The sequence below is a fragment of the Hippopotamus amphibius genome, chromosome 1, assembly GCF_030028045.1.
Source record: "Hippopotamus amphibius kiboko isolate mHipAmp2 chromosome 1, mHipAmp2.hap2, whole genome shotgun sequence".
Lineage (NCBI taxonomy): Eukaryota > Metazoa > Chordata > Mammalia > Artiodactyla > Hippopotamidae > Hippopotamus > Hippopotamus amphibius.
Window position 1 is genome coordinate 131,450,648 of NC_080186.1, and position 143,409 is coordinate 131,594,056.

General features: G+C 51.4%; 1 protein-coding gene across 3 annotated transcripts; it reads right to left on the bottom strand.

Moving 5' to 3' along the window:
* Positions 1-309: 309 nt before the first annotated feature.
* Positions 310-106,929, bottom strand: ERGIC1 (endoplasmic reticulum-golgi intermediate compartment 1). Of its 3 annotated transcripts, XM_057728983.1 has the most exons (10): positions 106,778-106,929; positions 56,618-56,679; positions 48,503-48,575; positions 37,722-37,816; positions 33,766-33,890; positions 24,643-24,747; positions 19,935-19,995; positions 14,810-14,910; positions 12,119-12,241; positions 310-2,207 (listed from the first exon to the last, which is right to left on the bottom strand). In XM_057728983.1, exons 1-10 carry the CDS (start codon positions 106,795-106,797, stop codon positions 2,100-2,102), a joined length of 873 nt encoding a protein of 290 aa, XP_057584966.1. In that variant the 5' UTR covers positions 106,798-106,929; the 3' UTR covers positions 310-2,099. The 3 variants fall into 3 exon arrangements, with proteins under 3 accessions (XP_057584966.1, XP_057584981.1, XP_057584973.1); XM_057728998.1 differs by lacking the exon at positions 24,643-24,747; XM_057728990.1 differs by lacking the exon at positions 106,778-106,929 and having other exon boundaries at positions 56,618-56,699.
* Positions 106,930-143,409: the final 36,480 nt, after the last annotated feature.

Genomic DNA, 143,409 nt, shown 5'->3' on the forward strand with positions numbered 1-143,409 from the left:
CTGGAAAGTACGCAGATCAGGTTAATACAACATTGTAAATCAACTATACCTCAATAAAATAAATTGAATTACAAAAAAAAAAAAAAAAAAAGCAAGTAGCAGATCAGAGAACACTCTGCAGGGATTCAATGCTCAATGCAGGGATTCCTTTGACTGACTCCAAGGGGTCTTGACGTTCTGATGGCACTCACAGATCGTTTCCACATTTCCCAGTTTCTCGCCTCTAGGATGAAATTCCATTCTGACCGTGATCCCAGCCTCCTCCAGGCTACCCAGCCACAATCAAGTCGAAAGCAACACACAGCAATATTTCTGAAAATCAGCCTTTTAATCTATTTGAACCCAAAGAGTGGGGGAAGAACTAAAACATTATTTCCCTTGAGATTTTGCCTATAAGAATAATGGGAAGAGGTGTCTCTTCCACAGGAAACTGACATCCCCTATGTCCTCAAGAGTTTTTTCTTTTTTTAATGCATAAACGTGGGATTTCAATTCACGTGCATGTCACACATTTCCCCACCCTGCCCTGCCCACCCTCTACAGGCACACGTATTCACACACCCAAGGGACTGACTCACTTCTGTAACTGGGGAAGAGAATGAAAAAGAAAAAAATCCATCTGAGTGGCCAGACACCAGAAATAACCAAATGCAGTTTACACTCACTTTCATCAACTCATATGCAAAAGGGAAAGCTTTTCTAATCAGAATCCAGAGCCCAAAATTACAAACGGCAGACTTGAACCATCCTTAGAGATAATTTAAAAACGCCTTCCACTGGACACTCTCCTTAATTACAGAAGTATGCAAACAATCTTGATATAAATGGAAAACAGGTGGGCAACTCTCTCCCTGGAACAAGGGGGCATACCTAAAATTCCCTGGGTGGAATGCGTGCCTGGACTGCTGCCCCTCCTTTCAGGACTAAAGTGGAAGGATGAGAGGGTGCAGAAGGACAGGCTCCCACCCAGGAGCAAGTGAGAAAACAATGGAGCCAGCCCAGGAACCAGGAACGAGTTGGTGTGTGACCAGCGAATGGGGAGCTTGGTGGAACAAGTGGGTCCCAACGGGGTTGCAGAGAGGTCCAAGCACTGTGCACCCCTCGGAGCCCAAAGGTGGACATGCTAAGATGGGAGAAGGGTTGGTCTGCTTTGCTTCCCCCACCTATGGCCTTGGGACCGATGGCAGCTGTCTGGGAGAGGCCGAGGCATGATTATTTTAGGGTCGCAGAAAAGGATGCTTCCCATTTGGAGATAAGTGCACAAATCATATCTGGCCCTCAAGAACGACTTCCCAGTTACAGCCGGCCCCTCCACCGAGCCACGCTGTGGCCACACAGCACGGGGGCCTGAGGCACATTGGCAGGGGGTTCAGAGGAACAAGATGAAGAGAGCAAGGGGACCTCGCCACGTGCCCAGGGACCCGTGGGCAGACTTGAGTCTACACAGCTGCTGCCCAATAACTGGGCATGTGCTTCTGGGGAGGAAAAGAAAGGGGTGGGGGTGAGGGCCTTGAGGCCTGGGCTCTGGGTCGGGTAGGAAGGGATGGGGCAGAAGCAAGGGCTCCATCCACAGCGCCACATCTCAGGGGCTTGCCTGGGAAGTACCATTCTTTGTTGAAGGCGCCAGGGGGGACGTACCTTTGGGCAGCCTGGACCAAAGCCCAGAGCCCAGGTCTGCAGGTTGGCTGCTCAGGGGAGAAACCAAGTGATCGGTGGGACCAAATGGTGGGGGCTGCAAGATTGTCAAAGCCTGGCTGAGAGGCGGTCGACGTGGGTTCTGGACGGCTCGCCCAAGAGGGAAAGGACTGCAGCTCTCCCAGGAGTGGTCTCCAGCACCCCCGAGCCTTCCTTGCCTGACTCTGGTCTTGGGGCTCCTCAGCAAAAGAAAGGGACCCCCGACTTCAGGCAGTGTAATTCATTTAACATTAAACACGGGGAAAAGAGGTAGCTGCGAACCCGTGAGCCACCCCCCTCCCTCCCCTCACCCCCACGTTGGGACGCAGCCAGATCCTGGGCCAGCTAGAGGGCAGGAGGAGACAGGGTGCTGGAGGCAGGCTGGTGGTCCCCCTGGGTCCTCGGCCATTGGGCCGGGCGGGTCATCAATGCATCTTGCCCAGCTGGATCTTCTTCCAGGCCTCGGAGGCTGTGAAGATACACGAGTCCAGAATGCCGGCAACAGTGAAGGTCCCGCCAATGATGGCACAGATCTGTAAGGGGCGAGGGGGGTCAGAGGTCAGCGCCGGAGGGACACTCAAGTCACCGTAATTAGTGGCTGAACTGGAGTTCAAAACTCTTACCATGGTCCTCTGCTGCCTCCCAGGCATGAAACAGCCCACATCACCAAAGTACTCATTTTGCTTTGAAGTTGTCAAGACTCCACTTGTGATGCGTCAACATAATGCTATGTTCTACTCAAAGTTTTCTGGCCTTTCTAGGAGCTGCTTTCTGGTGCCACCCAAGAACCAAAGTGCGTAAAACGTTTGCGAGGAAACTTTAAATGTATTTTCCCCCTAAAGACACACTTTTATGTTGTTCATAAAAACCAATACCACCCACCACGCCGTATGCCTTGGAGGGAGGCACCCCTTCTCTCATGTACCCACGGGGCCCAGAGAGGGAAGCAGTTTGTCCAAGGTCACACAGCAAGTGTGTGGCAGAGCCAAGTCAGCCTGGCTCCAGAACTCTCACTCTTTCTCCTGTGCCACATTTAGGGGGCACTTAAATGACCGCAGGACTCAGAAGAAGCCAATGTGGGCAGCCCCGGAGGGCCCCTGAGGCTGCCTTGGAAGCCCCACTGGGTGGGCGCCCAGCCGTGGCCACCGGACCGTTGGAGGACTCTGGGAGACAGCAGTGCCGTACTGGGGCCTCTGGTGCCCAGTGGAAGAGGCCAGGAGACACAGTGGAGGCAAGAGGGACGTGTGAATCGAACTCACATTTATTTTTAAAATTGTATTTCCATGAGATGAGCTAACCAGAGGCCTGTGAGGCCCAAGACAGACAGGGCAGGTCTGTATGGATGGGCTGTAAGCAGAGCAGCTGGCATTCCAGTAATAACAGCCCGAGAAACCGGAGCAGCCCCCCAGGGAGAGAGGAGGATGGGGGCGCTGAGGGGATTATGATGAAGTGTTTTCAGCAGGCAAGGCCTCTCCCTGCCAGCCCCAGAGGATGACGGAGGGCCACTTTTCAAGGAGGATGACGGCAGGGGAGCTGGGTTATTTCGGTAGAGTGGATCAGATGATGGGCGACTTTATACCGCAAAATGCTTTTAGAGCTTGGATCAGAGGATAGGAAAATGTGACTTCAGTGCAATGGAGCAAATAATAAAAAAAATAAAAAATAACCACACACACACGTATCTATATTCATCTACACGCTTTGGAACCTGCGTGTGCCTATGAGTCACATACACCTGGCACCCAGACTGAAACCTCCTTTCACCGGGCAGGGCTGGAGCAGAAGGAAACAACACATGCATTGAGGTACATGAGAAAACACAGAGCTGTGGGGAAACTGAGGCCGTGGGAGCAGGGAAGCCGCCAGACAGCTGACCCTGTCTGGGTGAGTTACTGTCTGCCTAAGGCTAAGGGGCTCTTCAGAAAGCTTCTGTGTATATCTACTGATGTCACCCAACGCAGCTGCGTGTCCCCCATTATTCCATGTCTATTCAAGGTGCTGGTCACTGGTCAACTGAGGAGGGGGAATTCTGGCACATTCAGCGGGGGGTGGGAGGGATGTTCAAAAACTGAGAAAAATCTAGCAGCCCACGTGAGGCTGCCACAGCCCCCTGCTTTCGTTATTTTGCCTTTGGCCTGCCGGGGCCTCCCTCCCTCCTGCTCACATCCACAGGTGGTGATTGGTGAGAGGTGAAGCAGGGGTCGTGCGGAGAGGGTCCTGGCGTGTCCCAGGCTGTGGGACGCCCTAGATTCTGAGAGATGGTGGCCACAGAAACCACCAGCGCCAGGAGGCTGCTACGTCTGGACTCGTCCCAGAAGGTGGTCAGCCGTGGCCATCCTTCATCCCAAGAAGGTCATGGTTTCTACGTCTGAAACACAGGGAAGTAAACGTAGCCACGAGGTTGCAGCCCATAGTATGTCTGCTTTTGGACTCAGGCTTTACCTTGGTGGTGGCAAGATCACAGGTTTCATTCACCACATTTGGCTGATGTGGGGGAAAAAAATGACCAACCACAGATGTTAGGAGGCTGATACACATCTTGAGAAGAGATAAAGGCCCGGAAGAAGGGAGGAGGGTGACACCACATCTCCCTGAGCTGGGGGGATAGGGCCCCAGATGAATACAAAGGAAAATGAAGCCCACGACACTTAGTTCCCTTGCCTGTCGCTCTGCACACAGAAGAGCTAGGAGAACCCGGCCTCCATGGTGTACAGAGGTGGGGAGGCGTGAACCTCCTCGTGGTACACGGCCAAGGTGGGGCAAGGTGAGGACTGGGGAGCCCACAGTGGCCTTCCCGGCTGCAGCAGCACAAAGAGCTCGTAATTCGGAAGCTGAGACGAGGTTGTCACTTTCTAACTCTGGACTCAGGAGAGCCTTCCTGGGCCTCAGTTACTTGATCTGCAAAATGGGAAAATCGTCCCTACTCTGCCAACTGTCGTACTGCAAGCAATGCCTCCGGAGTGCCTAGCACTTAGTAGGTGCTCAGTAAATGGTACCTAATCTCATCTTCCAGTTGCTGAAGGGCTCCAACCTTGTTGCTATGACCTGAGATTTCCTAAACCTCTCTGAGAGCCACTCTAAGAAGGATGAGTGAACTATCACTTATTCCCCAGAGCAACGGACTATCCAGTGGAAACTGGTTCTCAATTTCCATTCTCTACCTGCCTCCTTAAGTAGAGGACAAGTCAATTCCTGGAAGCACAGGATGGCAAGGGTGTCCCAGGCACCACAGGCAGATTCTTTACAGTTGCTCAGGTCCCAAGCCCTCTGAGGGCCCATTCTACAGAGGGAGTAGCTGAGGCCCAGACAGCTGACTGCCAAGAAGCCTTTGTCATGAAGAACATCCTTGGGGGCAAAGCACCTCGGGCCAGAGGATATTTCCAGCTTTCGGCCAGGCAGGGAGCGCCCCCTAACCCCCAATGCCCTATCCCAACCCTACTGCTTAAAGCTTGCTTTTCTGACCACCCCGGGAGAGAAGACAGCAGAAGAGCCTGACCCACAGAGGCTCGGGACACGTTTATTGAGTAAAGGAGGGAGTGAGTGAGTGGGAAAGAACGGATGAAGAGTGGGGGAGTGAGTGAATGGATGAATGAAAGGACGAACATCTTAGGAAAGGAGAATTCCACCCCCAGGCAGGGGGCAAAGGTGACTCACACGAGGGGTGTAGGCCAAGAGCTGGGGTGTGGAGGACAAGAGTCAGGATGTTGGGGCCACTTCCATTGCTCCCTGAGCCTCAGTTTCCTACTTTTACAAACGGGAAGGCTTATCCCACCCCGAGGACTGCCGCGGGACTGCCCGTGTCACACACACATCCTTGAACGCCTGTTCCCTTGCTGCTGCTACGCGCTCGCATCTCCCAGCTTTGAGGCAGGGGGACAGCGTCCGGGGGTGGAGGTGGGGGATGGGACAGCAGGACTGCTGAGCCAGGAGGGGCCACTGCAGCTGGCACACGCAAGCCCACTCTGGTCGGCAGCCCCAGCTTCAGAAGTGAAGCAAGGACAATTTGATACGCGGGCCCCAGTGAGTCTGGGAGAAGCACATTACTTTCCTTTCATCAGAAGTCATCAATAATGCCCCTCTGTTCCTATGCTGAGGCTTCCTCCCTGCGGCTCCCCCAGCTTCCTGGCCTTCCACTGTGGGGGGAGTGAAGTCAGCTCACCCCCCTTGAAAAGAAGGGGTCTGTGTGTTCCCCGGACATTTTAATCACGGCTCTTGAATCCTTATAATATGGAGAGGGTGAGTTCCAACCACACTAGCTGGAGGGCTGAATCCCTCTGTTGTTCCACCGGGCTCAGGAGTAAACATTCCCAGGGGGCCGACCCCAGCTCTGCGACCCTGGCTGGGAAAGCCAGTTGACCTCTCTGAGCCTCAGTGTCTCTCATCTGTGAAATGGGGTCCACTGTGAGGCTCTTTTCTCATTGCCTGATGTACCACCGTAAGTGCCTGGGGATCGTTCATTCACTTTCCTCACCCAGTCAGCACTGCTTGAGATGCCTGTGGAAAAGGCACAGTGTGAGGAAATAAATAATGAATCGGAGTCCCATCAGATGCCTGCGGCGGCAGACAGGCTGGAGCCTCGGATGAGAGCACCAGGGCTGCGGCTGGGCAGAGGTGGGGGCTGTTGCGGAAGGGAAGCCGATGACTGGGCCTGGGAGGGGTGGGGGTGGGGGAGGAGAGGGGGTGGTGGTCTCCAGCCAGTAGTGTCACCCTGGCTAGACCCCCCCCCCCACTCCCACCCTTTAGTCCAGGGACCTGGCGAGGAGGGTGGAATCCTTTCCCTGCTGTTTTTACAGTGGCTGCAGCTGCAAGATACCCACTGCCCCCTCTGCAAAACACCACCTCGGTTCACCACCTACTAAGTGCCGGGCTTGAGATGGTACTTGCTTCTGCTAAGTAGTAGGGCACGTGGGGTAAGCACCATTTCACGGGTGAGGAAACAGAAGCTCAGAGATGGACCGATTTGTCCAAGGCCACACAGCTACCGAGCAGGCGAGGGTGAAGAGCATCCAGGTTTGGGAGGCTGCAAAGGGCCTGCTTTTTCCTGTGCCTCCACCCTGCTTCACCCCGGACCTGAAGGCTCCCTTCAGTCCCCATTTGCATGCATGGGTGGCTTCTTTATATCTTGTTTTCTCAGCTCTGTTAGGTCTTACATATCAAATGTCCTGACATAAGGAGCCTCTGTCAGGAGAGCTTATGAAGTAAAAAGCTGTGTGGCTGTAAAAATAAGCGTAGTTTATAAAACGGAGCCATGCCATTCTAATACTCCCTATTCGTCTCAGAACCTGTCCTAGAAAAGCAAGTACCAGGAGCTTCTGTTCCAGCTGCGATATCTGTGTTCAGACCCAGTTGGAGCAATCAGTCCCTGATACACAACCTTCTGGAAGAACAGGCTTTGGTCAAAAGTCCAGAAGGACCAGAACCAAAGTTTTTTTTTTTTAAACATTTCCAGGTCTGAATAACCAAGCAGCTGATTTTGGGTTCTGTTCTGTTCCTCAGATGATAGAAATTGTCTTGTGGGGGGTGGACCAAGGAGTACACCCTCCATGTGTTTGCTCTCTGTTTCACACCCACTTATCACCTGCCCATGCTACCCCAGGTCTGGAGAACAGAGGTGACTGAGAGCCAGCCCTCCCTCCTGGAGCTCACGGTCCTGAGGGGAGAGACACACCAAGGAAAGTCTGAGTAGGAGAGGATGGAGGCTCTGAAACGGCTGTCGTGCCGGTCCAGCTACAAAGCTGATCTTTTCCCAACTCACACAGTCTCAGACATAGAACCTTCCCAATTTTAAGTTTGTCTCCTCTGAGTTTTTGTTTTTTTTAAACCATCCTATCCGCCCCACCCCCCCCACTCCACGCACCTGCTGCCTCTTGTCAATGGAAAATTTCGGCACTCGCAGGTGTCCAAACAGATGAGTGAAAGGCACTCAGATAAAGGCAGGAAAACCCGCACACCACCACCCAACCAGTCTTAGGCAGACAGTTGGCTTGTTTTTTAATGGTTTGCATGGCCGTGACCATGATTTTATCACACGCGCTCATAATATTGCCTTGTTTCCTGCTATAGTATTTCTTCTTGATTCCTGGGACAGAAGTCACTGTATCAAATGATCCTGGTGTCCTATCAAGGGCTCCACAGCTTCTGGGGGCCCTGCTGCAGGAACATCCTTGAGAGCCTTTGTTGTGGAAAATGAAGTCTCCCAAGCTGGTAGAGGGAGGATGGGGCAGAGGTAAGTCTGGGTATCAAGTCCCAGCCACGCCATTTACTGGCTCTGTGATCCTGGAAGAGTTTCTTTACCTCTTTGGGCCTCAGTTAATTTATATCTAAAACAGGAATGATACCTTCTACCTTGGAGGGCTCCTGGGAGGGTTAAAGGAGATGACTGTAAAATTACCTGGCACCTAGTAGATGCCTAAGAAGTCCAGCCATGGGATCGCTTCTTTAAGCAGCTACCCCTTTGTATATTTCTGAGCACCTACATCCAGGCCAAGTCCTGTGCTAGATGCTGGGGACACAGAGGTGAATCAGACCTGGAGCTCAACATAATCAGGCCTGGCAACTATGAAATGCATGCTAAAGTCTGGGGGATTACCTCACTGGCAAGGCGCACCTCGAGGGCGGGATGATGTCTAATGCAGCTACCCAGTTACCCAACGGGGGCATGCCATCACCAGCTGCTACCTCTTGGTGGACAAAAACTGTCACAGTCATACTGACCCAATTTGGTACTTGGTGACTTCTGGTTGCTCCCCCCAAATAGAATAAAACACAAGGGAAGCGATGCGACACCTCCAAAGCCATCCAATCTGTCACCACCACCCACTTGAAGGCCACCTCCAAACAGGGGCTTCGGCAAGTGGCAGGGGTGGGGACAAATGTGTGTGTGTGGGAGGGGCACTTTGAAGGGGATCCCTTCCATGCTGTTAAACACCATCTGTTTATTCCCGCAGTGGTGGAATTTTCTGGAACAGTACAAAGTGGAGGTCTGAGCAAGGTGCCCTGGGTGTCCAGGGAGAGGAGCCCCGGGCAGCCTGGTGGAGACGTTCGGGAGGAGGACGCCTCCTCTGCTCAGGCTGGGAAGGAACAGGTCCTTTGCAGACCACAAGAGCCCGGACGGGGCAACCCGGAATAAGCCAGGTACTTGTTACTCAGAAGGCACCAGGGAGGCCCCACCTGCCTCTGCTCTCCACACCCGCTCCCCCGCCCCTGGCTGCACCCACCCCTCAATCCAGCCCACCCACAGCTGCCTCCACAGCCCTGCAGCCGCCACATGACAACATCCTGGCCTAAGCCCCCTCTTCAGCAGCCCCTCTGAGGAGCTATTTGCAGAAGCCCCCATTTGGGGTTTGGGGCCTTTGCACACAAGTGTTTGATTTTATAAAGAGAGAAAGAGAAGCCACAGCAGGTGCCTCTACTTCCACCCCAGCCCCACCCGGCCCGGCAAGAGCTCCTGGGGGTCTTTGTGTTTGTGGGTCTGCGTGCGCGCATCCTCCCCACATCTGCTGCCCTGTGACAACGGGCTCTGAAGCTCCACAATGACACCATCTGCCAGGGACAGCCGGCTGGCTCACTCTGGGCTGACCCCACGGTTGCCGTGGCAACCAAGATGGCAGCGTGGGGTCTTCAGAGAAACCACCAGGCTGATGACGTTAGGAGGTTCCCTGCAGCACGGCTCCCACTCAGGTGGAGGAGGGGCTGGGGTGGAGGAGGGGCTGGTGGCCAAAGGGAGGAGGAGAAGGCCTCTGGGTCATGCAGGACCGGCTCTTCCCCTGGGATTTTTGGGAACTCCGGCTCTCAGAAGTCCTTCCCTACTGAAAGAATCCACACGGCCTTCACAAGACATGCTATGCTGGGCATCTCGGCATGTACTAGTCCCCTTGCTAAGACCCTCTCTCCCTTACTTGCTGGTGTAGAAAACGTCTCCTCGACCTTCAAGACCTATCTTGAGGTTTCCTTCTCTGAACGTTCCAAACAGAAGGGAGTCTTTGCCAGTGGGGTGCTTGGAGCACAGTTCTACTGGAGCCCCTGCTGGACGGGACTGCAGTTCTGTGTGCTCGCCCATCTCCCCCATCAGCCGGGGAGCAGCTTAAGGGCAGGGGTTACATCTAACTCACTATCCCTGCTGCCCAGCACAGGGCCTGGAGCACGGTAAAGTCTAGCAAACATTTAGCGAATAAACAAAGTCCTTCACTTCTCAGCCACTTGCCAAGGGATTTCAACACAGAGCCTCAGCTGTCTGGAACGCAGAGCAAACAGGAAGGGGGTATGAAGATCCTCCTCGACCCTACAGTGAGGTGTGGGCACAGGGGTTTCTCTGCCACTGTCAAGGCCGCAGACCCCAGGGACACCGCACAGACACGCCGACTCGTGTCTTTGTTTCTGTCCTATTTGGGGTATGCAGTAGGAGTACTGGCTGAGAATCAGTGCCAAGACCCACTCAGGATGCTACCTTATGGGGCCTTGGGTAGAATCACTTGGTTGCAAGTTCCCTAACTTGGAGCCAGAGGGTTAGTGCGTCTCCCTCCAAATTAGCTGACCCAATTTATACCAGATAGTATACGCAGGGCCCCCTGCTCTGCATCCTCCCAATCTTTACAGTGGCAGGTCTTTAATTTCTGATAGCCTGAGAGGATTGACTTGGGTCTTGTTGTTTTGAATCTTGTTCCTCCAATTTCTAGTGAACTTGGGTGTCTTTCCACTGCCAGTGTGGTCTCTTCTCTCAATGGTCAAGTCTGTACCCATTTTTTTTTTTGGTCACTTTTTCTTACTGCTTTGTAGGAATTAAAAAAAAAATTATTTATTTGGCTGCGTCAGGTCTTAGTTGTAGCAGGCAGGCTCCTTAGTTGCGGCATGTGAACTCTTAGTTGTGGCACGCATACGGGATCTAGTTCCCTGACCAGGGATCAAACGTGGGCCCCCTGCACTGGGAGCACAGAGTCTTAACCAGTGAGCCACCAAAGAAGTCCCTTTTTTTTTTTTTTTTTTTAATTATTTATTTATTTATTTATTTATTTATTTATTTAGGCTGTGCTGAGTCTTAGTTGCAGCATGCATGTGGGATCTAGTTCCCCAACCAGGGATCAAACCTGGGCCTCCTGCATTGGGAGTACAGAGTCTTACCCACTGGACCACCAGGTAAGTCCCCCCTTTTTTTTTGATATATAAATTCTGATGCAGAGCTTCACTTTCATAATCTGCTTTGAGTTCCACAAGGCCCTTGGAGGTAGGAAGAGTGGGGATTTTTATTCCTATTTCATAGATTACAAGATGGAGACCTTGTAGTGGACATCTGGCCTTTTGGCTTCCTAGTATCTAGTCCTTCCTCTTCTAGTAACTGGCCTCTGACTTTTCTCTTGGGGAACCCCAGCCCCTCGCAATCTTTGTCCTTGCAGTCTGGGTGGGGCTGGCCAGCTGGAGCACACTACTCATTCTCCAGGCCACAAGGATGGCATGGGACCTGAGCCAGGCCAATGACAGTGCTATTCTATCCAGAACTTGGGGTAGAATTACTGAGAAAGAGGCACTTCCTACTGATAAATTCTGGTTGAAAATGACGCCAGTACAGAGAAGAACAGGATGAAGAGAGATCTATTCCAGACATTTGTGCCTGGATCTAGCCATACCTGAAGCCCACTTATCCTTCAAGCATGCTTGATGTGGGGTCCTGTCTCTCCTGTAACAGAGTCTTAATACAGACCTCGTCAGAGCAGGAAATGAAAGAGCCAAGCCTGGACACCAATTCTGAATCATTATTAAAAGAAGAGGTAGAGAAGTGGTTTCTAAATCTAAGAGAGAGGGAAAATCACCCCATCTCTTCCACCTCTGCTGACTCTGGCTTACAGAACTTCTCCAGGCCTCTTGACTGGAGAAGGGCACTGTGACCCTGCTGTTCTGACCCCAAGGACATTCTGAATGGGAAGCCAGGATAGTACACTTGATAGAAATAGTCAGCATCAAAGAAAACTGACATCAGCTTGAAGCTGCCCCAGCTTGGACTTGGTGGAGATGATGGCAAAAAAGAAAAAAGAGAACAGGCAGGAAGGAAAGAAAGAAAAAAACCTGACAATCTCAGCAGCTAGAGTTAGAAAATAGACATGGGAAAAAATGAGTGAAATCTTCACTGTAAAACTTACACAAAAAAGGATAAGCCCTGCTAAGAATAATTTCCATAAAAATAAAACACTGGAGAAAATCAGGAACATCTAACGGAGCCATATAAAGACGCACTTGCTTAAGGAACAGAAGTGATTGGTTGGCATTCCCCTCTGGAAGATATTTTTCTTGATGAAATGCCATCGATATTGATGTGCTTCGGACAACATTTCTAAACATCCTAGAGGTACCAGCCTTGTGTGGATGGGCCGAGCCCCTGTGGGCTGCATCCTGCTTCTTGGAGAACCGGTGGGGATGCCAGGAGGAGCTCACAGCGGGCGCCCCACCCACTCACCGTGGTGATGAACCTGTACAGAGGCTTCCGTCTCTCCGTGTACTTGACCGTGATGGGGCTAAGGTCATAGCGGAACCAGATGGCGGGGATGATGCGGCCTGTGTGGCTGTAGGCGACATATTCCTGGGATGGGAGGAGAGAGAACAGGGGAGGAGCATGTGAGACTCAGGCTCGAACCGTGTCTCATGGGGGATGGCGGGTAGATTGCAGAGGGTCCCCGGCAACCCACAAGAATGGGCTCCTCTCCCTCCCTCCTCTTACAGAACCAGGCTCCACGGGCCCCGCCTCTCACACCCTTTTCCCCAGAGGCTCTGCCATCAGCATCTGGATGGCCACCAGTCACTGGGGGCATTTTGGATCCTTCTGGCTGCTTGGAAATGGACTGTATGACCTTGGAAGCAGCACCAGAATCGAAACAGGAGGCTGAGAGCAGGGCTGTCGAAGGACAAGTGTGATGTAGGCTCAGTCTGAGTAAATACCTATTTCTCCCTTCTACTCCTGGACCACGCAGAATCCATGTGTTTATTCGGTGATAGTTCACTGAGCACCTCTCCTGTGTGCTGGCCCCGCGCCGTTGCTGGGGACCCTGAGGGGAGTCTGCCCCGCCCCATCCCCAGAGGGACCCACAGTCGGGAGAAGGCAGATGTAAAAACATGTGCAATACTGCAGCACTGCACAGGCCGTGATTAAGGGACATGGAGTGCTGAGGGGGCCATGAACGAATGGCCAAATCTCCCCAGGGATGTCTGGAAGGCTTGGGGAGGAGGGGACGGTCTATGCCACACGTGACATCCTGAGGCAGGTGTGTGCGTGAGAGAGAGAGACGTGGGGAGCAAGCTTCTTCAAAGAAGAAACACACAGAACTGGAAAGTCAGAGGGCACAGTCGCACTGCAAGCCTTCCCGAGAAGGCACTGGCCAGGACTCCAAGGATGCCAAGGGGCTGAATTCACAGTGTACCCACTTCAGGAGGCTCAAAACCCCTGGGTTATTCTCATTCGTCCACAGAACTGGAGACTAAACTAAAGCCGCAACCCCAAATGCTAAGGCCCAAGCCCTGCAGCTTCTGCAGGCACAACCCTGAAACTTGCCTTCTCTGTGAGATTGCCACTGGCCCTGATGGAAACAGCCCCACTCGCTCACAGGGCAGGCCGGGGCTGAGGCCGCAGAGAGAGCTTAGCAAGCTGTCCTGGCTACTGGGTCCTTGCCAAAGCATCGGAGGAAGGAGCCTTGGGCAAAACAAGATCAGCTTTCTCTGGGGAGAGCTGATGGGGCAGGGTGACTGTCTGGGTCACAGCCCAGAGCTGAGGGACAGAGGAAAATAATAAAAAAAAAAGTAGCAGCAGTGGGTACCATTTGCCAAAGCCTTCTTTGTGGGCTCAGTGCTTTTAAAAATACTGCCTCATTTGACAGCGATCTTAAGAAGTGAGCACATCCCCATTTTACAAATGAGTAAACTGAGGCACAGAGTGGGTTATGTGACTTGTCCCAGGTCACAAAGCTAGTGAGTGACTGAGCTGGGTTTGAACAGGAAGTTTGCTCCACAGCCCACACTCTTTCTGCTCAAACTGCATCCTCCTTCTCCCAACTGTTTGGTGCTGTCAGCACTTGAGGGTTCCAGTGCGATGCCCTCCAAGGAACAGGATTCCCTCTAGAGAGCTACCCTAGAGCATCAGTGCAGGTAGAGCAGAGCAGAAGGACCCAAGTCACCCGAGAGAGAGTAGCTCCTAGCCTGGCAGACTAAGAGGCCCCTGGTTCAGACTGAGTAGATGATGTGATTAAGAGGCCAGGTTCTAGAGCTGGAGGAGAAGCTGGTTCTAATCCCCACTCAGACACTTTATAGCTCCAGGACCACCTCTCAGTGCCTCAGTGGCCAAATCTGTAAAATGGGGACAATAAGAGTCCCAATGTCAGAGCTGTCTTGATGACTGAAAAAGATGGCAGCAGTAGAGAGCTTAGCATAATGTCCAGCCCATAATAAATACTCCATAAATGATAGCTACTGCTCTTACTATTATTATTATTAGAGCCAAATGATATGTCACTTATAAGAGGTTTGGGAGGTCCTGGAAGAGAGAAAAAGGAGAGTCCTGGTGTAAAGGCATCTATTGGGGGTGCCTCAACCAAGGGGCGTCAAGCATTCATGTCCCGTGGCAGGGTCATCTCCAGGGAGGCTGAGGCTGTCTCGGTTTGAAACCGCTGTCTGTCTCCCCATTTTGCTGGCTCTGACTGTGCTTTGCTTCCCACCAAGGCCTGTCTGCTTCTCCAAGAATCTGAGCGCTGGGGTCCTGGGACATACCTGTTAACCAATGACCATCTGGTGTAATTCAAGGGCCTCATGATTTTGGATAAAGAGCTTGTGCTCCATGAGCCAGAGCATCTGTTGTGTGCTAACCAATCAGGGTCTGGTGTCTGAAGGACCGGGGCCAGATCCAGGGCTATGCAGGTGTTTACAACCCCTAGACCACTGGGATGGGCCACCTGCCTGCTCTTTCTCAAACAGATCACACCCTTTGTCCTGGTTAGATTTCCTCCCCTTGACCCTGAGACTGGCCTCCCATCTTTAGCCCGGGTAGATCACCCCTCCAGGAAAGGCCCCTTGAAGGGAATCAGAGGAAATCGCGCCCAGACACTTGTCACCTCCGCTCTCAGCCAGCAGAGGGCGTGATTGCACACAGCTGTCCCCCGTGTACCTTGTTGGCCACCGTGTACTGGTAAGAGTACCGCTGCTTGCCGCTTTTGTCCTCGTAAACCGTGGGCACGATCTTCAAGATGTAGTCATGGGAGGCGAGGGCTGCGGGAAGGACACAGCAGCATGAAGCAGGCGCACAGGTACTGCCGGGCCGGCAGCTCTCTGTCATCTCAACCCTAAATCTGCTTGGCATTGTAGGGGGGTGGGAGCCGGGGGGACTCAGTTTGCACAGTTTCACCACCAAACGACCCCCTCCTCATGTCTCCCTTTGGGCACCAGGAACTGAACGACTCCATCGGTCAGGATCTTTACTCCTGCACTGTATATAATGTTAAATTCTAGGAGCATGTTCCCTAATGCCCATCAATAGGGCAGCTGCTGAGGAGGGGGTGTGGAAAAGGCCACTCTCCAAAGGGTATCGTTAAGTGAAAAGAACTAAGTTTACAGACCAGGGTGAATAACGTGTTTCCATGTACTGTGTGCAGGGAAGAAGACTCACTCCTCTACATGCATCAATACAAAGAAGAATTTTCTGAAAAGATACCCAAGAAGCTATTAGCAGTTTTAGTCTCTGATCGGGGGTGGGGGTGGGGGGGTAGGCAGGATTTGACAGAGATCACATTTCACTGTGCACCCTCTTGTCCTGTTTGAATACTGCTACTTTTGAAAAAACCTGGGTTCAAGTTTTAAAAAAGAATCCACCAACCAGAAAAACTGTACCTATAAAGACTGATCAATTTCTCTCCCCATTTTCAATTAATGGGAGATCAGTTCTTCCTCCACCTGGTCCTGTCATAATCCACTGTAACTCATACCCCATCCCCGCTGGACGGGGGAGACTGCGGAGGGCAGGGACTCAGTCTTACTCATCTCTGTGTCCCTAGAACCCTGTGCAGGGCCTGGTACAAAGTGGACAGTGGCAAATGCTTACTGAATGAATGAACGGATGAAGGGCTGACTGGTCAGAGGCATGAATAGAAGAACAGATGAATCAGCTCCTGATAAGCATGAGGTAACCGGAGTCAAACGCTAGGATGACAGAACGCTGGCCCAAAGCTGCTAAAGAGCATCCCGGGAAAGGTGCTATTCCCTTGGGCCTTCTGGGATGCTGGGAGAAGCTCACGGACCTCTCCACTGCTGCCTTCTAGAATCTCGGGTCGGGGACCACGCAGATAAAACAACACAGAAATTTAGGCTTGTGGGCTCTCATCCTGGTCGCCTGGCTGAGTCAGTCCCAAGTCCTTGGCCTCATCTTCTGCGAAAGGGAAGGGGATGCAGATGGCGTTCACAGCTTCTTCCTGCCAACACTGCATCTTGGTAAGGAAAGGATGGTGCTTCCTGAATTCTCTTGAGACCTGACTCCTCTAAAAACCTGGGGAAAGTCCTACAGGCTCAGGGCTAAGCCCTTAAAGACCCCAACATCCCTTTGCTCAACCCCGCCGGTGCTCAGATTGTCAAGACCGCTAGGGCCACCCAGGGTTTAAAAGGCAGACCCCTGGGCCTCACCCCTGAGCATTCTGCTCACGGGTTTGGGGTGGGGCTCAGAATCTGCATTTTAAGCCAGGAGTGCAAAGACCATACTTGAAATACAGTGCTCCAAGTGCCCATCGCCCCGTGTTAAAAACTTGAAGGAATGAGAGAGTGGATACCTTATGAAAATCACACCTGCAATAGTTCTGTTCAAATTTGTAAAATACACAGATGGTCATAAAATAGAAAAATAAAAATCACCCATGAAGCCACCCTCCACAGAAAATCGTAGGTTGGCACTCTCATGTATAAACCGCCAGACTTCCATTTATACTTCTATTTACATTTCCTTGAGCATGAATATAAAATTGGATCATACTGAACCTTCTTCTGAGAACTGAGCCCCGCAGATGCTGTTTCAGGGCTAAGGCACAGCGGAAGGTCTGTGGCAAGACCATATCCCCTTGCACAGCACCTGGCATACAGCAGGTGCTCAATAACTGCTTGCTGCTTGAACACCAGTGAGGTTCTGACACATCACGGTCATGGCTGCACTCATCCCCCAGCAAGGCCACATACAATGTGCTCAACCAGGCTCCCAGGGCCAGACGCTGACACTGACGCTGTGGCTCATTTTCACTCTTGTAAACAATGACCTAATGACCGTTATTTTCTAAATCCTCGCACACTCTCTTAATTGTTTTCTTAGCTTACTCTCCTATGAGTAGAATTGATGACTCAAAGGCAATGACCAATTTTAACGCCTTTGGTACAATTTGCCAAATGCCCACTGGAGACACTGCATCTAATGACATCCGCATGGACTCCTTGTCAGAGGACCCTCCTTGGGGCTGCTGGCTCCAACCTGATCCGGGCAGGACCATACGCCCCGTCCGCACCCTCCATCCCTCCAAACACCTCATTATGGAAAAATTCAAACAAAAGAAAATGGAGAACTGTAGAAAGAAGCTCCAGGTACCCATTCCCCAGCTTCAGGCATGAACAACACATGCCCTGTTTCGCTTCATTTTTAGTCCACTGCTCCTCCTCCCTCGTTTTATTTTGAAGCAAATTCCAGACATCACATCAATTCCTCCATAAACACTCTCATGAGATCATCTGAAAAGATAAAAGCTTAGGGAAAAAAAAAAAAAACCCACCATAATGCCATCACAGCTAAACCTCAACAGAGGCACTCCTTAGCACAAACTGTCTTCAAACAGAGTGGTTTGTGCTAGGAAGAAAAACAGCTGTATTGCTAGGTGTGGGGGTTACTCTACATCAGGTGGTCAGGGAGGGTCTCTCTGAGGTGGTGGCATTTGAGCTGAGACCTAAATGACAAGAAGCAGCTCCTGCGGGGGACCTGGGAGCAGAGGGACAAGCGGTGGGGGTGGGGGGGGGGGGAGTGCCTGAGAGCTGAGGAAATGAGAGCCCGCTCCACCGCGGCGGTCTGGTGCAGCTCATGCCCCTCTCTTTCCACTGAAGGCAGCCTGAGATGGCTTTCATCAGTAGCCCGGGAGCAGGAAAGGCTTTTTCTGCCCACACCCTCCATCGGCTTGCACACCATGCGGACTTCCTAGCTTGATCTTCCAATATCAGTAAGCTGAGGGGTCAAGGCTAACTGCAAGCAGGTGGGGAGAGGCCCTTTGGACAACACGCCGCCCTCACGCAGAACCACAATGACTACCCCACCATACGAAGAACCGTCTCCCTCCGTTATAGTCAGACATCTGCATGGAAACCAGGAGCGACAGTCACACACTGACACGCTGCTGGAGGCAGCATGAACAGCATGGACCCGGCTGGGAAGCAACACAGGAATGTAAAACAAGTCCTGTCAACATCAGAGACATTGCTGTCATGGTGAAAAGGCAGAAACAACAGACGTTTTCCATGAAAACACAGTGCCTTAATAAAGCACGGCAGGACTTCCCTGCTGGTGCAGTGGTTAAGAATCCGCCTGCCACAAGATCCCACATGCCAGGGAGCAACTAAGCCCATGTGCCGCAACTACTGAAACCCGTGCACCCTAGAGCCCGAGAACCACAACTACTGAGCCCTCGTGCTGAAACTACTGAGCCTGTGTGCTGCAACTACTGAAGCCCACACACCTAGAGCCCATGCTCCGCAAGAAAAGAAGCCACCGCAATGAGAAGCCTGCCACAACTACAGAAAGCCTGCACTCAGCAATGAAGATCGAACATACTCAAATACATACATAATACATAAAATTAAATAATAGCAATAATAAAGCTACATAAACATCGGTGTACAAGACTTTAAGCAAAAATTTAAAAAAAAGTGAGGCAGAGCTGCTAGATGGGCAACCGTGCCTCCATTACCAGTGGAAAACCTGTACAGGAATGGTGGTTATGATAGAACACCAAGCACAAACACCAGAAGACAAGCTGCAATCTATGCTTGGGAAAAATGACTTCTGCTCGCGGACAAGGATTCCCAGGGACATGAAGAAATGAGAAGCTTGATTCGTTGGGGCAAGGGCAGGTCATGGAGGGAAATGCTCTTTTGCTTGGATCATCCCAATTCCTTGCTTAGGTCGGTAGAGAGTAGAGGCATACCTCGTTTTATTGCTTCGTTTTATTGCCCTTCAAAGACACTGTGTTTTTTTTGTTTTGTTTTGTTTTCACAAATTGAGGGTTTGTGGCAACCCTGTACTGTCAGATGAGGGTTAGCACTTTTCAGCAATAAAGTATTTTTAAATTAAGGTATTTACACTGTTTTTAAAGACACAATGCTATTGCACACTTAACAGACTTCAGTGTAGCGTGAACATAAATTTCCTATGCACAGGGAAACCAAAACGTTCACGTGACTCGTTTTATTGCGACATTCCCTCATTGAGGTAGCCCGGAACCAAACCCAGGACATCTCCGAGGTCTGCCTGTAAATGTATTTTAAGAAATGATTACAGACATATGTGAAAAGGTGAGCTCAGGTGAGGAAATAAGACAAGTCTGGGTAACCTGTCCCGCGGGACCCAGTGGGTGGACCCGCTTAAGCAGACAGACCTCCCAGGCTCATTCTGTGCAAGGCCCCACGTGTGTGTGCACGCGTGTAGGTGTGTGTGCTCTTCTGCAGGTGTGTCATGACACGCTCCTGCAAGGCCGAGGTTCCAGGGGACCCAGGAGGCAGGGGGCTCAGGGAGGGGCCATCTGTGGGTGGGAGGGGTTGAAGCAGGAGGAGGGGGAGCGGTGGGCGGCAGTCCAGGTGGCCAGACCTGGCCGAGCCCCCCACGGCCCTGTTCTCACGGTGCCACTTGGAGCCAGGGTGAATTCTGGCTCTGTCACCTCTCCCTGTGGGATCTAGGGTGATTATCTCAACCAACCACAGTAATGTGGCAGTAACGGTAATAAAGCGATAAGAGCTGGTACTCACAGAGCGCTGAAGATGCCCCCTGGGCTGCCACGGACTCCCTCCCCTCCCCCATCGGCCCCAACAAGCCACTTTTCTTCCCTTCTCTGTAAGATGGGGATAATTTCACTTCCTCAGAGGCCAGCTGTGGGAATGAAGCATTAACAGCTTGGCTTACAGTGACAGCTTAGTAAATGTTTCCTCCTCCTCCCGCCATTCCCTCCCTGCTGCACTGGGAATCTCGGGGCAGAAAGCTGTTGCCAGTGTGGCTATGGGATACCTACGGTTGGAGGTGAGTCTGTCTGCTCCCCCGAGGGCGTTGAAAGCTCCGTGGACATTCTGGACCTGTGGAGAAACACAGTGAGGGACTGACCCCAGGATGCCGCCACCTCTGGGCTTGGTCCTGGCTGTGGCGGAAAGCCCAGGTGCAATCTGGTCTAGGGACCTTACCCGTGTGTAAAACAGGGATCCAGCAAGGTCTGTCTCGTAGAGAAGTTGTGGGGAGCAAGATACAGACACGGCAGAGGTCTGACACTTGAGCACGTATGATGAGACGCTCAGTCCTGGGTACTTAGCATCATCTCATTCAACGCCCCTCATGATGGACCATGGGCCCATTTGACAGAAGAGCAAACCACGGCTTGGAAAAGCACCAAAATTTGTTCGGCATCCTGCAGCTGGTAAGTAGCTGAATGGATCTCTAAATTCAGGTCTGTCTGACCTCAAGCCTGGGCTCTTTCCAGTACGGCACACAAAACTCAAGCAAAGGCAGAGCTGGGTCCCAGCGTGCTCTTCCTGAGACCCCCAGGGCCCACTGAAAGAGGACTCAGGGCTGCTGGCCTCCCACCCTGTCTGCTGTGGGGAACATATTGCAGTTGTGAAGACACTCCTCCTCCTGGCAGCCGGCCCAGCTGTGTCCCCCTGGCAGGGGCTGAAGGCCACATCCTACCTCTGCTCTGAGGACACGGGAAACCAGGTCGGCCTCAAGGAGAACCTAAGCAGGACAAAGCATGCCCCGTATCTGGGGCATATCACCATGGGCATGGTTAGCAGGGGCTGCTGACCTAGGCATTCCGGAGAGCTTCCTGGCGGAAGTGATGCTGACACCAAGATCTGTAGGAAAGGGGCAAGTTAACCAGCAAGCAGCTCATGCAAAAGTGTGACTCTGCAGACTGAGAAACAGACAGAGCCTGTGCAGCCCTACAGAGGAAGGGGGTGAGGAGTGGGAAGGAAAGAGGTCAGAGAGGTAGGAGGGGACAGGTTCCTGCGATGAGGGCCACTCCAGGAACAGAGGGTGACCTGACTCCAGATCCTGGTCTCAGGTCGCTGATGTTTATCAAGCACTTAACAGGACTGCACACTGTCAACAAGCCAAGGGAAAGTTTGTCCATTGCTGCCTTGGGATTGACTGTCTAAATACTTGATTTCTAACCCAAGAGGGCAGTGTTTATGGAAGCAAGAGTGCTAGAATGTTCCTTCACATCGTCACATGTCAGGGTTTTATCTGATGCTCATTTGTGTAATTATTTGATTATTATCTGTCCTGCCCTTTAGACTATATGCTCCATGTGGGCAGGGACCAGGCTCATCCTCACGATGTGTGCAAGTCCCCGAAAATAGTAGGTGCTCAAAAAATATTTGTTGAATGGATGATGGATGATAGATGGGTAGATGAACCCGCAGCTAGATGTTTTACATTTTTAAAGAATCCTATTTCCGCTATAAGGACCAAGCAAAAGGCTGATACTGTCCTGTTCTGTAGGAGCAGACAGCAATGCAAGACTGCCCATGTCCCTCCCTGCCCTTCCTCCCTTCTCCTCCTGCCCCCTGGCCTTGGCTGTAGCCCTTCCCTCACCTCCCTACCCGCAGCCTTGCCTCATGGGCGGTCTTCCACACGGCAGGTGGGTGCTCTTTCTATGACACCCACCTGCCCGGGTCAGTCCCCACCTTCCTAAATCTAACGTGGGTCTCTCACTCCACCTAAAACCCAGCTCCCTGCTTCCCCCTCCAGGTGGACACTTCTGAGCCCTCTCTGCCGACTCTGATGGGCCTCTGGCATCTCAGGCAGGGAGCCCCATTCTCACGTCCTGGACACCTGCTGATGCGTTCTTTCCGAAAGTGACCTTGAGGATCTTTTCTATGAAAATGAGTGGTTGGATGTGTCATACAGCGGGTGCTCTAGGAGAGGGGTCATATGCAAAATGCCCCCTGCCCATGAGACTTCCCTGTCCCCTGCTTGGCCAAATCCTTCTCACCCTTCAGGGCTTGGCTTAGATGTCACCTTAGAGGTCACCTCCACAGGGAAGCCCTCCCTGACTTTCCCGCCTGGGGGTACCACGCCCCCGCCTCCACATCACTGCCCAGGATCCTACGCCTCTCCTACCCTTTGTAATCACATTTATTTAATCTCTTTTTCACTTGAGGGCAAGAATCTTGACTTGTTTATCCACCACTGTTATTCCAGGGCCTCACACAGCAGAAATTTTGAGAGGGTCTGAGGAATTCACGACTTCATGAGGCAGTCAAGGAAGACCCATGGCCAGACACACACCGGGTTTACCAGCTGTATGACTCTGGGCAAGTTCCTGAACCTCTCTGACTCTGTATCCTCCTCAGGAAAAATAAATGCCACCCCAGCATCCTTCAGGGAGTTTTCGCGAGGGTTAAGCAAGGCATCATCTAAACACTGCTCTCCCGGTGAGAAAGAGCAGGCTTCAGTGCCGGCTGACGGGGTGGAAAGTTCCCATGAGGAAGGCGTGTGGATTCTGGCAGTGCCACCAGTGAACTGCGCGGTCCTGGGCCATGACTCCGGTCTCAGTTTCCCCGTGTGCGCAGCGGGGGTCACAGTGCCTACCTCCCCGGCTGTGCCGAGGGTCTGATGAGCTGGTGGGTGCACAGGCAGCAGGGGTGCTGCCCACCGCTCACAGATGGAGGGTCCTTGGCCCTCCGCCTGCCTGTGGGGTGGGAAGCACCCCGCGTCTGTCTCCCCCACGGCCACGTGAGCCCCTGTGCGCTGGCAGCATCTTACCCTGCAGGGCCTGGTGCGCAGCGAGGGCACAGATGACCACAGCAAGGGCCATAGCTCATTTCACTGACCGCTTACCCTGTGCCAGGCAATTGTTCCAACAGCGTCACCTGCATTAACTCATTTTATCTTCACTGCAACCCTGTGAGGCAGGTACCATTACTGTCCCCATTTCACAGATGAGATAACTGAGGCTTAGCAAGAATAAGAAATTTGTCCAAGGTCATACAACTAGTACGTGGTGAAGCCAGGATGTGAACCCAGAATGGCAGGCTGGGGAACCTCCACACACCAGTCCCTTGGAGGGAGAGTCGGGAAGGTGGTGGTGTGAATCCTGTGTGAATTCACCTGCAGAAAGTGAGTCCACAGTCCCAGGGCGGGCCGTGCTTCACAGAGCGTGTAGACAGCGAGTTTGGCCCAGGGAGACGGGGCCTTCTCTGTTCCTAAGCCCCGTCTCTAAGAGGAAATCTCTGGGGCTTCCAAAAAGGCTGGGAAGGCGATGACCGGGCCACTAGGGCTGGGCAAAGGTGCCCCAGGAAAGACGCACGAACAACGTGGAGGGAGAAAGGAGCGAGCGAGTGCATGGGACGTGGACCTCGCAGCTCAGCCAGAAGCCAGACTCTGGATTCAGACCGAGGCTCTGCACCAGGCTGTACCCTCTCTGTGCCTCAGTCTCCTCATCTGAAAAATGGAGACAACATATAGTATTTACCTCTAGCATTGCTGAGAGGGTAAAAGAGGATCGTGCTTGTGAAGTAAGGTGCTCAGCACACACAAAGCATCCAGTCAGCATCAGCATTGCTGGTGCACGTGGACGTCTGCAGCATGTATGTGTGAGGGTGGCAGCGGGCACAAGTGTGCCTCTGGGTCTGTATATGAGATGTCCCAGCCCGGGTGGGTCTGTGTGTATCTCTGGGTGGTGTGTGTGAGCGCACACGACGCATAGGCATGGATGTGCTGGTATGGGGGGATGCTTACAAGAACACCGTACACCCAGGTGTGTGCCCTGTGTCTCGTGCCAGGCCTGAGCATGTGCAGTGCACGTGCAGTGTGTGGTCTTAGGGAGCACGTACGAGCACACGGATGTTTGGGCACACCTTTCAGTGTGTGTCTGATGAGTGTGTGTGTGAGTCTGAGCAGACGTGTGTGCACACGGGGGTCACAACAGTGTGCGTGCGTGTGCCTGTGGGCCTGCTAGGGCCCCGTGCACACCTCACCGTGCCTGGAGGGCACCCACCCAGCAACCTCGACCAGGAAACAGGATTCTCATCAAGCCAGGCTTGGGGTCAGGAGCCGGGTCGCGATGCCAGCACCGCAGCTGGAGCAGTTACTTCCCCTTCGAGGCTTGATTCCCTCTGTCACGCAGGGTGTGGCAGGATTCCCCTTCAGCACTGCGGTGCTGGGGGTGGAGGAGAGACAGAATGTCACAGCTAGCTGCCCTGCCTGCAGAGATCAGGTGGTCAGCGCCTGCTGCCCCGGGGAGGGAACTGTCGGGCTGGACCCGCGGACATGACCCTCTCCATCAAAATCACAACAACGAGTCTCGGGATACTTCCTTCACGCCTGGTCAATGGACGAGGGCGCTGACACTACAGCGGACAGGGCGCCGGGCTCGAGGCTGACTCCTGCTGGGGGGCCCTGGACAAATGGCTTCTCCGGGCCCAGCCCCAGGTCTGTAGGATGCAGTGCCCCCTCCTCCCTTACGAGGCTGCCCTGGCCCAGAGGAAGCACAGCACTTAGAACTCGCTCATGGAAGCCAGTCCCCTTCCCCAGGCCCCAGTCTCAAGCCGAGGTTCCGAGTGTCGCCCTGGCGCCACGGCAGCCGCGTGCTCAGAAGGCAGGCAGAGGGGTTGTCTGCTGAAGCAGAGGCTCGAAGGGCATGACTCCTCTGGAGGGCATCTCTCTGTGCCGGGGCAGGGGGCTCCAGGGACGCCCACCCCCAGCCACGCCACCTGTGCCCTGCTCACCTGTAGCGCATCCCCAAAGGAGAGCTTGTGGACGACATGGGTCATGTCCGGGTTCTGTGGCTGGGCTGTGGCACTGTGTGTGGACACGTGGAAGTTGCCTGGGACCTGGGGGAGAGAGGTGACGTTCAGGAGTTGGGCTGGCTGCCCCAGAGGGTGGGATGCAGGGCTTCACCCTGGGGTCGCCTGGATTTGGTCCCAGCTTGGCCATTCGCAGCCGTGGGACCCTGCAGGAGCCACTGCCCTCTCTGAGCCCTGGGCGCCTCGTCTGTGGAAAGGGGGTGGTAACAGTGGCTACCCCGGGGGGCTGCCAGGGCTGTAGGTGGGAGCATGCAGGTGAAGGGCCCCGCTGGGTGCCTGGCACAAGACCAGGGCCCGAAAAGGAAGCCACCCATCGTCAACTCCCTAGCTGTTCACCCCCGGGAGAGCACGGAATGACCTTTAGGCCTGCAGACTAACTGAGGTTCCTCGAACCCCAAATCAACACCACCACCCACCCAAACCTGCCCCATCACCCGTGACTGGGGGATCCTTGAAGACCTGCAGCGGCCTCCTTTCCTCTGAGTCTTGAGGCCGCGCAGAGTGCAGCCAGTGAGAGATGCTGAATGAGTGCCTATTCAGTGAACGGCGCTGATGAGACCTCCACGGAGTCTCCTGGGGCCTCTCTCCTCCCAGCTGCTCAGACCAAAACCCCTGGTGTCATCCTGGCCCCATCTTTCTCTCACACCGACGTCCCACCCATCAGGAAATGCTGTCAGCTCCACCCTTGAGACGGCCAGCCTCTGACCCCTCAAGCCTCCACTGCCTCCCTGGACTGGACACGGCAGCAGCCTCCCCACTGGGCTCCCGGCTTCTGCCTTTGGGCTCACCAGACCCTTCCCCAGCAGTAGCCAGAGGGGGCCCTTTGAACCTGATGTTTGATCCTGACACCCCTCTGCTCAGGACCCTCTAAGGCTTCCATTCTCGTCAGTGGAAGCCACATCCTCACGTCCCCCTCTGCTTACTCCCTCTGGCCACGCTGGCCTCCCTGCTGCACCGGGAACAGTGCCAGTGTGGTCCCACCTTGGGCCTTTGTGCCCGTGCCCCCTTCCTGGAACCCTCTCCCTCAGGCCTCCGCTCCGGGGCCCCCCTCACCCCTATCCCCCAAGCCCCTTGTGCAGCTAAAGCACTCAGCGTCCCCTGCCCCCTTATCCTCATCTTGTGCCCACCTGTGCCCTCCCACGAGAATATAAGCTCCATGCTGGTAGGGTTTCTCTCTGATTTGATGCCATATTCCCTAGACCCTGGCACAGAGCAGGTGCTTAATAAATATGTATTGGATGAATGAAAGAATGAGTAAATGACATTAATCCTTAAAACAGCACTTTTGGCTTCGGCTAAAAAGTAATTCCCAGTTTACAGAAAAGGAAAACTGAGGCTCAGAGCAGTGAAGAAACTTGCTATGATCACACATCAAAACTGCGGCCACTGACCTCACTGGCCCTGGGCTGATGGCCACATGGAGCCAGTCCTTCAGGAGGTGCCAGGCTTGGGGAGATGACCCACATGAGAGCCTGGCCCTGCATGAGCCCCTGGCCTGCTGTCACACAGACTTGGAACAGAAAATGAGACTGCATGACCCACGCTGGACCGGACTGTGAGAGCCACGGGGGTGGGCCCCCAACTCAGCTGGGGGTGTTCTCAGGGGAAAGAACACCCTGTGCTAAGGCTCTGAAGGTGAGTCTGTATCACTCAGGAATAAGGGGAAAGGCATCTGGGCAGAGGGAACGGCATAAACAAGCATGGAAGTCAGAAACTGCCCAGCAGGTGCGCATGTGGAAGGAGCGAGGAGAGTTTGGTATTAATGAACCCCAGAGAGAAGCCTTAGAGAGGCCTGGGGGAGTGGTCACAGCAGGAAACAAAGAGGCATAAGAGGGAGGTGAGGCTGTTTAGCAAAGGCCCCAAACGCCACACTGAAAAACCCAGGCTTTATTTTATTCCAGCTCAATAAAAATTTAATGAGCTGCACTGGAGGAAGGAACATGGCTTACAGCTTAGCATCCAGCAGCCCATCAAAGTCCACTTGTTTTGTAAGCACACCTGTCTCAAACACAAAGTTGTGAGTTTCCTGCAGGAACCGCCCTATCTTCACTAGGGCCTAAGCTTTGGACTGACATGAGAGGTACCAAGCTAACAGGATATGGCCTGGCCCCCGCAAGCTCACAGTCAAGTGTGCCACGGGCTGCTTGGAGGAAGCGGCAACCTGCTGGGTCTGGGTGGGGTGAACAGGAACAACAGCTCGGCAAGATCTCCCTGGAGGAATAGCATTGCCCACTTCAGGTGCCCCATTACCCGCAGCAGAGTAGCAGCTGAGGGCCACACGTGGACTCCGGTTCGGCCTCTCTTCCTAGCTGGGGGATCTTGGGCAAGGTCAGCAACCACTCTGTGCCTCAGTTTCCCCAACAAGAAAATGGGGGTAATAACCACAAAGGGTTATGGGAGGATTAAATGAGGTGATAGAGACTTCCCAGGTGGCGCAGTGGTTAAGAATCCGCCTGCCAATGCAGGGCACACAGGTTCGATCCCTGCGCTGGGAAGATCCCACATGCCACGGAGCGACTAAGGCTGTGTGCCACAACTACTAAGCCTGCGCTCTGGAGCCCACAGGCCACAACTACTGAAGCCTGTGCACCTAGAGCCTGTGCTCCGCAACAAGAGAAGCCACTGCGATGAGAAGCCCGCGCACAGCATTGAAGAGTAGCCCCCGCTCGCCGCAACTAGAGAAAGCCCGTGCACAGCAATGAAGACCCAACGTGACCAAAAAATAAAAATAAAAAAATAAATTTAAAATAAATAAATAAGTAAACTAGGTGATAAACACAAAGCCGATGGCAGGTGTTACTGGGTTGGGTTTCCAGGATGAACATGTTTGAGCGAAGAGAGAAGAGCCCTCCCGGAAGAGGGAACGAGCATGTATGTGGGCAGGGTATGGGGAAAACCCTACTGTGTTCTAAAAATACTTTAAACTTCATTTTTACTTCTGTAAATACTACCTGGATATATTTTCACTATTAAAAATTCACGTGATAAAGTCAGAACTAAAGTCCCGTTGCCTACTGCCCCCAGACGTAAGGAACTGATGGCATCCAGTGTGCGTCCTTCAGAGTTTTTCTATGCAGTGACATGGGGCCCCCTGTGGACAGGGCCGTGGGCAGAGCTCAGAACCGGGTTTGGAGCCTGGGCCTCACGCTCCCAGGGTTAAGTGAGTCAAGGAGGCTGGCGCCCGCGCATCTACCACCCGCTGCTGCCCCGCGAGGCTGTGACTCAGTAACCCACTCCCCCTCGGCACGGAACCCATCACAGGTGGCTGACTCACGCCAGCACACGCTGGGCTGAAGAAAGCAAAGACGACACTTTCAGAGCTGTGACTTAGAAACCTACGTCAGTGTCTCTGATGAGTTTTAAAAACATATAGCTGGAGCCAGGCCCCAAACCCCGGCCCATCCTGTCCTCCTCCTGGCGGGGCTAGGTGATTAACTGAGGCGTCTGGGCTGCTGGGGGCCTGCTGGTACCACTCGAAACATGCGAACTCTGACATCAGGCTGGCTTCCTGATGGATGGATAAGGGGGCCTCAGGGCAAGTGTGAGCCTGATGCTGAGAGATACAGGGGCGGGGGCCAGCTGCTGACGTCACCCGTTATCACGGCTGGCTTTTTTATCTGAGCACCCCTTGACTGAGAGCTCTGGGAAGGCACGAACCCTTAACCCTCCAAGGGTGGGGGGCAGAAGCTGGCCTGAGCTGTGACCGAGATGCTGGCCAGAAGCAGCGACACGCAGGGGTGTGGGAGACAGAGCAGGGACCCTGGTGCCAGGGGGCCTGGGCTCAAATCCTGACTCCTGGCCCTGCAGCGGGTCACTTAGTCCTGTGCCTGTTTCCTCAGGACTGTTGCAAGGACTAAATGAGTTCATGTTGGTAAAGGGTTGGGTGAGAACCCAACAGGTGGCAGCTAAAAGGCTAGGGCTGGTGTGACCCTATTCTAGAATCCCAGCCATCCCCTGACCAGGGAAGACCCGCTTCTTGGATGTCATCCATGCACATTTTTTTTTCTTATTTTTCAGACACATTTCACGAGCACACCTGCATCTGAGTGACAGCGGGTGCCAGCTGGTGAGATCACGGACACCCCACTGATGGGAGATGAGGCAGGCTGGGGCAGGGCACCAAGACTTGTCCCGTCCCTACTGCCATATGTGCTTTACAGATTTTAATTTGTTCACATCTCACAACCTGTGAGGGCAGTATCATTATCCCCATTTTACAGATGAGGAAATCGAGGCTCAGAGAGGCTAAACTGCCCAGTCATTCAACCAGTGAGCACTGTCGCCAGGATTCTCGACACAGGTCTGCCTGACCCCAAAGAGCAGGTTCCGGTTCCGCCAGAGGCAGTGGGGCCCCCCACCACAGCCCATCTGAGGGGAACCGCCTGCAGCCTGGGGCACGGTTGCCAAGCTGCGGAGGGTGTGGCACCGGGCCATCTCCTGGGTGGTCGTCCTGTCTCTCTCGTGCCCACCCCTTCCTCGGTGCTGAGTAAACGTGGTCCCTCCTGTTCACTGCCTGGGGTGTTCCTATCTGTCTAACCCCGGTGATTATATCCCCTTAGGTGAGGCCCCTGCAACAGGGAAGCATGCATATGTCTGTTCGTCTTCAACCATCTTTCAACCACACAGATAAACCTTCCCTTCTGACCCCATCTCAGCAGGTCTCCTCCTTTCTTGCCCACCATAACGCCCCTTCACTCTCTTCGCAGCTGCTTCATCAAATTACATACTGGCTTGTCTGAGTGTTTAGCTGTCAGCCCGTAACAGCCTGCAAACGCCGCCAAGGGCAGGGACTCCTCTGGACACTGCACCCCAGGACCCAGTGTGGAGCCAGGCACGCAGGAGCCACTCGAGAGCAGCACGTATGAGTGAGTGAGCCGGGGGCGGGGAACACGGGGCGGGCAACGGCCAGAAGACGTCAGACTGTGAAATGGGTAAGAGCGACGAAAGAATCGTGATGGGGGCAGGGAGGGAGGGCTCCCACTCAGGGACCCGTGGGTGGGCAGCAGCTCTCCAGGCGCACAGGTGAGGGCAGAGAGGGGCATCAGAGGCAGAGCGAGAGCCCGGGCCGCCAACCGCTCCCCCACCTCCTGCACGGTGCCCACCCTGGCCTTGCCTCAGCTCCGAGGCCCGCCCTCCCCTGCGGCCAGCGTCCCAAGGACGGGGCTGTGCAGTGGCCCCCTTTTCTCCCACGTGGTGGGCTTTCCCTGCAGCACAAGGGTCCGTGGTCCGCCCTGGCCTTGCAGCACCAGCCCCCCTCTTTGATTCACGTTTCCGTCCGGGTTCTGGGGCCCGCTCAGCCCTGGTTTCCTCCTACCTATTCAGCCGCTCCTTCTCATTTCCTCCCCACTTCTGAAGGATGGCGTGCACCAGAAGTGGGTCCTCAAACCACATCCTTACCAAAACCTTAGGTTCTTACATGTTTGGTGCCACAGACCCTTTGCCAGTCTGCTGACACCTGCGTTTTAAATGCTTAAAATGTCTGAATGCATAAAACACATAGGATCACAGGGGAAAGAAATGTTACTTTAAACAGTAATTAAAATAGATCAAACACCTGCACACACCTCTTTATTAACACAGCAGATAACAAGACCTGGTCACGGGGCAACTCATTGCTGTAATTTCAAAACAGCAACAAATGTAAACAGCATCTCAAAACGATCGGTGACAATTTTAATGTGATATCCTATCAGCAATTTCCATTGGTGACAAGGCCACAGGCGCTACTAGTGCTGCTACGATTTGTCGCCTACATTCATCATAGAAGAGAATGCTAACTCGGAGTTAGAGCTTCATAAAAATAAACATGGCATTTTTTTCCCCCACCCAGGTTCACAGATTCTCTGAATTCGATCTGCATTCCCTGGGGCATCTGTGGACCCAAGGTTTAGAACGTCCTAGTTCTACACTTCTCCCTAGGTAATCTGCTTAGACCAACGATTCTCAAACATGAGTGGCATCAGGATGCCCTGGAGGGCTTGTTATAACCCGGATTCAGTAGGGGGGGCCTGAGACTCTGCATTCCTCAGAGGTTCCAAGTGCTGCTAATGCTGCTTGCCTGGGGGCCCCATTTTGTTTGTTTGTTTATTTTTATTGAAGTATAGTTGATTTACAATGTTGTGTTCATTTCTGCTGTACAGCAAAGTGATTCAGTTATACACGCACACATTTTCATATTCTTTTCCATTATGGTGTATCACAGGATATGGAATATAGCTCCCTGCGCTATACAGTAGAACCTTGTTTATCCATTCTGTATATAATAGTTTTCATCCGCTAACCCCAGACTCCCAATCCGTCCCTTCCCCACCCTCCCTCTCCCTTGGCAACCACAAGTCTGTTCTCTATGTCTGTGAGCCTGTTTCTGTTTTGTAGATAAGTGTGTGTCATATTTTAGATTCCACGTGTAAGTGATATCATATGGTATTTGTCTTTCTCTTTCTGACTGACGTCACTTAGTATGATAATCATCTAGGTCCATCCATGTTGCTGCAATTTGGGGGCCCCACTGTGAGCAGTGCTGATGGAGACCTATGGCAGCCAACATCGTCTGTTTACCGATGACTCCCACACTTCCATCTCCCGCCCAGAGCTCTCTCCTGAACTGCAGAAACACCCCCTCAACTTGCAATTTACCATCTCTAATGGGAATCCTGAATGAAATGTGTCCAAGATTGAAGGACTGAGTCCCAGCCCCACCTGCCACAGGACCCATGCTTTCCCAAGCTTCCATATCTAGAAAATGGGACCCCCTGGCTGTCAAAACAAAAACCTAAGAGGTTTCTTTGATTCCACTCTTGCCCTCACCACCCACAACCGATTGATCAGTAAGTCTTGTTGACTCCACCTCCCTCATCTGGACCCTTCTCTCCAACGCCACTGCCACAAGAACTGACCGTGACCTCTGCTCTTGGTCCTGTCCCATCTCTCCCACTCCACACAGATGCCAGAGTGATTTTCTAAAGGTCTGCTGTCCAAGAGAACTTTCCTTGATGATGGAAATCTTTCTTGCCTGTGCTAATAAGGTAGCCACTAGCCACGTGTGGCTATGCAGTGCCTGCAATGTGGCTAGTGAGACTGGGGCGCTTCATTTTACTTAATTTTAATCAACTTAAACGGAGCTGGTGGCTCCTGTATTGGATAGCATAGTTCTAAAGCATAAATCTGACAGCACTGCTTCCCTGCTTAAAACCTTCAAATGGCTCCCATCACAAGCACCACAAATCCTAATCACGGGGCACAGCGAAGACCCTGTGTGGTAGCTAATCAGCAAGGAGAGCCCCCATGAACCACACCTCCCAGCACCCACACCCTGGGGGAGCCCTCCTCCGCCGTGGAACCTGGGCCAGCACCTAACTTCTGTGAGCCCATAACATTTGGCAGAAGTGACCATCTCTGCTTTAGCACTTAAGGAGCCCTGAGCTGTCACAGAAGAAATCCACATAGAAAGACCACATGGAAAGAGAGAGAGAGACAGGTCCAGTTGCCCCAAGCATCTGGGCCGAGCCTTGCAGCCATGCAGTGGGGACTGCGGGAAGAGGGGCACACTGTGTAAAAGGGTCTTTAGCTCCAGACTGTTGTTTCCTGTGAGCCGCAGGCCCAGTGTGGCTAGAGCCTCTGACTTTTAAAAGCCAGAAATCTGGACTCCAGGTCTTTTGATATTGGCTCTGATGGACTTGAATGCTGTACAGGGCAAATGTATCTTGTCTTTGGGCTGTGTGTGGCCAGTGAGTTTGCAACCTCTGCACAAGATTGCAGAGGTTAGAGGAAGGGCACCTGAGCAGAGGCTACAGGAGGGCAGACAGAAGCCAGTGGCTCAGCCTGGCTGGGACTGGGAAGGGGAGTTGTGGGATGTGGGGATTGCTGTGCAACCTTGGTCGAGATACTTAACCTCTCTGGGTCTCCGTTTCCTCATCTGTAAAACGGCACAAACTCCCAGGGTTGTTGAGAGGCTCCACTGAGATAACACATAAAAAGATCCAAGAAGGGACTTCCCTGGCGGGCCAGCAGTTAAGACTCCGGGTTGCAGGAGGCCCCGGCTTCAATCCCTGGTCAGGGAACTAGATCCCGCATGCCGCAACTAAAGATCCCGCATGCCGTAACTAAAGATCCTGCATGCAGCAACGAAGATCTCAGGCGTTGCAACTAAGACCTGGCACAGCCAAATAAATAAATAAATATTTTAAAAAATCTTATACAAAAAGAGCCAAGAAGCGTGCTGGCTGCCGCCGGGATTCCCCAGCTCTCCCAAATGCAACGCGCTCACACCTTTAACTTAGGATCTGAAGTTCCCAGTTCTAGAGACAAGACAACAGCAAGGCCTGAATGGCCCTTTGGAGCTGACCAGGTACTTTCAAACCCATCCACTCTCACTCCTCCCCTGCTTCACTCCGCAACACAGCACTTACCACCCACTGAAATGCTTTTCGGTTTGCACATTGTCTGCCTCCCTCCACTAGAACAGAAGCCCCGCCAGTGCAGAACGCTGCCCACCTAGTGCAGGCATTGCCCAGAGCCGATAACCCACCCTGGAACAGAGCAGGTGCCCCATAAAAGTGTTTTGAATGAATGAATGCGTAATAGCTTATTTAACCATCACGTACACTTTACGGAGTGGAAGGTATCATATTATTATCATCACATTCTCAGCCTAAAAATGTGAAAACTGAGGTTAAGACGGGTCGAGTGACCTGGAGGGCATTACCTGGAGGGCGTTTGCCTGGCCAAGAGGGGTAGGGCTGGGATGCACCCTCAGGCTTAGGGCTGCCAATCCTACCGTCTTCTCACCACCCACACCTTCCGAGTTGGGGAGAGAAGTAGCTCCTTTCTGAACCAGCCAGCTGGGGCTCCAAACCTCAGAGAGCCTGAAACCCCCACCCAGATTCTCAGCAGGAGCTGCCAGGCGCCTGGATGCTGGCCCACGGCTTGCCAGGGCTCCGTGGGGGGAGGGTGCGTGGGCACACAGCTCCACCACCAGTTTCCAGGGAGGCAGGGGACCGCAGGGATGGCGAGCAGGTGAGAGGGAACCGGGCAGCGTCCGCATACCTTGTTGATACTGAACTGCCCCTCAAAGCGGCAGCCCACCCCGCTGTTCAGAGGGATCTTCATCGAGTTGTCAACGTGCCCCACTTCGTGCCTGCCCATCTCATCCTGAATGTCGAGCCCGACCACTGCAGGAGGCAAGGAGAGAAGAGTCACAGACACCCAGAGACACGGGACCAGTCCCCTCCTCCCGGGACCCCCCATTCATCCGCTTCATGGACAGGCGGGGCCCCTGGCCACCCAGGAGCTCACAGTCTAGGGCCCGGAGCCACAGAGAAAGTGCCAGCCAGCAGAGGAGGGGGAGAGAGTGATGGCTGGACTGCGGGCGAGCAAGCACACGTTTCGGTCCCCTGCCACTGCCGGCTGGAGAGGAAGATGGGAAAGAGTCGGGGGAGGCAGCAGCAACGGGGCCAGGGATGGAGGACTGCAGGGTGCAGGGGTGAGGACTCTGCTGACTTGGAGGCTACAAGAGGGCAGTGGAGAGTCAAGCTTAGAAGGTCATTTGAATCCTGGCCCTGCTCTTTACCAGCTTGCAACCTTGGCTGAGGCACTTAACCCCTCGATGCCTTGGTTTCCTTCTCTGTAAATGGGGGATGGGAGGATAATAATTAAAGCTTCTTTGGAGAATCAGGAGGATCAGATAATTAATATGTATCGAAATGCTTAGAACAAGGCCTGATGCTCAGTAGGTGGTAAGTACATAACAAATGTCAGCACTTACTACATCTCAGACAGACTCTGGGTTCCCTGGGTATCATTCAGGCTCAGACAGTCATTCGTTCACACCTTCCTGTACCCAATGCCCATTTCTCCAGGCCTTGCCCTCCAGGAACATGGGTACTTTTCTGGGTTCCTCAGTGCACTAAATGGGAAATCCAGGGCCTGGAGTCCTGACTTCAGTGTGACTCTCAATCACTTACTGTGACTCAGCTTCCCAATCTGCAAAATGGGTTGGCCCAGGCCAACTGTATTCCCCGAGATGGTCCAAGTGGCAAGTGAGGGGTCCCTGTAAACTACGGAAATGCAGGGATTTCCCTGATGGGAGCGCCAGAAATCAGGTTGCAATACAGAGAAAGAGCAGCTGGAAGCAATCTCCAGTGAGCCGACTGTAAAAGGGAAAAATGGGAAAAAGCCGGTATTCCTCAATGCGGCTGGAAGTACGCGGTGGCCCATCCACAGGAAGGAGTGTGATGCGCCCCTAAAAACGCCGCTCTGGGTCTGACCTACGTGGGAACTGCTGACGTTGTAATGTTCGGATTAAAAAAAAGGCAAGCAGGTCGCCGTTTGACTCAGCAGTTCCACCCCCACGGAGCCCGTCCTTCAGACGCATGCGCTCCCGGCAACCTTACTTGAAATCCTGACAACTGGAAGCGACGCAGCTGCCTGTCAACGGGCGGCTGACCAACGGCAGGACCCTCTCCACGATGCTGTGCAGCGGGTACAAGAAATGAGCTAAACCCATACGTGGGAGAGGCAGCCTGCGCTCTGGGGCTGTCCTGTCTGTCCTGGGCTGTCTGTGATTCCTGGCTCTGCCCCTGCACTGTGGCACCTCGAGCAAGTTACCTTTCTGTGCCTCAGCTGCTTGTTCCATCCTAGGCTTGCGAGGATTTAAAAAATTATCACAGAACTTACTATGGGCTAGACACTCTTCCAAGTGCCTCTTCCATAAGAAGCCACCATCTGAGCATCCCTGTGGGGAAGATAATGTTATCAGACCCGTCCGATTCTGGGGGACACTGAGGCACAGAGAGGTTAAGTAACTTGCCTGAGATCTCACAGCTAAGAAACAATGGTGCTTGGATTGAAACACACAGCGTCTGGACCCAGAGCCCACACCCTCTGGCCACACTGCTAGAACACTGCTCATCTTAATGCACTAACGCAGCCAAAGGATTCAGGACAGGGCCTGGCTTAGAGTAAGGGCTGAATAAATGACAGCTGTGGTTATTATTTTACTAATATTATGAGTAATATATGAATAGTTCCAGGAGATAAGTGGAAAAAACAAGAAATCCCAGAAAGGTTCCCTGTAGTTGGGTCCCAATTATGTAAAAAGGAAACAAATAAACAAACAAACAATATGTTTGCAGACAGACAGTCAGACAGACAGAGATACACAGGGGTCGGGGAAGGAAGTCCCTACAGGGGCCTCCTCTGGGGTGGCTGGCATGTGGGAAGCACGCACTGCTTTTACTTTTCTCGTTTCCATATTTTGAACACGTATCTGTTTTAAAAATAAAAAAATGTATCCCTGTATTAGTTGTATAATGGAAAAATATTATTTTTAAAAGCAGGATATGAGATTGCACAGGCAGCATGATCTCAGCCATGTTTAGACATGCAGGGAAAGGAAGGCCAACGGGATGGAACAGCGTCAAAGGTCAACTGATGCTGTCAGCGGGGGTGGAATTACGGGGGATTTCTTCTCTCTCTACTGCTCTGGATTTGCCAAAGGTACAATGAGGAGTGTGCTTTTTTTTTTTCTCTAATAAAAACGTGAAGTTCTTTTAAAGAAAAGCCTGAGTGGGGGGCTCTAGTGGGAGCCGCTGGGGTGGGCAGGGCCCGGTGGGTTGGCACAGCCACCCGCCCCTCCAGGGCCACCGCCCGGAGCTGGGAGCGCGCCTGGAACCACATCCCTCCCCGCGCCTGGCCCGCTGGTCCCAGTCCTCTGGCCTAAGAATTTCCTTGTTCCAGAGACACGACCAACTCCTGAAAGAGAAGCTGCCAGACGAATTATTTTTCTGAGAGAAAGAGAAACAAATAAAAATAAAAGCAGCCCATTTCAACAGGTTCCCTGGCTCGGGGCCCACTGTGGATTCAAAATTGTGACGTAATTCTCACCAAAAGCAATAACAGGGCTGAATCTCTCCCTATCTCTGCCACAGATCCACCCAATGTTCTGCCCTTCAGGAGGAAGGAAGGGAGTGGGAGGAGGAGACGGGCCTGCTTGGGGTCTGTGCCAGGCTGGGGCAGAGGGACCGTTGGAAACCCAGTCTGCTCATTCACAAACCTAGGAACCAGCTCATCAGATCCTCCCAACAACCTCAAGCAAGAGATATCACTATGCCCATTTCACAGTTGAGGAAACTGAGGCTTGGAGGGGTCACCTTAGCCAGGGTCACATAGTTTTAGTAAGCAAAAGAGCCAGAATCTGACTCCAAACCTGACTCCCAGTGAGTTTTGTTTTATGCAGGTAATTCATTCTCTTGGGTGGAACAAATAAATTAAAACAAAAACAAAAAAACAAAAAACCACACAGACCCACAAGGGAGTGTGAAGCAAGAAGGGACGTTTCCCAGGGCTGCGAACAGCTCAGAGCTGCATCCTTCTCCAGGTGACTGCTTTTGGTTGGTTGGAGTTCCCCTTTCTTGGGATGCTTGGGCGGTTACGTGGCCCCCACCCCTCCCCACACACCACTCTGTAGCCATCAGCCAAGGTCATGGCTAATAACAGCCCAGCCCCCTTGCTACCAAGCGGGACAAACCACGGTGTCACTCACATGCCACGGCTCCCCACGGGACCAGGCAGCACTTAGATGTCAGCTGGACGAACACACACCTCTGCCTGTCCTCTCACCTCCCTCATGCCCTTACAGGTGCTTCCTGGGAGCCCTCTCTCCATAAATCATTTGCAGAAAATCTAGGCTTTGCATCTTGGGAATGTGACCTCAGAGACCATGCCACCCGCCCCCCCCCAACCTGGCTACTCTCTGGAGGTAAACTGCTGACTGTTGGCAGTTTCTTGTGTTTTTGTATTCCCCCAGACCTCCAAGTGCATGCACATTTAATTACACAGACACGCCCCCGCCCCCCACGCAGTGAGAAGAGTTTCCTGCTCCCCGGCGTTTGCAGCCTGCCACCCACTTCACCTGTCCTGGTTATCTCGCCATTTCTGCACACACGGCGCTCCTGTCTAGAGGAGGTGTCTTGCTGGAGCAGAGGACAGCTGGGAATACTCACATTCACAGTGCAAATTGGGCAGACTGATGTTCAGGCTGACGTCAATTTTGCCCCCACTGTCCTTGTCCGGGTCATCGACATAGAGCTCGTTCACACTGAGGGAGACAAGTACAGAATCCTTGTTGAGAGGGAGGCACCCGTCCCGGCTGCAGGGGACAGCCGGGGACCCTTCCTTGGTGTCCGCAGCTCAGATGACCCCGACTCCCATCTGGGGGAAGCCTGGGCCTGCTCAGGCACGGGGCAGCGGGGCTCCCATCTCCATGGCGCCCTCCAAACGCGGGCCCTACCGCTTAGAAGGCGGGGAGGGGCCCTGGACAGGATGGTGCAAAGAGCACGGCTTTCGGAGTCAGACGGATTCATTTTCCAATTCTGCCTCTGCCACTTTTCTAGGGAACTCGGGCAGATAACTTCACCTCTGTGAACCCATCTGTCAAATGGCGGTACCACCACCCAGTGTTAATGTGTCAGCCAAACACACACCTCTGCCTGTCCTCGCACCTCCCTCATGCCCTTACAGGTTCCTCCGGGAGCCCTCTCTGAACACCTAAATGAGCAATAAGACCACAGGGGGGACCGGGGCCTGATACGAACAGGCCCACAGTTCCCGACTGCCTCCTTTCCTGAGTTCCTCCCCCCCACCCCGCCCCCCGGCCCCCACCGGCTGGGAAGTCAAGGAGTCCCTGGGGGCTCGCCCTCGTCCCTGCTCTCACAAAGCCCTAGACACAACTAGCCCAATACGTGTCTCACTTTCCTGTGGCTGCTGTAACAAATGATCACACAGTTAACGGCTTCACACAACACACATTTTATTCTCTTACACTCCTGGAGGTCAGAAGTCTGAGATGGGTCTGCGGGCTGCACTCCTTCTGGGGAGAGTCAGTTTTCTTGCCTTCTTCAGCTTCTAGAGGCCTCAGCTCATAGCCCCTTCCTACATCTTCCAAGCTAGCCACAGGGCCTTCTCTCCTCTCTGAACGCCTAACTCCCTCTCGTGGGGACTCTCGTGATTCCATCGTGCCGACCTGGATAACCCAGGATCACGTCCCATCTCAAGACTGCTGACGTAATCACATTTATAAAGTTCCTTTGACCACGGAAGGTAACATACTTGCAGCTTTTGGGGACAGGGACACGGGGGGTCTAGGTGGCGCTGGGGAGGCACCGTGTGGGGCAGCCAGGCCACCTTGCTGTTGGGGACAAGGGCACCACACTGGCACCACCTGTTAGCAATATGCTAAGTATTCAACAAGTTCTTTCGAGCACTTACTACCTGTCAGGTGCTAGAGACAGCGAGGAACCAGACAGACAAGGTCTCTGCCTTCTTCGAGCTTAGAGACACTACTTGCCTCGTAAATAAACACCTTAGCCCAACTACGATGACTGCTTTGATGGAAAGCTGTGGGGTGCTGGGGGAGGGACTCATGGGGTAATGGACCCCTGGGAAGAGTGGGCTGGGAAGACGTCTCTGAGGAGATGGGAGTTGAGGTCTGAAGGATGAAGAGGCTGTCCTGGCAAAGAGGAAGGGAGAGTCGTTGGGACAGCACATGCGGAGGCCTGGAAGTGGGAAGGGCGCAGGTCGTTCGGGGAACTGGACTAAGGTCACCACGGCTGCAGCACAGAGCAGAGGGAAGTGGGTGTGATGCAGTCAGAGAAGGGGTGAGGGCCAGCTTAGGTGGGCGGGAGGCCATCAGACGGAATCCCAAGCACAGCAGCATGGTCAGGCTGGCACTCTGATAGGATCCCTCTGGCAGCTTCAAGGACCGACCAGAGGGGCGAACCCTATGCACTAGTGAGACCTGGGAGGCTGCTGCAGCGGTGCAGGTCAGAGGTGGTGGCCTGGACCCAGAGTGGTGGGGATGGAGAGGAGGGAGGGATGCAGGGTATGGTGTGCAGAGCAGCCAGGACTCACTGATGGACAGGGCGTGGGGGCGGGTCAAGGGAGGCGTGCAAGCAGATGGCCACGTCTCTTCCTGGAACCATTCACTGGGTTGGAGCCCCTGGAAGAGGAGCGGGACTATCAGGGAAGGAAAGGTACCGCGTCCCACACGGCCGTGCCAAGCTCAAGGTGACTTGGAGACACCGCTGAGGAGCCACTGAGGACCCCAGATGGCTGTGGCTGAAGCTCACTTCTGATTCCCAGGTAACTCCCCGTGGGGAGAGGGCACCGATTCTAAAGCCCAGCCTAATGGGCAGCTACGGGGCAGGGCTGGAGATGGCTGGGCTGCGGTTATTTTAAACATAAATCAGGCCCCATGGGCCCGGTCCACAGGCTATACAATAAAGGCTTGTCAGATCTAAACAACTAAGAGAGCCTTGTGAATGGCCATGTGGGAAAGAATGAGTCAGGCCAGGGCAAGGACACTCCATTCTAACTAAGACCCCGTCTTTGTGGCCCACCTAGCTCCTAGTGTGATACAGCTGATGCTCAGTGAACAAGAAAAGGTAGGCTCGGGACTTCCCTGGTGGTGCAGTGGTTAAGACTCCAAGCTCCCTATGCACGGGGCCCGGGTCCGATCCCTGATCGGGGAACTAGATCCCACATGAGTGCCACCCCTACGAGTTCACATGCCACAACTAAGGAGCCCACCTGCCGCAACTAAGACCCAGTGCAACCAAATAAACAAATAATAAATATTTTTACAAACAATATTTATCATTAAAAAAAAGAAAAAGAAAGAAGAGGTAGGCTCAAAAAGATACCCGGGGGCTTGTTTCCTTGTGGGGGTCACAAGGATGTTCCCAGAGACAAGAAAGCAACAGACTTGGCCTGGCCTTCAGATCGTTGGGCCGCCAGCCTGTTGAGCCAGGAAAGGCCCAGTCAGGCCTATATGCATCCACCTCATCCCATCTGTTTTTGAGAAATGTCCCGATCCCCTTTTTGTTTATGGATTGATTTATTCTGGCTGTGCCACACGGCATGTGGGCTATTAGTTTCCCGACCAGGGACCGAACCCGTGTCCCCTGCAGCAGAAGCACGGAGTCCTAACCCCTGGACTGCCAGGGAATTCTGCTGATCCCCATTTTAGAACCAGGAAACTGAGGCTCAGAGAAGGTGAGTCCCAGCCACAAGGTCACACAGCAAGAGCCGGCCAAGATGGAATGCCAACTCAGGTCTGCCTTCCACCTAGCTCTCCCCTCCCGCTTGTCCTCTGCATCCAGGGTCAAGCGAGAAACTGAGCGGGGCCCTGGCCCTCTGAGGCCAGAGGGTGTGAGAGAGGAGACAGAGGCCTGGGCTTGCCAGGCTCACAGCGTTGGCCCACATCAGAGAGGAGGAAGAACAAATCCGCCAGTGGCAGAGGAGTGATCGGGACCATAGGAGGTTACACTGGAGGAAAATCAGCTTCTTCACAGCCAAATGCTCCTTCTTAAGCCTTCAGTGTCCAATTTCTACCCCTGCCTTAATTTGCAGCTCCCAGGGTTGCTGGGTAACGAGATCACTGGGTGATTAACAGAACGGTCACGGAGGGAGAGCCCTTAGCTTCGCTTCCCAGCTGAGTGAGACTTCTCCTTGCAGCCACTCACCTTTCCTACCTGGGAGGTGGGGCCCCTGCACGTCACTGAGGGGTTGTGAGATGATGTCATCCCCTGGCAATCCTCTGGAGGTGACCTCAGTGCAGAGCGCGGTGAATCCCGGGTGTGGCGCCAAGGTGCGAGCACCCTCAAGGCCCCAGGAGACCTCTCCCAGCCCACAGAGCCCAGGCTCCCAGGGGCTGAAGTGCTGCCCCGGACAAAGGGGCTGAAGTGCTGGGGAGGGGATGGAAAACTCCCTGGCCTGCAGAGCTTGGGGCCAGCCTGGTTACGTAAGGCCAGGACTGGCTGCTCCCAGGCGCCTTCCTGTAGGGCCCCGGGCTGCGGGATAAACACAGTTCAATCACCTGTGCCGCCCGCCCGATGAGGTCAATACGGCCGCCTTCCACGTCCAAGGAAAATGTCCCAGGGCCCCTGGCCTCCCACCACCCGGTCAGGGCCGCGGGCCTGCCCTCAGCACCACTCGCGGTGCCTGCCAAGCCTAGCTAACGTTATTGGCTGAACTGAGTTTTGTTTTTTTCCCCCGATCAGGGGTTGAACCCGTATCCACTGCAGTGAAAGCGTGGAGTCTTAACCACTAGACTGCCAGGAAGTCCCGGCTGAACCGATTTTAAAAGACAAACGGAGGCCAGAAATCAGCCCACCTGGAGGGGAAAATCAATGCTTTCTGTGGATTCACCACTGCTGTTTGGGGACTCTCGTGGGCCTGAGTCCTCCTGTCACCAGCATGGGCGATGAGAACCCGCGGGGCAGTGGCAGACAGATGTGGGCTCACCTCCTGGCTCTGCCACTTGGAAGCTGGGGGACCTGGGACTAGTTGCTTGACCAGTCTGAGCCTTGGTTTCCTCAACTGTAAAACTGGGGAAACTTTCTATGAGGTCTGAAGATGGGCAAAATCAATCTATGGTGATAAAAGTCACAACAGTGGTAGTGGTTTCCTGACTGGGAGGGGGCTCCAGGGGACCTGCCAGGTGGTGGAGATGTGCTGTCTCGATGGGACAGCGGTGACACGGGTGTGAACACTGGCAAGCATCCACTGGCAAGCATTCAGCAAGCCTCACCTTTCACAGTCATGCACTTTGCCGTCTGTACATCACACACATACCCCACGAGAAAGAAGGAAAGGAAAAAAGGAAAGAGGGGAGGAAGAAAAGGAGAAAAAGAGGGATAACAGTTCTAGCTACTTCACAGGCCTATGTGAGGACAGGCAGGAAAGCTGCAGGCTGCCCCTGGGCCAGGGGTGTGTACGTTACTCATCTGTGTCTGAGGGCTTAGCCCAGAGCACAGGCCCCTCTCGGTAAAGAGAATAACGCGGAGGGATGGATCTCCAGGCTCTCAGGGTTCAGATCCTAGCTCTGCCACCCACTGGCTGGCTGACCTTCTACAAGGGGCTTTGCCTTCTTCACCAGCCTCTATTTCCCCAGATGTAAAATGGGGACAGTCATAGAAACAATCTTAGAAAACAGTAGGTGCCCAGTGAATGTCCACTACTTTTATTATTACTGCTCTTACTAATATAATGTTTACTGAGTTGATAACCACAGGTCCACCTCACAACCCTGTGGTGAGGATTAAACATGTGTGCAAGGCACTCAGCACAGCCCCTGGTATATTCTAAGGCCGGCACACAAGCTGGCCTTGCTTGTAACTGATGCAGGGAGATGTCCCAGTTCTGAGCACCCAGCTGGTGCCAGGCACTGCGGTGGGGCCTTTCACACGTCTCAGTACTGTCTCACTTAAACAGCAAGCCAGGCTTTAATAGGAGTTACTGCTCTCTTTTCACAAGGATGAAACCGGGCTCAGAGGAAGGGAGATAAAAGACTGGCCAAGATCACACAGCCAGGAAGGGGCAGAGGCAGGATCTGATGCTGGAGCCACTGTGCCCAGAGCCACGGTCTTTGCACGGCACCCCACTGGGTGGGACAGGATCAGTGACAGCCCGACAGGCAGGCGGCCCCCGAGCAGACCTGTGATGCAGGGGCCACCATCCTTCTGATAATCCCCGGATGCCCACCCCACCCACGGCCCAAGGACCTACAGGGCAGGCGGTGCTAAGGGGTCCACTCCCCGTGTCCCACTCCCTTTGTGTCACCTCTACCCACCACACTCCGGGGGGCTGAGGCACCTGCCGCCTCCCCGCCCACAGCCGCCGCCCCAGGTGAGGGCTCCCTGAGCCGGGAGCTGAGAGTGCATGCTCACAGCCTCTGGTGTGTGTGTGGGGGGGGGGCACATCCCAGGTGGGGGACGCCAGACTGCATCGGCTCGTTGGGGGGGTCAGTAAGCAGCGGCCATGCAGGGAGAGGGGAAGAAAGGGCCTGGGGAGGTGTGGGTAGGAAGAGCGTAGGTGGAGTGTAGTGGAGGGCCCTGAAATTCTAGGCTGAGGCGTGAGTCCGATGACATCTACGGAAAACAATTTTATTTGCTTTTAGAAGAGCACTTGAATACTTCGGATTCCTGCCCAAAGTCGCTGACCTCCACACTTAATAATTTGATTTAATAGAAACTTACACAGCAGTGAGGCTCGCAGTCAGGGCTTGGGGTGGGAGTAGGAGGGGAGAGATGAGGTTAGGCAAGCAAGCTCCCTGGGACCTTGAGCTGTAAATCCTGGATGTTCCAGGTGTAAGTAAGTGCATCTATTACCCACCAGGCAGGTGTCCAAAAAGCATCTCTTTGCAGTTACCCAGTCCTGCCCCCACTCCTTTTTCCAAAGCCATCGCCCTGGGACCCTCAGCCCCTCTGCCTTGACTCACTGCCCAGCCCCCTCCCCAGGCCCTGGCCTCCAGGGTCACCCTGCTTCAAACCCATCTTTGCAAGAGGTGACCTTTCCGCGGCACGAACCCGATCCCAACACTCCATGCTCAGAAGCTTTCACGCCTCCCGTTGCTCCTCCACGGGATGGCTGTGGCTCTTCACCTGGCCCTGGCTCACAAGCCGGGCCTCAGAGTGGGTAACCTGGGCTCCCGGGGAGCCGACCAGCTCCTCCTCCTGGCTAAGTTACTGGTCTCCCCGCTCTGGGCCTGCTACTGGAGCGTGTGAGGACATAATGCAAGGCAACGTTCAAATTCCAAACTGGTGGGCAATGGCTTCCTGCCTGTGCAGCCACTGGCCCCCAGAAGGGTGCATCCAAGTCTCCCAGTGAACTCTTCTGACTAAAAAGCAGCAGCTCCCATGTTTGTGTGGCTCCAAAATGCTCCAGGCAGAAAAGGAGGGGATATGGGGGTCTGGGTACCAAGTCTAGACTTTGGCATCAGACAGGCCTGGGTGTTCTGCTTTTTTTGTTTTTGTTTTTTTCCAGCCGCACTGTGCAGCATGTGGGATCTTGGTTCCCCAACCAGGGATTGAACCCGTGCCCCCTGCAGTGGAAGTGCAGAGTCCTAACCACTGGACATCCAGGGAAGTCCCAGGCCTGGGTCTGACCCTGTTCTAACCACTTACTAACCTCATTGTGGTTTTAGCCTCCTGGTGCCTCAGTTTCCCCAGCTATCAAGTGAGACTAGTGCTAACAGTAGTACTTGGCCCAAGCGGTGCTGCGACCATTAAATGAGATGAGCTTTCTAAAGTGCCAGCTTAGGTGGCTGGCATGTGCTTGCCTATCATAAATCATAACTGGAAAGTATAATGAGTGGTATTAAGCTATAAATGATCAATGGAGAGTTCCGGTTCCTACATTTTCTTATCATAAATCCTCATCAGGTTAATAATTAAGAGCAGCCAGAGCCTGGGCAGTCTCTGGGCTAGAATGTTCTGTGGCCATGTTCTCTGAGGAGCGGGGTGCCACCCCCCTACAAGCACAGAGCTTCAGAGTACCCTGTGGGGCCACTTTCCCGAGGATAATTAATGTCCAGGTGGAAGTCCAACCACCCAAACAAACAGGTCTCCCTCCCCTCCGGGCCGGGCCAGAATAGCCTCTTATGTCACTGATAACCACAGGCCAGCCCTAGAGCCATGTTGACCCGACCAGCGGTGACCTCATTTCCTTGGGTTACAATCCCATGGTGGCGAGTGAGGAGGCCAACCCACTGTGGTCACAAAACTGCCAGTGAGGGCCAGCCACCCAGAAAAGGAAAAGAATTGTGACCTGCGGTCCTTCCCGGATCAGCCAGGCTTCCCGGGGATCGGGCTGGGGAGGCTTGTGCGAGAAGAAGGACCCCAAGGCGCGATCCTTTGTCCTCTGGATTTTCCTGTGGAGTCCTCACCCCCGAGGACTCACAACTTGCCCTGTGTCCAGCCCTGGGCTTATAAGCACGTCCCCGCTGGCAGCGAGAGGGCTGGGGAGAGGGGCAACTCCTGCACCTTGATCACGAGGCCGCAGAGAGAAAGGAGGCATTGGGGTCACTGCATCGTCGCGGATGGGGCCTCTGGCCGGACAGCTCCCTCTTCTCACCCTCACTGCTCTCCTCTCCCCAGTCCTCTCACTGCCAGCGGGGACGTGCTTATTAGCCCAGGGCTGGACACAAGGCAGACACCGAAGGCGTGGCCCCTCGTGTTTTGATTCCTCCCCTCACCCCTCATCTTTCTTTCTCTCCAGGGAGGTGGTGGGACCAGAGTGTCCAGAATGCTCCCAGGAGCCAGGAAGAGGAAGTCCTGGAGAGCGGAACGGGGTAGAGCGGTGGGAACACACTGTGCTCTTGGGAAAGAAGCGAGTCCTGCCCTGGTGCGTGGAGTGAGCTGTCCGGGCTTGCTCAAGTGCCCTGCACACAGCAGCGGGGCTCCTCCTGCTGCAATCACCAGCTCTGGCGTCCAAACGTTCCTGTCGGGGTGCTGCCTTGGCAGCCTATGGGCCAAGCTGATGGCCGAATGAACCAGCCCTCAGAACCGGCCCTCAGAACGTCAGCAGGAAGTGGGGGAGGCCCCTTCTCAACTCAAGGGAGGGGAGGAAGAAATAAACACTCACAGAGCACTCATTCCATGACAGGTGATGAGTGGCCTGACCACCTTTTTCCTGTTAGACAGGGAAGAAATATGAAATGAATAAATGCATGAAAGGATATGGCTCTATTGATCTTAAAGTATACCACATGCTATAGTAAGCACCTTTCAAGGTAAGTAATCTTGTGAAAGCCTCACAGAATATCACATACCTTCTCTATCTCCTATCCTGCTTTGTTTTTTCTTCAGAGCCCTTATCAGTAACTGATAACATTCCCTTTTGTTTGCTTGTTGGGCATCTGTGTCCACTGCCTGTATTTTTGGCTCCTCTGAGCATGCAGCCACATGGTAGTGAATCAGGCAGACCTGACCCCTGACTTCTGGGGGCTCCGGATCAAGGCTGATCCCCATTAATCCATGGCAGTTTGTAGAGCCTGGCCTGACCCCAGCCCACCTACTCCACATTCTACCCTCCCTGCTTAATCACTTTCTCCAGCTACAGCAGCTCTCTATCTTCACATACACCAGGTGATTCCTGCCTCAGGGCCTTTGCACTTGCTAGTGTCCCAGCCTGGAATATGCGAAGCCTTGCACCTGGCACCCAGGACACGGTCAGGGCTCCCTCTTTGTCACTGTCACATGGACACCCTCTCTCACTTTGCTCAGAACAAGAGAGGCCTGCACATAAGAAACCCCTCCCAGGGAATGGGGTGCAGCCTAAAGAGACCAGCAGGTGCCTGGCACACACTAGGTCCTTCATAATGCCAGCAGATCTTAATCTCTGGCTGCTCTTCCTGCTTCCACCTCCAAATCATGATGGCATGACCCGTGAAATATTCAGTGGCCCAAATGTGCACAGAGGGGAAGACACTTGACTAGGACAGAGTCAATTCCCGGGGGAACAAAGTCCCTTGTCTGACCCCTGCCTGGTAGAGGGGAAGGTCACGTCTTGGGAAGCAGACAAGCCTCCCCAGACCTGGAAGGGAGCCTTGACTCTGGTGTACCCTCCCATGTTTGGCCAGAAATACTGGGACCCAGAGAGGGTTGGCAATTTTCCCAGGGTCACAGAGCAGGTGGTAACTGAGCAAGGACCTGGCCCTGGGTCTCCCAAGGCCTTGTCCAGTGCTCTTTCCACCACTCCATGAGGCCCCTGGGGCTTTGGTGCCATCAGGGTTAAAAACAGAATCAGAGGGACAGGGAAGACAAACTCTCCCATGTGAGAGGAGGACAGGAAGCTATATTCGGAAATGAGTTCAGAGTGGGGGCAAGACAGTGGGTAAGTCCCCTCACCTCTCTGAGCCTCAGTTTCCTCATCTGTAAAGAGGGGGCAGGGACTTCCCTGGCAGTCTAGTGCTTGAGACTCTGCGCTTCCATTGCAGGGGGTACAGGTTCGATCCCTGATCGGGGAACTAGGATCCCGCATGCCACACAGAGCGGCCAAAAAAATAAAAATAAAAAAATAAAAAAGAGGGGCAACTACCTCCCAGAGCTGTCTGAGCATTAAAGGCGGTAATGGTCACACAGCAACAAGGCCCATCTTGGGCTGAGCAAGCTCTGTTTCCAGTTTCCTACTGCCTTGTGGCTGACAGGAAGGCACAGGAAACCAAGACATTCCATGAGTGAAAAAGAAAATTCCAGTGTTGGACAGGGGAGTGGGTGGCCAGAGCTCAGCCCCATGATGACTTTCTGGGCTGTAAACGTGGAAATGAAGAGGCTTGGAAGACAGAGGTGAAGGCAGGAAGCTTCTGGATCTAATTCATCTCACAGGGGCATCCGATGAGGCCGTGGCTGAGTAACTGCAATGGCATTCTCTGTTACACAGGCCCCGGGGCATTTACTAGGTTATCTGGACAACCCATGATTCTAGGAACGGGGGATGGATTCACAATGCGTCAATCGCTGCCAGGAAGCCGACGCTGACTCCTCACCCAGCCTGTGCCTCAGACAGGGACGGGGGCTCGGTTCAGGGGGCCGGGCTCTGAGGTCAGAACCTCCCCCACCCCCACCCCTCGGGTAGAAAGCTGCCCCCTTTTCCCTCTGAATTCTTCCAGCTTTAACATCAAATGACCCTGTGATGACTCAGAGGGAAAAAAGCCCACTGGCCAAACACAGGGACGGCAAACATGAGCAAATGATTTCTGTTCATCTGCAGACCCAGGAGGCGCCTGCCTGACTCCAGAAGGGAACCAAAGTTTTGTCTTCAGCTTCAACAAAGCAACGTTGGTTTTTGCCCTGGCTTAAAAACGCTTTTAAGAAACAGAGGAGGGACGGATGCCACAGGCTTGGAAACGGGTTGGGAGGTTTCTCTCCTTTGTAAAGCCCCTCCCTCTTCTCCTCTGGGGTCCCTGGAAGCCCTGGAATGCCCTATCAGGGAGGACGTGACTTACATTTCTGTTGTTATGAATCCGGTGAGCTCCGAGAGGAAGAGGAAGAGGATGAAGAGGCAGCAGCAGACAGAGACTGAAAGAAACAACACAGACACCCAGTTAAAGGTGGTGGGCCCTGATGGAGGGAGGCCGGCCCCCTGCCCTGTCCTCAGAGAAAAGCTGCGTACAGGCAGGGAGACAGAGGCCCACAGACCACCCCCCCCTGCAAAGCCCCCTCTCACTCTCGGCCTCGATAAGAAGCAGGCTCATTCCCTCAAAGGCAGACCACCTTCGGAACTGATCTGACCCTCCCATGTGGACGGACCCCCTACACAGGCAAATCCTTCAGGGGTCCAGCCCGGCTTCCTTTCACTTCCTTCCATTAAAAGAGCATTTTAATGCAGAAGTCAGTCAAAAAGTAAGGGCTGCAAATAGGTGGCCCACAGATGTGTTCTGTTTGGCTCAACTGATTCATATATTTTAAAATTTGGAGTCGACATTGAACAATCCAGAGATTTCACATGAAAGTCCAGATTTCTGGCCACCGCAGAACACTCAAGCCCTTGTTCCCACAGGGGGTCTGAGCTCACCAGTTTGCCACAGGCCCCACCACTCCCTCCTGCCACCCTGATTCCCAGGCTGAGGCAGAGTGTCTATTGCCATCTATTACCACCAGCTGGGGTCCCCTCAACATTGTGCCCAAGTCCCCATCAGAGGTGAGAAAACGAGGGGACCTAGTGCTGTGCTTCAAGAGAAGAGACAACTCTTCTTCTCCCCCTTCATTTCTTTTATTTTTTAAAGCTCTTTATTGGAATATAATTGCTTTACACTGTTGTGCCAGTTTTGGGGGTACAACAAAGTGAATCAGCTGTACTTATACACATATCCCCATATCCCCTCCCTCCCGCGACTCCCTCCCACCCTCCCTGTCCTGGCCCTCTAAGGCATCACCCACCATCGAGTTGATCTCCCTATGTTATGCAGCAACTTCCCACTAGCTATCTATTTTACATTTGGTAGTGTATATATGTCAATGCTACTCTCTCACTCCATCCCAGCTTCCCCTTTGCCGCCCACCCACCATCCCGTGTCCTCAAGTCCATTCTCTACATATGCATCTTTATTCTTGCCCTGTCACTGGGTTCATCAGTACCATTTTTTTAGATTCCATATATATGAGTTAGCATACGGTATTTGTTTTTCTCTTTCTGGCTTACTTTGCTCTGTATGACAGACTCTAGGTCTATCTACCTCATTACATATACCTCAATTTCATTCCTTTTTATGGCTGAGTAATATTCTATTGTATATATATGCCACATCTTCTTTATCTATTCATCTGTCAACGGGCATTTTGGTTGCTTCCATGTCCTGGCTATTGTAAATAGTGCTGCAATGAACATTTTGGTACATGTTTCTTCTTCTTTTTTTTTTAGTGTACAATTTGGTATTTTTTTTATTAGTAATATATATATGGCAATCCCAGTCTCCCAATTCATTCCCCTCCAACCCTCCCCACTTTCCCCACTTGCTGTCCATGTTTTTTCTCTACCTTTGTGTTTCTATTTCTGCCTTGCAAACCAGTTGATTTGTACCATTTTTCTGTATTTCACATATATGTGTTAATATACGATATTTGTTTTTCTCTTTCTGACTCACTTCACTTTGTATGACAGTCTCTAGGTCCATCCATGTCTCTACAAATGTCCCAGTTTCATTTTACAGCTGAGTAGTATTCCATTGTATACATGCACCATATCTTTTTTATCCATTCATCTGCTGATGGACATTTAGGTTGCGTCCATATCCTGGCTATCATAAATAGTGCTGCAATGAACATTGGCATGCATGTGTCTTTTTGAATTATGGTGTTCTCTGGGTATATGCCCATGAGTGGGATTGCTGGGTCATATGGTAGTTCCATTTTTAGTTTTTTAAGGAACCTCCAAACTGTTTTCCATAGTGGCTGTACCAACTTATATTTCCACCAACAGTGCAGGAGGATTCCCTTTTCTCCGCACCCTCTCCAGCATTTGAGAAGAGACAACTCTGTATGGAGTGAAGGATGGTCCCACAAGTCTGAAATGCAGAGAGAGTGGAACAGAGCTCCAGGGCTGGCCACGTCACTCGTATTTATCTTTCATGCCTGGCCCCCGACAAGGTTGGATTTTGTGACCCTGGAGTGGCTCCTTGGGGCAGGACATAATGAGTGTCCCAGGGGTGGCCCTCAACTCATCTCCAGCCCCATCTCCTGACACCCCCCCAACATCTAACCACCCAGCCCCCCCAAGCCATGTGCTGTTCCCTAAATACGTGGTTCCTCTATATGGAATGTCTTTCCCCATCTTCCCTCCTACTCCTTGGTCATCCTCTCTGCCTGGTGAACTCCTATGCCACCTCCCAGGTTGAGGCCCAACTCAAATGTCCCTTCTGGTGGGAAGCTCCCCCAGCTCTCAGAGGTGGAGCTGGTCACTCTTTCCTCTGTGTTCCCAGCATCCATCTGAACACCTTCCAAATGTTATTGGTTATCTGTGGCTCTCCCTCTCACTAGACTGATGTCCTGGAAGGCAAAAACTCCACAGCCGCAGTGCATAGCCTGGGGCCGGATGCACAGGAGGTAATAATAGGTTTTGTGTAAGGCAGGGAACCAGCCCCCAGAATACAGAACAAGGGCTCCGTGTGCCTCATCTTGGTTTAGAGGCATGTCGTGGGCAAGGGCTCACACAGTGTGGCCCCACTACTCATGTGCTGTATATCCCTGGGTAAGTTACTTAACCTCTCTCTGCCTCAGTTTCTTCATCTGCAAAATGACACCAAAGTAGCACCTGCCTTATGAGGCTGCTTGAGAATTTCCATAACACAGAAACTGGGCTTCAAATAGTGCCTGGCAGGTAACAATGGCACGAACATTAGCTCATTTTAGGATTTTCATTATGGAGAGCTTGGAGGGTCTGGTGATTTGAGGAAGGTGATCTGGCAAATGGGTTGACCCTCAGTTTCCTACAAAGAAAAAGAAAGTTCCTGGTCCCACCTGCTGATTCGGCTACGTTTTCGAGAGCCTGTACCTGGTCGGCTGAGCCAACCTGAGGGATGCTGAAACCAGGTATTTACATCATCATCCCCACCATCACTGCTATCCTCATATCTATCTATGGCAACACGAACAAAGATGCGTTCTGCGGGAAGAAGGCAGAGAACAAGGGTTTGCTGGGCAGCTAACACGTGCCCTGCTAGGGGAGCGTTAATGGACACCTGTCACCTCACACTCCCACGTGACAGAGGGCACGAGCCCATGCAGGGGGGTAGAAATGGAGGCTCAGAGAGAGGAAGAGACTGGCCCAGCGACACACTAGGGGTGTGTGTGTGTGTGGGGGAGGTTGGAACCTGAGTGTTCTAGAGCCAATACCCTAAGAAAAGGAACCCCAAGATCTGAGACTCCAAGGGAAGAGCAGGACAGGGACATTCCCAGAGTCCCCGCCAAGCTTCCAACACCACACGCAGACATGGGGCACACTAGAATGACTCCCCAGTTCTTTCAAACTTTGAAAAAGCTGTACAGGGTTGTACTTTCTTTTTTTGGAAGAAGTAACATGTGCAAGTGATAAGAAAAATCGTCAAGCTGTATAAAAAGGCAAGCTGTGTGAGTCTCTTTCTCACTCCTGACCCACAGCCCACTACCCAGAGGTACCACCCTTACAGTCTTGTGTCCTGCCATGGGCATACAAGTTTTTCCTCTAAACAGCATAATGTATACATGCTTTCAACCGTGCTTTGGTCACTCAGCAACCTGTCTAAGCAGGTGTCACATCAGTTTATACAGCGGCCACGTGGCTTGTGTGTTTTCATGGCATATAAATTAATTTCAAATGTCTTCTCCAGCTGCTGAACAAAGCCACTGAAGAAGACCAGCTGGCAATCCAAATTTCTCAGGCTCACATCCTTCCCCGTCTCACCTGCAAACTGCAGCTATGATGCCTTCTGATAAGGAATCCCTCCAGGTGGGCAAAGCGCCCTTCACCTGGAATCTTGCACCTTTTCCGACCCATGTTTCAGAGTCATTTTCACCCTTCCCGCCCCACCTTTAAGACCCAGCAACGCACTGGTTGCTGTAACGATGCACAGGCATAAACTTGGGAGGTGTTTTTGAAAGCTGATGCTGACGTAGGCCAGTCCAGGTTTTCTGGCTGCCTTCCTTGCTCCAAGCCTGCAAACAGGCCCCACACTTCTGACTCTATGCAGATTGGAGGTTGCAGGACAGGGATGGGAAGGACTGTTTCTGAAACCTATGTGCGCGTTGTCCCAGGCTTGGACCTAGCAGCTGGATATGTGCGGGGTCTACTCAGCTGAATCCCAGCATCCAGCAGCCCACGTTCTGTGTCTGCTTCCCATACCTTGTCCCCAGACCAGAAGGAGAGAGACGATGTCTCAGCACCACTGAGGCCTCAGGGTCTAGCACAGTGCCTGGCTTAGAGAAGGTATGAAATAAATATTTGTTGAGTGAGTGAATGAATGAATAAAAACATGAAGGCAGGTAGGAAGTATTTCCACCAGAAAGGCCTTTCGATACTGAAGGGTTTTTCAGTCCATGTTTGGGCAAGACGCTCAGGCTCTGTGACTCCAGACTTCTTCTGAAACTGACTCAGGCACTGGACAGAAGGAATGTGACCCCAGGAGGATGCTCATTAGTGGGAGACTCGGTGCAGCCAGCAAAGAGGGCAATGGACCCAGGCCCAAGACCCAGACCCTGGCAAGTTGAGGAATCCGTCCAAGGCCACACGGCTGCATCCGTAAAGGAGGCAAAACTCGAACCTCGACCTATGCGTCTCCAGCGCCCTTCCCGGTTCCTTCAGTTATGAATAGCACTTATCATGATGTCATGAAATGGTGTGTTTCTGTGTCTGCCTGCCTGCTCGGCCATGCGCTCTTCAAGGACAAAGGCCGAAGTCCATTCATCAGTGTGGTCCCAGGACTTGGCACGGGGCCTGGCCCCAGACCTGGTAAATAAACGTTTGTTCACTAAACCGTAGCTGAGGGCTGGCTTCCCACGCTCATGCCTTTCCTCTTGTGCAAGGGAAACTGCCCTCTCGCACACTGTGCGCGAGGCTGCAAATCAGACCACGTCCCTGGAGGGCCACTTGGCAGTACCTTCTACATTTTACAATGCACATGCCCTTTGACCCAGTAATTCCTCTTCTAGGAAAGTTACCTTAGATAAATAACCATACAAGGGTAGAAAAACATATGCACAAGGATGTCTGTAATAGCAATAAGCTGGAATCAGAACGCCCACCCTCAGGAGGCCGGTTACATAAACCATGGGTCTGCCAGATAATGGAACACAACACAGCTGGAAAGAAGCACGTGGTGGCCTTTACGTGCTGGTATGAAAGCTGTGCAGGATGTGTCAGTTAAAAAAGGGCAGGGAAGGATGGTGTGCCCAGCATGTTCCTGTCTGTGCTTAAAATGACGACACAGGTATTTCGAAGCCTGAATGCGTTTTTTATCTAGAGGGATACAGACCTGTTGTTAAACATATTTGACAAAGGGAAAGGACTGCAGAGCCTGCAAAAAAGTGGTCTGAGCTGTTAGCTGGTGGTAGGAAGGGGACAGGAAGCCCCAATGGAATTTTTGTGACCAGGTTCATAAACTAATTACACAGATAGATAAGCTCTTTTCCTCTCACGTTCCCCCGAATTCCTTCTCCCTGAGGATTAAGGCACTATGCATCACAGCTTCTGCAGTCACAGACCCTCATGGGCTGTGGGCTCTAAGAGGACCGTGATAAGAAGAGGTGCATGGTGCAAGCGCTGAGAGTTTGACACGTACCCCACACTTGATAGGTGTGATCACATTTAATCCCTAGGTCACAAAACTGGGGCTCAGAAAGGTGAAGTGACTTGCCCAGGCCCAGGGTCACCCAGCTGCTAAATGGGAGAAGGAACCCAGCTCTGTCAGACCTGAAGCTAGCCAGGCATGAATCCTGCTGCCTGGCTGCTCTGTTCCCTTTTCCAGGGATGCAGAGATCCAGGCCCAAGACGGCATCTTTATTTTTTGTTTTTTTTTAAATTCTATCTATCTATCTATTTATTTATTTAGCGGCTGCGTTGGGTCTTCGTTGCTGCACGTGCGCTTTCTCTAGTTGCAGAGAGCAGGGGCTACTCTTTGTCGTGGTGCGCGGGCTTCTTATTGCAGTGGCTTCTCTTGTTGTGGAGCGCGGGCTCTAGGCCCGAGGGCTTCCGTAGCTGTGGCATGCGGGCTCAACAGCTGTGGCTTGTGGAGTCTAGAGCATAGGCTCTATAGTTGTGGCGCACGGGCTTAGCAGCTCCACGGCATGTGGCACCTTCCCAGAAGAGGGCGTGAACCCATGTCCCCTGCATTGGCAGGTGGATTCTTAACCACTGCGCCACCAGGGAAGCCCCCCAAGAAGGCATCTTTAGTGTGGACGACCTAAGCCAGACGCAAGGAGAGCTGGGTGGGGCCAGCTGGGGTGTGGGGGTCCCCAAGGTCATCCCCTGACATGGTAACGGCCTGCCCTTGGAGGCAGCAGCGGACGCCAATCTGACGGCCCAGCCCCAGGGTCTGCTCAGGGGATGGTCCGCGGGGAGGACCCCTCTCCCACACCAAGCACTGGAGAGGCGCACCTCTTGCGAGCTGTGAGCCTTCAGACAAGTCCCTTCACTTCTCGGAGTCCATTGTCTCATCTGGAAAACGTGGGCGGAGCATTCCTGCTTTTGGTTTGTTTTCACATTTTTTGAAATAAACTTTATTGTGGAGTCATAACAGAGGCAAAGATAGTACAGAGAGTTCCCATACACCCTTCGCCCAGCTTCCCCTTACGTTAACATCTTACATAACCCTGGTGTATTTGTCCAAATGAAGAAATTAACATTGTCCAACACTGTTAACTAAGCCACAGACTTATTAGATCACCAGTTTCCCCACTAGGGCCTGTTTTCTGTTCTGGGACCAGACCTGGGATCCCATTTTGCATTTAGTCATCCTGTCCTTCGTCTTGAATCTGGGACGGTTCCTCAGTCTTTCCTTGGTTTTCAAAACCTTGCCACTTTTGAAGCGTCTTGGCCAGGTGTCCTGTAGGGGGTCCCCCAGGCTGAGGCTGTCTGACGCTTTCTCATGATTAGACTGGGTTGTGGTTTTGGGGAAGATCCCACAGAGGTGAGGTGCCTTCCCATCACATCCCATGGCAGGGGGAGGGGGTGTGTGACATCCATGTGACCTCTTTTTCACTGGTTGATGCCAACCTTTGTCACTCGGTGACAGGGCGGCCTCTGGATGTCTCCACCATAGTCACTATTTCCTTTCCATTCTCTCCTCTTTAATAGTGAGTCACTAGCCCACACTCCAGGAGAGGAGGCGTCGAGCTGTACCTCTCGGAGGGGGGTATGTTCATATATGTTATTTGGAATTCCTCTGTAAGGAAGATTCATCCCTTCCCTCCCATTTATTGAGATCAGTATGGACCCATGGACCTTTTTCTTAATTCTTTGGGTAATAAGCCAATAATGCCATTATTTATTGTGTTACTCAGATTGCCCTGTGTTGCTTTTGCCCTCTTTCAGGTTGGCTCCTGTGGCCGGCTGACACGCCCCCACCTTTTTTTTCCCCTCCAGGCACTTTTCTGCTTTCTGGCACAAGGTGTCCCAGGCTTATTTTGTACGTTTCCTGCCCCAGCCCTGCAATCAGCCATTTCTTCCAGAGCCCTGGGTCCTTTCAGTGAAGACTGGCATTCAGAGACCAAAATCTCCGTGAGATGATTATTTTTTTAAATGGATAGACACATCCTTAAGTCAAAAACTCTAATAGTCTAAAAGGTGTGAAAAGTCAGTCTCCCTCCAACCCCTGCGCCCCCATTTCCCCTCCCAGGGGCAGCCCCTCTTGATGACTTCCGGTGTCTCCTTCCAGAAACAGGTGTTGCCACACCTTACAGGGTGACAGTGAGGACAGAGATGGGCCGAGGGGCTAGACGCGGGGCCTGGCAAGACGCCCATCATTTCTTCCCTCCTCCTGCCTCTCTGTCGTCCCTCCCTGGCCCAGCATCTCTGCGGAGGGCGGGCGGGCACAGGCACGTGAGGGGTGGGGAGGGCGTCTAGCAGCAACGGGGAGAAGGAGGCTACTCACTGATGGCCCCGGTGTACGTCGGCTGCGTGAGGTCCTTGGGCACCTTCCTGTAGATGTCAAACCTGCGGAGAGCAAAGGGCATGGCGTGAGGTGGGCGCAGCGGGCAGGTGTCAGGCAGTGGGGGAGACGGCACTGGCGGGTGTGCCCCCGGGGTCCGTGGCCGCCGTCCTTCCTCAAACCAGCTCCTCCAAGGAGCCTGAAGGATGCCCCCGCCCCCCCATGGGACCCTGGCCCCCACACCTCCCTTGTCGCACTTCCTCACAACGTATCACCCCCTGAGACAGACGGCCGGGACCCCTCATCTGGTTATAGTTCTTGGTTGGGCTTGCCCCCAACAGAACGGAAGCTCCACAAGGGCAGGATCCTCGTAGGGTTTTGTCCCCTGGCCTGGGCCTGGTGCACAGGAGGCCCCCGGTAAGCATCGGGGGAACAGACTGAACCTGAGCGTCGGCGCTCTCTGACGTGAAGGAAACAGGGAAGCACAGTCTTTCCTGAGTTCTCTGACGGCTGCATTCTTGCCTGGCTTCACCTCTCCGCCCCCTCTTCCCTTTCCTGCCTCCACCCGCCCCTGTTTCCACTCCCCCCCTTCCCCAGCTCCTGCGGCCTGCTTCTGGAGATTCTGCTGAGCTTCAAGGCGGGAGGTTAACAGAAGACCCTGCCTGGGCCGACATCAGCTTGTGGCAACTGACATGCCTCCAGCTCACGTGGGTTTCTGCGCAGACGCAGAACAGACACCTTTCTTCCATAAGGATCCCCCCAGAGCAGACGGGGATGGTGGAAGATTGGGGGCTTTGGAGTCAGGCAGACACAGGCGGAATTCTGGCCAGTTGTTTTAAGAATGAAGGCCCTAGAATCAGAGTGCTCCGGGTTCAATCTTGGCTGGCCTTCTTCCTTGCTGTGTGACATTAGGCAAACAACATCTCCTCTCTGAGCCTCGGTTTCCTTTTCTGTAAAAATGGGGCTATTGCTAGAGACCCCGCCAGGCCACTGAGAGGAGTGAGGGAAATGAAAGTCTGCAGAGGATCTGACACAGAGCATTCCCAGACACGACTTCCTTCCCTTCACTTGAACCTGAGCAAGCAGCTCTAAGTCCACAGCAGTTCTGAGCTCTCTGGTGAAGAGGCCAGTGGCTCCAGCCCCCAGAGGTGATGGGCCGGCGGATGGTTCCTCTTGGGTGACTGGGAAACAAGGTTAGTGCCAGGCTGACCCCAATGCAATGACTTGGAAATCTTGCATAAGATCCGATACTTGACTCCTGTGCGCTCACTCTAATTACACGCGAAAGGTGCTTGGCTTCCCAAGACCTCAGGAGAGAAAAAAATTCCTGTGGGCGGTGGAGCTAAAAGGTATCACTTTCTCTCCTACCTGCTCAGCCGCCAGTCACCTGTGCTCAGGCCCCAAAGGGCACTAAAAACTGGGGCTGGGAGTGTGGTCAGGAGGGGAGGGGGCCTCATGCGACTCAACCCTGCATATCCACTCACCTCCCTTATTCTGAAAACACTGCCTCGTTTACCTTGGGAGGCAGATTAGAGGAGAGAGTTTGTCTTGGGGAGCTAGCCTGCCTGGGCTCAAAGGCGACCCCACCATTCTGTGACCTGGGATGCATCACTGAACCTCTCTGTGCCTCAGTTCCTTCATCTGCCAAATGGGGGCAACAACAGGAACTATCTCACAGCAAAGGGATTAGGAACAAATGACTTCGTGCCTATAAAAGCACTTAGAATCATGCCTGGCACCCAAAAGTGCTATATGAGTATTTGCTGTTACTAAGATTAATGGTGATTCGGCTGACATTTATGAGTACCTACTATGTACCTGCCCTCTTTTAGGTACTAGGGACATAGAGATAAAATTGACCCCCAGCTCTGAGCACCTGGAGTTTAGCAGCAGAGACAAAGAGGGAAACAGAAGGAGAATGCAGTGGTGCTCCACTGTGGGCTGGAGGGAGCCGGAAAGGGCCCCTTGGGTCATCTTGACGCTTCCAGCAAGAGGTGATGTCTGAACAGAGCAAGAGGATGGGAGAAAGGGTAGGTGCTGGTCCAGGCAGTGAGAACAGCAAAAGCTGAGGCCAAGAAGGGGACGGACGGAGGCCAGAAACTGGGCCTCATGGTTTAAAAAATATGAGCCACCATTTCAAAACTGCGCGTTTTATGGGAAGTCCAAGGCCACGCAGGGGGAGGAGGGGGTGGTGGCCTAGAGCAGAGTGTCAGAACCTGACAAGAGCGAGAGATGCGAGATTGTTACATACGGGGGTGCTGATCAAATATGTAAATCCAGTGAGGCGAATGGGGGCCAGGGGTCTCACTGCTGCGGAAGGGAGGTACACTTGGAGAGAGAAGTAGAATAAACCCCGTGGTGTTAGCGTGGAAATGAAGGTATTGCTTTGAATTCATGGTTTCCAGCGTACACAGAGAGAGAGATATCCACGTGTGTATACACATCACACGTACATTTAATTTCTAGCTTGCTCTGTAGAGAGGGTGCAGGAACAGTGACAGCCAGACAGCAATGAGCACATCTTGGCTTCTAAATACCATTCTTTGCTCAAAGGAATCAGCTCCTTAGAGAAAGGGCTGATCCTAGGGTTGGGCAGGGAAAACGCAAGGTGAACTTGGCGTATCTTCTCCTGTCAGAAAGCAAGAAAGATTGATGGGACTCATGCAAAGGACAAGAAGCCGGCTGAAAGGGGCTCCCACTGGCCAAAGAAGGGGCGAGGCAAGCATTAAAGTCAACAATCACAGGCATAGATTATGACCCACTGGACAAGACAGGAAGCCAAAAATCCACATTGGTGAAAATAAAGAAATAAGTAAATCAAAAGTCTGATGAGAAACAGGATATTTACATACCTCCTAAGGACCTCCCCCAGAAAATCTTTATTAATCAGAAAGGAAAAGAGTAACTTCACCGACGAGAAACTTGGCAGACAGCCTCTTAATCAAGTGCCCAGAGCGGGTGTCATCAGTAAGGAGACGCATCATGCGCCTTCTGACGTGCCCCGTCACTCCTGTGGGGAACTTGCTCAAAATCTGCAACCTCCGACGGAACATGAGAAGACATCAAACAAATCCAAACGGAGGGTCACGCTGCAAAATGACTGGCCAGCATGTGTCAAAAGTGTCAAGGACATGAAGGCAAGTGAAGACTAAGGGACCGCCCGAGATTAGAGGAGACGAAAGAAACGTGACGACTAAATCCTGTGGGATGTCCTGGATCCGAAAAAGGACATCAGTGGGGCAGCTGATGGGATCTGAATAGGATCTGTAGATCAAATAATAGTACTGCAGAGTATTCTTTTCCTGGTTTTGAAAATGGTTTGGTTATGTAAGATGTTATACAATGTTATATAACATTTAAGGATGCTTGGGTAAAGGGCATAAGGGAAGTCTTTGTATCGTTTTTGCAATTTTTTGTCAAGTCTGCAATTATTTCAAAATGAAAAGTTAAAACAATTTTTTTTAATTTAATGAAAAAATTTTCTTAAAGCTTAAGGGGGAGACTTCATGTCAACATCCCACCCAGCTTGCTCTCTTTGTCTCTGCTTGGTCCCTCTAGGCATCTGAATTTGAACTGCTGGCTTCACACATGTTGGCTAAATGTGCTGGGTGTCAGGCAGAGTACGTCTGTGTTGGGGGAGGGAGGAGAGGCGAAGGCTGAGTGAACAAAGGTCTAAGAGAGGAGGTGAGACTTGGACCAAACTACAGGAGGCGACGGCAATCAAAGAGTGAATGACGTAAAAGCAGGGTCGCTGCCATCCCGTGCTGGGTGTGTTCCCATATGTATCCGTATTGAATTCTCCCAATAACTCCGGCAGATACTGATATCCCGTTTTTCCAGGAGGAAGACTAAGGCTCAGCCATAGGCAACTTGCTCAAAGTCAGCAGCTCAATGATTGGCAGAGCTGGGATTCAAACCCCAGCCTGAGTCCACAGGCTATCGTCCCTCCACCGCCCTGTACTCATGGGAATCCGTTTGGATCTCATTTATCGGGAAACTCAAGTCTCAAGGTTTTGCTTATTTGCTTTTCTAAGGATGCTGCCCCAGAGCAGACGGGACTCTCTTGGAACACAGGGACCAGTGCAAAACACACTAATTCACTCAACAGGTATTTACTAAGTACCTACTAGCAGTGCTCTAGATGCTGGGAAGATGAATGTGGTCAAGGGAGACATGGCCCCTGCCCTCATGAAACTGCTGGTCTAGCAATGCTATTGGCTCCTTGAGAAGGGCCACCTAAATAGAATGTTCTCTGATGATGATTCCATTCCCAGGCCACAAATCCAGGCTGGGGAGCAGCGGTAGGGTAAAGGGGGAGCTGAACAAGACCCTGGGTTCAGAGCTGACCACAAGGCAAGTGAGTCAGCAGTGAATGTCACTAAGAAAATGGGCCACCAGGAGGCTGGTGAGAACCCAGGCATGTGACAGATCAGGAAGTGAGCCGTCCTCTCTGGCTCACATTAGTCAGTCCCTCGCTGCGGTGATGTGGTGATGCGATTAGCTGTGGCCACCCTGTTAAGGGAATGTAGAGGAAAGGGTGAGGAGAAAGCGGGAGAGGGGAAAGGATGCTTAGTGTACATCTAGTATGTGCTGGGCTCATGCTAGGCCCTGGACCGACATGTTCTCATCTAATTCTCTCAGCCACCTTGTGAGCTGGGAATTGTTATCCCATTTTACAGATGAGGCTCAGAGGCTGCTGACTTGGCTAAGCTCTCACACCTATGAAGTGTCACGGCAGGGATCTGAATCCAGGCCTAATTTACATTCTTGCTGCTTTTCCCAACAATGTGGGGATAAACCAGGACATTTGGGTGGAAAATACTTCTTAGGAAGAAAGATTAAAGAATTGGAATTGCTTGGTCTTAAATAGAGAAAGCTAAAGGATGGATTCTCTCCTTTTTTTTTTTTTTAAATAAATTTATTGATTTATTGCCTGTGTTGGGTCTTTGTTGCTGCGTGCGGGCTTTCTTTAGTTGTGACGAGCGGGGGCTACTCTTGGTTGTGGTGTGCGGGCTTCTCATTGCCGTGGCTTCTCTTGTTGTGGAGCATGGGCTCTAGGCACATAGGCTTCAGTAGTTGCGGCACATGGGCTCAACAGCTGTGGCTCATGGGCTTTAGAGCTCAGGCTCAATAGTTGTGGCTCACGGGCTTAGTTGCTCCGCGGCATGTGGGATCTTCCTGGAGCAGAGATCAAACCCGTGTCCCCTGCATTGTCAGGCAGATTCTTAACCACTGCACCACCTAGGAAGCCTGTAAAGGATGGGTTCTTTATGTTTGTCAAAAAAAAAATGCTTTTTCCCTGCTCTCCCCCTAGACTGTTTCTCAAGGGCAGAACCTGGGCCTCCTTGCTGCCCAGCCCTGCCCAATCCAGGCCCTTGGGGAACTGACCTGAACGAATGAGGCAATGGATGAATCCACACAAAGATGAGGTCCTCTGGCTGGCCCCACAAACAAGATTAAGATGAAATGGATGGTGGGGAAGCCGAGTGATGGGTCCTCAGAGGTTCCTTGTACTGTATTTAGAAATTTTCATTCACAAAAAAGGCAAAATGGGCTCAAATGAAAGCAAGAAAACAATCAACTGGACTTAAGAAAGCCTTAGCTAGATGCCAGGAGCATGGGAGCAGTGTCCAAAGCCAGGTGGACCAGAGGTCTGTCACCTGTTGGAACAGGACCCATGGAGACCCCACGCGGCCCCTGCCTTCACCACACTCCACTGTTGGGTCTAGAAGGTGCTCTGAGATCACTGTGTCCAACCCATTCATTTTACAGAAGAGAAAACAGAAGCCCCGAGAAGGAGTGACTTGCCCAACTCAAGGTATAATTAAACTCAGAGTAGTTAAAACAAAAACAAGCCAATAAAAAGCTTGTGACATCCTTATCTCATACTCTTGAAATGTCATATGCTAGTAACTTTCAACCAGGTGCAATTTGGGCCCCCCCAGGGGACATTTGGCAATGTCTGGAGATATTTTTGGTTGTCACCCTTGGGAGTGGGTGGTACCCAGTGGGTAGAAGCCAGAGATGCTAGTGCAATCCTACAATGCACAGGAAGACCCGCTACAACACAGGATACCGGCCCCAAATGCCCATGGCGCTAACGTTGAGAAAGCCTGTTGTAGGCAGAAAAAACCTTCCTACGCGGGAAGCTCACTTTCCCACTGAGCCTGTGTTCTCTCCCCAGAGATGCCTCCAGTTGCCTCTGCTCGGGCTGGGTGAAGTCACGGCCATAGACTTGATCGCCCCCACGGAGACCAGGAATCTGGATTAAGCAGTCTGTCCCTGTCCTTTTTCACTCTGTGTCTGAGAAGGCACACTTGGAGAGAACTGAGCAAAGGAACCCACAGGGAAAAAATAAAGTCCACCTGGATTTGTGACTTCTTATAAAGGTGCAGTAAGTACAAGTGTCCCTATTTGAATCAAAAAGGTGCTGAATCTGTGCCTCTAAGTTCCTCACACCTTAGGATCAAACAAATTCCTTAGGATAAAACATATGTCAACATCGGAACTAGAAGTCAACGAGAATATAGGATTTACTTAACAGAAACTCACTGTACAGGCCGCGTCTAGCCTACAGAGCAAGGGACGGCTGCACAACCTCACCCAGGATAAACACGCGTAAGTCTTCTCCTGCTCCCAAGCAAGGAAACTGCCGCTGGAAATCTCTGACTAATGGATTTCTTCTGTAATTTCTTTTCATAGCAGAATGCCTCAGCGCTTGCTATTTTAACTTTTGCTGCTTGGGACCTCACTTCTCCCCTGCTCCTGAAGACGAATCTCAGATCGCCCTGTGGTTCGCCATGTGTGGGCGGCCACCAGGCAGGCACTCGTGATGTCACTGTTTCCACGGCCTAATGAAATTAGACGCCATTTAGGAGCAAGTCACTGGAAGTGGTGGGTCAGTCGTTCCAAAAATAGGCAGCGAGGCTTGTAGTTGGTTCTTTGGGCTGCTCACTCCTGCCCACCAGCCTGGCAGAGCCCTCCGTGCCAAGGGAGTCGGGTGAAAAATGTGCTTGTTGGTTCACTTACTCATCTCCACCACCTTACCGAGAACCACCAGTGTGTGTGCAAATATGCACGTGTGTTGAAGGGCACACAGAGGTAAACAAGTGCACGCACGGCTGGGAGAGAACCCTGCAGAGCACCAGTTCTAATGAGCCCTAGAATCACTCCCCCACTGCCCCCGAATTCTGTCCTGGACATTCAAACTACTACTGTGAGCTCACACACCACTCCTCCCTCGGTCAAAAGGAAGGGAAAAGAGTCTGTCTTTGTCTCCAGCCCAGATGGAGGAATCTGAATCACAATAGCAACCACAGCTACACTGCTGCTGTCTCCATTGTGAGGGATCACCGTGCACCCGGCCTTGGACTTGGCGGTCCATTCATCAGCTCACATCCTTTATACAGTGGATACCAGCATCCTGTTCAGTGGATACCAGCATTCTTCCCAGTTCGCTTGCCCAAGATTCCGGGCCAGGGTTCAAACTGCTGCAGTCTGGCCTCAGGACCTCTGGTCTGTCCACTGTACCCCATGCCTGCCTGGGACAGGGAGACCAGCTGGGCGTGGGAGAGGGAGAGGCCCGTATCTGTGGGAGGGCTGAGTGACGATGCTCTGGGAATGCAGCGCTAACACACACACGGTTCTCTCCCTCCAGCCCAGCCCTGTGGCTCTCTCCCTGAATCTCGGTGCCCATGTGACGGTCACTTATCTACACGGTGACCTCCCAGCTCCAGCTGCCTCCACCTGTGACCTCTCCAGTCTCAGAACACCCTCTCTGACCACAAAGGGGAGTAAATCTGACTGCTGAGCTTCCAGCAGGCCCCTCTCAAGGCAGCCTCCCCCCCCCCCCCCCCCCCCCCCCCCCCCGAGCTCTGTGGATGGACACATTCCTGGCATAGCTCCAACACGGCTGCAGGGTCTTCGGCTCCTGCTGGGCTGGACTGGTCAGATTTCTTCTTGAATCTCCTGTGGGTTGTGCGGGGCTCGGCCCGTTAACGTCATTCAGCAAATTCCAGGTGAAAATACAAAATGACGTAGGCACAGGGCTATTCACTGCTGCACCAGCTGTAATAGCAAACATCTGGAGACCATCCCAACGTCCATCCAGGGGGACCAGTTAATAAACTACAGACCATCCGTAAAGGGGAGGATGATGCAGCTATAAAGAGGAATGAGGAAGGGCTCTATAAGGTAGGATAAAAAAGCAAACTGTGGAACACCCCGTTCTGTTGAATGTTATGTGTGTGGGGGGAGGGGGTGCAGCCGGAGGTAGGGATAAAAATAAATCTACATCCTTGTTTGTATCTTTCAAAAGAAACAATAGAAGGTGTAACCAAAAGCTAACACAAATGGTTACTTCCATTATTCTTAGGAGATGCATAAAGATATTAAATATTGAGATAAATTTGACAAAATAAATGAAAGACCTACACACTGAACACAATAAAACACTGCTGAGGGAAATTAAAGAAGACCTAAGTAAACAGAGGAATACACAGTGTTAAAGGGTCAGAAGACTCAATATTATTAAAATGGCATTTCTCCCCACATTCATCTGTAGATTCAACTCAATTCCAATCAAAACTCCAGCAGGCATTTTTACAGAATTTGGCAAGCTGATTCTCAGATTCATATGGAAATGCAAAGGATATAGAAGAGCCAAAGCAACTCTGAAAAAGAACAAAGTTGGATCTGACCTCAAGACTTACTATAGGGACTTCGCTGGTGGCGCAGTGGCTAAGAATTCGCCTGCCAATGCAGGGGACATGGGTTTGATACCTGGGCCGGGAAGATCCCACATGCCACGGAGCAGCTAAGCCCGTGCGCCACAACTACTAAAGCCCCCGCGCCTAAGAGCCCATGCTCCACAACAAGAGAAGCCACCACACTGAGAAGCCCGCACACCACAACGAAGAATAGCCCTTGCTCGCCACAACCAGAGAAAACCCACATGCAGCAATGAAGACCCAATGCAGCCAAAAATAAATAAGTAAAATTATAAATAAATCTTAAAAAAAAAAAAACTTACTATAAATCATATAGAAGACAACATAGGAGAAAATCTTAATGCTCTTAGGTTAGGCAAAGACTTCAGGTAAGACACCTAAAGCATGATCCATAAAAGGAAAAAATTATAAATAAGTTTTCATCAAGATGAAAAATTTCCATTCTTCAAAAGGCATTGTTAAAAGAACGAAAAGACAAGTCACAGATTAGGAAAAACATATGTGAATCACATGTCTGTTAAAGGATTTGCAGTCAAGAACACAAAACTCAGGAATAAGAAAACAAACAACCCATTAAACAATGGGCAAAAGATCTGAACAGGCATTTCACCCAAGATTCCCTGATGGTGACTAACCAGAGGACAGGATGCTAATATCAGAGTCATTGGGGAAATGCAAATTAAAATCACAGAGATACTACTGTATACCTATTAGAATGGCTGAAATCATAAACACTGGTCACACCAAGTGTTGGCGAGGATAAGGAACAACGGGAACTCTCAGACATTGCTGGTGGAACAAAGAGAAGTACAACCACTATGGAATAGAGTTTGGTGGTTTCTAAAATGTTAAATATACACTTACCATATGATCCAGCCATTCCACTCCTAGGTATGTACCCAAGAGAAATGAAAGTATTTTCCCATACAAAGACATGTTATGAATATTCATGGAAGCTTAATTTGTAACAGTCACGAACTGGAAACAACCCAAATATCCATCAGCAGGCAAATGGACAGATGGCACATCCACACAATGGAATATTACTCAGCAATAAAAAGCAACGGAGTATTGACAGGGGCAACAGCATGGAAGATTCTCAAAATAATTAGGCTGAATGAAAGCCAATACGGTATGATTCCACCTATATAAAACTCTAGAAAGTATAAACTAATCTAGAGTGACCGCAGATCCCTGGTTGCCCAGGGGTGGAAGAAGGGAAAGGCCTGAGGAAACTCTGGGGGCAGATGAGTATGTTCACTATCTTGTGATGATGGTATACATCAAATTTCTCAAACTGTACACTTTAAGTATGTGAAGTTTAATGTATGTCAATTATACCTCAATAAAGCTGCTGGAAAAAACTTTTTCACGATAGCCACAGTTGAAACACATCAAATACATTGCACAATCTATGAGTTCATAATGATACTTCAAAACAACAACAACAACAACAACAACAACAACAAAAAGCCTCTTTGGATATCTCTGAAGATGCTAAGCCATTATTCTGAAAATTCGTAAATAGAGAAAGCATTTTTTCTCATTTTTTTTCTTTTGGTATACACAGTGTATTTCTATGTAACCAAATAGCTGATGAGAACAAAGTCCTATTTTATAGAATAATTTCAAAGAATAATGTGGAAGGACTAATAGAATTAGGAAAATCATCATTGTGCACCCTCTGATGAAATACTGGGTTTAGGCATTTATCAGCAAGAATGGGAAATTTCATAATAGGTGCATCAGGCTACTGCCACCTGAACCCAATGACTGATCTTAGCATCTCAAAGGGAAGACAGCCAGTTATTCTGTATCTCTCTCTCAATGTGATGCAGTAGGAAGTACATAGCACACTTCTTAATGACTGGCCTAGAATAACCTCACATTTTACTTTCCATTTGATCCTTACCCCACAGCAGCCTGATGCCAGCCTCCCCACCCACTCTCTCTTCCTGCTATAGCTAAGCTCACCCAAGAGTCACTAAGGGCCACATGCCATTGGCTCTCCTCAGTACTGCCTCTGCACCAGTCCTGCTGAATGTCCCTTCCTTCTTGGACCTCTCTCTTCTCTTGGATGCCTAAAGTACCACGGCATCCTCACTCTTCAGCATCCTCTGTGTCTGTTCCTTTTCCTCCTCCTGCCCCTCATATTCTGGTATAGCCCCAAGGGTCAGTGTTCACGCCCCTTCTCTTTTAAATCCCACTCCCAAATTATCTATGCCTTAATTTACTGTGCCAAGTTCCAGAGAGACAGGAGAAAGTCAAGTCAGAAGTAGTCCCTATCCTCATGGCACTCACACAGTAATGTCCAAAGAGCACCCTCATTCCTAAAGGCATCATGCCTGCCCTTCACACTTGACATGTCCAGAACAAAACTTAATAGCGTCTCACACAAAACCTGCTCCCAAAACAATGAGGTAGGAGGAACCACAGGGATTGTGGAATCCAAATGTGCACATCTGCAGATAAAGCGAAACACAGAAAGGGCAGAAACGTCTCGTGTTGAGGGGTTATCACAAATTCTCTCCGAGTCACCGCCTGTATCCTCCCGGGGTTTCCAAATGCCTGAGAAGTGATAAGATGTGCTGTTCTGGGCCACCATGATGAGCAAGAACGTAAAATCAGCTGATCAGGAAGATAACCATCCAGGCAATTCTCAGAGAGTGTTTTACATGGCCTATCGGCAAAATGACGGAGGCCTCGCTGTACTGGACGACGCCCTTACCTGCTACCTGGACCCAGGCTCACCGGGGGAGAACGAAACTCATGCACAGCAGGGCTGGGACACTAGGCTTATTATTTATACCTAATTGCATCAGCTCTAAATCCTAACGCAATCCATTCCTTGGCATTCAAGCAAGTATGCTCTCACCTCAGGCCCTTTGCCCTGCGTTCTCTGTATCTGGAATGTTTGTCCTTTAGGTCCCTTCCTGTCTTGCTCCTCCACTTCTTTTAGGTCTATATGCAAATGTCACCTCTTCAAAGACCTGTCCTGGCTACCAGCTAAAACACACCGCTCTCCATCTCCTTACTCTGCTGCCTTTCTCTCCACAGCACTGAGGACCGCTACCTTGGGTTATGTGTATCCGTTCACTGCTCCACTCCATCACTGGAATATAAGTTACAGGAGAGCAGGGGCCTGCCTGCCTCTGAGTTCCACTATATGCCCAGAGCCTAGAGAAGCACCTGGCACACAGGAGGTCTACAGAAATACTTTGGAAGGAGGCAGTGTTTCGCAAATTCTGGTCCATGGACCACTGCCTCAGAATCCGCCAGGAAGCTGGCTAAATGTGCAGCTTCCAGGGCTCTGGGGCAGCATGAACTAAACCAGCATGGGGGTGCGGAGGGCAAGAATTCACATTGCCAAAAAAGTGCAGTTCAGGAGATGTCAGGGCATACGAAGACTGCTGAGGTACAAGTCAAGTGTTTATTTCCAACTTCAATTTTATTTCCCAAGACTTTCTACTTGTACCCACCTGAGTTACCACAGGTCAACAGAGGGACAGGCAAGGGGATTGGCATTTCCTGGGCTCCTACCCTTATGGGCCAAGCACCACTTAAGACCGTTGACCTACTTTATCCCACGGAATCCCTCCCCCCTTCCCAACGAGGTACCATCAACAAATGTAGAAACCAAGACTCAGAGAGGCTTAGTCACTTGCCTAAGCTCACACAGCCAGCAAGAGGCAGGGTCAGGACGGACACCCGGGTCAGCCTCCCCCAGAGGCTGCACACTGGCCCTCTGCGGCCCCCCAAAAGCTGCACACTAGCTCCTGGGGGCCTTGGCTGTCTGTGCCGCCCTCCCTTGCCTGTGCACAGCCTGGCACCGATAGCAGGCTGTGGGCACCTGATGAGCGAGGGAAGGAGGAAGGGCCCCGGGGAGCTAGAGAACCGCGGTGTGGTACCACAGAGGCCCGGGCAGAGCACGGCTGGGCAGGGGTCCCCTCACCCCCACTGGCTCCTGCCACCCTGCAACAGCCTGATGAGCTCACGCTCCCCCAGAAACAGGAAGGGAAAGGCCTGGTGTCGGAGCCCGAGGCCGTCAGGCAGCCAGGGCTTGGCTGGGAGTCAAGCTTCCCACTCATCAAGGCCACAGGGAGCGAAGGCCGGCGGGGGACGCAGGGGAGGCAGGAGGGTGGGGGATACGGACGCACAGCCAGGGCCCCCGACGTGTTTCCAAATCGCTGGAAACAGGACACAGCCGCTGGCCCCACACCGGGACACAACATCCCAAGCGCAGACGCTATAAATGGAAATGTATTCTTAGAGGGGCAGGACCTGAGCGGGGTTTTTCAGAAGTGACCCATCATCGGATAAAAATACAGACAGCATTTAAATGCTGAGCGGGGAGCTATTCCGGGGATTAGATTCTCATGCCCGGGGCTCCCCGCCAGGGCACGTCCTTCAACAGAGATTTAAAAGGAAGAAACGATTGGTGCCGGCATTTTTAAGTTCAGGAGGAGAGAACTGGGGGGAAAGACAGCTGTGCCAAGATACCTGTGGAAGGGGCTCCCTTCAAGGGACCCCAGATGTCCTTTGACCTCCCCCTGCCCACAGGATTCAGTTTTACTCTGTGCCACGAGACCACTTTTTGGACAACATCTCAGCTACTTCGAAAAGTGAAGGCTGAGTTCTGGCGAGGCCTGGGGGCAGAAGCCTAGGACGGGATTAAGGTTTTAAGAGATTTGCAGGTAAGGAAAGTATAATAAAGAAAAAGCTGGAGGTGGCCCTGCTGTCACGAGGAGGGGAAGGACGGTATTTACTGAGCACCTCCCACGAGTCAGCCTCTTGACTCACGTCGCCTCATCAAATTCTCAAAATGGTTCAAGATACCAAAATGAGGTTCACCCCTATTTTTAAAGAAAAAGGAGCTGGGGTTGAGAAAAGACTGTGTGGAGGCGGTGGGTCTCAGGCTGAGACTCTGAGTGCAGGAAGACAAGCGGAAATGAGGCTGAGGAAAAGGGGTAGAAGGGCATCCCATGTAGAACGACAACTCCGGCCAAGGTTCTTGGCTCTGGAAGTGCAAGGTCATTCACTCAGCAAGGGGCAAGGCTGGGATCTGTGTCCTCATCTGTCTGGATGTGAAATTACTGTGCCGTGCTAGGGAGCAGCTGTGTGCCCTGGGAAACGAGGTGGCTCACAGGGTAAAACGTGAGATGTTCAGACAGTCCCACGCAAAAAGGCACAAGGAAAGGAATTCAAAGGGTTCTCGTCGGCCTCGGGGAGAGCTTAGTTGGCGACCATTTTCCCTTTGGGCACATCTTGGTACTTTTCAGTTGTTCTATACTAAACAGGTTATGAACGGAAAAGTAAAGACAGCTAGGGTCTTAGGAGAACTGTCTTGGGCTTTCAGACCTGTCGTGGGCTCCCCAGCCCGTCTCTCTATTATCCGCTCCTTTACCCCATGCACCCCATGACCCCACCAACACTTGGTTCCAGAAAGGCCCGTCCTGTCCCAGCTCTGCGCCTCTGCAGGCACTGTGCCCTCTCTCTGCAGCACCCCTCTCTCTCCTTCCCTGCCAGTTCATTCATTCTCTCTGTCATCACTGAGTGCCCACCACTGTTCCAGGTGCTACGAATACAACAGTGCTCAGACACAAAGCTCTCTGCCTTCGCCTAGCTCATAGCACAGTGGAGGAGACAGACAATAAATGAACTCATATATGTCAGTGCTATGAAGAAAAATAAACCAGGCTAAGGAGAGAGAATGTAATGCGGGTGCTGCTTCAGATGGGGTGTGAGGGGTGCCAGAGAAGGTTCATCTAACAAGGTGACGTGCAGAACACATATCTCATTTAAGTGAGATAGCAGCCACCTGGATGTCCAGGGAAGAGCATTCCAGGTTGAAGGGATGGTAAGTGCAAAGGCCCTGAGGCAGGGAGCATATGTGGCAGCTTCCTTGAAGCAAGGAGGCTGATACAGCTGCACTGGGAGGTGAGGTCAGAGGCCCCGGGTGGTTCTTTAAAACTTAGCTCACACACCCCTTCCTCGGAGAAGCCACCTCCATTCAGCATCATGCTGGCTGAGGCCCCCTATTCGGGGCTGCCACGCCCCTGAACTTCCCTCTGTCATTGTGTGACACATGGTGTATTGTCATATATTTGCACACATTATATACGCACAATCATGAATGAACAGCACAGCCTGCTCTGCCTCACTAATACTACTGGTGTCTTCCATCAACAGATGAACGGATAAAGATGTGAGATATATATATATATATATATGCACACGCACATATATATAATGGAATACAACTCAGCCACAAAGAATGAAATTTTGCCATTTGCAACAACACGGATGGACTTGGAGGGTATTATGCTTAGGGAAATAAGTCAGACAAATACAGAGATAAAGACAAATACCGTAGGTTATCACTTACATGTGGAGTCTAAAAAATACAACAAACCAGTGAGTATGAAAACAAAAACACACCAAACCTGTGTTACTTTATCATTTGTTTTCCTTCTATCTATCCTTTATATTACAGCATTATAATCATTAAAAAAACTAATACTGGTGTCTTCCCGTCAGAGCTGTGAACTCTTCAAGGGCAGGAACTGGTGTGATACATCGTGGGGTCCCCAGTGCCCGGAACTTAAGTGGGGAGCATCATTTTTTAATTTAATTTTACTTATTTATTTTTGGCTGCGTTGGGTCTTCATTGTTGCGCACAGGCTTTCTCTAGCTGTGGCGAGCAGGGTGTTGTGGTGCATGGGCTTCTCAGGGCGGCGGCTTCTCTTGTTGCAGAGCAGGGGCTCTAGGAGAGAGGGCTTCAGTAGTTGAGGTGCTTGGGCTCAGTAGTTGTGGCACATGAGCTTAGTTGCTCCACGGCATGTGGGATCTTCCTGGATTAGGGCTTGGACCCGTGTCCCCTGCATTGGCAAACGGATTCTTAACCACTGCGCCACCAGGGAAGTCCTGGGAGCACCATTTCTAAGCAACAAGAGATTCACTGAGTCACAGAAGACTGGTGGTTTTTCCAGGCCACGAGCTCACCTGAGATGTGCAGGTGAGTCCCCTCAGAGAGCTGCTTGGCTTCCTAACCACCCCCCAGCAATGAGACGTCACGGATGAGACCTATGGAAGGCAGGAGATGAGTGACTGAGAGCTGGAGGGAAGGGGGCCTCCTCCCCACCCCCGATTTCCCCCATCTTCTTCAACCTGTGACTTCCTCACCAGTGCAAGGCTTTTCTGAACCCTCGCTTTCAGGAGCCCACACGGGAAAATAAAAATTTAAAACCACTTCACCAGGGGGTGATTATTCACAGATAGAAAACACCTCTCCCGCTAAAAATGATTCCAGGAAATAGCAAGCATCCCAAATGCATCCATGGGCCTGGGTACTGATCCCCTAGCTGCTCACATCACCAAAGGAGAGGCAATGAGGCATTACGTGTCCCCAAAGGACGTACGTGCTCCCCAGTAGAAAATGCCCACTGAAGCTAGGCAGGCCCTGGGATGAGAGAAGTGGGCCAGTGGGGCCTGCGGCAATCGGAGGGTCCACGGCCCACCTAAAGATGGTAGAAAGCCCCCCAGAACAAGGAGCCCTGGGGTGGGCAGATCAGGGGAAATCAGAAATCTGGGGTCTTATGTGAAATTACCGATTTAAAAATGACAGCACCTGGGTTTTTTTGGTCTTTAAAATAAAACAATATACAAATCAAAGAAAACACTTCTGTCGCTCAGGTTTAGTGTGGGGACAATCAGTTTGTGAACTTGGCCTTAAATCTTGAAGTATTTTTGTGTCAGAATAGGCAGTGGGACTGAAAAGGTAGGAGAGGGCAAGAAGACCTAAACACTGTAAAACTAGAAGGGAACTTTGAGGTCATGGAGTCCCTGTGTGGTCAAGAAGGTGCATCTCGGGGATCAATTCTAGTGGCTGCCCAGCTGCTGAGGCGGGGACTGGACTCGGTGTGTGAGTGCTGGGACAGATTAGTGATGTCTGCCAAGGACGTGGGACTGGGACACTTGTGACACGCTTCCTGGGTATTCAGCAAAGGCTGATTTAGTCCAGACCCATTTTAAAGGGAGAAAAACTGAGGTTCAGGAAGCAACACTGTATTGACTAATGTCACAGGTGAGAACTACCTGCGAGTCCCATCTGGGGCTCTTCCCATGACATCCAGGTGCCCCCAAATCTACCAACGACTTATTTTAGAGAGAAGTCATCTCTGAACCAATAATGCAAGTCAATAAGAAAATCTGATTTTAACAGTGATTCATTCTATTCACAGCTCCGTAGAGACAGACCCTTTTCTTTTTTCTTTTTAGTGTACAACTTGATATTTTCTTCTTATTGGTAATGTATATATGGCAATCCCAATCTCCCAGTTCATCCCACCCCCCCACCCCCGCTTTCCCCCTTTGGGGGACAGAACCTTTTCTAAACAGCAAGGAGGTCTGAGCCCTGACAAAGCCACCTGAGGATGCTTACCCACAGCACACACACTGTCCTAACTGAGGGCCTCGAGCTGGCCGACGGGCCTGGCCGCAGAGGGAGCCTGGACCCACCTGAGGGCTGAGGCCTGCCTTGATCTCCGCCCTCCTCCCTCCCACCCGGTGTGAGTCACGGCTCTCGACTTCAGAGTGCTGGCTGCAAGATCTGCTGTTTTACTTGGCTCTTGAGCAAAACGTACTTTTCCAAAGGACACTGATTCAATGGAGCTCGAGTTTTGCAATGCCCTGGCAGGGGCAAGGCCAGCCTCCCCGAGCACACGCTGTCCCAGCGAGCAAAGACCGAAGAACGTGGTTATCACCTTCCTCCCCTCCTCCTTCCTCCTCCCCAAGCGAGAGGACCAGTCCCTCCCCTGGCTGAGCCCCCTGGCGTGCCTGCCATCCCACAGCCAGGGAAGCCCCCTCACGCTGCAGAGCCACGCCCTACCCCCCCGCCACGCTCACAACATCGCAGGCGGTGGTGGGAAGAACACAAGCCAGGCAGGGGGTCAGGCTGGCAGCGGCTCAAATATCAGCAGGTACATTATGTACCTGTTTGCTTTTTCAAAACTAGACCATCATTTAGATCCGTTTTAGGTTCACAGCAAAATGGAGCAGAAGGTACGGAGATTTTTCATATATTGTCTGCCCCACCCCCACACATGTATAGCCTCCCCCATTATCAACATCCCCCACCAGAGCGGATCATTTGTTACCGTGGATGAACCTGCACTGACACGCCACTCTCACCCAAAGCCCAGAGTTTACATTAGGGTTCACTCTTGCTGTTGTACACGCCATGGGTTCTGACAAATGGCAAGTGACATGCATTCACCGTTATAGTATCATCCAGCATAGTTTCACTGCCCTAAAAATCCTCTCGCTCTGCCTACTCATCCCTCCCCCACCTCCTACCGCCCCAGGCAACCACTGTTCTTTTTATTGTCTCTATAGTTTTGCCTTTTCCAGAATGTCATACAGTTGGAATTATATAGTATGCAGCCTTTTCAGATTGGTTTCTTTCACTCAGTAATATGCATGTACATTTCCCCCATCAATGTCCTTTCATGGCGTGGCAGCTCATCTCTTTCTAAGTGCTGAATAATATTCCAGCATCCGGATGAACAGGAGTGTACCTGGTTTTTCAATCCCTAAGGTGTGGATCTGCAAAGCCTGGGGCCTCGCACATTAGCTGTGTGCCTTTGGACAAAACTTCCTCTGACCCTCCAGTGTTTTTCATCTGTAAAATGGGGATAAAAACACGGACGACCTCGCGGGGGGTAAGGGTTACATGTGGAAGCGCGTGTAGGCACCGACTGTTCGCAGCAGGGAGCAGGCGCACAACAAATGTCAGCCGCAATTATCACCACGGCCAACTATCAGCATGATGGCCTGGCTGGCACTGCCATTCGCAGGCTTACCGTTGCCTTCGCTCCGCAGAGCAGCGCAAGGGGAAGTGGAGACATCCCTGGCTTTGGGCTCACACAAGTAGGCACTCTAATGCGGACCCTGCTTAGGCAACTAGCTAGACCTCTCTGAACCTCTGTGTGTTACATCCTCCTGAAACAAAAGGGATCACTGACGGGAATGCATAAAGAGCCCTTAGCACCCAAGAGGCCATCACAAAAGGTGCGTTCAAAGCTATTCGGGAGAGGTCCTTGGCATTTCCTGTGAACAGCCCCGCTGAGCTCGTGATGCAGGGAAGGTAAACAGTGGGTGTATCAGAGACTGGAGATGAAAGCCTGCTGGTTAGTACCAGGGCTAGGAGGAGTGTCTTCCAAGAAGAGCCAGTATGCGGAGAGCCACGTGCCGTCCTGCCCAGCCAGGAGCCAGCGGATGGAGGTCAGCCAGGAAAGGGGGCAGTGACACCTCTGCAGCTGAGCTGGCTGGCCGTCTTCTTGCTGTCAAATGACAGCAGAGGGCTGTCATTCAGAGGCAGTGGCCGAGGCCGGTCAGCATTGTTCCTGAGGCTTCCGAGAGACAGAACTAGGGACCCGGGAAAGTTATAAAGCAGCATCATTAAGTAGCTCACATGTGCCCACCGGCGAGTTCCATGCAACTGCTGGGCCTGAACCAGGACTCCTATGCTCTCCCACAAAATGACCGTGGCTTCTTGTCTACATAGGACCCACCCACCCGGGAGTCCCATCACCCCAACCGGAATCCAGGATGGTGTGTAATGCGGCACACCTGCCCATGCTGTGTCGGCGACCCTGGGAGGGAGGAACGGTCGAGATCCCCTTGTTTCAGCGTTCCAGAGGAGGAAGATAAAGGTGGCACTGCCAGCGAGCCCTGGAGCTGGGACTCAGACCCGTGGCTTTCGGATTCCCCACAGCCCAGAGGCAAGCCTGGGGTTTGCAGAAACCACCTCATGAATGGTTTCCCAGCTCTGCCTCTGCATTGCTGCCCATTCATTCATTCACTCAGCATCGATTCTGCAAATATCACTAGCATCTACTCTGTTCCAGATGCTGAGCGAGGCCCTTCAGACACAGTGTGAACCAAACAAAGGCAGTCCCTGCCTGCCTGGAGCCAGAGTCAAGCAAAGCTCTGTTACAAATGTGTAGTTATAGAAGGTGACAGACGCCAGGAAAAGAAGGCCATGGGCCTCCCTGCTCTATTGGAATTGAGGCTGGAGAGTGTATGGTCACAGAGGGTGTGGAGCTGGCCTTTCTGGGTGTGAGTCCACATTCATCACTTGCTAGCTATGGCCTTGGGAATTTACTTCATCCCCCTGTGCCTCAGTTTCCCAGTCTGTCAAACAGTGCCCACATCCTCCTTGGGTAGCTCTGAGGGGGTCCATGTGTTAGTACATGGACCTGGCCTGGCCGCATGAGTGAGTGCTCCCCTCTTTACCCGTTACTGCGAGGCTACAGGGTGTGAGGTTCAGAGGTCCACAAGCATTTTCTTCTTTTCAAAGGGAGAACCTCATTCTCCCCCCTACATCCCTTCAAGGGCTGCCTCAGCAGAGATGGCACCACTGGACTCAGGAAATCAGGTCAGAAAGAGGGGCACGCTGAGGTCCCCAGGGGTCCAGGATGAGACAGAAGGCAGGGGCTCTGCAGACCCCCAGATTATGGTGCTTCCCATGGCGAGGAGTACCCACCCCACTCCTCCTCCTGCCCCCAGGCCTCTGTCCCTGCTCTGCTCTCTTCCTGCCTCTCCCAGACTGGCCTTTCCTTCTGACACTGCTCCAACTCTCTCAACCTCAATAGCACGGAGCTGAGGTTCTGAATTCCAGAGAGACTTGGAACATTTTTAAAATATGTTTTATCTGGGCTCAGCAAGGCAGGAAAAAAAAAGTGTATGCTCATATGCATACACACCTCCAAATGAAAGACCCATTAAGAATTTTCACACACGGGTAGTAAAGATTTACCAACATGCGCACGAAGGCTCAACACCATTTTTGGGAGAGCATTTACTCTGCAATGGGGGTGGGGATACATCAAAGACAGAAATAGGAAAGCGGGGGAAGAGGAATATGGGGGCTTACGGTGTGTTTCTTAAAATGAGGGCAAGGTACAGGGTGGTCTCTATGCTATTCGATATGCCTAAAATAGTGTATGAAATTTTTTTAAAACGCTTAAAAGTACCGAAAAGAAATCAGATGCTGCAAAACAGGAAAGAACAAATTACTGACACACTCAACATGGGAGAATCCCACAGGTGCTGCACAGAATGAAAGAAGCCTGGCACACACATGCTGCAGGATTCTCTTTAGGGGACCTCGAGGGACAGACAAAACCAATCAATGGTGAGGGAAGCCAGGAGAAGGGTTCACTTTTGGTTGGGGTACTGACGTGGAGAGGGCACAAGGGAGCCTTCCTGGGTGCTGGGAATGTTCTGTCTTGATCTGGGGGTGGCGGCATGGGTATGTAAAAAGCCACTGAGCTGTACACTTTATGGTGAGCTATACCTCAATTTAAAAATTAATTTAGGGGACTTCCCTGGTGCCACAGTGGTTAAGAATCCACCTGCCAACGCAGGGGACACGGGTCGCTCCCTGCTCCAGGAAGATACCGCATGCGTGGAGCAACTAAGCCTGTGAGCCACAACTACTGAAGTCCACAAGCTGCAGCTACTGAAGCTTGTGTGCCTAGAGCCTGTGCTCCGCAACAAGAGAAGCCACCACAATGAGAAGCCTACGCACCTCAACAAAGGGAAGCCCCAATCGCCACAACTAGAGAAAGCCTGAACACAGCAATGAAGACGTAACACAGCCGAAAAATATTAAATAAATAAATAAATAAAATTCATTTAAAATTTAAGAAGAACATCAAATCATTGACCAGGTCTGGGAATCCCCTGTCCTGGCTTAGAGTAAAATCAAAGAGATCGTTTTTGAGTATCTTTCTATACCTATTTGACGTTTGATTCCGTCATTCATGCATTTATCTATACCTCCTCTGGGGATAATCTTGATCAAGGCACAAAGGTAGATACACAGGGAAAGTGTTCCCAAGCGCAAAGGACAGGTGGCAGTCCTGGTTCTGCCCGTACGCACTGTGTGAGCTGGGCGCTGTGTGAGCTGGGCTAAGTGACAGCCCTCTCTGAAACTCAGTGGTCTGATGTGCAAATGTGGGCAGGATTAAACAAGACAGTGTTCAGCACTGTGCCAGGCACATACTAGGGACTCGAAAAAACGGGACCTGTTACTATGGCTCATGCTTTCACCCTCTACAGCAGTGTTTCACCAACTGAAAGTTATGCATGATTAGGGAGTTGAGAAATCAACTTAGTGGGTTGCAACCAGCATTTTAAAAAAAATGTTACGATACAATAAAAAATATGTTTGCATTGCCTGTATAATGGAAGCATTGCTGTGTTGAGTTTTTACATGTCGTCTGCTGGGTTCTGATATAAAATGTGTTTCTTACACAGGGTAGATGTCAAAAGTGACTTAAGAGCCCTGTTCTAGTGAACTCCCACACAGCTCTGTGACACAGCAGGTATCACCTCAACGTGATAAAGCCCGGTTCTTGGAATTAAGTAGGAACAATAACATAGTATGAGAATAATTCTAATATCTCCAAGATGTTTACTTTTTTTTTTTAAGCAACATGCTCTGAAGTTGAAGGCAGATCAGGGACAGCTGGCCAGAGGAAGCGGCTTCAGATCTGGGCACACACAGTCAGATCTGAATTCCTGGGGCTGGAAGAAAGAGGTGGGCCAGGCGGACAGAGGGCTCACAGCCACCCCGACTGATGGTGCGGCCACCCGGGCCCCAGGGCCCTTCATCTCCCACCCCTCAGGGAGGGCCAGGTGGCTCTGGAGGAGCTTCTGTGGTCCCACATGAGATGGTTTAGGTGGAACCAGGACAGGGCAGCAAATAACAGGAATCACCCAGTGAACTCCAGTTCTCCATCAATTCTCTTGAACGAGTCTAGAAGGAAGTCTCATGTTGGTTCCGGCGGCTCTTTTAACACCTAATAATCTCCCTTTTGAATAAACCAAAGAGCAGGCTGCAGGCTCAGAACCTTCCACCAGCAACAGCATTGACAGCGAGTTTTCTTTGAAATTCACTGCTTTGAATTTCAGATACTTTGGGTTCGGCAGATGACATTGGTTTTACCTTTTCTTTTTAACTCATCTATTCAGATCTTTAAAGTGGGTCCATATACAGAAAACAGAAAGTTTAGAAAGTTTATAATAGTGTGGGTAGAGGTAGATATGGCAAAAGGTGTGAAAGTGGCCCAGGAATGGTATGAATTCCGCAGGCGCTGCTCAGGACTTCCTGAATCCATGGCTGGTGAATTCTACCGTGGCTTCACACAGCCTGATATCAAGGCATGTCACTAAAGGACACACCCTCTGCTGATTAAACTGTGACAGGACTCAGGAGAGAAGAACCAGAGCCCCTTAAAGAAGAGCAAAGTTAAGGCTGGCCAGCCAACCAGCTGCAGAGAATGCTTCATGGGCACGGGATTTTTCAAGTGAAAGGCTGTCTACCTCTGTGCCTTAGAACTCCTGTCACCATCACCAGGCCTTTCTGCAAACGTGTACTCATTTGCGTCGCCTGGATGCCACAATGAAGTCTGCATTCGATTTTTCCTGCCACACTTCTTTATCTTCCCCCTTTATCTAGTACTATCCTTCTAAACCTCTTCTGTTGTGATCATCTGAGTCTTACAGAAGAGTTGCACAGATAGTACAGAAAGTTCCCACACACCCTTCAGCCAGTGTCCCCTCATGTTCACATCTTACAGAACCCGAGAAAACCACAGAAAAATTCTCGAAACTAGGAAATTAACGTTGGTACAACATCATCAAGGAAAAGACAAACTTAATTAGGATTTCACCAGTTTTTCCACTAATGTCCTTTTTCTGGTCTAGGGTCCAATCCAGGGTCCTCCTTAGTCTCCCATCTGTGACAGTCTCGCATCTTTCCTTGTCTGGCACGACTGTGACACTTTTGAAGAGTGTCTGCCAGTTGCTTTGCAGAATACCTCTCAAACCGGGCTTCGGTCAGGAGGTGCATCCCTGGGAAGAACCCCACTGTGCTATGGCCTCCTTAGAGCCTCACAGCAGGGACGTGATGCCACACGTCTTGTCACCTGTGCTGTTAGGCTTGCTCACTTGGCGGAAATGGGATCTGCCAGGATTCTCCTGGCAGTTACTATTTCCCACGTTGTAATTACTAAACATTTCAGGGGAGACACCCTGAGACTATACAAATACCTTGTTTCTGCTTGAACTTCTGCCCCCTCATTTTAGCACCCATTAGTGGGTTTTAACGGAAACAACCACCACTGTGGCGTTTTAAGGGTGATTTTCGAATTCCGTCATTCTTCCCACACTTCTTAATTGGAATTACCTGTGCCCTCCCTCCTTTCTTTGGTCTTAAAAGGAAAAAAAAAAAAGATCTTGGCAGGAATTTACAAACTTTCCAGCTGACCTTGAGAGAAACCATCTCTTTCTACGTTTCCAGTGAAAAACAACCCATGGCATCCCAGGCCTTTTTCCTTTTCCTTTTTCCTCTTTCCTTCCTTCCTCTCATCCTGCCCCACCCATCACCCGGATTTTCAGAGCTGATGAGCACCAGGCTGGCCTGGCAATGTCAAAAAAACCTAGCTAGGCAGCATCCAGGGAGTCTATAATGGCTGGTAATTCACCCCTGGGCCTCAGCATGTGCTTCATTTACCAATCCTAAGTACCTACTAAGTGCCAGGCCTGTTCAAGGCACTTTCACCTGAACACACTCTAATCTTTACACCAACTTTATTAGATCAGCGAGCTGCTTCCCATTTTTACAGACGAGGAGACTGAGGTTCGTTCATTTAGCTAACGAATGTTTAGTGTCCACAAGCACCTGGTGCCACTGATGGTGTTGGGGAAATGAGTGAACAAGACAGGCAAGGCCCGTGAACTGAGGAACTTGTGTCCTCATGGAGGGGACAGAGCAAAACGGAGTTGTGACCGTTCCGAAGCGTGCTAAGAGCTACAAAGGAGCACACCGGGTGACCTGAGAGAGCGTGATGGGGACACTTCAGGCTGAGTGGTCAGGGCAAGACCTCTGAGCAGAGACCTGAGGGAAGGGAAGGAGCTGGCCATGCCAAGAGCCCAGGAGGGGTATCTGCGCATCGGGGTGACGCGGGAGCACAGTCAACCAGGTCAAGGAGCAGCAGTGCCCACACGGCTGGAGCACAGGGAACAGAGATGGCCCAGGATACGGTCCACGGCACGAGGGGAGGACGGATCACGCAGGGCCCTGCAGGCCAGGGAAAGGACTCTGGATTGTGCTCTGCAGTAAGTCTGCAGCAGCGCACCGAGGGCCCGGGAGGGCGGACCTCATCTCACCCAGGGTGACCCCGGCGGTCAGTGACAGAGCCAGGCTCCGGCCACGGCTGGCCTGGCCTCCATCTGCCCCAGCCAGGCCCTTCCTCCTCCACACAACACTGGCCCAGGCCCTCAGGCAGGGCTCCAAACACTGTGGAACTCAGGGTCTGGCTCTGGACTATGTTTTTGTGCTCATTGAGACACATGGGTGCGGCCAGCACCCTGCCCTCTTGCTCACATCAGATCACTCTGGGTCTCCTGCTCGGGAAGGACCCGAGCCCCGGCCCGTCCCCCTGCCCTGACCCCGGGACCCACCCTCAGCACCAGGTCCCACTCAGGCCGGCCTCTGACTCTGCCACACCAGCCTCGGAGCGGTTCTGTTCACATTTCTTTATCTAGCAAGTTCACAGTCACGCAGCTTGGTGCCGTTAAGGGCCCAGACTGGGGAGCCAGGGAGCCTGGGTTCAGATCCCATCTCTGCCACTAGCTGGGTGACCCTGGCAAGTTACCGCCCGATACATATTACATTATTCGTAACAGACCCTATACCCACCTCACAGCGGTGGTTGTGAGGATTAAATCAGTTAAGAGATGCAAGGAGGCAGCGCAGGTGCCCTGAGACCGCTGCCTCGGGGTTAGCTCTTTCCGTCATCAGCATCAAGGCCCAGGCAGGTCGGCACATCTCCCCCATCGGAGTACCAAGCCCACTGCCTCGCGTGGCTGTGAGCTCCCTGAGGATGGGGACACACCTGTCCCTCCCCTCCCTGGCAGGCAGGGACCTGGTCCTGAATAAATGCTGTTTGTTGAAAGAATGAATAAGTAATTTGTTGAAAGAAGGAAACTGAGTTATTTGTAGTGAGGTGAATGGACCTAGAGTTTGTCATACAGAGTGAAGTAAATCAGACAGAGAAAAACAAATACCGTATGCTAACGCATATATATGGAATCTAGAAAAATGGTACTGATGAACCTAGTGGCAGGGCGGGAATAGAGACACAGACCTGGAGCACGGACTTGAGGACATGGGGGGGGGGGGGGGGAGCTGGGACGTAGTGAGAGAGGAGCATTGACGTGTACACACTACCAAATGTAAAATACATGGCTAGTGGGAAGCTGCTGCAGAGCACAGGGAGATCAATTCGATGAAGACCTAGAGGGGTGGGATAGGGAGGGTTCGAGGGAGGCTCGAGAGGGAGGGGATATGGGGATGTATGTATCAATACAGCGGATTCACTTTGCAGCAGAAACGAACACAATACTGTAAAGCAATTATACTCCAATAAAGATGAAAAATTTTTTAAAAAATGAATAAGTAATCAACAAACACGTAGGAGAACGGGAGGGGTAAATGTGCGTCAAAGGTGAGATTAAAATCTTGTAATTACTCAGGACAAATACTTTGAACAAAAGTACCTCTGGCAGAGCTGGGGGGATTAAAACAAGGCCTGCAGGCACCGCAACGTTAAAAGGCAAAAAACACCGCAGGAAAAAAAGCAACAGAGATAACCCGGCCAAGAAATAGTCAAGAACCCCAAAAGAACTGACTTTGGGGTGAGAGGAACCTGGCTCCCAAATCCCGGAACCCCCACCTACTGGCCGTGCTGTGGTCGTGGCGAGGCCACCGCGTCCAGCCGGCGTGCTGTCTGTCCTGCCCAAGGACCCCCGACTGAGGCAGAGGCTGAGGGGTAGAAGCTCGCCCACGCTCAGCTGGAGGAGGTGTGAGGGCTGCACGGGCTCCAGGGGCTCCACACGTACATGATTCCCCACAGAGGTGGGCAGAGAGGCGACCGGCAGCCCCTGGAAACCTGCAAAACGGAGCCAAAGGGAGCAGCTGCGCCTCAACAGGCGGGCGAATGGCACTGCCACCTCCGTGACTGGCGAACTTCCACTCTTTTTATGCCCAGTGCCTAGAACAATGCCTGGCACGTAGTAGGTACTCTGTGCACTGCTGAATGCAGGAATGAATGAACAGGCTAAGGTACCACCCCATCCCCTCCCTACAGGCAGCTTGTAGATCAGGCCCTGAGGGATGCAGTGGGCACCGACACGGGTGGCAGGACCACGAACCCTAGGAAACTCTCACACCCCTCCGTCTGGAAGAAAACAGAAAGGGGCAAGAGAGGGCGAGGCTAAGCTCAAGCTGGAATGCAGCCTTTTTCAGTCAGCTGGGAAAAGCGATAAGGAGGTGGTCATGGCAACCACGGGAACTGGGCGTGGGGGAAGGATGGGCCCCATTCACACAGCGCATGGAGGTTAAGGTTACGGCCCTGGCGGAATGCGGGCTGGGTGTGGGGCTGGGCCTGGGAGCAAAGTTCCTGAATGACTGGCTGGCCAGGCCGGGGCCTCAGTACCCTCTTGGGAACCTGCAGAGCCAAGAGCAGTGTTTCATCAAAACAGGAAAAATCATAGAGTAAAAATGCACATGTAAGGGGACTGGTATTTACAGGGACCGGCCCTGCCTCAACCCAAGGCCTGAAAGGATAAATTGCGGGTGGGGGAGAGCCACATTGTGGGGCATGCACGGGAGCAGAGCCTTCCCCGGTAAGGCCACCCACTGCCCACCCAGGCCTGGGGCATCCCAGGAAGCTACGAAGGGGAGCCTGGGCTACGTGGCAGGAGAAGGCAACGTGAGCCTAAGAAGTCACAGCCTCAGAGAGGGTTCTCCTGGCCCCAGGCTCCCTCTGGCCGCAGAACCTCCTGACCTGGTGTTACCTGTCCAAAGTGCTTCAGAAACACGGACGTGCTCTCCCTGCTGTTACCCACGGGGCAGGGGAGTGCGGACTTTGGCCCAAAACACTTGGCAGGCAGGAGACTCAGGATCTTGGGCAGGTCCCTCTCTAGTGCCCAACCCCGTTTTCTTTCGTTGGACAACAAGGTCCTCCCACCTCAGTTCACACGGAGCTGGGAAGGTCAGCTGTGAGTACGAACGTGGACCTGCTGGGCACACAGTAGGTTTCTCCTGGGTCCCTCCAAGCTGCCTGGTTTATAACCGTCATGGTCACGATAGGCGGTGATTGGGCAAAGGCTCCGGGGTCCCACCTCGAGCTTCCAGGACACACAATCCTGCGTCTGTGACTTTCTTCTGTATCAACACAAGGATTCTTGTCTTGTGAAGTGCCAAGTCATGAGTCGCTCCTCTCGTGTGTGATTAAAAGACCCGGTATGTAAGGTAGCGCATCACCACCCCACTTGGACACCAAAGGAGGCTCTTAACTGCTCTGTCCTTCTCCTTCAGTCCAGAGTGAGCTTTTCATGAAGACCTACTTAAAATGCTTCAAAGGCCAAAAGTTTCTTAGGATAAAGGTCATCCTCCTAATCATGCCCTACGAAGCCCTGATGGCCTGGCCCAGCTGAGTCCTCCAGCCGGGCCCTCCCGGGTTCTGTCCTGCAGCCACTTCCCCCTGGACAATGTTACCTCCCTACCTCAGGGCCTTTGCGCATGCTGTTCCCACCATCTGGGCCTCCCTCCCTGGTGAACCCCAAGCACCTTCCAGACAGCCGCTGAAACATCACTGCCCTGAGGCTTCCTTCACCTCTAGAAGGGCCCCCTGTGTTTTTCCTTCACAGCCCTCACATCAACCGGTAAGTACAAATTTAATTGGATGTTCGATTTAATCACTGAAAATGAAGACCGACCCCCCACGGCAGGGGGCTCTATATCCCTCTCGTTCACCACTGGCCCCCCAGTGCCTAGCACTACCGCCAGCATAAATATTTGTACATGAGTGAGTGAGTGGATGGATGGATGGATGAACGAACAGCACAGGGAATGAAGAGTGAAAAGGAACGCACAGCAGAGAGCAGATGGAGAGACCCACTCTAGGAGCTACAAAGGAAGGTGGAAGATAAGAACATGGAGAGGGCACTGAGTCATACATGAGGGCTGCCTGGGGTCCTGGGGGGGTCAGGCGGCCATTCTGGAGTGCTTGCTGACAATTCACGGACACTGTCTCATCTCGCCTCACGCAGTGCCTGTGGGGGTGGGGTGGGGGTGGGGTTACCATTGTTACAGATGAGGAAACTGAGACCCAGGGGGATGAAGGACCTGCCTGAGATCCCACAGCTGGGACGGGGTGGGGTCAGGGCTGTGCCTGTTCATCGCCACACATAATGAACAGTCCAGACTGCAGTCTAGTTCTAGACTCAAGTGGAAAAGTCTCTTACGCCAGGCACCCCTGCAAGAAAGTGAAACCAATTTCTAAGCCTCTCCCTGAAACTGCTGGAGCAGAGATGTTCGCACTTTCAGCGGGTAAGGATGGTAAGAGGGGATGAACTGGACTGTCCAGGCCGTCAACTGAGAACCTACTCCAGCCAAGTCTAAGGCCAAGCCTCTCACCCGCATCAGTCCATTTAATCCTCAGAACAGCCCTGGAAGCAGGTACTTTCATCAGGACCATTTTACAGATGAGGAAACTGAAGCTTCAAGAAGTTTCTGTTATTCCTAACTTAAGATGCTTAACACATAACAGATATTCTCTTCAGTGTATTATTCTAGTGAACCTCAACATACATCAACATGTTCCTCAGGTCCTCTAGTGGCCTTGGGACCCCAATGCCATGTTCCAAAATGCTTTTAAATTCCCTAAGTGTGACTTTCCTGCTGTGGGGTTTTCAGGGGCCCCCAACCCTTGGCTACAATTCCCACGGTGGCCCATATGTCTGCAATATGCTTTAGGCATTTCGTCTGCATGGATTCAGCCTCAGGTTGGCCTCCACGATCTGTCTTCGGTCTCCTCACGGGTGTGAATAAGGAGCAGGTCTCCTCACGGGTGTGAATAAGGAGCAGTCATCGTCTATCAGGGAGAACACTCCCCCACCGTCTTGGGAAACCTACTAACCCAAGCCAAAGGGCTTTCAGTTTCCCTTTGTCCATGCCCTAGGGAGTTTTTACGTTCACTTGATCCCTTTCTCCTTCCTAAGCACTGTCCCTGCTCAAGAACCTGCTCTGGTTCCCCACTGCTTGATGCAGCACGTGCAGACCCCAGGCCAGGTTCCTGGCCTGCCCGTTGTACCCCCCGCCCTTTCCCACACTGCTATCCCTGCCTCCCAATCTCATCAGGCTGCAGAGCTAGAATGCCATCCCTTCCCCCAGTCCCACCCCGACTCCTCTCGAGGGTCCCTCCTCCGGGAACCCCCCACCCACCCACTCACTGCCTGTGCACATCTTGCCTTTTGCCTTCTTTTCTAGTCAGATGCTGTTGTCTACGCGGCGTGGACTCCTCTCTGGCCTGTATGAACTGACCTCACCTTTCTAAGGGGATTCTTTGCTTCTTGCAAGTGAGGCTTAAGTCCACCCGCCTGGACTTGGCATTCCAGCCTTGCCACAGCTTCTCCAGCCTGGCTGCTAACCCAGCCTCACTCTCAGCCCAGCTTCTCACAGAGAAGACACACTGCCCACCCCCTGGGGACACGGGGACAGGGGATGGGGGGGGGCACTGATAAGGCACCTGTCTTTTCTCCAGCCTCAAGTGCTGTCAAGTCCCCTCTTGCCAACAGGCCATGAACTAATACGTCTCTGGTCCATTATCCTTTTTGTAAATTGAAAAGGATATGACTTGCAATTTAATAAGTGACATTTGATTAGTTGAAGGTCAACATTTCCAAAACATCAAGCCCATGTGGAAAATGTGAATCAAAGAGGCCTCTTGGCAGAAAAGACTGGACACCACAAGAGCCAACGGTTGCTGGCCTGGCCCCCGCCAGGCTGCACCCAGGTCCGTCTCCGCAGGGCAGACTTGCAGGCTGCCCATGGCACACACAGAACCCAGCTTCCTGCTCAGACGTGTCCTCACTGTGCTGAGGGTCAAGGGCACACTCCTTATCGTGCCCACGATGCATCTGCAGCCAGTTTGCCGAGTGCTGGCAGTTCACTTCTGCCTCTGCCTTTGGATGGGCCTGCACCCCTCACCCTGGCATCCGCCCAGCTCTGCTCACCACCAGGTCACGAGGTGGCACTATGGGGGGCCCACCCGGAACCCCGCACCGAGGTAGATCAGAATGTCCCCAAAGACCCCTAGATGTTCTTGCTCAGATAACTCTTGATGGTTTAACGGTCTGTCTTCCCTGTTGGAAATGGAAGCTCCGTGAGAGTGGGTACCATATCTGTGGTGTTCCGCTCCGCACCCTGGCGCCAGCACATGGCACACAGTAGGTGCTTAACGGACAACTGTTATACGAATGAGGGAGGAAATGAGCAAGCAGGGCGCTGGCTGGACTGAGACCATCTCAGCAGACAGATCTGGGGGAGAACTCCTGGCCCAGCCAAGCCACCAGTGGAGAAGTGAGGGGGAACACAGGAGGCCGCATTCCCTGGATCCAGGCCAGGTGTGGGAGGCAGGTGGGTGTGCTTCCTCTCTCGCCCCCGCGGCCCTCCTGGAAACCAGCATCACCATCCCTACCTGAAGGTGTCTCCTGGTGTCCTGAGACACGCCACTCAAGGGAGGTAGTGGGGGTGCGGTCCCCTGTAACAGTCCAGCCCACTGCTACTCCCCAACCAGGGCAGCCACCCCCACGCCCACCCCACTCCCGTGGGAGCTCCAAAGTCCAATTTCCCCCCCAGTCATTTCATTTCTAAATTGGGGGCAGAGCAACCCTGATCCCAGCATCCTGAGATCCCTACTTCAAAGGAGATGAGAAGACACTGATGTAAACTATGCACAGATATCTTTTTTGTGTCTTAAACTGCTTTTATAACAAATCCCACGTGGAACAATAGCAACAAATCAATACTCCCTGAATCCTAAGACTGTTACACGACCAACTACCGACCAAACTTAGACGACTTATGGAATTTTCACAACCACTCTCTGAGGTGGGTACCACTTATTCTCCCTTTCTCCCAGTTGAGGAAACTGAGGAAGCCCGCAGAAGCAGACGATGTGGCTGACTGAGCAAACAGCAGGGCCAGAGCACAAGCCTGGAATCCCTGCTTGGGTTCCCCCTCCATGTTTATTACAATGCCCCAAAGAGGTTGCTTAAAATACAGAGGCCAGGGCCCTGACTCCCCACAGCACAATCTCTCGGTGGGGCTGTGGGAATCTGTATTTGAACCAGCAAGTTGTCCCCAGCCAGCTGGGCAGACTGTGACTCCCTGGGCCTCCATCTTCCCATCTGTGAAAGGGGCGACTCCTTCCCCACTGAGCCACTGAGGGTGATCGACGGAGGGAAATGCTGGGTAAGTGTGCTGAAAACAGCCAAGAGGTATCGAGCAGAAGGTCCCACTGAGGAAGATGCTCTGGGCAGCCTGACCAGCCCTTCCACTTCCAGTGCCCTCGGGGCTAGAAAAGGACTCTAAAGGTCAGCACGTCCTGCCGTGTGGACTGCATCCGTGACTCTTCTAGCCGCTTCCACCCGGGGCAGCGGCAGACCCAGGAGCTGCTCACACGTCACTGAGCCTGCTGGGCCCAGGGCACATTCCTACCCATCGTGTCTTCTGTGCAGTATCTTTCAGGCAACCACAGCACACAGCTAACTGGTTCAGCCTGTGGGAGGGTGGACACCATATCTGGATCCCACGTCTCCATGCTAGGGATTGACACCGGGTGGCAAACAGGTAGCTCTCACCAGGGATCCTCACCCTTGGTCAAGCCCTCGTGCCCTCTCTCCTCCAGGCTGTTACCGCCAGCATACTCAGACAGATTGCAAAATTGTAACACCACCACCTGCAGGGTCAGAGTCCCAAGTGGTGGTCTGTATCAAAGTTCAAGCACAGAAATACCTGTGCCAACTAAGTTATCGTCACAGCCACGTGTACCGGGTACTTACCACAGTGGGTGCCGTGCTGAGTGATTTAGCTGAGTTATCTCATTGCAGTTCTACTCTCCCCCAGGAGGGAGGTACCATCACCATCCCTGTGGATGACGTAGGTAAAGTGCTAGCAAATCAGCTCTGCAAGTAGCAGGGCTGTGTTTCAACTCCAGAGAGACTGCTTGTTCACTGTTCGACACGTTTTGCAGCGTGTCTGTCACTGTCCTAGGCCCTGGGGACCCGGTTGTGACCAAGGCAGAGCAAGGCACTGACAGCCTGGTGGGAGACTCAAGAGACCAAGCTCTCAACCTTGGTCTCCACTATCTCCCAAAGCCCACTGGCTCCTTCCAAAGGGAGACCTCCCTGTCTGGGTCCCTGGTGTCCACTGGTGGCATGAGGCCCATAGAAAGACCCTGTGAGGAGGTGGTCCGGGTTAGATGACACTGGCCAGCAGAAACCAGGTCCTAACCCAGCAACACATGGCACCTGGCCGATGGCACTAGCGTTTTGAAAGACTAAAAGCTATTTCTGAGTCTCTACTCCTTCCCTGTGCAGTGGCCTTAAGTGAAACTTTAAGCATTGGGCTCAAAGCAGAGGCATGAGAAATACAATACGCTCCCTACAACCCCCAAATGATAACAACACACCTGACTCTGATTCTTCGGCCAGTGAAGCCTAGGAGCCCCATTCTTCTCAAGGCACTGGAAATCCAGATTTTTTTGTGTGAAATCTACTAATTTGAAATGTTGGCATTTAACTTAAAAATTTTTTTACATGTGAGGACCAAATAATCACATCTGTGATTCAGCGGAATTCGACCTCCAATGCTGCCAGTTTACAATCCCTGTTTAGATCAAGCAAGACAGAAGTCTCATAAATGACGGAAGGAAGTAAAGGGGTCATGTCACTGAATTAGGACCTATGATGAGCCAGTAGCGGTGGGAGGTGCTCTCAACTCCGAGCAGTAATCCCGTGAGGTCAGAGTTCATGTCCCCAGAAAGTAGGCTCAGCGAGGTGAAGCAAGCTGCCCGAGAACACACAGTGAGTAGGCAGAAGCACCAGGATGGAGACCCAGGTGCGCCAGGCTTCAAAGCCCAGCTAACCCAGGTTTGCCTGGCACCTCACGACAGTGGCTCTAGAACGAGCTGAGTCCCGGGCAGCTGACTCTTCATGCTCCGGTAAGCAGGAGGCAGGCGGAGGTCCAAGTCGGGTGACGTGTCTGTGTGGCCCCGCTGTGAGGGGCCTGACCCGGGGAGCGGCGGGTGGGGCGGGGCAGGGAGGAGGCGGATGGGTGACCTCTCTCATTCCTCCTTTGACTCAGGGTTAACTCAGCTCTGACAAACCACCTGGCTTTCACAGTGCCCCAGTTTCGAAGCTCAGCCACCCGAAGCCAAGTTGGGGAAAGTCAGGCAGGTCTGAGAGCGGAACTGGCTGGGCCCCCTGGCTTGCAGGGTGAACCCGGGCGGGGCCCTCAGCTCTCAGCAGCCTCCAAAAGGAAGGGGCTGGCTCCACCCATCTCCAGGCCCTCCCAGCTCCCACGTTTACAGAGTCTAATCAGCTCAGAACCTGAACGCATCTCAGTCTTTTCATCTGTAAAATGGGAGAAGGAAAAGCCCCCACTTCCTGGGTCTGCTGTGAGAACAGAATAAAACGATAGACTTACAGTGCACAGCACTGTGCCTGACGCCCAAGAGATGCTCACTAAGTGTTTCCTTCTCTCACCACCTCCTCCAACTGTCCAGCGTCTGTGGTTTCTCACTTCCCTCCTTCCAGAAACATCTGACTGCAGAGGACAGGTCAGGGCTCGTTCTCTGCTTTGGGGACAAAGAGGGGTCAAAACTCACAGCCATGTCATCGGGAAGCATCTGAGGACCTAGCACTCACCAGGATGCCAACACTTCCTGCAGTAAACTAGAAAAAGTACAGGATTCAATGCAGAAAAGCTACACTCCCCTCTAAACCTCAGGGTCCTCATCTGCAGAGAAAATGATCATCCCCAGACCACACTCATCTTCTAAACTTTCCAAACTCTCAAGTCCCACGTGATGCTTTCATGATAGCCATTATTAAGTTAATTAAGATGTGTGGTACTCAATCCCAGAATTACACTTCAGTCATAACGGGGAACCCCTCCTCAGGGTTCCCCAGCTTACTTGATCCTAAGAATCACTGAGGACACTTTGAAAGACACAGATTCCCAGGCCCATCTGGACCTGACTTGGGGGTGGGGGGCAGGACAGGACCCAGGTGATTAGGGAAACCTGCCAGTTCCAGAGAGAGCAGCATTACTTGACTAAAACTGAAAACTGGGCACCTTCAATCCCCACGGTCAGGTGAGCTAACAGAAAGCATCACTTTCTGGGGGTCAGAAAGTCTTGACTTTAGGGGCTGGTTGTTATTGTGCTGCTGTGTGACTTTGGACCAGGCCCTCAACCTCTCTGAGCCTCTGTTTTCTCAAAATGGGAGCAATTAGGCCTCGGCTCCTGGCTGGGCAAGTATGGAATGTTAGGTGTGTGCTCCCTCCCAGCTTTCCCATCTCAGATTCCAGGGGCTAAGTGCCATTTCAAGCAAGTGGAGCTAGATGGGGTGAGGGGGGCCTGGGAGAGGACAGGCAGCTGGCCACCCACTCCCATCTGGGCAGGGCCTGAGTAATGCCAGATTTCCCAATTCCTCAGGACACATTCAGTAGAGAACATTTTCCATTCCCGCTGCTAGAGAAACAAATCCTTTCTGATGCACTTATACTCTTAGAAGCAAACTAGAAACCTTTTTCCAAATACAAAGAGATATGGCCACAAAGCACCCCATCCCAGTGGACTTGAACCCCTCTGCCAGGTCTTGGGGGCGGGGAGGGTCTCATCTTGTTTGGGATTCCGAGCTGTTCCACGGAAGGTGTGACGTCCACGGCGCATGGGCCCCACATTCCACGGACTGAGGAGCTGATTCTGGCTTGACGAGACCTCCTTCCCTTCCTTCATTTAATAAATATCTTCTGAGCACCTGCTGTACGCACCCTGGGTTCAGCACCAAGATGCAATGATGAGTGAACAGATTTGGTCCCTGCTCTCCAGGGCTTAGGCTCCAGCGAGACAGACGGATGTCAAGCGGTGGACGGCACACACAGATCACTGCAATTGTGCTCAGTGAGCTGAAGGACATGTCCAGCTGTGATAAAAGATACAGCCAGCGAAGGGATGGGGGGTGACCCAAATTAGATAGAGGAAAGGGTGTCTGGGAAGACCTTTTTGGAGGAAGGGCACCAGTTGGCCAAGCTAATCCAGTGAGTTCCTCCTCTGCAAACTCCTCACCACCCCATCTCCTTTTCCTTCCTTCTCAGTACCCACCACAGTGGAAAATAACCATCTGTGCAATTACTTGTTCACTGTCATTCTGCCCATCCTCCCCACTAGCCCGGAAATGCTACAGGACAACGTCAGTCCTGTTATCCCTGGACTCCTCCCCAGTTCACCTTCGAGTGAGTGCGTGAATGGATGAATGAATGAACCCTGCTTCCCTGGGCCTCAATCTCCTCATCCCCACAATGGCAGTAACAATACCTTCGGCCGTGTTGCTGGGAGATCTGGGGCACACCGCCTGCTTTCAATGGGTAGGGCCCGGCGCTGGCATAACTTGGAGTGGGTGGGACATCGGGGGAGGGGAGTTAGGAGCAGGAGACGAAGCCGGACTCCTCCACCCTGTAAACAGACCACCTGTGGAGTCCACCCGAGTCAGGAGCGCAAAACAACATCAGAAAGACGAGCCAGCGCAAACGGGGAGCCTTCCCCTCTACAGCAGGCAGGGACAGCACGCACTGGTGCACTCCCAGGACAAATCTATGTCACCCACGGGGCCAGTGAATGGGTGACAAGTTTCTGAGCATGCCCAGGGTCATCTTCTGAATTCCTGGGTCCTTGAAGCAGGCCTGGGAGACAGGCATTCCTATGCAAACACAGTCACATGTACCAGGCAGGTGATGGGTGAGCGGGGCAGAGAAGGGATAGCACCATGGATACACATGACCCCTGCCCAGCGTGGTCGCACCTACGGCAGGAAGCCTTCCCCAACCAAAGACGGCAGCCAGGGACAGTGCGAGGGCCATACGGGGGGAGCCAGGGGTCATGCCCTGCTCTGGGCCTTAGCTTCCCGTTGGTTAAACGACACCAGGAATTCCCCCTCACAGATTAAGGTGGAAACTATAACGTGATGAGTGTTACGAGGTGACAGGGTGATTCCATCCACTTCTCTCTGCACCCAGTTTTGGATTTGCCTGTGCACAGACTGTGTGCTGGTTGTCCCCTAAGCCAGCATTTCCCAAGGTGTGGCACCTATGCCGCCGGTGGGACCTGGGGTGATTTCAGGCCATGCGGACACCTGGTGGTTAAATGGCATCAGACTTCCCAGCGAGTAGGCCATTCCCCATTCAGCTCTCATGTGAGTGTTCCAAGAACATCAGCGAGAACATCTCGAGGTGGTGCTATCCGGCCGTCACCCTCTGGTTTCTCTAGCACTTGCTAACATGGCTTCTTTAAGAGACCCAGCCCCCGTAGCAGGTACCAGCCAGCTAGGAGGGAACAAGCTTGCAATTATTTGTATCTATTTGCGGCAGGTGATACTGTTTTTCCATTTTCAACGATGTTACAAAGTTACCTTTTATAAATAAACATGTTAAACTCAAAAACTGAGCAGTTTCAATAAAAGTTATTGAGTAAATAACACATGTTGTTTAGGAACACACCCCCAAATTAGGGAGATGGTACCAGAATGGGTGGAGGTTGAAAATACTGACTGGAGTTACCACCCATGCCAGTGACATATGTATCAAGGCCTATCCTTTTCTCTTCCTCCTGGGCCCACAGCCCAATCAGATCTCCTGACCCCTCCTGGAGTTGGGTGAGATCAGGTCCCCGGGTCAAGGCAGAAGTGATGGTTCCACGTCCAGACCCTCCATGCAGCCCTCCACGGCCTCCCTTTCTCTCCCCCCACTGCTGGGCCTCAGAAAGGATCCAATACACTCTTGAGGAAGAGCCACGAAGTGGAGGGCACCTGGGTCTCTGGGTACCTGCGAGGGGCTGAGCATCCCCCCGCCTTGGGACTTTGCTAGAGAGAGAAGTGAACTTCTGTTGCGTTAAATCACTGAGATTTTCAGGTTGTTTACAGGAATTAACTGACTTAGGTTAATACAAAGGAGGCACCTCTAGTCCTGCCAACCTGGGAATCTTCTATATCAGCCTGACACTCTGGTGCTCGTCTCTGTAAAGGATAACAACTGAGCTCCTCACAGAGACGAGCTCAACTGGTCCTCATGACAGCGCTGGGAGCCAGGAACTAGTGAGGGGTGGGCTTATCAACTTCCAGTGAGGCAACCAAGACCCAGAGGGCATCTTGCCCAAAGTCACACATGTGGGAAGTGGTGACGTTGAGGCTTGAACCCAGGACTGTCAGAGACGCACAAAGCTATCACTTTGCCACAATGCCACGCAGCCTCTGCTGAGCGCGTCAACCAGGGACTGTCATGCCCTGACTACGTGCCAGTCCCTGGGCTGGGTCCTGCAGGAGACGGCACGCGTGACACTGCCGTGGCCTGGAGCCCAGAAGCCAGGTGGGAAGGGAGCACGGGAGGCGCATGGCACAGAGCCATCTTTTTTTGAGGTAGTTAAGGCTGAAGGCTGGCCCAGGAGGGTGGGTGAGGATTCAGAGCGCAGAGACAAGTGGGGAGATGCGTCTCCTCTGAGCCAACAGCCATCTCCCCGATCGACAGGAATTAGCTGGGGCCAGGCCCACCACCCTAAGTAAGGGGCCTGAAAGACTGTGGGATGAGTCTCTAAAACACTTCCCTGGGCTGGAATGAAATACTCCTAGTTCTTTTAAGAAGTAGCTACTGGCTCTTCTTTCAAAGGGCATGGGGCGTAACGGAAAGACTGTGGGGTGGGGGGTCAGACCCCCCCATGCCCCAACACCTCCTACCCCCTCAGAAGGGACACCGGTGCCTGGTGCGGTGGGTCCTGCACCAGCAGAGCAGAAAGAGGCACTGCCAACAGTGAACACGTGAAACTGCAAAACCGACTCTAGAAACTGGTGGTTCGCTTCCCTACAGCGGGGCCAGCTGACAGTGAAGAAGGTTGGGAGGAAGACCGCTGATCAATAAGGAGCGATACGGGGGGGCAGCCTGGCAAATGCTGCCTGACCCAGCTGAAGGTCAATGCCACCAGTGACGTCATGTGGATGCCAGGTACCCGTGACAGAATGAACTGAGAAGGGTACTCCACCCATTATCCAGTCTAATCATGAGAAAACATCAGACAAACCCAGAGTGGGGGATGTTCTACAGGACATTTGGACAGTGTCCTTCTAGACTCCCAAGGTCATGAAGAACACAAAAGGCTGCGGAACTGTCCCCAACCAGAGCCTGGGCAGGCGTGACCGCTGAACGCAAGGTTGGATTTTGGATTGGATCCTGGAGCAATAAAAGGACATTAATGGAACAAAACTGTTTTTAAATTTTATATTATTTTGAAACTTTGCATCTTTGGGGTTGGGGTGTACTGGTCACCCCATCTGGCTATGAGAGCTCTCTACAGTCTGTGGGCTGACAGTGTGCTGACCTTTTAGTCTCTTTACCTACCCAGTCCCCCGTTTTTGGTGAGGTTTCAGTGAGGTCAGTTAAGTAAGCATACTGCAGCTTGATTGGCTTAAAAGGTACTCTCCTTCAGTGTGGTCTCTTTGGGGCCGACTGGGAGAAAGAAAAACCAATAGTGAAACTGTTTTGATACTGAAAATTGATGTGTCTTTTTGAAATAAAGAACCAGTCCCTCAAAAAAAAAAAAAAAGAAAGAAAGAAAGAAAAAAAAGGAAATTCGTGGGAAACAGGTAAAATCCAAATAAAGCCTGCAGTTTAGTTAATAATAACATACCAGTGTCACTTTCTTTGTTGTGACAAATGTGGTAACATACGGTGTGAACCATTGGGAACACGGGATTGGGGGGTATCTGTACCATCTTTACAACCTTTCTGTAACTCTATTCCAAAATAAGAAAGTGTCTTTAATTTAAAAAAAGAGAGAGAGAGAGAGAGGTAAAATACCAGAACTGAAACATAAGTTCCATGAGGTTGGGGGGCAGGAGCTGTCTGGCCGGCTCCGCGCTATGGCCCAGCTTTGAGAACAGCGCCTGGCACACGGAGCAGGCCTTTAAGAAACATGCCCAAAGAACAAATGACTCCACACCCCAGCCCATGTCTGGCCTGTTGACGGGGGCTCCAGAGACAGGCCGGAGGAAGGGCAGGATGGCCAGCCCCACACGCTCCCCCCAGGAAGGGCTGCAGCCCTCGGCCTGGCTCCCCAGCAGGGGCTCAGCAGTAATCTCCTGCCCCCAGATGTGCAGGGTCATCTAGATACCGGAAATGGTCACCTAGGCCCCGCCTCTGCTCAGGCAACCCAGAGCCCCTTCCCCCACAGGGCTTCCATGGCAATACATCGTAAACACAACTAAGTAGACAGCAGCGGACACCAGGGGTTTCCACGGAGCGCCCCCCACCCCCGCAAATTGAGGCGATAATGCTCTGCTCCCGGGCATGCGAGTGCGGTTAAGAAAACCAGCCCTGGCATCACAGACGGAGTGCTGCACTTGCCCGTGGTTTGGATGACCTTGGCCAAGTCCTGTGCCCAGCATCGTCATCAACGGGAATGATACCTGGTTCCTACCTCGGAGGGGATGAACTGAATGCCTTCAGCCTGGCACTTGATAAATGGGGACTGTTGTGGGTACTGTGGTCACAGCACCGCCCTGGGAGGTCACCTGAAAGAGACACCCTTCAGGCTGAAGGTATTAAGGGATCTGGAGAAGGGAGTGCCACTCAGACTGAGCTTTGGCCAGCTCCGGGGCTGCCAAGGAGGAAAGTCAGGTCTGGTGGCAGAGCTGGCAGGGTCACCCAGCACCTTCCAGAGGAGGGATGCCCCAGCTGCCAGGCCTGGAGCAATCATGCCCCGAAACTGCCTCTGCCTGCGGGTCCCCCACTCCTCTGCCTCCAGCTCCGAGTCCAGACCCACCAGACCACCTCCCAAGAATCCACGGGCACCACCTCAAGTCCCGCCCACCCGGCGAGTGTGTGCTGCTTCACTGGTACGTGTGACCCGGCGCCAGCCACAGGCCAGCATCAGCCCTCAGGAGGCTTTGGTTTGGCCCAGCATAATGGTCAACAAATATAAAATTGGAAGCAGTTACGAATCATTTTCACACAATTTATCAGATTTTCATCATTTCCGGAAAAATTGGGTAATGTGTAGGGCAACTAGCCACAGGGAGCTGCCCTTCCCAACGGAGCGCCACTCTCTGATGTGCCCAGCCCGCACCCAACTGCCCCCCACCCCGGGGTACCTGCCTGGGCCCTGGGGGCATCTGGGTGTGTGACCATTTGACCGTTTTCTCTCCCACCAGAGATCAACGCCTTGGGGCCTGGGGTCACCGTTCTCGCAGGAATGCATCACTGGCCCTGCAAACCCAAGGGGCCCGGTTTTACGGCATCCACCCACCAGATGCCCCTCTGCTCAGCTCCATCAGGGCTCAGCGAGGAGCACAGGGACAATGTTGCCACGGAAGGCTACTCCAAAATGGGGGGGAAATGGAGGGAAATGCACTCCGTTTGCTAAGCACACTTGTCCCGCATTCCACACGAGCTCATCTCATCCTCATCAAACTCCTTCCAGGAACGTGTAAGCACCCCAATTTACAGATGAGGAAAACAGAGGCTCACAGAGCCCAAGTGTCTTGTTCAGGGTCCCGCAGCTAGTGAACAGGAGGAAGGGCTTCAGAGCCGAACGCGCACAACGTGAGGGTCTGCTCCCTGCGGAGGCACACCGCGGGCAGCCCTCGGAGGGATTCACAGTGCACAAGGACCCTCTGAAAGGGTGGCCCACGACCCCGCACTTTCCCCTGAAGATCTGGAGCCACTTGCTCCACACCATGAAGGTACCCTTGGACCCAGTGAAACATCAAAACAAGGCACATATCACCAGATTCCTTCCAAAGTAGTCAAGGGCCATTTTGGTTAAATTCTATACGTCAGGGGCTCCTGGTGTGAAAGCAAGAGAGAAAAGGGCAGTGGAGACCCGGAGGGGAGCCATAAAAATCAACAACGTCAAGCTTCCAGCGAGGCAGGGGGGCACCATGGCTAAGCACCCCAGCTCTGCAATCACAGACCCAAGTCCAAGTCCCAATCCTGCACTTCCTCAGCTGTGTACCCTGGGCTACTTCACTTCCCTGCTCTGAACCCTGGCTTCCCGTTGTGAAACGGAATTAATAAAGGAAACAATCAGCAGAGTGAAAAGGCAACCCTTTCGCTGGGAGAAAATATTTGCGAACCATGTATCTGAAAAGTGGTTAATATGCAAAATACATAAGAAACTCCTTCAACTCTAGAGCAAAACACACACACACACACACACACACACACAAAACACAACAACAAATCCACAACCAGAACAAACCCAACCTGGACAGAGAACTTGAAAAAACATTTCTCCAAATAAGACATACAAATGGCCAACAGGCATATGGAAAGATGCTCAATACCGCTAATCGTCAGGGAAACGCAAATCAAAACCGCAACGAGATATCACCTCGCACCTGTCACGATGGCTATCAGCAAAATAAACAAAAGACAAGTGTGGAGGATGTGGAGAAACTGGAACTCCTGTACACTGTTCGTGGGAATGGCGATCAAGGGATGGATGGATGGATAAGGAAAATGTGGTGTGTGCATACAATGGAATAGCACTCAGCCTTTAAAAAGGAAACCCTGCCATGTGTGACAACATGGATGAACCTGGAGGACATTGTGTTAAGTGAAATAAGCCACTCACAGAAGGCCAAATACTGCCTCCGCTTAGAGGAAGTACCTAAAATAGTTAAACCTACAGAAGCAGAGAGCAGAACAGTGGTTGCCAGAGGCTGGGAGGAGGAGGAGGAAATGGGGAGTTGCTATTCAATGGGTATAAAGTTTCAGTTATGCAAGATGAATAACAAGTTCTAGAGACCTGCTGTGTAACACTGTGCCTATCCTTAACAACACTGTACTGTGCACTTAAAAATCTGTTAAGAGGGTAGATCTCATCTTAAATGTTCTTACCACCATTTTTTTAAACTTGTTTTATTGAAGCACAGTTGATTTACAATGTTGTGTTAATTTCTGCTGTACAGCAAAGTAACTCAGTTATACATATGCATACATTCTTTTTCATATTCTTTTCCATTATGGCTTACCACAGATATTGAAAATAGTTCCCTGTGCTACACAGTAGGACCTTGTTGTTTATCCATTCTATATATCATATACTAGTTTGCATCTGCTAATCCCAAACTCCCAATCCATCCTTCCCCCACCCCCTCTTCCCCTTGGCAGCCACATGTCTGTTCTCTATGTCTATGAGTCTTAAGCAACATTTCTTGAATGATCTACTATGTGATTTGTGTTATGCACAAGAAGTTTAGGTTTTACCACAATTTTAAAAAATTGAATTAATAGTATGACTATAAAGTGATAGCATTAGTTTCTTAGGGGGATGGAACTGTTCTGTATCCAGGTTGTGGAAGAGGTTACATGATATAACGTCTTGAATTCCATAGAAGAGTACACCAAAAAAGGCCACTTTTACTGTATGTTAGTTCAAAAGATAAAATATAGAAAAATAAACGAGTAATAATCATATCTGGGACTTCCCTGGTGGCACAATTGTTAAGAATCCACCTGCCAATGCAGGGGACATGGGTTCGATCCCTGGTCTGGGAAGATCCTACATGCCTCAGAGCAACTAAGCCCGTGCACCACAACTACTGAGACTGCGCTCTAGAGCCCATGAGCCACAACTACTGAGCCCAAGCACCGCAACTACTGAAGCCTGCACTCCTAGAGCCCATGCTCCACAACAAGAGAAGCCACCACAATAAGAAGCCCAACACTGCAATAAACAGTAGCCCCCACTCACCACAACTAGAGAAAGCCCATGTGCAGCAATGAAGACCCAACGCAGCAAAAATTAAATAAAATTTTAAAAAATAAAAATAAAATAAAAAGTAATCATATCTATCTCGCGGAGCCATTCAAGTCCAATGACATGCCCAGCACAGAGCACAACACATCACCAGCTGAGGAACCGTCGGGCGTTACTAATAACATTAACTTCGCCCCCTTTGCTCCTCCAGAGAAATTCAAGCCCCAGATGAGAACACGCAAGAGAAAAGCATCACCTGCACCCAATGTTCAGGGACCTGTGACTAAAGTTTGGTAACGGCAAGGCCTCTCATCTCAAATAGTGTTTCCACCTTTTGGATAAACAGAACATTCAGTCCATTTCAAACGGATCTTGCTTCCTGTCCAGCTGTGCTGCCTGGCAGGTTCCAGGAGGAAGCATTCAACAGGATTATACTGTCAGGTGTGTGCGCTGGCCCCCTGGGGCCCCCTTGATGCACCAGCTGTGTGACCCAGCATCTCCAGGGGTCAATTTCCCTGGACGAAAAATAGCAACAATGCCCATTCAGAGGGTGAGGAGATTTGTAAAGTGCCTTTGTATCTCCTAGCTCTCAGTAGTACAGGGAACCCTGAGTTCCTCCTGCCTCGCCCAAGAGTCAAGATTTAAAAATCAATACATACTAGTGTTGCCAGGTTTTTTTCCCTGTCCAGTACTTTTCCTGCATAGACAACCAATATAATTAAGTTAACAGACCTAAATGTTAAAGTTGACAACAGACAATTACGCTAATTACCACTTCCTTAAAGGATCAATTAGAGCTGTGTTTCCCAAACAATATTCTGAGAAATGGTACTGGCTGCCCTATGAACAACAGGGTGGCTTAGACAGTAAGTTTGGCAAAAGCTGGGGAACCAAGTGACTCGGGTTCCTTTTGTGCAGGACTTCTCAGAGCCTTTAGTAAGTTATGCACCCGCTGTGGATCTCCAAGTGGGGGCCCATTATGGAGGAGCACAGACTGGGAGATGCTGAGTTAGTCAGTCTTACTGTACATCCAAATCACCAGGGGATCTTGTTAAACTACAGATGCAGATTCAGGGTGAGCCCTGTGATTCTGCATTTCCAACAAGCTCCCAGGTGATGCTGAAGCTGCTGGTGTGGGGACCACACTTTGAAGAGCAAGGATATCAATGGAAAGGTAACCACCCCCCCACCGCCCCCATCACTGCCCTGCCTTACTGACAGCCTTACTAGTGAAAAACAGTCCCAGAGAAAGTAACGGGCTTGCAGGGGGACAGGTGGGACCAGACTCTACTCCCGAACCTCCCCGCCAAGGACCCACTCTGGCATCTGGCTGCCCCTGTACTCTCGGCCTGCTAAACATGGGTTCTCCCGATTTAGAGCCATCTTCTCAGTCTTCGCTGTGCACCGGAATCATGGGGGGGCCTTTATAAAATACTAATGCCCGAGCCCCCGACCCTCAGATCCTGATTATTGAGTCTGGAGCACCACCTGAGTTTGGGGATTTTTAAAACTCCTCCAGTGATTCTAACATACAGCCAGAGCTGAGGTTCACTGACATAGAGGTAGTGGGTCAGCCTCACCCCAAACGCCCTCCTCACACTCTGCCTCCCTCTCCAATGCCTGATGAAAACTGCCCAGGAGCAACTCCAAAATAAAAAATGAAAGGATTACCAGATGGGAAATGGGACCTAATGAGGCCACAGCTGGCTAAAGTCCTGTCTCAAGACACTATGGTATCGTGGTCAGGAATGCAAATAGCTTCAGAAGGAGAGATTTCTATCTCCTTCCACGTCCAGATGAGCAGGTAAACATATGCTCTACGCTCTAAAGCCCCAGTGGCTGGAGTGGGAAAACCTGGACCCTCCAGAGTGAGATGCTCTAAGCTGCTCTGAGGCCACAGTGGGGGTCTTTAAAGATAATTTCAGAATCAGGTGTCAGACCACATGAGGCTAGTTAAAAAAAATTAAAGAAACAAAGGTTGATGACTCAGCTTCTTAATGACCGCCACTGGGCAAGGATTAGAGACCAAAAAGCCAATGAATCCAATTAGAGGGAGTTTCAGTTCTCTCTGAACTTGGTGAACGGAAGGGGAAAGCTGTAGAGATGAGCCGATGGAATGCAAGTGGGGCTCTGGAGCACGAGAGAGCATTCTCACCCCAGTGCCTTCTGCTGACCCATCACGTTCCTTAACTCTGCTGCACCTCAACTGTCTCATCTGTAAAGTGGGATAGCAACAGTGTCTGCCTTGCAGGGTTGGTGGGGGACTAAATGAGCACAGGGAAGATCCTCACAACAGTGTCAGGCACTAGTAAGTACTCAATGTGAAATGCTGGCTTGATCGTCACATAATTTTCCTCTGGTCTGATCTTTATTTCCCTTTTGCCCCATTTTTAAGTCCATTTATATTTACTTTATTATTTATTTTAATTGTTTTGGCTGCCTTGCACAGCTTGCCGTTCTTAATTCCCCAACCAGGGATCGAACATGGGCCCCCGCAGTGAAAGCACAGAGTCCCAACCCCTGGACCGCTAGGGAATCCCCAAGTCTATTTATATATTTTTTAAACTTGTTGTAAAGTATGTGTTTCCATGCGCGTCCCCAAGTTCTTTCTGGAATGAGGCAGGGTGGAAATACAGGCATGCATGGAAGCTACTACCTGCTGAGTGCTATGTGCTCAGAGCCGCTGTGGTGGCTGGGGCCGACCCTGGTGTAGGGAGTGAGGGGGGCTGCAGAGGCCCCCTCGGGCAAGCCCACATGGGGAGCTAAGGAAATTGTACTTGATCAGAGCAATGGGCCCCACCTGAAGGTGGAAACCAGAATATGCAAAAAATGAGGTCAACTTTGGAAAGCTCCCCTGGGGTCTCCTGGAGATGAGAGACCACCTGGGAGGCCAGAGTGAGAGGCAATGGAGGCTGTACCAAGGTGCCGCAGCAAGGCCAGTGTCACTGGTGTGTGACTTGTGCGGTCACACAGGGTCCCATGCTCAGAGGGCTGCGTCCAGGCTTAGCATGATGCTCTGCTGTCACTGTCCTGACATTCTTAATACTCTTCCAACAAGGGGGTCTGCATCTTCTTTCTGCACCGGGCCCCACGAATTACGTTGCCGGCTGTACCCTGCAGGGACATCTCACTTGCCCGTACATCTACCCTACCAGGGGAGGCAATGAAGATTGCCATCTTCTCCTGAAAATGAAGACACTGAGGCTCGGAGAAGGTAAGTCAACGGTCCCAGGGCCCAGCTGGTCAGTGACAGGACAGCAGCACACCCCAGCTCTTGGGGTTTCAACTCAGGGGCTGCCACCGTCGGGGTGCTGGCCACCTCCGCAAGCCTGAAAGCAGTGCTCAGACTCCCCTGGGCCTGGGCTGCAGGAACTGCCCTTCCTGCCCCCCCACCCCCACCCCACAGGCTGAGCCAGAGACAGCAGGTGTTCTGGCCCCTGCCAGCCGGAACTGGGTCCGGGCAGGGCCAACACCCACGGAACTGGGTCACAAGGCCAGTTCCACCACTGCAAGGTCCAGAGATTAACGAAACAATGCACCAGGAGCTAAGCAAACACAAGGCATCTTTGAAGGCCCCGTCCCTCCTCTGTACTCTGCACCCCCAACTACAATTTAGAGAAGAGCGCATTCAAGGAAGAAAGGGGGGAAGTTAACCACCTATAGCTGAAAAGGTTCCCATTAAAGGAAGAACTGACACAACAAATCACACCATGCCTTTGGCTTCCTTGACAGACTCTGAGAGACATCCTGGTGGCGAGTGTGGCCCCGGCACTGTTCTAGGCACTGGAATTACAACAGTGAATGAAACTGATAAAGATCTTTGCCCCAGGGAGGAAGAAAGAGAATAAGCATAAACTAATTAAGTGAATTACATCGTGTTAGGAAATACAGGTGCTTCGATGAAATAATACAAATCATGGAAAGAGTGGCCAAAATGTACTGGGTGCGTACTCTGTGTCTAAATGCTTTACACACGCTGGCTCAGTGAATCTTCTCAACAATGGGCCCTGTTCTCATCCCCATTTCACAGACAGGAAAGCACACAGGAGGTAAGGTGCATGAGGTCCCAAAGGCACTAAGAAAACAAGGAGTGCTGGTAAGAAAGGGCAAAAGGTTCCTTCTTCCCCCTTCCTGGTTTGTTCTGTATTAAGGAGAGCCAAACAAGCGGGCAGCCTGGTCTTCTCCCTGCCCTCAAACTGGGAGAGGGCGGCTCAACCAGAGCACGCCCCTCTCCATTTCCCCATGGTTTTTAAGAGATCTGACAGGACTGTGACCTCCCTTTCCTCCCACAGCTAAGGCTTTGGAGCTAACAGTCCCCAGTTCGAATCCCAGCTCCACCCGTTCAGCACGGCCTGGCCCTGGGCAAACGAGTCACATGTCACCCAGCTCCGCCATGGGGCATGTGGAGGAGGGCTGAGCACACAGCACACACTCAGTAAACATGTGATCAGTGAACGCGGAAGTGTGTGGTACAGGGGACCCTTCCTTAGAACCCGAGACCTGGAATGAACACATCTTGAGAAGCGTAGGTTACTAGGCTCACCCTCCAAGGTGTGAACGGGAAGTGTAGAATCCATGCTCACCACTCTGTGGTGGCACAAGCCTTCAAGGAAACTGATGAAAACACCTCATTAAGCTGGGGCCCCCGTGGCACCTGGACATTCCAAACCTCCAACTCCAGGGGCACCAGGTCAGGAGCTGTGTGTGCCCTGGGACCCTGGCCCACCCTTCAGTCTAGGTCCCATGAAGTCCAGGGAAAGAACCTCAGCCCTCAACTGCATCCTCTTAAAATGGAAGATTAGATGCAGAGTGAGTGAATTCTATGCCCCAAAGCAGGGACTTCCCCAATGAGGTCAAAATCACCCAAACCTACTGAATCACACAGGGATGCAGGGCGAGGGCAGGAATTATCAGCCTGGGTAAGGGGAGGCTTTATGGAACCAGGAATCGACGTGCCAACTACAGCTCTCTCACGGCCTGAATGTTAGCTGTCGGTCTGAGGACCGCCCCTGAATTCCATCACAGGGGCTTTCCTTGTATGAAACTGCCCTGGGTCTGCAAGCATTTGTCTGAGACCCTGGTGCCAGCCCCAGGGCTGCATGGAAGGGGCAGGCTGTTTGTGACGTGCCAATGGTGCCCAGGGCAAGCTGAGTACCACGTCAGCCAGTGCAAGAGTTCCAAGGCCAATGCTCTCTTCATGCCTAAACTCCAATATGCCCACATGCCATGGGAGTCACCGCCAGGCTTTTCTTCCCAGGAAGGCTGTCACTGTACCCTGACTTCATTCACATCTGTGCGGAGGGAAGGAGCAGGCAGGGACCAGAATCCCTATTTTGAGGATGAGGAAGTGGCCTCATGGAGAGGCTGCTGGTCCACTGATGTCCCACTTCTGAGCTCTACACCCCACCAGGCTCTGAATGAAGTGCTTCTCATGCACTCAGCCCTCACAGGTGGGACTTTATTTTTAGCCCCAAATCTGCAGGTGGTGACACAGAGAAACTGAAAGGGCTCAGACACTTGCCCAAGTTATCAAGCTGAGCAGCTAAGGGGAGGTCTGAACCCAGAGCCTTCGCCCCTAACTTCTGGAATACACCGAGCTGCTCCACGGAGGGGGCAGGGCCAGGATTCTAATCCAGCTCCCCTCCACCAAAGCCCTATTTCCCTGGCTATACACCCACAGTGTGGCTGCCTCGGGCTCCATCCCTCAAGGGAAAGTCTGGTGGAGACCCCTTGGCAGGCAGGCTTCCAGAAGGCCTAGCCCAGCACAACGTGGACCATGAGGCGGCTGGACCCCACAAAGGGCCCATTGTGGTGACTGCAGAAAGCCAAGGCCAGGCCAGGCTAGGCCCTCTGCAAAACCCTGCGCACAGCTCCCTGGCCTCCTCCCCTCCCCCAAGGAGCCCCCATACCCAGAGCATAGGACCAGGACTGGCTGGGGGACAGGCCTCCTGTTCGGCCCAGTCTGGGAGCGCCTGAGCCTGTGGAAACCTGAAACCCTCCAGCTGCTGCCTGGCGGGATGGGGATGTAGACCCCTGCGGATCCCTGGGGGCTCCTCCGAGGTGCCCTGGACGCACCTGTCAGCTGGGGTGGGGTTCACGAAACGAGGCTCTGTAGAGGGGAGGAAGGGGCCGGCTTGTTTGCTCCTACCTAGGGGAGGGAGAAAATCTGTTTCCCAGTATCGGGGGAAGAGGATGCGACTTTGCGAGGTGTCAGGGCAGCGTGGGGAGGGGGATCGCGGAGGGAAGGGGCAGAGCGGCCCGAGAGGTGGGTGGCCTCGCGTCCCGCTGCACAAGGAGGCCCTCCGAGGCTCCAGCTGGCTTTGTGTGCGGCAGGGGGCCCCGCCCGGGGTCCCCCAGGGCCTGCTGAGGCATGCACAGGGCGGAGGACCGCTTCTGCGTTCCAGGCAGGAGCGGTCCGCGGCGTGCCCGAGCATCCCCCGTGCCCGCCGAGGGGGCTTCCCGGGGGCCGGGGTCGCCACACTCACCTCCTGAAGTCAAAGGGCATCGTGCCGCCGCTGCCGGGGGTGGGAGCGCTGCAGGCCAGGTGGGCCGCGGCGCCGCGTGGGTCCCAGCCCGCTGCCAACGCCTCCTCCGGCCGCCCCGCCCCCGCCGGCCGCCCCTCGTCCCCGACACTCGCCGCTGCCTCCCGCCGCCGGGAAGTGACGCTCCGCGCAGCCCATTGGGCGCCGCCCCCGCCCCCGGCCGCCCCTTCCGCCGTCCCGTTAAAGGAGCCCGGGGGTCTGAGGGCCTGGGGCCCTAAGGGGCTGGGGGCTGGGGGCTGGGGGCTGGGGGCTGGCGGCTGGCGGCTGGCGGCTGAGGACCGAGGACAGAGGACCGGGGACCGGGGACCGGGGACCGGGAGGGGGAGGGGCGGGCCTTGGTGGGCGCGCGGTGGGGGTCAAGGCTTGGAGAGGAAGGGAGTACTCAAAGACTCACAAGTTCATTCCTTCCAAGCCCCACCACTGTTTTCCATCACTTTCTCTCTGTGTGGCCTTGGGCAAATCCCTCTGCCTCTCCCCGCCTCCATTGTTTTGCATTTGTAAAACAGTTTCCTCGAGTTGTGAAAATTAAATGGAATGGGCCAGACTTGGGCTATGCGCAGCATCTCACTCTGAGCAGAGAGCTTGATAGTGTGAAAGAAAGGAGGAGGTCAGGCAGGCCTAGATTTGTAAAGTGGACCCACCACGTCCCTGCTGTGCCTCTCTGGGAAAGATGCTTGGCTTCTCTGAGCCCACACCCCTTTCCACAGCGGCACAAAGAGGACAATGACACTTACTGGAGGAGGTTTTTCCTGGGGATCAAATGAGAAAGTTGGGAGACTGCTCAGTGTGATGCCTGACACCTAGTGAGGGCTGGTCACCTGAAACTATTGTGGCTGGCCTGGTAGCTCTGTGCCTCTGTTTGCATCTTCCATTTGTGGTTCATTCCAATGGTATTCACTGAGCTGGCTGCGAGCCCAGTCTATTCAGGATGGCGGACTAAGAGCAGCCAGTGTGAGGTGGCCCACGGTGGACCTCTCTGAGCCTTAGTGTTCTTCTGTGAAATTCACAGGTAATCAGCATCTCCCTTCAGGCTTGCTGGGTTAGAAGAGTTGGTAGTTGTAACACAAGACCCAGATGGAGGAAACTCATTTTGAAAATTTTCTTCTATGGTTGGCCCCACCTCCAAGACTGTGGTAACACAGAGCTTGAAAAATCCCAGGGGAGGAAGGTGGGGGCTCTCTGTTCAAAGAGCAGGGCCAGCAGGCAGTTTCCTCATCTATAAATAGCGGGAAACGGGTGGTACCTATTCCTCTGGGAGGATTCAGAATGCACGGCGCCAGTTCCGATCTGGTGTAGAGTGTGTTCGGTGAACCAAACTCTCCCCTGAACTGTTGCCTCTCCTTCCCTCTGACCTCCTGCATTCCCTTTTCATTCATTCATTCATTCAACAAGGGGCCTGGCACTCTTGTGAGAGAGAGGGAAATTTCAGCCACACCTCGCTGGGGGCAGCAAGAAGGTTGAAGGGGCCTTGGGTAGCCACTGAGCCCAAAGGACTATTTGTTGGCTCAGCCCTCTGCAGGAGGGGAGTCATGCAGTGGTGGGCATTTGACCACAAGTCCTCCCTCTCAAAATGTGGTGCACAGTCTGATGGTGGTCCCCAGGCCAGCTGCTTAGGCACTATGGGGCAAATTCTCAGCCCCAGCCCAGACCTATCGAATCAAGTGTGCATTTCGCATGATCTCCAAGAGATTCATTGGCACATTTAAGTCTGAGAGGCGCTGCGATAAAGGACTTTACTGGGGGCGGTGGGGGGGGGGGGCGCTTTTGAATTTGCTGTTTCTTTTGCCTAGAGCACGTTCCTCTTTCTGCCTTCCACCTTGCTATATGGACAGGGAATGTGCATAGATTCTCCCAATGGAGTCTCACTTTCTTCATAGCTGTTAGCTATGGTAACAGAGCCCATACTCTGGAGCCATACTGCACGGGATCATGTTCTAGCCTGTCCACTTACTAACTTATTCTACTTCTGTACCTCAGTTTCCTCATCTGTAAAATTGGGGCCATAATGGTACCGTCCTCATAGATCTGTTGTGAGGAGGAAATGTGTTGATGTTTGTCAATGACTTAGGACAGTGCCCGGCACAAAGTAAATGCAAGAGAGCATTGCCTGTGGTTGCTATTTTTGCATGATGATGGAGCTCCCAATTTTTGGCTGGGCATATGAGTGTTCAGAATGAAAGCTGCATTTCCCAGCTTCCCTTGCAGCTAGGTGTGGCATGTGACTAAGTTCTGGCCGTTGAGATGTAAGATGAAGCATCTTGTGGATGCTTCAGGGATTATTAGTGGAAATATCCACCAATAATACCCACTGTGTCCCTTTGTCCACCTGGCTGCCCAGGATGTGAATGCCACCATCCTGGCCCATGTGGTGATGGTCATGCAGAACAACGAGATAGAAGGAGCCTGGGTCCCTGCCACTGAATGCTCCCTGTCCTCAAACACCTCCCCAGACTTCTAAGCAAGAGAAAAATAAAGTCTTGTTTGAGAAACTGTTTTGAATTTTCAGACACTTACACCTGAACCTAATACTAATACACTTGCCCAGCCTAGGTAATTCCTCATCTTGGTTCAAATACCACATGCAGAGTAGGCCAGGTCCCCCATTGTATGCTCACATGGCAACCATAGGTTTTTTGGGGGGAGAATTTGTCACAATTTGTGATGAATTATTATTACTTGGCTAGTGTCTACCTTCCCATGTTGACTGGAAGTTCTCCATGGAGGATGGATGTCTGTTTGCTCACCATCGTATCCCAGCATCCAGCCAGAGCCTGTACGGGGTGGGGGTGGGCATGGGCGGGCAATAACTATGCATCAAAGGCTGAGTGGAGGTTTCCCAGAGAGGCAGGCCTTCCCACAGAGCAAAGAGGATGGGGAGGGGGCATATCAACAAGGATCTCTGCGGGGATTCTTGAGGTCTGTAACCGGACCAAGCTGCCAGTCCCAGATGGCCCATCTGCCCAAAAGACAGGGTGAGATGAGGGAGAACAACTTGATGCTTGGTGAGGACCTAGAGAGGTGGGATAGGGAGGGTGCGAGGGAGGCTCAAGATGGAGGTGATATGGGGATATGTATATAAATACAGCTGATTCCCTTTGTTGTACAGTAGAAACTGGCACAACAGTGTAAAGCAATTATACACCAATAAAAATCTGGGGGGAAAAAAAGGACAGTGTGAGATGGAGCTAAGGAAATCAGATGGTATGTTACAGTAAATGGGAACGCTCTGGATCTCTTTGACCAGGGAAGTGACTTACTAAAAGTTGAGTTTCAGGATTGCTAATCTTCTAGGACCCTATAGTAGCCAGCCTCCAGGGGCTGATATTCCCATGCGCTTGTGTAATCACCTCCCACCATGCAAAGCGCCAAGCCGGGTAAGCAACAGGGCATTGCAGAAATGAGAGAGGGGTCCAGGTGGCTAAGAACTGAGGCCTCCCGCCAACAGCCGCGTAAGTGAGCCATCCCGGAAATGGATCCTCAACCCCAATAAGTCTTCAAAGCTGCAACTCCAGCCCACAGCTTAACTACAGCCTCATGAGAAACCCTGATCCAGAACCACTCAACTAAGCTGTTTCCAAATTCCTGACTCCCAGAAACTATGTGAGATAATAAATGTTTATTTTAAGCTACTAAGTTGTGGGCATTCAGTTACACAGCACAGATAGTTAATAAAAGCTCCATCCCCATTCGTTTTTCTACCAGCAACTTCTCCCTGCCTTCCTCCACCTCTCCCCCAGCTGGCTTAGTGAAATGGTAAAACACTGCAGTCAGATGACTCCCTAGCTGGGAGACATGGAGACATCGCTTAACTAGCTGGCTGGCTGAGTATGAAATGAAGGATAATACCTTACCTATGGCAGGTAGCGTCTAAAATCACCATCCCAATTAATCCACCTCTTTGTATTCAAAACCTTGTGTAATCTCCTTCCTTAGAGTGTGGGCGGAACTTATTGACTCACTTCTTTTTTTTTTTTTTTTTCCCCGTTTTGTTTTTGTTTTGACCAGGGATCAAACCCGTGTCTCCTGCAGTGGAAGCACAGAGTCTTAACCACTGGACCACCAGGGAAGTCCCCAACTGCAGAATATTTAATGTTCATCATATATTTAGTGAAAAAAGTAAGCTACAGGATAATATTGATAATATAAACCCATTTTTATGAAAATGAAAGTTAGATAAATATACTTACATAGAAAAAATATGCAACTCCTATAATCCAAAATATCAACTGTGGTTACCTTTAGGTATATTGACTCATTTCTAATGAACAGACTATGGCAGACGTGATGGCCAGTCACTCCTAAGACCAAGATATAGAAAGATGCTAGCTTCTGTCTTGGACACTCTCGCTGTTTCTCAGATCCATTACCCTGGGCAAGCCAGCTGCTGTGTAGACAGGCCCGAGTGAGAGAGTTCACTGTGAATCTTCTGGGGCCTCACAGCAACCATGGGAATGAGCTTGCAAGTGGATCCCTCAGCCTCAGTTGAGCCTTGAGATGATGGCAGCCCTGGCCGACAGCTTGACTGCAATCTCCCGGGAGACCTTGACCCAGAGGCATCCAGCTGAGCTGCATCTGGATCCTGTGAGATGATAAATGCTTGTTTTAAACCACTAAGTTTGGGGTGATTTGTTAGGCCGCAACAGTTAACAAATACATGGCCCTAAAAGCTTGCTCTAAAGATGAAGTAACATGTACAGGGCCTGGCATATAGCAAGTGCTAATTAAATGCGCGCTGAATGAACCAACTGATAAACACATGAATGTTCTATAATGTAGAATGTTCCCTGCATCCAAGTGCTCACTGGTCTCCGCCCCTCCTGCCAAAAACGTCATTGAAAGTTGTTTGAGGCAGGGAAATGGCCAGGTCAGATTTGTTTTCCTGTAATAGGAGCCTGCTTTGTGTTCCAGGGGTGTGGCTGCTTCAGCTGTGGTCTGGATGAAGAGATTAAGAAATAATAGTCCTAAGCAACCTAAATGTCCATCAAAAGATGAATAGACAAAGAAGGTGTGGTACATATATACAATGGAATATTACTCAGCTATTAAAAGGAATGAAATTGGGTCATGTGTAGAGATTGGATGGACCTAGAGAGTGTCATACAGAGTGAAGTCAGAAGGATAAAAACAAGTATCGTATATTAATGCATATACGTGGAATCTGGAAAAATGATACAGATGAACCAGTTTGCAAGGCAGAAATAGAGATACAGATGTAGAGAACAAATGTATGGACAGCAAGGGGGAAAGCGGCGGGGGGGGGGTGTTGCAGGGAGGGGTGAATTGGGAGATTGGGATTGACATATATACGCTAATATGTATGAGATAAATAACTAATGAGAACCTGCTGTATAGCACAGGGAACTCCACTTCGCTGTACAGCAGAAACTAACACAACATTGTAAAACAACTATACCTCAATTAAAAAAAAAAGAACTAATAGTCCTTTGTCAGCTCAGAGAGGTCTTGAGGGTAACTTGGGCTCGCAGCAGGTAGACCTCTGAACAAACAACTCTCCTTTCTTGCTCTACTAAGTCTCCTGGCCAACTGGAAGACACTGATTCATTCATCCATGCATTCATTATAAGTTATTCAGTGGACACCTCTTTATGACAGGTCCTCTGGATGTAGAAAGGAACATGACAGATCCCTGTTTTTAAGAAGAAGGGGGGGGTGGGCAGTAAGCAAAATTACAAAACCATAGGTCAGGGGCACCAATTCCTTGTGCAAGTGCAATTTTGTGGTAAGTGACGTGGTAAGGGCAGCACCAGAGGTTCTGGGAGGCCAGGAATGGGTCCCTAATTCCACCCATGGGGATGCGATTGGTCTGAACTCTTTCAGTTTGAGGTGACTGAGATCATCTCAAATCAACACATACTGCCTAGGGCTAAAAGAGAGAGAGAGAAAGAGAGAGAGAGAGAAGGAAGGAAGGAGGGAAGGAAGGAAGGAAGGGAGGGAGGGAGGGAGGGAGGGAGGGGAGAGAAGAGAAGAGACAGGAAAAAGAGAAAAGAAAAGAAAGGAAGGAAGAAAGAAAGAAAAGTCCAGAGGTAGATTTGGTTTTAGGCCCACTTGAATCCAGGCACTTTAATAATTGCATCAGGAATCTCTCTCCCCATCCTTAGGCTCATCTTTTTTCTTCTGCCTTCATCTCTAGAGAGGCTTTCCTTTTGTGCTGGCAAAACACCTGCCTGTAGCTACCGACTGTGCTTCCTGCTCTGCAACTCCAGCAGGTGAAGAAGACCTATTTCCTGCTACCTCCAGCAAAGGCTCCTGTGCTGACCCTCAGGGGCTGGTGTAGGTCACAGCCCTGAACAGTGGGCTCCAGGAGAGTGGATAGGCCAGGACTAGGCTGGACGCCGGCCCCTAGAGCCTGGAGTGGATTCAGCCTCATTCAGTACACATAGATTCAGATAGGAGAAGGGTGGTTTCCTAAAGAAAAGTCAGGCCAGCACTGCCAAAGATGGAGAGGATGTTGGGAATCTAAATTATTGGGTATCTTCCACAGGGAGTTAGGGAAAGCTTCCTAGAGGAAGAAGAGTCTGAACTGAGACCCTGAAGAACAAGCAGGCTTTAGGGACAAAGGCAGGTTGGGTGCATTAGTTATCTATTGCTATAGAAGAAATTACCCAAAACTTAAAACAAGCAGCAATTTATTACCTTACAGTTTGTGATGGACAGGAATCCAGGAGCAGCTACCTGGGTGGCTCTGGCTCAGGGTCTCTAATGAGGTTGCCGTCAAGCTGTTGGTCAAGGCAGCAGTCTCAAGACGACTGGACCTGGAGGACCCAGACTCACCCACTGGGCTGTTGGCAGGAGACTTTAGCCCTCCCCACATGGACCTGTCCATAACGCTGGTCATGGCATGGCTTCTCCCAGCTGAGTGAGGAGAGTCAGGCTTCTATGAAGTCTCTCCAAGGCACACACTGTCATTTCCACCTTCTTCTATTCATAAGTCCAGCCTCCACTTGAGGGGAGGGATCTCACAAGGGTGTGAATACCAGGAGGTGGGGCTCGCTGGGGCCATCTTGGAGGCCGGCTACGTCCTGGGAAGGACACAGAAGCATGGAGGTGGGAGAGCTGACAGCATGGCTGTGGCCAGGGGTTACATCAAGCTGGAGACGTTAAGTGGGTGGGGACTGGATTGTGAAGGGCTTTGAGAGCCGTGTTACAAACATGAACTTTCTTCTACAGGTAGCTAGGGGCCCTGAAGTATATTAAGCTGGGATGCCTCACAGTATTTTGATTTGAGGGCTTGAGGGAGCCCAATATATGGCTCTCTCTTTCCTGCCGGTGCTCTGAATTTGGCAGACAGACCCAGGCAGGCACAGGAAGGGCAGGAACAGTTCAGGCCTCCCTGGGGGGATCTGGGCAGAGCAGAACGTGGCTCCCTAAGGGCAGCCTCCTCCCAGAAGAGCGGGACAACATCGTCTCAGGCTCCAGTTGACAACTTGCCAATCAGAATTCATCCATCTCCCCTGGTGGTAGGTGAGGGGACCCCACAGGTATGGAGGGAAACCCCTTCTGATGGAAATCAGAGGAGTGAGGAAGCATATACCCCACCAACCATTTGCAGTTTTTAGACAGGGGACCTCTGGCCTGCCTAGGGGGTGGCATTTCATCCTCACTTGTCAGGAACTGGGAAGCTCACCAGTTTGAGGTCCCACTCAGACAGTGCTACCTTCTGCGGGCAGCATGTCAGCTCCACAAGCTGTGTGACTGCGCATCACCCTCTCCCCTTTCTCATCTCTTTCTGACTGGAGCTCACCTGGGCCCTTTCCTCCGCAGTCTGCTGTGTGGCTTGGAGCTGGGTGGGGCCTGCACCTGGGGCATCTCGCTGCTGCTCCATCCCCACTGGCTCCTCCCTCCATTCCTGCCCCTTGGCTGAACCTGGGGAGCCTGGGGAGACCTTTGAGTGGCCTAGACAGGAGTGTGTGTAACAGCGCGTGGGTGTGTTGGCCGCGCTGATGCCCAGGGGCAGGTGGGTCTATTCTCCCAGCTGATGACGGGGCTGTGCTTCCCCAGCGTGGGCTGGTGATGGGCTGGGTGTCGAGCCAACCTTGATTGAGGAGGAAACAGAAAAGGGAGACCTGGAAGGCTCTGGGTAACTGAAGTAAATCCTTTCAGTTCCCTGAGCCTCAGCCTCTTCATCTGTAAACTGGGGAGCTCCAGGATTAGAGCCATTCACTCATTCCTTCTCAAGCTGGTGATACACTGGTGCGCGGGACAGAAACTCCCTCCGCATACAAGTGTGTTGCCCCTTGTAAACAGTGATGGATGTAGGTAAGCCCAGTAATAACATCTGGCTCACTATAACCCCAAGAGCTGCATGATGACAGGTGAGGTCAAAGGTGGAAGAGAAAGCTTTGGGGTCAGAGGTCAGACTCCTGACGAGCTCGGCTGATGACTGTCTGGGTCACCTTGGGGCTGTCTCATTTCCCACTGTAGCCCCAGTTTCCTCCTCTGCAGAATGGAGAGAGTGCCCACTTCACGGGGTAGTTGGGAGGGTGAAGTGTGTATCAGGTGGAACCCCCCTCCGCTTTGGATCTGGTTTTAGCTGGACTCTCAAGTCCCACCCCTGCATGGCCATATTGGTGACGTGAGGAGGTCTTAAGAACAACCAAACCCTCTCTTCACTCTGTGAATTCATCCCAACCTCTTTTTCATTTTTTCTCCTCCTTCCCAAACAAGGACATTTTTAGCAGACCCGAGACGTGCCTCCCTACATGAATTAAATTCAGGAAATCCTCACTGAGCCCCAGTCAGGGTTGAGGTGTCTTAGATAAAGGAGACATCAACCTTAGCCTCCTCTCCAGAAGAGTCACCCCCTTCATCGTTCATACGTGAGTCATCAAAAGACCGTCACTCTTTCTGCCCTGCTGCCTCCCCAACCCTCAAGTCGTATGTTGATCAAGAACTCTAATCTGGCCTCAATCCGTTTTTAAAACAGAATTAGCTTTCGTGAAATGTTTTTGTTTTCACGAACTAGTTATTTAAAGGAATAGTCATTCTTTAACTTAAAAAGTAACCTATTAAAAAAGGTAACTCAGACAGGAGAAAGGGTCCACAGTGGAGAGTGAAGTCTCTCTTGTTCCCCCAGCCCTGAGAGAAAACGACCACGGCTGAGGGTTTTCTTCACTGGACTGGGCTTTTTGGTGGCCAGGGTGACCCCAGCCTTTCTTTGAGAAGGCAATGGAGGTAGGCATCTCTCTGCTTTCCCAGCCATGAGCTCTGAGGCCAGGAGGGAGAAGGCAGAGTGGAGCTTCCCAAGGAGCTGAGGGTCTACCAGAAGGACAGAGGGAGGGCAGCGTCCTCAGGGTGGGGGTGAGGGGTGCCGAGGACTGAGTCGAGTCCCCGGGTGGCCTCCAGGGGAGACTGTGGGGTCTCGGGTCCACCAAGGGGAGACTTTTAACCCACTTGCGAGAGACCCACTAACCTTGTCAGAGAAGATCTTCTACAAATATTTATTGAGTGACCCTGACAGGCCTTCTGGCCTTTGACTGGGGTTAAAATTCGGGTGAATTAGGAAATGGAATTGGAAAGGTCTCGAATCTCACTGTGTAACCAAGCCGATGGGAGGGAACACTGCCTGAACATCTACTCTCTGTCAGGGCTTCTTTTAGGTTATTTTAAAATTAATTTTTAAATACACAAGTAGTATAGGGATACATTTTCCGTGTAAAAAAATGAAAACTTTACAGGTAGGGCTAAATCCCCCTTTGATCTCTGGCTCCAATCTTGGTTTTCCTCTACCTCTCCAGAAGGAAACTTTATTTTCGATTTGGTGTGCATCTGTCCAATTTTTTTCTCTGTACTTTTCAAACATACATGTTTTGTTTTTATTTGTCTTTTAAGATTAGTAGTGAAGATGCAGATGTAGAGAATGGACTGGAGGACACGAGGTTGGGGAGGAGGGGCGAAGAGGAAGCTGGGACGAAGTGAGAGAGTAGCACTGACATATATATACTATTAAATGTAAAATAGATAGCTCGTGGGAAGTTACTCTATAACAAAGGGAGATCAACTCGATGATGGGTGATGCCTTAGAGGGCCAGGACAGGGAGGGTGGGAGGGAGTCACGGGAGGGAGAGGATATGGGGATATATGTATAAATACAGCTGATTCACTTTGGTGTATCTCAAAAGCTGGTACAAGAGTGTAAAGCAATTATATTCCAATAAAGAACTTAAAAAAAAAAAGATTAGTAGTGACACACATATTCTTCTGCCACTTCATTTTTGGATTAGCAATATATCTGGGAGGTCCATTTTCAGGTGAATACAGATCTACGCTCAGGGCTTCCACAGGTAGTGTTTCATTGGCTGCTCACATCAGCCCGACTACAGGTGAGCAAACAGTGGCTCAGAGAACTGACTCACCCCCGCTGCTGAGTAGTGGAACAGGATTCAGATGTGGATTTGTCTAAGTCTGCACCGTACCTGCCTACCTGCCCTTGACCCAATCTTCTTGTGGTTTGTCCCGAAGTTTCCTGGTTTATGATGTCATCAAGTGGGCTGTTTACGTGGCAGAGTGATGATACTGCAACAGACAAATTGGCCACCTCCCTTTCCTGTTAAAATACCTCCGTGGCTCCCCAGTACCCAAGAGACCAGGTCTAAGTCCCCCAACTGAGTAAGAATAGGCCTTATAGACAGAGGGCTCCTCGTCACTTCTCCAGCCTCATCGCGGCCAGGATTTGCCTTGCCATCAGTGCTCCATCAAACGTGTGTTTTCTGACACCTCCCGGCAATTAACTCCATTCTGACACTGTCTACCTGGGGATAGATCCCACAGGTGAAGGGCCCACTGCCCCACTTCAGATGCCATTCTCAAGTCCAGGTTGTCACCTGTGCTTCTGACTGGCCAGCAAGGGAAGGTCCCGCAACCCCCTCTTTGGGTTCAATTAACTTAGAGTGGCTCTCAGAGTGACATTTGCTTAGCATTTACCGATTTATCATAAAGGATATCATAAAGGATACAGATGAACAGCCAGATGATGTACACAGAGCGAGGTATGCGGGAAGGGGCTTGGAGCTTCCATGCCTTCTCCAAGGGGCCACTCTCCCAGCACCTCCATGTGTTCACCAACCTGGAAGCTCTCTGAACATCATCCTTTTTAGGGTTTTTATGGAGGCTTTATTACATAGGCACAATGGGTTAAATCACTGGCCGTAGGTATCTGAACTCAAACTCTAGCCCCCCTCCCCTCCGCAGAGGTCAGGGAGGCAGCTAAGTCACAACCCTCCAATCACCTGGTTGGTTCCCCTAGCAACCAGCCCCCATCCTTAGAGGCTTTCCAAATGTCACCTCATTAACATAAACTCCAGGTGTGGTTGAAAGGGGCTTGTTATGAATATCCAAACACAACTTTAATCACTGAGGAAATTCCTAGGGTTTTAGAAGCTCCGTGCCAGAAACTGGGCAAAGACCAACTGTATATTTCTTATTATTAATCACAATATCACACTCCAGAAAAAACAAACTACTTATGGTTCCCTTCACCCCCAGCTTTTTTCTCCTCCACGTCTTTGCCCATGCAGTCCACCCTGCAAGGAAGACCAGCTCCTCATCCTAACCCCTCTATGCCTGGTTTACTGTAACTCATCCATGGCACCTCGATGCGGGGGCCACCCCCTCTTGGGTGCCCTCCTTGTCACCCATAGGGTTAGATGTCTCTCCTCTGCACCCACAATGTCTTATATTTAGTTACCAAAGCACTTCCCATCCCATTCTAATTTTTTTTAATTAATTAATTTATTGGCTGTGTTGGGTCTTCATTGCTACATGCAGGCTTTCTCTCGTTGCAGCGAGCAGGGGCTACTCTTCGTTGTGGTGCGCGGGCTGCTCATTGCAGTGGCTTCTCTTGCTGCAGAGCACCGGCTCTAGGTGCGCAGGCTTCAGCAGCTGTGGCTTGCAGACTCTAGAGCACAGGCTCAGCAGTTGTGGCACATGGACTTCGTTGCTCTGAGGCATGTGGGATCTTCCTGGACCGGGGATCAAACCCTTGTTCCCTACATTGGAAGGCGGATTCTTAACTGCTGGGTGATCAGGGAAGTCCCTCCCATCCCATTCTAATTGTGATTATATCTGCCTCCCACTCTTGAAGGTGATGACATAAAATTCATGTTTTATGGAAAAGTGAGAAAAATTTAAACATAGAAGTTTTCTTTGCCTGTTTGGGCCTCTTCCCTCCCTGTTAGTGTATATTGTCCATTTGTGGTAACCAGACCTCCTTAGGAAATAACATTCCTTTTCAACCTCAGGTTGGGGCCAAGATGATCCATGATGCACCATGCTTTGCATGCATAGATCTGAATTGTGTAACTGTCAATAATTAGTCATTGACATACAACCTTTGTCTCAAAAACTTATCTCACCGTGCTTTGACCTCTAATGGGCAGAACAGTCCTTAGAACTTTCCAAAAGACTATCTCCCAGGTTATAATTGGCTTCAGTAAAAGTTTCCATTTCTTTCTTAGATTGACTATCTTTTTTCATTGACGAGGGTGAGCTCCTTGAAGTGAGGGTCGCTGGCTCATTCACCTGAATCTCCAGGCCCCAAACAAGCCTGCCCACACATTTGTGGAGTACACGAATGAACGATTCTTCACTCAAGAGAGTGAACGATTGAGTTTGTTATCTTGTGTTGGGGTTTCAGTGATGTGAGAGAGGAGGTGCACAAGGTGATAGTACTGGGGAGAGAAACCCAAGATCTCTTGAATTAAATTTACCCAAATGGCAATCATGCTATCCAGTTGTATGGCGACTGTGTTGGACCATATTTTCTCAAACCATCTCCTAGCTCAAGTATTTCTCTTAGCTCTGTGATATTTCTCTTCCATCTGGTCTTTAAGGCTCTTGAACGGGGATGCGTGCCCTGATTTCAGAGGATCTGAAATCAATCCCACCAAGGGCTGGTTGAGGCCCGTGGCTTTATCTCCTTGGTGACGTCCTTTGTTTCAAAAGGGCATCAGAGCCCTCTGCCCACTCTTGAAACTGGCAGGGGTTTCCTGAGAAGAGGGACTGGGGAGTTCACTTTGGGGAGGAACTGTTCCCCTCCTCAAGATCACAGTTAAAACTCATTCTCTCTTAATTAGCGTTTTGCCTCAAAATTCCAAAGTCATCTGTTGCTACTAGAGGTGGGGACAGCCCCAAAGGTTTCACGCATTTCCTCTCACTTCCCTTTTCTCTGAATGAATTTGAGGGAAAAGTTCTCCTCGTTTCTTTTTTCCTTAACATGATTTAGTGCTCCTTTCACTATAAAAGGGTGAAAGAATATTTTAAAAACACAGAAAAAAAAAAAAACACAGAAAAATAGAAAGTAAAAGAGCCTCACTACTGAGATACATTTAGAGTTCTTCTAGTCTTTTCTCTATGTATAGGTCTTTTTAAAATTATATATGTAAAAATAAAATTATATACGTACCCCCTAAAGTGTATATAATACCGATGTGTAATTTAACGAATTATGGAGTGAATATACCCATGTATCCATCACCCAGCTTAAGAAATAGAACGTCACAAATACCTCAGAAGCTCCTGTGTGTCCCTCCCCTCAGCCCACTCAGAGGTAGCCACGATCTTGTATTTTGTGAGTCATTCATTTGCTCTTGTCTACAGTTTTACTGTGCGTATATTGTGTATACACGGTATTGTGTACACATACAATGTAATATTTTTGACCTTTAGTGATCTTTGAGAAATTTACCCACGTTGATGTGTGCACGTGTACAGTCTTCATTTTCACCGCTCCACAGTGGTACAGTGTATGTGTAGATTCTACTCCAATTTATTTATCCAGTCTCCTGCTGATGGACACGTGGATAATTTCCAAGATTATTTTTTTCATCTTTAAATCATTTTATTAAGCGCAATGATTAAAGATATCCTTTTTATTGTGATGTGACATATATTAACATAAAATGTACCATTTTCACCATTTTTAAGTTCAATGGCATTCAGTGCATTTATACTGTTATGCAACCATGCTCACCAGCCACCTGAAGCACCTTCTGCATCTTCCCAAACTGAAACTCAGTAGCAATTAAACAGTAAGTCCCCATTCTCTCCTCCCCACAACCCTTGACAGCCACCGTTTTGCTTTCTATCAGTCTGACTACTCTAAGTACCTCGTGTAAGTAGAATAATAAAGTCTTTGTCTTTTTATGTCTGACATTTCACTTAGCATAAGGTCCTGAAGATTCATACATATGGTAACATGTGTTGGAATTTCATTCTTTTTTAAGGCTGAATAATGTTCCATTGTATGGACATACCACATTTTGTTTATCCATTCATTTGTTGATGGACACTTGGTTTGTTTTGACCTTTGGCTCCTGTGAGTAATGCTGCTATGAACACGGGTGTACACGTATCTGTTAGGGTCCCTGCTTTTGATTCTTTGGGGTATATATCCAGAAGTGGAATTGCTGGATCATATAGTAATTCTACTTTTTATTTTGGAGAAAATGCCTTATTTTTTCCATACTGGCTGCAACATGGTACATTCCAACCAGCACCTCACAAGGGTTCCAATTTCTCCACATGCTTGTCAACACTTATTTCTTTCTCTCTTTCTTGCTTTTTTTCGTCCTCCCTTCCTTCCTTCCTTTTCTTCTTTTCTTCTTCTCCTCCTCCTCCTTCTCCTTCTCCATCTTCATCTTCGTCTTCATCTTCATCTTCTTCTTCTCCTTCTTCTTCTTCTCCTCCCCCCCACCTTCCTCCTCCTCCTTCTTCTCCTCCTTCTTCTTTTTAGTAATAGCCATCCTAACGTGCGTGCGAAGTGGTTCCAGGATTTTTAAGAAACAAAACAGCCATGACCATTCTAGTACATACATACCCTGGTGCACATGTGCAAGAGTTTTTCTAGTTACACAATTAATAATTGAATTGCTGGGTCAGGAGATGTGTGTGTGTGTGTTATTTTCCAGTGTGGCAGTATCAGTGTACATTGCCATCAAGAATAGATGATTGTTCTAGTTGCACATCCTAACACTTACTACTGTCAAACTTACAATTTTCACCCATTTGGTGGGTGTAAAATGATATTTCAATGTGGTTTTATTTTAGATTTTCATGAGTAATAACAATATTAAGCATCTTGTCATGTGTTTCTCGGTCATATTTATTTCCTCTTATGTAAAATATCTGTTTAAGTCTTTTGTCTGTTTTCCTACTAAATTGTTTGCCTTAGTTTTATGAATTGGTAGGACTTATCTATTCTGGATACTAATCATTTATGGAGTGTACATTACAAATGTCCACATTTTTGGCATATCTCATCTCTTTTGATGTCTTTTGATGAATAGAAAATTATTTTAATTTAGTCAAATGTTCTCCTTTCTTTCTTTTTTTTTAATATTTATTTTTGATTTTTTGACTGCACCAGTTCTTAGTTGTGGCACAGGGGATCTTGGTTGCGGCATGTGGCCTCTGAGCTGTGGCATGCATACGGGATCTAGTTCCCCGACCAGGGAGCGAAGCCGGGCCCCCTGCGTTGGGAGTACAGAGTCTTACCCACTGGACCTCCAGGGAGTCCCTCAAATGTTTTTTTTTCACATCTTTTTCTTTGTGATTGTACTTTCTGCCTTTTGCTTACAAAATCTGTCTCTACCTGAGATCATAAAGATATTCTAATTTTCTTCTAAGATTTTTTTCCCAGCTATATTGAGACATAATTGACAAATAACATTGTGTAAGTTTAGGGTGTACAGCGTGATGATTTAATATACGTACATATTGTGAAATGATCACCGCAATATTGTTAGTTAACACATTCATCACCTCACGTAGTTACCATTTGTGTGTGTGTGTGTGTGTGTGTGTGTGATGAGAACATTTAAGATCTACTCTCAGCAAATTTCAAGTATAAAATACAGTATCGTAAGTATAGTCACCATGTTGTACATTGGATCCTCAGAATTTGTTAATCTGTAACTGAAAGTTTGTATCCTTTGACCAACATTTCCCCATTTTCCCCACCCCCTCCACCACTGTCAACAGATTCCACACATGAGACCATACAGTATTTATCTTTCTCTGTCTGACTTGTTTCACTTAGCATAATCCCCTCAAAGTCCATCCACGTCACAGATGGCAGGATTTTCTTATTGTTCACAGCTGATTAATTCTTTTAAGAACTTTCAGGTTTTCTTTTCACATTTAAGGCCCTGACCCACCTGGAATGGATTTTTTATGTGCTAAGGGCTATTGTTTTCCCCATCTGGACAGCCAACTTCCCCAGCTTTATTTGTGGAATTGATGTGTATTTCCTCTTTGGTCTTCAGGGCATCTTCCATCCAAATTTTCTAAAAAAGAAAAAAAAAAAAACCCAATAATAAAATAACAAAATTGGGTTTTCTAATACGTGTGGATCCCTTTACTGGGGCCTCTCATCTGTCCCGCTGATCTATTTGTCAGTCCCTGTACCAGTTTCATGTTGTTGAAATTGTGATGGCTTTATTTAAAACTTGATATCTGCCAGGTTAAGTCCCTGCCCAGAATTCTGCTTTGAGACTTAGTCTTTCCAGGCCCTTTGCTCTTCTATATAAATTGAAGATTCAGCTTGCCAAGTGACATGAAAACCTGAGCTGGGCTTTTGATGGGAATAGCGTTAGGACGCTTTGAGAACTGCCTTCCTACCCATGAACATGGCAGGTGTCTCTGTGTATTTAGGTTTTCTTTAATGTCATTTAATAAAATTTTATAACTTTCTTTAAAAGGCTTTGACAACCTATCCCAGGTGCCTTATATTTTTGGTTGCTTTTGTGAATAGTGTACCGTGTCCCTGTACTTCTAAAATGTACCTGTAGTCACACTATATATAATGTGCTTCTTCCACTTACATCATATCACACAACTTTTTTCTAAAGGTCACTATTTGTAGGGAAGAGCGACTACCCTGCTATTATCGAATAGCTTAGATTTCTGCTTTTCATTTTGCACTAGTCTCATTAGATGTTTCATTTTCCTCTAAGAACTTGGGGTTTGGGGTCTGACAACCTTGAATCGCAATCCTTGCCCTCCCTCACCTTAGACCACATCCTTCACCTCTCTTCCCCAGTGCTCCTCATCTCTGAAAGGGAGCTCAAGATGATACCGCCTCCATGAGCTAATTGTGATGATTAAATGAGATTATAGAGTCAAATGCCTCGCATGGAGCCTGGCATACAGCAAAAGCTCATTGAACGTTAGCTATAATTATTTCTCAATAAAAATTTATTTTCCTTCCTTTTGCTAGGTATTAACTGTCCTAGCTGAAATCAGCCTTTGAAAAATTGGGAAAGAAAAAAAAATTCAGGGTATCTATTTTCTGTTTCCCCATATCTCCCTCTCACGCTCTTCCTCCTCCTGCCCCTCTGGTCCCCTGTCCAGGATGAAATCCAGGTGGCCAGTGCTGGACAGAGGGCTCTCAGACCCTCTCTCTGGTTGACAAGAGTGGAGAACGAGGACACCTCCTCCCAGGAGGATGCCAGGTCCAGGCTAGGTCTTGCGTCTGCTCTTCCTCCTCATTCCCCAGCCACTGCCTGAGTTCAGGTGTCATGGCTGCCCACCCCCCTCCCCCACCTCTCCCCATCTTGTCACCTGAGCAAGACTTCCCCCACCTTAGCTCCACCGCCTGGTCGTGCCACCGCCTGCTTAGCGTCACCCACGGCTCCCCCACTGCCCTCAGGATGGAGCCCAAGTTCACTGGTTACTTTTCAAGGTCCTGCCCGATCTGACCTGCACCTAATTGCTGTCACCGACCAAACTCCTATTCCTCTGTATCTGACACACCCGCACTACAAAACTGCTGGGTAGGAATCATTCTTCCACTTTGTACACGAGCACACTGAGGCTCAGAGAGGTGAAAATGACTCAGCAGAGACCCCACAATTAGGAAGCACAGACACAGAATTTGAATCCAAGTCTCTGGCTCTCAGGCCAGCTGCTCCCCCTGTGCCCAGCCAGTGAGCGACAAAGCCACAGCTGATCCAGGGCAACCTGCAAATGACCCTGGGCAGGGTAACGTGCTGATCTGAGCTCATTCACAGGGTTTCTGCAGAAGTGAGTAAGAAGGTCTGAAAAGGGTCAGGAAAAGGGAAAAGGTCAAAAGAACAGCCTGAAATAAAAGAGAAAGTGTGCCCTCTTGGCTCTTTTCTTCTGAGGCTGAGTCCTGGGGTGGGGGTGGCGGGCTAAGCCTGAGGGCCAGGAGGGGTGACGTGGCCTCGTGGGAGAGGCAGGGCGGGGAGGGTGAGCGAGGTAAGGACTGAGGATGACGTAAGGGGTGATGGAGGAAGTGATTATGACCAAGAAATAAGCTTGCTGAAACCACCCCAGGAGGATCATCAAAATATTCCTGGCATCGATGGACATTTAAAAAAATAGTCATAATTACATTTCTAAAATGTGCCACTCATTTGCCTGGCCACTCAGTCCTTCCCACGACCCTGAAAAATGGTTATTCCTATTCACTTTTTACAGAGACGGAAACTGAAACTCAGAGAGCTCAGGGGACCTGCCCAAGGACCCTCAATGAAGAAGTGATAAAACCCAAAATACACTATAGGTCTGCCTGGTGCGCCAGCGCCCCCACCGCCGCCCCGCACTGTGCCCCATCGTGCAGTTGAGTCGGCTCCTCCAAATGTGGCTGAGTAACTGGGGGGCCACGTAGAGATCATCAACGTTCTGCTGGATGTGATATGTTCCAACAATACAGAAGAATGTCAGAGGAAGATGCTGATAATCCTGCCATTGGGTGGATGTGGTATGAATACCTCCTGTCATGTCTGGGCAGCCAGGACCTGTGCATTTCCAGCCTCCATGTTCCCAAGTCCACTCCTGGAGCCCACATGGGCCTGTGTCTGGGTTCTACCTGACAAGGGTAGACCGAGTGCTGAGGGATGACCAATGGTCTGTTTTTGAGTGTGGGGAGTGGGCAGTGCAAACGTGAGCTGGGTGGTCCCCACACAGCTGCCCGGAGCCTGGATCTGGGACAGGAAGGGAAGGGGCAGGGGCAGGCAGTGATCAGGGGCCACTTTTTGCTCCCTTTGTCTGGGCCCTGCAATGGTAGGGACAGGCCTGGGTAGCCGTATCATTATTTTTTTAAACATAAAATTAACGTACACCTAGAGAAGAAATTAATTGTTCAAAAAAGTAGAAGATGGCATCCAAGCCTCTGGGTCCCTCTCCAGATGTAATCACTCTAAAGAGTTTCTTGTGGGTATAAGTGAGATGCCGGGGACACTGTCCCAGCTTGACTATCGGCCCACTGTTTGTGTCATCGAGCGCTCAGACCCCTCAGCTTTGGTCTTGCCAAGAGGGAAATGCTAAGGGAAAGGAAGCCAAGGAACTTGGAAAGAGGGTGCTAAGAGTGGAAAGCTGGGGATGAGGTGGAGAGAGGGGCTTTGGGAAAGGAGCAGGGTATTTAAATGGAGTTTCCAGAAGCCTCCACGAGCTCTGTGCCCTGTAACGCCCTCCTCCATCTCTAAAGCAGCAATGAAATCTGTTATTGAGACTTCTCTTTCTGGCAATACAGTGGACCAGATTGTGCATACTCTTTATTTGTATATTTCATGATAAAGAAAATCAAAAACAAAATCCACACCCTTGGTAATACTTCAGGATTGGGTTTGTTGAGGGGAGATGGTCAGGCTATGCTGAGCCTGGCCTCAGCTCAGGAGCAGGGTAGCTGTAAGGTCAGTTCCCACTGAGCAGCAGGGCTGTGCAATCTCCTCCCTTCCTTCCTCTTCCTCTCTGGCCATTTCCTCCCTCCCTTCCTTCCTATCATCTATCTATCTATCTATCATCTATCTATATCTATCTATCTATCTATCTATCTATCTATCTATCTATCTATCTGTCTGTCTGTCTATCTATCTATCTATCTATCTATCTATCTATCTATCTATATCTATCTATATCTATCTATCATCTATCTATCTATCTATATCTATCATCATCATCATCTATCTATCATCTATCTTTTTATTTACTTATCATCTATCATCTACTCACTTTTCCTGCACAAAATGGATTATATTCTTCTGCAACCTGATTTTTTAATCCACTACTCTCTCCTGGACAGCTATGCCAGCCCATGATCCTCTATCATGTCTTATCTAAAGGCTCTCAGTGTTAGGAGGAACATTCTCGAAGGTGAGAGACATCTCACGTGCACATGTAGCTTCTGCTCCTGGAAGGGCCTGCCATCCACCCAGTCCATCTTTTAGGTGCATTTACTGGATTCCTGCGGCAGTGTCCCACCCCACCCCCATCTCCCTGGTGCTTACCCCTTTCTGCTGCTCACATCCCTCCAGCACCCCCATTTCTCTGGGCTCACAGGCACAGTTCCTTTCACACTCTCACCCTCTCTCCTGTCTCACTCAGCTTCCCCAGACTCACCAGCGGCTCCTGTTCTTCAGATGAGCCCCCACCTCACAGCCCGAGTACTCGCTCTTCACTGGGCTTGGAACGCCCCTCCCCCAACATCAGCAGCACCAGCCCCCCGCCCCCCCCATCTTCTTGGAGTCTCCACCCCAATGTCACATTTTCACTGAGGCCCTCCCTGGATGTTGTATTGAATATTTAGAATTCAGCCCCTCTCCACCCCAAGCACCCTTCCTTCTCCTCCCCTGCTTTATTTGCCCCCACGCTTAGCACCAGGTGACCTGTCGTACCTTTTGCTTATTTGTTTACTGTCTCCCCCTTTTCCTCCCACTAGAATGCCAGCTCCATGAACGCATTTAAAAAAAAAAATTTATTTATTTATTTGGCTGCACTGGGTCTTTGTTGTGGCATGCAGGATCTAGCTCCCTGATCAGGGATGGAACCTGGGCCCCCTGTCATGGGAGCGTGGAGTCTTAACCGCTGGACCACCAGGGAAGTCCCTATGAGTGCATTTTTAATCTCTGTTACTTTAACATCTGTTATGTGCTGCTTTATAATCCCTATTATTCCCAGAACAAGGCCTGGCCAATAAGGGGTACACTAAATATTGGTTGAATGAATCAGTTATGGAAGTTGATTTCTACATGTTTGCCTTCCAACCACTCTAGCCTCTTTGCTGGCCCTTTTGCTGCCTGGCCCCCTTTCTCCCCCAGATGCTATGGTGCACCCCTGGTGACATCCAGGTCCCCCAAAGGCCACATCCTGTCATGCATCTCTGTTCAGAGAACCTTAAACCTGGATGACTTCTACTGGTCTTCTGGACTAAGCTGTAAGTGCCCACTTCTGCAGGTCGCATTTTCTCACCCTGGCCAGTTGACGTGACCCCTGGGTTCCCCCAGTCCCCTGGGCTACCCTCTCTCTGGCTCCCATCTGTCACCCCTCTCCCAGAGGCGTGCTTCTTCCTCTGACTCCCTCGGGCTCCTGACCCAAGCAGGGCTCACACGTGGGTACAGGGCGAGAGAGTGAAAGGCAGAGTGGTGATTACAGGGAATGTGGGGGCAGGGGGACTCACCTACAGCACCATCTGGTCAGAGGCTGCTCTAGCCCCGATCCAATCATGAGAGAAATTCTCCATTCATGAAAGAATTGAGAAACAGAGAAGCAATTACATGCCTGAGTCCAGAGTAATGATGATGAAGAATGTTGGAAAAGGGCGTTATTACTCGGCTCCGAAAGCATTTGAAAGCTCTTAAGAGTTCAAGAGAGTGAGTTGGGCAGGCGGGGCCTGACTGTTATCAGGAGATGCCAGGCCCCTCATTCCTGCCCCATTAGGTCACCGTGAGCTGAGAGCAAGGCTAGGTGTCATTGTTTGCACCTCACCTTAGCTCACCCATTTTGAAAGGCAATGATGGGCAGATCTGGGGAAGGGGGGGGGTCCCTGTGGGTAGTTTTGTTTGCTTGTTTGTTTTTGGCTGTGGCGTGCAGCATGTGGGATCGAACCGGGGATCAAACTGGTGCCCCCTGCCTTGGAAGCGCAGAGTCTTAGCCACTGGACCGCCAGGGAGGTCCCGTGGGTGGGTTTTTAAAGGGGGAGAATGTCGTCTGTAAAGCGGGATAACAATTGTGAGACAGGATTTGTGTCATGAACCAATTAAGAAGATTAAATGAGATCCTCCTGGCGCAGTCTGGGGTACCGGGCTTGGCATCTGGTAAACTCCCAACAAATGCATCGTGAGTGCATATTTTTCCTCCAGAATATCAACTCCCTGAAGCAGGGATACGCAGTCTGTCTCCGAAGCGTCCCCAGAGCCTGAAACAGCACCTGGCACACAGTTGGCACTCAGTACACATTTGTCAGAACGGATTACCTAACCGTCTTTTGGTAACAGACCCAGCTCTGGGGCCCAGCGCTTAGTTCCCACGGCCCAGTGCTGCAATCTGCCCATTTCCCTGCCTGCCCTGCGCAGGCCTGACAGGCAGTGACCGCACAGGGCAGATGACTCTCGGGGTACTTCTCTAAATGCTCCCCAGGGCCCAAGGAATTCCCAGGGTCTGGCTCATCAGGACAAGCGGATGACTGGGGCCCAGCGTGGTCCACCTTCCCGTTAGCTGAGCCTCAGTCACAGGCAGGATCAGGAGGCTCGTTTGGGGAAGGGAACAGAACATGCAGCCCCAGGAGGAGGGACATACACGGGCCCCCTGGAGCAGGAAGTGCCTCACACCACAGCGTCTCTCTGAAGCTCACTTCCCTCCCTCCTCTGACCCTGAGACTGCCCTCATCCTGGGAGGCGATTGGCCTCTCTGTCGGAGTCTTAGCTAACCTCTGAAGGTCAAGTTCATGGACCATCTGTCAATACTAATGGCCAGCTTTTACGGAGCACTTACTCTGTGCCAGCTTCTGTGCTAAATGAAAATATTTTATTTCATTTCCTCTGAAGAGGCACCCAACTGTTCTCCAAACATTCTGTCCTCTGATGCAGCTGGGCCTTCGCACAGGTTGTTCCTCAGTTTACAATGCTCTTCCTGGCTCTATCTGCCTGGTGAATACTCATTCTTCAGCCCCCAGCACTCTTTTGTCACCTCCTCCCGGAAGCTTTCCCAGCTTGCCTGAGACAATAAAATCACAGCCTCCCATGGGTCCCCACAGTCATCATTTGGGGGTGTGTGTCTGTCTCCCCCTGAGCCACGGCCCCTCCGATGATCCAGGCTGCCACTTTCACCTCCTTATCCTGGACGTCCACCCCCAGGCCTGGCACACAGTCAGGGCACTGGAAATGTTGGTTTCTCCCTTCTCCGTTCCTTGGCATTCCACCTCTATCTTTTGTACGCCCCTCATCCCTTGGTCTGTATTCCAGGCACGATGCTCATTACATGATAGGTATTTACAAGTGTAAGTTGAATGGCATAAAGGAATCAGTGATCTTACTTGTAGGGTACCAGACAGGAAGCGTTCAGTTATTTTCCTGTAGACTCCATGGTTACCTCCAGCAAGAAATCATCAGAATAGGTAGGGGAAGAGGAAGTCAGAAGAAGGAAGAGAAGGGGAGACGGTGCTGAAACTAACATTTTCTGAGCACCTAAAGGTGCCAGGCATGTGTTTCATTAACTCCTGACCATAATCCCGTGAAGTGAATATTGCAATCCCCCTTTTACAGACAAACGATGAGGGCACAGAGAGATGAAGTGACCTGCCTACGATCACACAGCCAGCACGTGGCAGAGCTGGGATTTGAGCCCCATCTGCCTAGTTCCACCAGCTGGATGGAGAAGGCTGGGGTGTCCCTGTAGTATGAGAGGGTGGGGGGTAAGTGAGGAGGGACTGCAGGACACTGGGGGAGAAGGAACGAGATATGTCTGTCTTGTGGCTCAGACTCAGACCCCTGGGTATGCATCGTCCCTGACTCGGTTTCCTGAAACGGATATTTGCTGGCCTGTGGACCCACCCCAGACTCCTCCGATACATTTAACCACTTTCTCTTGAGAGGGCGCCTCTTTTTTTTTTTTTAATTGAAGTATAATTGATTTACAATGGTGTGTTGATTTCTGCTGTACAGCAAAGTGACTCATTTATACACATATACACATTATTTTTCATATTCTTTTCCATTATGGTTTACCCCAGGACACTGACTGCAGTTCCCTGTGCTGTACAGTAGGACCTTGCTGTCCATCCATTCTATATGTGATAGTTGGCATCTGCTAGCCCCAGACTCCCAGTCCACCCCTCCCCCACCCACCCTCCCCCTTGGCGGCCACACGTCTGTTCCCTATGTCTGTGAATCAAGACAGCTCCTCTTTACAAGTGGCTTCTTTTTTTTTTTTCTAATGTCGATTCTGTCCTCAGCACTTCCCTCTCAGTCCCTGGACCAGAGTTTGGGTAACCCTGACCCCAAAGGATTGTGCAATATCTGCCGAGGAACCCGCAACTTCTCAATAATGCTGAACTGGGTGAAATTTCCCAGTAACCTCCTCCCCCGCCTGACGAATGCTTTCTTAGCTTGGCAATGCAATGTCCTATTTTTAAGGAACCAAGTCATTTGGTTTAGATTCTTTAGTTGTTTTATTTTAATGACCTTCTGAATCATTCATTTTTCTACTTTTGAACTGATTCACTCTTGGCCACTTCCTTGTATAGAAATCCAGCCCCTCCTTTAAGACTCAGCACCAGTTACCCCCTTCTCCTGAGAATCTTCCTCCTCCATCCCACCCCTCTCCAGGAAGAGGTATTCCCCTCTCCACCTTTCGGCACCATTCATCCGGCATTTATTACAATGCCATCACCCTTCACATAACAATAACAATGATATGCCAGCTATCTGAGTTGTTTCCTATCATTCTCATGATCACCCTAGGAAGAAAGTAATTATTATTTCCATTTAAATGTAGTGAAACTGAGCCCCAGGGAGCTTAGTAAGCCTCTTGCTCAAGGTCACATGAAGTAAGTAAAGACCCCGAGATGCTAAGCCAGCCCAGCCCGACTGCAGAGGGGGTGTCTTGCAATGTAGCTATTTGTGTGTGGGGTGCCTGGCTCTTACTGTGATGTCATTAACACCCCCCCCCCGCCCCCGACTGTTAGCTCCATGAAACGTTTGTTCCCTATTGCGTTGTACGCAATAAATATCTGCAATGGAAAGCTGATGTTCCTAGATGTTGACCAATGGCTGGGAGACTTCCTGTCCCTTCTATACAGTTAGCTGCTCCAAGCTTTACACAATTTTTGCGTTCTTACAACATCAAGAGCCTAGCAGCGAAAACAATCAATACACATTGATTGAAGGAAGTAAGAGAAAGGCATGGACTTGGAAGATTCCAGTGGACATATTTTCCAGTTGAAAATCTTCTATAGGGACTTTAAAACAATTCTATCTGTAGCTCAGGACCTCCTCATCACCTCCTGAGGGTGAACTAACGACATCTTACAGAATAAGGGTTCAGTTTAAGCTCCCTCAACCCACCTTTCATGGGTATCTAGTATCCGCCAGGCCCTGTACTCACTCATAGACTAGTGCTGGAGATGGCTCTGTGAGCATCTCACCAGGTGGGGGTCCTCTGGGTGCCCACCCTCCCTTGACTCCTTCTGGGAGACAAGCTCCCTACCGCCCTGAGAGCAGGCAAAGTGTGGGGCCTTGGGAATCGCAGGCAGGAGGGGCAGTGGTTCTGTCTGGTCAAAGAGGACCAGGCGGGAAAGATCTCAACAAGGCAGCAGCCTCTAAGCAGTGAACACGAGCCGCTCTTTAACTCAAGAGCTTCTTGGATTTGGCTGGAAGGGCAGGGATCCCTCGCTTACTTCTTTTCATGGTCAAGAATGAGACTCAGGCATGTTGATGGCAGAGCAATAACAATAGTAGTAATAATACCACCAGAAAACACTTATTCAGAATGCACTATGTACCTAGCACTATGCCACGTGCTTTATGTGTTTCATCTTTTTTTACTTTTCTCAGCATAATGATTAAGAGCCAGGTTTCTGCGTGAATCTCAGCTCTGCCATTTATTGGCTGTGTGACTTTAGGCAAGTTACTTTACCTATTTGGGCCTTCGTTTCCCTATCTATAAAATGGGGTTAGTGATAGAACCTTATAATAGATCCCTAGCACACAGTAAATGGTACATAAATATTACTGTTGCATTTTAAGAAACCAAATATCAGCTTACTCTCTCCTTGGCTTATGAATGGTGAGCATATAAAAAAGAAAGTGGTAGAAGGGAATGGTTCATTTTTCAGAGTTGCAAGCAAAAGGGAAGAAACTTTTTCTATAAAGAAGATATCAGAGGACTTCCCTGGTGGTCCAATGGTGAAGAATTCGCCTTCCAATGCAGGGGACGTGGGTTCAATCCCTGGTTGGGGAACATGCCGTGGGGCAACAAAGCCTCTGCGCCACAACTACTGAGCCAGCGCGACTCAACTAGAGAGCCTGAATGCCACAAACTACAGAGCCCACGTGCTCTGGATCCCACGCCACAACTAGAGAGAGAAAACCTGCATGCCGCAACTAGAGAGACGCCTGCACACTGCCATGAAGAGCCCGTGTGCCACAACTAAGACCCAACGCAGCCAAAAATAAGCTAAATAAATTTTTTAAAAAAAGAAGATGATATCAGCGTTGTTAGCTATGATCTCCATTTACAAATGGAGAAACAGGCTCAGAGAGGGTAAGTTAGTTGCCTGAAATCACACACAAGCAGCAGAAGGAGGATTTGAACTCAGGCCCCTCTGACGTCACAGCTCATGTCCTTAATCCCAACGCCATATGGCCAGCCCTGGTGGTCATGGAAAGATCTGGTCCCTGGCCCCACATTGAAAATGGAAATATGAGTCACGGGCCATCCCCAGAGATGGCTGGGGAGTGAGAGGCGCTCAGCTATGCGGCAGAATGTTCTGCCAGATGCTGAAGAGCAGCTGCCAGCACCACTCAGTCTCTTTGATGCTGAGGAAAGGGCGGAGGAGAGCGTGGAGGAGCAGGGGTCACGAGCCAGCGGTGCACAGCCTGGAGCGCAGCCACGACTTGGTGAATAACGTCAGGCTCACACATCTGGCCTCTGGAATGCTGGGGCCCCAGAGGACAGGCCTGAGCTTCTGCTGCTCCTTGGGGCAGGCTCCTCCTCCGAAATAACCGAGGCTGCTTCATTAAGAAAAGTCTTGGGCTCCCTAGGCTCTCCTGGCCCAACTCAGGTGGCGACATGTGAAACGGGCATTCTTTGCCCACTGATGAAGACGGGATCTCCACAGACACAGGATCAAAAGAAGCAAGGCTCCAGAGTCAGACAGCTCTGGAGTGCATTCCTGGCTGGGTGACCCTGGCCAGTGCCTTGGTTTCCTCATCCGTGCACGCGCATCACATTCTGCAGGGTCTGGAGGAAGGTGAGCCTGTAGGATGCCCGGCAGCTGCTGGACATCCAGTCAGTGCTCCTGACTCCCTGCCCGAGTCAGCAGACAGGGGAACAAACTTGCATGGTGTCCAAACAGCCAGCACGTAGCAGGTGGTCACCACCTTGCCGTCGGTCTTCTCAGAGGCATTGTGGCCAACCTTCCTCTTTCGGCTCTAGTTTGCTCCAAGGAGCACCCAGTCCTGTCTGGCCCCTTTCAAGGGCTGGGTTGAATGTGAAGAGTAGCCTTTGTGCCCATTGATAGGGCCTCACCTGACTCATTTTTGATGCCTGCACTGGTTCTACCTGGGAAAGTTTGGGACTGGCCAGGGTGACTTGGTGGGATCAGTGATTCATTTTGGTCCCAAAGGGAACAAAAGCCCAGGTCTTCCCAAGGTCCCCCCTGCTCTGGCTGGCCTTGTCCCCTGGTCAGGGAATGAGTCACCCGCCCCTTCTCAGGGCTGCTCCTGTTTTCACTTTGCCTGGGCCTTCAGAAATCAAACAGCCAATTCCTCTTCTCTTGGCTCTTGGGGACAAAAAGGTGAGTGTATAAAGGGAGGCCTGACAAGAGGAACTACACTGCCACGGGTTCCAAGGCGGCCGCTGAAAGGGACTAAATCTCAGGGAAGGAGCATTGAAGCTGCAGCCACGTGGCTGTTCACGACCTCTTTTTCTGCCTGGCTGCAGGGGGGCCTGCAGCCTCCACCTCCAAACCCTCTCCTCCAACATGCAAAAGCAGCCCACTCTCCACAATCTGCTGGCATTTTAAAAAGTATCCTGGATGATACCATTTGCCTGGACCCTAGTCACTGGTTCCCTGCTTAGATGAACCATCTGACCTCCATCTCCTACAAAACGAAGATCGTAAGGGGAAGCTGAGACGAGGCGAGAGGGTAGCACAGACATATGTATACTACCAACTGTAGGATAGATAGTCAGTGGGAAGTTGTTGTATAACAAAGGGAGTCCAACTCGAGGATGGAATATGCCTTGGAGGACTGGGGTGGGGAGGATGGGGGGGACTCGGGGTGGGGGGGGAGTCAAGGAAGGGAGGGAATACGGGGATATGTGTATAAAAACAGATGATTGAACTTGGTGTACCCCCCCAAAAATAATAAAGAAATAAATAAAATTAAAAAACAAAAAACAAAAAAAACCCCCGAAGATCGTCACATGGAGCTGACAAAGTCGTCGTGGGCCGCAAAGAAGATGATGACCGTGAAGCATGGAGCACGTGCCCTGGTGGGATTAGTCCCCTCCCCGAGTTTCAGCGAGGAAACAGGCAGTGGATGGGATGGGAGCTTCTTCTGCGACTCGTGTCTTTGTTCCACATTGGGGCTCTGCTTATCTGGAGGTCCAGCCTCCTGCCAGAGGCTGGGCCATCGGTTATCTGGAGCTCAGCTGCAGGCCCGCCCAGAGTAACAGGACAGGAATTCTAAGCTGGGACTGACAGTAACAAAGTCCAAGCATGTTTCTTTTTTCTTTTCTTTTCAGGTTTTCTTGATTTTTTTGTTCTTTAAAAAAAAAATAAAAGCACGTCTTTTCCCCCCCAGTTTCTCTTGATTTTATTGTTCTTTAAAAAAACAATAAAAGTATAATACATCTTTTTTTTTTCCCCCCATCAAGCACGTTTCTTTAAAGCCTCAGCTGAGATGATTGGGATAAAAGGAGGTAGAGGTAGAAGCAGGATATCCTCAGAGGCCATCATTTCAGACAGTGTGACATAGGTTGACTCACTTCCCCTTTCTGGGCCACAGGTGGGTTTTTTTTTTTTTTTTCTTAAATCAGTAAAACAGAGATAATAATTCCCACCTCACAGGGCCGTAGGGACTTGGGCATGACCTAGTGATTCCAAGCCTGGCTCTTGGGTTCAGATCCCAGCTGAATGAGGACATCTCATCACGTGGAACCTACTTGCTCACCTTCTGGTGTGGACGGTCAGGTTGCTGAGAGGATTAAGTGAGATAATCGGTAGAGCATTCACGACTGGTGGATGACAGCATTCAATAACTGATGGTTGCCGTTACATCCATTGCTGAATTTAGTTTCTGGCATGTGGCAGGTGTTCAATCAATGCTAGCTATTGTGGGGCCGATGATGCTGTTAGCAGAGAAGACAAAAAATAGAACCACGAGCGTTAGCTGTCAAAGAGACATCGGAGGGAGATCACGGTCTTATTTTAGATCACCTCTTAATTTTACCACAGAGGACGCAGAGGCCCACGGGGGAGAAACCCCCAGCCTGAGGTCACCGCAAGCTCATTTTCCCTGATCGGGGCTCTTGGTGGACCCCAATTCACCCAGCAGGCTGGGGCCATTTAGAGTGAGGACACGCGTGGGCCTCGGTTTCTCCCTAGGACTCGCTGTGTGACTGCCCAGGGCAGGAAGGAAGGGCTTCAGGGTGGCTGGAGTCATCCAGAAAGAACTAGGGGGATTCGATGGTAGTAGCAGGGAAACACTGATGCCTTTTCAGAAAGCGCTGTCCCAGCGAGTCAAGGAAGGGGACAGCCCTGCTTTTGGAAGCAATCCAGAAGCCGTGCGCGTGTGCAAGTGTGTGGCTCAGAGACAGCTATTCTGGACAATAACAATGGCGTGACTTGGTGAGTGCCGACTGTGGGCCGGGCCCTGGGCCAATTGTGTGCATCTCACGGACCCTCTGTGGGATGAGTGTTCTCTTACCCCAGCAAACCGAGGCACCGAGAGGCTACGAAGCAGGTTCTAGGTCTCCCTGCTGGTGCATGGTGGCGGGGACTCGAACCTAGGTGACTCACCCCACAGCCCTGATGCGCTGTGACTCACACCTGTGTCACCCTTCTCACAACTTCACATGGTTTTCGCCTCTGAGATCTCACGGTCAACTCGTGTGTAGCCCTGGGAGGCTCGAGGGGTCCTAGCCTGGGCCCGGCACGAGCAGGGTCCCATTTGCTTGGCAGGTATTTCCGAGTGCCACCCCACGTCAGGACCTGAGTCAGGGGCAGGAGAGAGTGCGAGTAAGATCAGGTTTGGGGCTGGCCATCACCAGGCACGTGGCCTTGACTGCGCAGAAATCAACCTGCTCTTGGTCTGCGCCCTGCTGGGCACCGAAAGTGGGTAGGGCGGCTTCCATGGGAACACTCAGCCCGGCGAGGGATGTGGGTGGCTGGGGTCAAGAGTCAGGGATTCTGTCTTGACTCTGCGTTTACTGATCTGTAGTCACCTTGCCCAGCTCCCTGCCCCTCACTGGGGCCTCCATTTTCTTGGGGTGGTCTTGAAAGGCCCATTCAGCTGGCTGAGACAGTGGGGCCATGACCTGCCTGAGACCCCTGCCCTGGCTGCTGTCAGGCTTGGGCTCTAGAATGTGGGTCCAGGGGGTGGCCTGTTCCCAGTCTGGCCCCTCCTGGGTCTCAGGCTGTGTCTCAGATCCTTTGTCAGCCCCATCACATGCGGGCTCGTAGGGTGACACCAAATGTCCCCATGAGTCCCTCCCTCCAGCTGACAACCTCACGCCTCCATCCTGACCTGGGAAAGGTCCCCTTCTGTCTGTGTCCTCAGGCAGATCAACAGCATCAAAACACAGCTGGAGACACTGGGCGGTGTGTTTTGAAGTCTCTGCAGACATTTTCTCATTTCAAATGAATATCATTCCAAATTTTGAATTACTAATTCAAAACAATAATAGAGGTCGTACATACGGAGTTGCAGATGAAGGGGGCCTTTCTACGTGCCTCTAATCCTCACAGAGACTGTTCATGGTATTATAATTATTATTGCATTTTGTGATGAAGAGACCACGGTTCCGAAAGGAGGGGCAGTTATGTAAGGTCACAGAGCTGGGAAGTGACAGAGCTGGCAAACGGGGGTATCTCATTTCAGAGTCCAGGTTATTTCCTCTCCAAACATCTGCACTATTCATCCAGAGCCTTCTTTCATCCAGAGTACCCACTCTGTGCCAGGCACCCTACCAGGTGTGCACAGGGAGCGGGCCAGGTCTGCTCCTTGTGTGGGTCACCGCTCATGAGAAGCCTGTGAGGAAGTATTATTACTCACTGGAGGCAAAATGAAAGCCCTCTCTGCCTTGGCTCAACTCCTTCCACCTCTACCATGGACCTCGGTTTTTGTTTTTTTTTTTTTTAATTTTTCATTTTTTAATTTTATATTGGAGTATATTTGACTTACAATGTGGTGTTGGTTTCAGGTATACAGCGAAGTTGGTTTCTTTTTCAGATTCTTTTCCCACATAGGTGACTGCAGAATATTGAGTAGGGCCCCTGTGCTCGACAGTAGGTCCTTGTAGATTGTCTGTAAACGTTTATCCCTCCCCCCAGTTTTTCCCTTTTGGTAACCATATGTTTGTTTTAGAAGTCTGTGAGTCAGTTTCTATTTCGTAAATAAGTTCACTTGTATCTTTTTTTTTAGATTCCACCTATAAGCGATATCATATATTTGTCTCTCCGTCTGACGTACTTCACTTAGTAAGATAATCTCTAGGTCCATCCATGTTGCTGCACATGGCATTATTCTACCTTGTACCTTGTGATCAGTACCTTCACTCCCTGTGCTTCTGTCCTGTGGCTGCCAAATGAGGAAAATATTAATTTCTGCCCCATTAGATTGGGATACCAAATTGTACACTCTAAATATATGCAGTTCATTGTCTGTTAACTGTATCTCAATAAAAGTTATTAAAAAAAATAATTTCTGCCCCATGGGGTTGTTGGGGAGAATTCATTAGGAAATGCACATTCACCTCCAGCAGTTACGACAGTGACTGGCCCAGAGAAGGGGCTCGGTATCCTGTCAAAGCCTGTCCTTATTCCGTCCGCAGGCGCGCGCTGCAAAGCTGCTACCACCTACCACTGTCTACCCCATTGACAGCTGAAGAAACCGAGGCACTGAGGGGCCAAGTCTCTAAGGCCACCGAGTAATAGGTGAAGCCGAGGTGGAGGCCTGGAGGGTTCCAGATGCGTGTTCTCTTCCCCTGGAAGCCTGTGGCATGTGCGTCCTGTGACCCTTCCCCTCTTGGTTCTGGAAAGGAGGCCCGGGAGATGAGGGGTTAGGCAGGCTGCTGGCACTGCAGCAGAAACTTCAGGAAGCGCAGGGCTGAGAGGACTTCTAAGAAAGAGGGAGGCGGGAAGGGACACACTTGCCCCGGCCTGACGGCCAGAGGTCAGCCTGGCTCCTGGCCCAGGGGCTGGCTCTCCAGGGACCCGGCCTCCAGCCTGGCCTGGCGCAGCCCACACACTCGGTCTTCAAAGCCGAGGCCAGCTGTGATCCACATCCTTCCAGATCCTTCTCCTGGCCTTCCCGGTAGATGCCTGAGGCCGGGGACTGGAGCGAGGCGGCCAGGGCTGGGAAGGAAGCCCTCTGTCCTTGTCACCTGTTCAGGTCCTCTGAGAGCACTGTGGGGCCTGCCCTTTGGGGTTAGGGGTCTTGAGTTCTAGCCTGGCTCTTTTGGGGGGACACAGCTCGTGTGCCCCAATGACTCAGCCCCAGGTTTATAGTTTGTAAATGGGGCAAATAATAGCACTGCCACCTGGAAGGCAGGTGACTCTTTCATTTGTCTAAGCAGCGGGCCTGGAGCAGGTGTCCCAGGGATGTCAGTTCCTGTTCTTATAGGTGGGGAAGCAGGTGACGTGACCTGAGCATTCTTGGGGCTGGGGCTGGGATTCCTCAGTGCTTTAGGTCTCGGGGCGGGGGCGGGGGGATGTCTCCTTTAGGGCACAGACATGACTGGGGCCTCTGCTCTCTGTCTAGCAGGGGGCAGACAGCCAGGCAGAGTCCCTGGGACAGTGGGAGCGGGAGGCTGACTACAGCCCGGCTCTGTGGGCCACAGGGACCTGTGTGGCTTCCGGCGCCCAGGTACCACCAGCAGCTGCAGGGGCGTGGGGGTTCCTGCTGGGGCCCTCTCAGAGAGGCGGCTGTGTGGCAGTTTCGTTAGATAATGCAGCCCTCGGTGGGCTCTCCGCACCCCCGTCTGGAGTTTCCTCTGAAATGCCCAGAGGCAGGGCCAGGCGGCTGTGTCAGAGTGAGGTCACCAGGGTCACTTGGCCCCAGGACGGTGACCCAGTGCAGCCGCAAATGCTGGACTTCTGGGGGCCGGCTGGCTCAGAAGCCCAGGCCCCGGGCCCCTTCCCGGTCCTCAGGGCTGGCTCCACTAACTCCCTGCTCCCGGGCTACCCTGACACTCGGTGGGGTCTGGGCTGCCGGCCTGGAAAGGGCCCAGGGACTTTTGATGGGATTTTGGAATCCTGAGCCAGGCAGCTCGGCCCCTGCTGGCTTCGGCTCACTGACTCAGCCCTCACCTTGACCTTTCTTTCCCACTGACTATTTATGGGTGTTTCCTGTCCCCTGAATAGGTAAAGAAAAGGGAAGCGAAAGAAGCTCAATGTGTGGCTTCTTTATTTTTCTTTATTAATAATATTAAAAGTGACACGTGCTCAGAGTGGAAAATGCCACTGCTTGAGAAGCACACACTCTGAAAAGTGAAAGTGGTCCCCCAGGAGGCCCCAGAAGCACCCCGTGTGTGTGTGTGTGGCCGGAGCCCCACCAGCTCTGCCCTGCCCCCACTCTGACACCCACCCGCCCCCACAGTATTTGAAAAAAAAAAAAGGCAGAGAAGCCACTCTATATACATCCATCATTGAATGAACATATATTGAGCACCTACTATGTGCCAATTGCTTTTTTCCCTCAACAACAGATGCTGGACATTAAAGACACTGGAACCCTTGGGAAGATTTTGTAAAGTCCCAGTGCCGAGGCCCCACCCTAGGCAAATTACATTGGAAGCCCTGGGGATAGGACCCAGGCTCAGGGTTTTGCATATGGCGGGGGGGGGGGGGGGGGGGGGGCGGGGGGGAGGTGTCCAGTGTGGACCCAAGACTGGGAACCCTGCTCTGGGCTCCCCACCAGCAGCTGGGAGGAGGAATCTGCCCGCCACAAGGTATGCAGGGTGGGAGCTAACGTGGCCACGACTCTCTGCTTTTAAAGCTGACAGTGCTGCTTTCTGTCCAGGAAAGTGAAAAAAAAAATTTTTTTTTAGGTCAGAGAAATATCCCTTTATTTTATCATAATGTCATAATGTCTCTCTTTCTCTTTAGGCGGTTAGTTTGCCAAGGCTAGGACCTGGGTGGGTTGGAGGTTTTCCTGCCTGTTAGTCAAAGCTGCCAATTAGGAACTGGAAGATGCCACTTGCAGGGACCCAGTGACGGTCTGTCCTTGAAGAGCCTCCCCAGCTTATCCTTGAGCAAGTAGGCCCACAGGTCCCCTACTGTGTTCATTTCCACAGAAAGAATTTTATAAACACTCACCCCCATTCTGGAATTTGGTGTTTTGACAGTTGGAGCTTACTAATTGGGGGGGGTGGGGATGTGTCTACGTGTGCATCTGTGTGTGTATGTCTGTATTTGTGTCCCTGGGTCTCTGCGTGTGTATGTATGTGTGTGTATGTCTGTGTGTCTCTGTGTCTGTGCGTGTATGTGCGCGTGCGCACGCTCGTGGTCCAGAGACGTACGTCTTGCTCACCTCGTGTCCCCAGCATCCCAGCTGCTGTGGCCTGTGGTTCGTGTCAGTAAATATCTGCCAAAGAAAGGACCCTGAATAGGTGGCACTGTTCGTGAGATGCTGACTCTGGGCCCTGGGCCTCACGGGCTCTGCCCGACTCTGTCCCCTCAGTGACCCCCGTAGGAGGTGTCACTGCTACTCTGCCATCCCCAGGTGAGGAGCAGAGGCTCAAGGCCAAGGAAGTTGAGGTGGTGGGTGGCATGGTCACGGCCACTCTGTGCTCTGTCTGTTTTTCACTGCCCGGCACCCCTGCCCTCCAGCAGCTGACCTCCAGCCCCGGGGCTTCCCTTGAAGGGCAGACGCTTGCTTAGCCTGACGGGCAACTGTGACCTTAGTAAGCACGTGCTTCACCTCTCTGGGGATGAAACGGTGATCCTGATTCTAACTAGCGCATTTGGTGTTTACTATGTGCTGCGACTTTGCACTGTGAGCTCATCTCATCCTCACACTCCCAAGTGAAGTGAGTCCTATTCTTACCCTGTGACACACGCCCTCCCAGTCACTGCTCTGCCTGCAGCCTCTGCGGTCCTGCCCCACTCAGTGCCCATGAAGCCCTGCAGGGTCTGGCCACTCTGCTTCCTTCCCCCCATCTCTCTCCCCCCCCCCCTCCTTCCCTTCCCTTCCCTTCCTTTCTTCGTATTTTATCATCCAGATATATCAGCCTCCCCAACCAAGGTTTTCATTGATCTGTCTCTTCTCTCCTCTTTCTATCTTCTGCCAACTTTTTAAAAGAAAGAATAAATTGTTTCCTCACTTCATTCGCACACACGTGGGCTTTTCTTCCTTTGGCCCAGCATTCTCCTACTGACAGGATAAAATCGCAGGGTATGAAATACATCGTACTTCGGTCATGCTATCCCTTTCTTTGTCATTATTCTCACACTCATGGAGGTCTCCATGAAAGACCTCACTAATGGGATCACATTCTCTTTCTGCTTGGCTCTGCCTTTCCAATCACTGTTTTTGGCCATGCCATGAGGCTTGCGGGATCTTAGTTCCATGACCAGGGATTGAACCTGGGCCACGGTAGTTAAAGTGTCAACTGCAAACCACTGGACTGCCAGGGAATTCCTCCAATCCCACTTCTTCATTCCTTTAGCAAGCCTGTGTTGAGTCTCATATGAGCTGGACTTTGTTCTAGGATCCTGAGAATAAACAGTAGGTATTTGTCCTCAAAAAGCTTACACCGCAGTAAAGAGTCCAATATGTAAACCAATACTCATACTCCACTGGGGCTCTGCTATGGAACTATGACCAACAGCGCTCTACGGCCAAAGGGCGGCATCTATCCCAGCCTATCACAACCAGGAAGGGCTCCTGGGCCAGGTGTAAACTCAATCTCAACCTGAACCTTGAACTGAAGCTCTTTTTTTTAAAAATTAGCTTTATTGAGGTATATTTTAAATGTCATAACATTTAAGTATAAAACTCAGTGCTTTTTTGGTAATTTTACCAAGTGGTGCAATCATCACCATAAATCAATTTGGGGACATTCGAATAGTCCTCCTATCAGATCCCTTTCTCATGCCCAAATTTACAGGTAATCCCTGTTCTCACTCAGCCCTACACAAGCACAAATCTACTCACTGTCTCTATCAGTTTGCCTTTTCTGGACATTTTCTATACGGTGGAAACATACACTGTTTAGTCCCTTGTGTCTGGCTTCTTCCACTTACCATAACACCTTTGAGGTGCATCCACGTGGCAGCACCTGCCATCTGTTTGTGCCTGGATCAGTTCTGGTGTACCGATGGACCGCATCTCTCCTATTCATTTCATTAATCAGTTGATGGACACTTAGGTTGT

Bases quoted from the DNA above. Each gene is read 5' to 3' on its own strand.
- ERGIC1 (XM_057728983.1), bottom strand. From the start codon at position 106,797: ATGCCCTTTGACTTCAGGAG. The intron at 37,817-48,502 runs GTAAGTCACGTC...TGTCTCCCTCAG, and splicing joins GGATTCATAACAACAGAAAT to TGTGAACGAGCTCTATGTCG. The intron at 12,242-14,809 runs GTACACGGGGGA...CTCCCATCCCAG, and splicing joins AGTACACGGTGGCCAACAAG to GAATATGTCGCCTACAGCCA.